This window comes from Ailuropoda melanoleuca, chromosome 6, assembly GCF_002007445.2.
Source record: "Ailuropoda melanoleuca isolate Jingjing chromosome 6, ASM200744v2, whole genome shotgun sequence".
Classification (NCBI taxonomy): Eukaryota; Metazoa; Chordata; class Mammalia; order Carnivora; family Ursidae; genus Ailuropoda; species Ailuropoda melanoleuca.
The window spans coordinates 77407286-77551464 of record NC_048223.1 but is presented as its reverse complement, the minus strand read 5'-3'; the positions used below and the strand labels follow the sequence as shown (position 1 = coordinate 77551464).

Here is a 144179-nt window from a genome sequence, read left to right as displayed (position 1 = left end):
ACCAAAAAAATAAGCAAAAGTAGACAAACAAAAACTGACTTAACAGTTCACAAGGGTTTTTGGATAACTGTTTGAGGTTAGTTAAGTATAGCATGGTAATTAAGAGCACAGACCTGGAATCAGACTACCTGGATTAAAATCCCAACCCCACCATTTACTAGATGGGTGACCTCGATCAACTTAACATCTCTATGCCTGTTTCTTCCTTAGTAAAATGAAGATAATTATAGTATCTACTTCTAGGTTGTTGTGGGACTGAATGAGTTAAAATAGGTAAATTGCTGAAGCAGTGCCTGATACATACATACTTAAGTATTAAACATTATTATTTATCATTGTTTTTAAGGATACATAAGCAGAGAGAAGTGTTTCTTGGGTGGTTATAGAAAAGCAGAAACGGTAGAGTCAAACAATTGACTTGCATCCAGACACTCTGGATTCATATTTCCTTAACTGTTTGATTTGGGCTTCACTTTCCTCATCTGTGAAATAGGAAAAGTGCTCTGAAAATGAATTAGCATACGGGAAAATCTAAGGGCCATGTTTAGTGGGTTACTGGGGGAAAAGTTGCATCTGTCTTCCAATTTGGTAGAGGAAACTTTGTGAAGGACGTACCTTTTAAAGAAATAACTCTAATAATGGGCAAAGTAGGGAAAGTACATGCCTTGAACCCAGGTAGGTCTGACTCAAAAGGCCTTTGCTTTATTTACTCTATGGTTTGAAAGCTTAAAGTAAAAATAAAACATCCTGAATTGTTACAAGAAAAAAAAGTTTATTTTTTTAATAAGGTAGGCAAACTAATTGAAAGTAATAGGAATACATTAAAGCACTGGCAGGGATTTGATCACCATCCATTCAAAACAGCATGAAAACACTACCAGGCCCCTAACTGACCTTTTCTTTTCATTTACAAATGCTTCATTCTTTTGGGGGTGAAGAAGGATGATGTTGGAAAAAATGAGACTTATCTTGTATCATCAAGTAATGTCCCAATAGTTTTAAATCAATTTATGTCTATTTTTAGATAGAAAAATCAATGCCTTCCAACAAACATTTCAAAATCATCCAGGGCTGTGCATGTTGTACTTCATACTTAGGAGGGAATATTTTAACAAACAACTTTTGTAAGTTGAGACGTCAATTCCACCCCTGCAAAGCCTCGGAGGCGGGGTATCTGGGTCCCTGCAGAGGGTCTTTAAAGGTGTCAACTTGCAGAGTAGGTACAAAAACGAAGGTCAAGGCGCCCTTCCGCGACACTTGACGAAAAATCCCCAAGAATTTTGTCTTTGCCCCTGGGTAGAGCAGTCGCTGGGCCTCCTCCTCGTTACCCCACCCCTCCACCCCCACCCAAGGAAAAGGAGGTGCCTGCATTAAACTGCTCTGGTCGGGTCTGGTCCTCCAGGGTCACACCAGCCCAGCCAGGGGAAGGCTCCCACGTGCCGCCCTCAGCCTGTCCACAACCAGCTAGGTTCTCCCCAAGCCGGGTTCTGATTGGCCAAGAGCAGCCGGAACCGCTGCGGAGCAGGCAGCTACTCCGCCAAACTGGGCTGGCGCCGGGCGAAAGGTCACAGCCTTGCGGGCAGCTCCCCGAGCAGCCGGTCCTCGAACGTTGGCCTCAAGCCGGCAGCGAGAACACCATTCGCTGCCGGAGCAGCGCGACCCCACGTGGGCCCTGGTTAGCGACAGGCGCCGTCACCCTCCACCCTACGTCGAGTAGCGCTCACCTCAGCGCTCGGGGCGCCTCCACCTTCAGCTTTTTGGGCTTCGGCTCCTCCTCCGCCGCAGCCATCTTCCTGCTCCCACCCCACTTAGGCTCCGGCGTGCGCCCCACCCCTTCTGGTCCTTGACCCTACCTCCTTCCCTCATCACCGCCTCCTTCTCCCCGAACCCCGCCTCTCCTGATTCTTTCCACTCGCAGTCTCTTCCTTCCCCAGCCATTGGCCCAGCCCCTTTCTGGCCCCGCCCACCCGACTGTAGGGGGACCCCAGACTGAGTTAGGCTGCGTACGAGCGCCTGAGTCCACATAGTGTGAAACCCCCCTTTCTTCTAGGTTCTGGGTGATCTAGAAGATTTAGATCCTAAACCTCAAGAGACATCTTTCTTCTCATTCAATGTCTTTCCGCTTACTTAGCTTTCCAATACGGTAGCCGCAGTTGGTTTCTTTGAAGCTGCTAGTCAGGCAATCTATCGGGCAACCCAACTGCGGGGTCCTCGCGGCCTTCTCAGCTGCCTCACCCTGGGTCCGGAGTGGACCTGGCGCCGAATCACTGACTGGCCCAGGTGTCGGGGTGAGTGTGGGGGGCGGGGAGTCTGCGGACAGGGAACAGCTCGAAAACTGGGGAGCAGGCTGAATAGCTGGGACTCCGGACTCCAGCCTGGGCTGCGGGAGAGCCTCTGATGTTGACCGCGCCTCTCTCTCGGCCTTCCGGGTTTTCTTGCCGGCGGGGCCGGAAGGGAGAGGTGCACCTGCAGCCCGGCCTTCTCGGGTCCCAGGCCCAAGAGGTTCAGACTCATTGGGGTCCCTTTCTGTGCTTCGGCGCGGGAAAAAGATCTTGTCACCCACGGTGAGCTGGAGTACCCACAACTTGGACCTCAGTCCCAGGCTTCTGCTTTGGAAGACAAAACCCCTGACTAACCTGAACAGACATCCTGTTAGAGGGTGGCGCCTGGATGAGCTTGGGGTAGGGAATACTGTGAGGAGAGTGTTCCAGTTTTTCAGGAGAGGTGACAGGAATCTAAACTGAGTATGGAAAAGTGATGAGCTCTGTGGCTGGTTGGATTTGGATTGTGCCCGAAGTTGAAGCGTGTAGCCTATGTGATTAAGAAGGTGGTGCCATTAAAATTAGGAGAACTTACATGAGGAGGAAGAATTTTGTAGAACTTGGGATATATCGAGTTTGAAACAGTGGCTTAGGTGTGGATGGTAGAAATTTTAAAAGGGAGGACGGGGACTGGGAAGTAAGCCGAAAAGAAACTTTCAAGGTGAGAACCAAATCAGGTGAAGTTTCACGTAATAAGGTAAGAAGTATTTGTTTTGGTTTGGGGAAAGTTACCAATGACATGAAATGCCCCAAGGGTCAAAGGAGGAAGTTGAAGTCTGAGGCTAGGTGGCTGGATTTGATCATTAGGAAGTCATTATGTCATTTGAGAGAGGTGCTTTAATACAGCCAGTAACTGGTAGGAGAAACTGCAAGTGTAAACTAATCCTCCATCATTTGGAGCAGGAAGCAAAAGATTATTGAGGATGTCAAGTCCCTAAAAGGATCGGGGTTTGTTTTAAAGAATACAAGGCACATTATGTTTTGGGGCAGAAAGCAAGTAACCAATGTGTAAGATTAAAGATTCAAGAAAGAGGAGATAAGACCCAGAAGAGAGAGAAGGGAGTGGGATCAAAATTTCAAATGGAAGGATTAGTTTTGGAGAGAAAGGAGGACACTTTCAATTGAGACTATAGAAAAAGCTGGGGAATGAGGTGAATGAGGAATTACCTGAAATTTGCATGTCTTTGGTAGGAAAGCTCTCTTTGCAGTAAGGTTAGTTTTTCTTACTAGATCTTAGGATTCTTAGAATATTTCTAAATATTCACCATAATATACTATTGGAGTTCCCTGCAAAATAGATATTTTTAAGTAGCCCAATAATATCTCAATGCATGAGTAGCAAATAGCTTTTATAGAGAAGAGGAATTCTCTCTTCCTCTACAAATGATCTCTCCTATTACAGAGAAAAAATAGAAGTGATCATCTTCCTACAACCAGACGTACAAACCTTCTTCCCTTTTGTTTAAAAAAGAAACGTGTTCAGAGGCACCTGGGTGGCTCAGTCAGTTAAGTGGCTGCCTTCAGCTATGGTCATGATTCCAGGGTCCTGGGATAGAGCCCCGAGTCCCTCTCCCTCTCCCCCACTTGTGCTCTCTCGTGCTCTCTCTCTCTCTCTCAAATGAATAAATAAAATCTGAAAAAAAGAGGAAAAGTGTCCCTTATTAAGGAAGGCAGATCCTTTCATCTAGTTTCCCAATACCATCCTCACCTACCCTATCAGGATCCTCTTTTTTTCAATTATTTCCTCTCTCCTACATTATCCGCCTTTCCCCTCCTATTCACACCTTTCCTTCAACAATTAGAAATATTCTTCCTTAACTGTGTGAAATACTCCCATTTATTTTCATGTCTTTTCATCCTCTTCACAGCTAGAGTTCTTGGATGTATCTACTCTCATCTCTAATTTTCCCACTTCTTGTTATTTATTTCTTAGCCCATTTCAGCCTGTCTTGTTTCCTGCATTCCACTGAACTATCACTAAAACTACCTTTACTAAGATCACTAATGTCCTCTATGTGTTAAATCATAAATTCTCAATAGGGACAAAAATTGCTTCTTGTGAGGCAAAAAATAATAATACTCTTTATGTATTAAACAGTATATTTACAGTACATAAGGAGATATACAGATATCTATTATGTAATATTAAAATTTTATGGGGGAGGGTGTGATTAAGGGGAGTCTGAAAAAGCCCCTCAGAAGGTAATTTTTAAAAAAAGATATTTTCAGGTTTGTTTTCTTTTTTTGTTCAGTTCTTATAGCTTGACCTCTTTGTGCCATTTAAAATGTTTAGTATTCCATTCTTCTGGAAACACACTAACATCCTCTAGTTTCTAAAAATCGCCCCCCCCCCCCCTTTTTTACTGCTCTTCAGCCACATCTTCTCAGCCTTTTTTTAGGCCCACTTCCTTGACCTACTTGCTATTCAGATGTTGTTCTTTCCATAGGCTCTCTTCTTACTATGCACATTCCCTCTTTGTAGTTTTTTTTCTCCTTGTAGCTATAATTCCCATTAACAAAAAGGCATGTTTACTCATGAGTGTGTCTCCAACTTGGCTTCTCTCTGAAGCACTAGACCTACATATATAATAGTCTTTCGAATATATCCATTTGGGTCAAATATATCCAGAATTGGGTCAATATATAGGACCAGGGCTAAGCGCCTCATTTTTCCTCTCATCTCCACCCCCCAAATCCACCTAATCTTTGCTCAAGCCTAAACATTTCTTTTACCTTTTTATTTTACCCCATCCCTGCTGTCAGCACTGTAGCCCAGGCCATCACCATAATTCATCTTAGAACTGGTGTCCTATTATTCAATTTCCACAGTGCAATTTCTCTTAAAACTGTAAATTGAATTTCATGAATTCCCTTCTTAAAACCATTAAAAATTGCACTGAGAATTAAGTGAACCAATCTCTGCTTATCTCCTTCCCAGTCTCATCTCGCCACTTCCCTTCACCTCCTAAAATTGCTAAATTTGTACTGGATTTCTTTACTTGTGTTCTCTGTCATCTCGAAGATTTGTGGAATTTTGAAGGACACTGTATTTCCCCTGTCATAATAGGAATTGCATCTTACTGTATTAAGTTGTTTGCCTTCTTTGCCGAACTCTAAATACTCTGAGTTCAGGGACTTTTACTTGGTTCACCTTTCTATCCCATTGCTTACTATATAAAACATATTCGGAACTACTCGTTGAATGAATAAATGATCAAAATACTGTCTGAGAATCAGAGAAGCTAGATTCTTGCCTGGTCTCATTTTCTTACCTTGCATATAGGCCCTTTTATGCCTCTATTCTATGTAGAAGGAATACATTTTCTTTTTTAGACATTATTCCAAGGATATTTTGACTACCGATCTTCCTTGACTTATGTTGAGGTTATGTCCTGAAAATATTGTAAGTCGAAGATGCATTTAATATACCTCTACCTACTGCGCATCATAGCTTAGCCTAACCTACCTTAAATGTGCTCAGAACACTTAACTTTAGCTCACAGTTGGGCAAAATTATCTAACACAAAGTTTATTTTATAGTTAAGTGTTGAATATCTTGTGTAATTTATTGAATAATGAAGTGAAGAACGGAATGGTTGTAAGTGTATTTTTTGTTTACTCTGGTGATCGGGTGGCTGACTGGGAGTTGCGGCTTGCTGCCTCTACCCAGCATCTCAAGAGAGTATTATATCGCTCTCCTGGAAAAAGATCAAAATTCAGTGTATGGATTCTAATGGATGCATATCACTTTTGCACAGTTGTAAAGTAGAAAAATCTTAAGTCAAACCATCGTAAGTTAGGGACCATCTGTATTATAGTTGCATGGTTTGCGAATCATCAGGTTGACTGTCCAACATTGGGTAAAGAGGATTTATGAAGTTAGCAAAGTTCTGACGGAACTTTCTCAAGTGGCTTTAAAATAAGATGGTAGCATTCTGTTTTCTGATTCAAAAGTCACTAAGAACAAAAAGATGGTTGTGGTTGTAATGAGTGTGTAGCTTTCCCAGAAAGTTTATTAGAATGATTAAAGGAGTAACTGCAGCTACTAAAAGGATAAGTAACTAAAGAAACAGGCTAAATTACACTGTCGTGCGTGGCAGTTATTGTTATATCCATTAGGCTCTTGATCCTAAAGGAATAGAAGAAATAAGCTCTCTTTTACATTCTTACAGTAGAAGGGTAAGGTGGGGTTAAAGCTAAGCACTGTTGAGAGCTCCAAGTGTTAGGCTTTCATCTCAGCACTAAGGATAACAGTAAATCCAAATGGCCAGTTTAACTTACTGTATTCTTCTGAGATTAGAACTATTGCCAACAAAAACAACTTTGTGCAAACTTCCTGGAAAGAATTTTTCACCAGTTTAAGAGGATGAGTAGGAATCTGGCCTCTAAAATAAATAAAGGAACTATGAAGTCACTTCAAGAACAAGCAGCTCGTTCAGGGTGTACTGTGGCAACAAAGTACCACAGATCCATATGAACTCTACGTTCTATAAGGAATAGTTAAGAAGATAACTTATGTAAATATAATTTCTACTCTAAATAATTTATTAGAACACATTTTGGCTTCTGACTAAGCAAGAAGCACATCCTTCAGCTCTTCTTAAATTATAACCTCAAAGAGCACATTTGCTGCTCAGTCCAGTATGGTAACCACCAGCTACATGTAGTTATATATATATTTAAATTAGTTAAAATTAAAACTTCAGTACATCCATTGCATTAGCCACGTTTCAAGTGTCCAGTGGCCACACATGATTAGTGGATACTATATTGGACAGCACAGGTGTAAGACATGGCCATCATGGCAGGAAATCCTGTTATACAGTGCGGCATTTGAGTATGTTCCTAATAATTAGTCTCCAGGAGTCAGGTAAGAACAGGAGCCCAAGATTCACCCAGACCTGGGTTTGAACCCTGGCTCTGATATTTATTGTGTGATCTGATTTAACATTTCTAAGACTTTATTGTCTTACCTGTAAAACGGGGGTAAGCGCAATATTTATAACATTGAATTGTGAAGATTCAATGAGATAATGTAGGGAAGGGCCTAGCATAGTGCCTGGCCCACAGTAAGTAGTCAGTACCTTTTAGATATTATTAATGTATTTCTTCTTAATAAAAAGCTTTGAGTAGAGCTGAAAATTTAGTTTTGTGAAGAGTACCATATTCCATAGCTGGCTCACTTGTAGTGCTCAAATCTGAGTCTCTGAGTGGATTACAATGGTCTCCTTTCAGCCACACTGTATTTCAGATGATGATTTTATTCTAAGAAAAGGTGTCATAATACAAATTTAGTTGCAGATCTTATCATTGGATATTCCTGTTTTTTTTTAAGTGTATCAACAGGGTTAGAGTTAAAGTCAGTAGGTTCTATATAACAAGTCTGTATTCTAGTGACACTACTTAACACTCAAATAGAAATATACAGCTGACACAAAGCAAACCTGTTAAAGCATCTGACTATATAATTTCTTTATCTGACTAGATAAAGTAGAAAAATTTAACAGGTTTCAGTATTAATCTAGAAAAATTTAGTAGATCCAAAACCTCAGGGTTTATTGCTGCCAACTCACATTGATTGCTTGGCTAAATAGAGATGGCTTTGAACAAAGAAACATTTTTTGTTTCTAATAATCAGGAACCGTAAAATGGTAACAGTATTCATATTTATTAAAACAGTAATTACTAAAACACATCTTAGTAATTAGTATTTACATTAAAACTTCTGAACATGTGCCAAATGGGAAGGGGAAATCATCACCAGGTAGTCCTTATGTGTCAGCTGCTTTCATAAAATAAATGACTTGCTCTCAAAAGAACTGGTCAGGTTGGTGTCATTGTTTTCTGTCTCAACAGAATTGAATGAATCCATTCTGGAAAATCTTCCTTTCCTCTTTGGAATTTATCTTCATGCAGAGAAACTGAATGTATTCATTTTAAATTTTTTACATTTGGACTACACTTACAGAATACTATAATTTTGAATTAGTGGACCACTAGACTAAACACCTGGTAAGTGATGTTACCTACATAAAAGAAAGGAACACGTTAAGGTAATTAGGTATTTTTCTATTGTCCCCCATTTGCAAGGATAATAAAGTTTTTATCTGAAGTATAGTTAACACTCAGAAAATTATATGTCACAATATAAAACCCAATGCATTATCACAAAATGAATACAACTTGTAACTATCATGTAGATCAAGAAATAAAACATTACAAGCACCTTAGGAAACATCCCCCATGCCCCTCTTAGTCACTACCCCCACTCTCCATAAAAGATAGCACTTGATTTCTCAAACCATAGATTAGTTTTGTCTGTTCTGGAGTGTCATATAAATAGAATCATACTGTATGAATCCTGTTGCACCTGGTTTTGTTTGTTCAATATAGTTTTTGTAAGGTTCATCCATATTTGTTTCATGTAACAATAGTTTTCATTGCTATATAATATTCCATTTTAATAGTACACTATAGTTTATTTTTCCATTGTACTATTAATAAATATTTGAGTTCCAGGTTTTCACTATAACAGTATATTTTTATACATGTTTTTGGTGCACATTTGTATATATTTATGTTTAATCCACCTGGGAGTAGATTTGTGTGTCACAGTTATTAAGAATATTCTTTTAAGTGAAATATAATTCACATACTACAAAACTCATCAGTTTAAAGCATACCATTTAGTAGTTTTTAGTGTATTCACAAGGTTGCACAACCATTATCTCTAATTCCAGATTTTTATCACCTTAAAAAGAAATGGCAAACCCATAACCACTAACTCCCCATTCTTTCCCTTCCACCCAGCCCCTGGCAACCACTAACCTAATTTCTGTCTCTGTAGATTTGCTTATTCTGGACATTTTATGAAATGAAATCATATAATATGTGACCTTTTGTGTCTGGCTTCTTTTACCCAGCATAATATTTTCATCGTTCATTCCTTTTTATAGCTGAATAATATTCCATTGTTGGAAAATTATGTACTGATTCATCAGTTGATAGACATTTGAGTTGTGTCCACTTTTTTGACTATTCTGAATAATGCTGCTAGGAACATTTGTATACAAGTTTTTGTATGGACATCCATTTCCAGTTCTCTTGGTTATATACCTAGGAGTAGAATTGCTGAGTTATTTGGTAACTCTGTCTTTAACTTTTTGAAGAACTCCGTTTTCCACCCTATCTGTACCATTTTACATTTCTGCGAACAATGTATGAGGGTTCCAGTTTCTCCACATTCTTGTGAATACTTGTTATTGTCTGCATCTTAATTATATCTAGCCTAATGGATATGAAGTGTTACCCCATTGTGATTTTGATTTACAGTTGAAAAGGTGTTGAGCACCTTCCCATGTGCTTATTGATCCTTTGTGTGTGCATCTTCTTTGGAGTAATGTCTTCAGATTCTTTGCCCATTTTTTTTTTATTATGTTCTTTTTATTATTCAGTGGTAAGCATTCTTTTTATATTCTGGGTAGTAGTCCCTTGTAAGATATATGGTTTACGATTATTCTTTCATTCTGTGGGTCATCTTTTTATTTTCTTGATAATGTCCTTCAAAATACAAAAGTTTTAAATTCTGATACAAGTCCAGGTTATCTGTTTCTTCTTTTGTTGCTCGTGCTTTTGGTGTCATCTAAAAAAAAGTAATCCAGGGTCATGAGGACTTAATGGATACATTTTTTTCTAAGGGTTTTTAATAGTTTCAGCTCTTATATTTAGGTCTTGATACATTTTGAGTTACTTTTTATACATGGTATGAGGTAGAGGTCTACATTCATTCTTTTGCATGTGGGAATCCAGTTGTCCCAGCACCATTTGTTGAAAAGACTATTCTCTCTTCCACTGAATGGTCTTGGCAATTTTATCAAAAAATCAATTGACCATATATGTAAAGGTGAATTTCAGAATTCTCCATTCTATTCCATGGATCTGTACAACTGTTCTGCCAGTACCACATAGTACATTTGTAGTAGGTTTTGAAATCTAGAAGTATGAGTCCACCAGATTTATTCGTTTTCAAGATTGTTTGGCTATCCTTGGTCTCTTTCATTTCTGTATGAATTTTAGGATCATCCTGTTAGTTTCCACAAAAAAAGGCAGCTGGCGCTATAGTAGGGATTGCATTGAATCTTAAGCCAATTTGGGGGGTATTGCTATCTTAACAATATTACGTTTTCTAATCCATGGATGTGAAATGTCTTCCCATGTTTTAGATATTTTTTAATTTCTAATTTCTTCCAGTGATGTTCTGTACTACTCAATGTATACTAATAATGTTCTGTATTATTCTATATTGATGACGTTCTATACTAATCAGCGTACTTGCGCTTTGTTAAATTTAGTCCTAAATATTTTGATCTCCTTGATGCTCTTGTAAATGGAATTATTTTCTCAATTTCATTTTCAGGTTATTCATTGCTAATGTTTAGAAATACAATTGGTTTTTTAAAAATATTGATCTTGGATCCTGCAACCTTGCTGAACCCGTTTATTAGCTATGATTTTGTGCATGTGAGCGTGTGTGTGTGTGTTTCTTAGGACTTTACATATGCAAGATTGTATCATCTGCAAATTGAGGTAGTTTTTTTCTTCCTTTCCAATTTGGAAGGCTTTTGTTTCATTTTCTTGCCTAAGTGCCCTGGCTAGAATCTCCAGTACCATACTGAATAAAAATGGTGAGAGTGAACATCATTGTTTATTCTTGATATTAAGGGGAAAGCTTTTAATCTGTAGTCATTAAATATGATGTTAGTTATGGGATTTTCACAGATGCTCTGCTCTCTTGGGGTTAGGAAGTTTCTTTTTCTAGTTTAAGTGTTTTTATTGTAAACAGGTGCTAGATTTAATCCAATGATTTTCCTGCATGTTTTAAAATAATTAAATGTTTGTCTTTTATGTATATTGTATGTTACATTGATTGATTTTCATATGCTGAATCCATCTTCCATTCTTAGAATAAATCCCATTGGTCGAGGTATATAATCTTTATGTGTTGCTGGATTCAGTTTGTTAGTATTTTGTCAAGGATTTTTACAGCTATTCTTAAGTGATCTTGGTCTGTGGTTTCTTCTGTTGCCTTGGTCTGGTTTTGGTGTCAGAATAATACAAAGATAATTTTTGATGTACACTAAATTTAAACTTTTTTCCCCCCCAGAAAATGATCCACAGTCTATTTCTCATAAACTGTTCCGGTGACATATTTCTTGAGAAGCACTGGAAGAGCGTTGTGAGCCAGTCTGTCTGTGATTATTTCTTTGAAGCTCAAGAGAAAGCTGCTGATGTTGAAAATGTACCACCTGTCATTTCAACACCTCATCACTACCTCATCAGTATCTACCGGGATAAGCTCTTCTTTGTGTCTGTCATACAGACTGAAGTGCCACCTCTCTTTGTAATTGAGTTCCTACATCGAGTTGCTGACACTTTCCAGGTTGGTTATTCATCAGGTTTTTTGAACTTAAACTACTCAAGTTAACTGGGGATGGGACACATAATTATATTCTTTAATTATCCAGCTTTTGATATGTCTTCTGTTTGTCTGTCTCTCCTTTTCAACTAAGCATAAATTCATAAACCCTTTTTTTGGGGTGCACAGCAGTACACATGGCTGCTCCATTCACTGTTTCAGTAGAACACAGTAATCTCGTGGTCATGGAAGCCATATTTTTTATGTGTATTACAAATTATGTCATCAGGAAGCAGTAATGCCCTCTACATACAGTTCTCTGAATGGTCCCAAGATTTTTATTCGTTATGTAATCTTCTAATATTTACATTTTATTACTTGCTAATTGTACTAAATAATTGAAAACTTATCTGTGTTTTGGGGGTTACCTAATCAAGGCAAATTAAGTTTATAGTACACATCCTAGTTTAATGTTTCAGTGTACTCTCTGGCTTAATATGTAGTAGGAATTCAGTTCAATCTAAAAATATTGAGGAATAGAACTATAGAGGGTTTTTTTCCCTCTTGCATATTTTCAACATCTTAAACAATGAATTATGCTACTGTAAGTTTATCCTTCTGAACAGAGTATTTAGAAAGCCTTTCTTCATGCCTTCCATTGTGCAATATTGTGTACATTTTGTTAAGGACTACTTTGGTGAGTGTTCAGAAGCTGCAATTAAGGATAATGTGGTCATTGTATATGAGCTCTTGGAAGAAATGTTAGACAACGGATTTCCACTGGCTACTGAATCTAATATTTTGAAAGAACTGATTAAACCACCAACAATTCTCCGTTCTGTCGTCAACTCTATTACAGGTAAGGTGAAAACGTGCTGCATTAGGAACTGAACAATTAAAACTTTATAAACAATTCCTTGTGCTTATGATCTGGCAGATTATTAAGGTACTCCAGTTTGGCTAGAGTTAAAGTTAATAGTATTGTTAAAATGAATGTGTATTTCTTTTCATGGGGAAACTAGGTCTTAAATGGAAAGAAAACTTGATTATTACTCTTTTATTATAGGTTTTTCTATAAGACCACAATAACATTATTACTATTACTTAACACTAAATAATAAGACTGAATAAATTTTCCCAGTTAATCCTAAAAAGCCAATATAGTGAGGCTACTTAGAAGAACATTTAATCTATTTATAGACTTGCATTTTAATGTTTAAATTAGCGTTATTTTATGTGATGTGATGAAGATGTCAGCTAACACTATACTGGGTAATCATTGTAGTATATATGTGTATCAAATCAACATGCTGTATACCTTAAACTTAACACAATGTTGTATGTCAATGATGCCTCAATAAAAGCTGGGAGAAAAATAAAAATTAATAAATAGCATTATAAAACTGGCATTATGTTGCTACCCCAAATTAATAGGAAATAGAAAATTAAAGACTCTCTACCACAGAGTACATATTGTCTCCTCCAAGTCTTTGTTTTAAACATGCAAAATTTATTAAAACAAAAAGAGATAGGAAATTAGTCTATTTTTGAGATCTCATACGTTGTGGGCCTTGTACTTGTGTTATTAATTTTTGTTTATTTCTTGAGTATAGCTAGAAATTAGGTACATCCAGATGACAGTATTTTTTGAGAGTATTGAAGTCTTCTAGAGAAAGATTTCCGTGAAATACTACATGCCACACCAGCTATGCTGTCTACCATTTTAAATCCCTCTCCAAGTGTATTGACCTAAAAAATGAGGCAAGAGAAGCCTATGAAAAAGCTATATCCATCTTCTGTATAAGGCTGAGTGTTAGCAGAAATTCAGGAAAAGATAAAATGGAATGTATGTACCTAGAACTTACACTCTGGATGGGAGAGTGGGAAAAAAATTAAAGTGCATAAATAATATAAGATTGTAAAAGGCAATTCCTTACTTTACAAACAATACAATGACACTGGAAAGTACACATGATATAGTATTAAATAGAAAAAAAATCACAAAACTATAAAAATTTCTCTTAATTACACATAACATTCATATAGACAGAAAAATTCTAAAATGTTTCAGTGACCATCTCCAGCTAAGGAGCTGCATACTGTCTTTATTTTCACTTTATACTTTATAATTTTTAAAATAAACATGTATTTTATAGTAACAAAAAGTAGAATGAAAATGTATAGATTATTAAGGTAGTGTATTATGAAATTAAGGAGAATGGTTCAGTAGGTAAACTGTGGTGCTTGGCCCCAGTGTAGGGCCCTAGAGAATCAGCAGAATTTAGGGAGAGAGGGAGGAATAAGAGCATTCTATAGATGGAATTATATAAGAAAACACACATAGTGAAAAACCACGAATTGTATTAATTCATTTATCAGGAACAGAGCTGTTTTTTTAGTTGAGTAATGAGGTATAAAACATAAAAGTTGAGAAAGTTCTTGAATGCTAGGCTAAATATTTAGTTTTTATCATAAAGCCAGTGTGGAAACATTGAAAGTTTGAACAGGAAGGTGAAAGCAATGTTTTTAGAAAATTCTGGAAAGCAAAAGGTTTGGAGACACAAATACCAATCATAATTAGACTGTAAAGTTGTACATACAGTATGATCACAATTGTATTTTAAGGTACAGTCAGAAAAAAAGCAAACCTATCAGAATAGAAAAAAATAAGTATAACCTATTTATGAGGGAAGTGTTTAAAGAAATATACCAAAATGTTAATGGTAGTTGTATTTTGGTACTAGGAAAATGGATTCTTTTTAGCCACTTTTCTGAACTTTCCATGTGTTGTTGTTATTAAGCATGTACTACTTTTGAGTTGGAAATGTAAATTAACCAAAATGTTAAATATGTCACAGCTCAAGGGCATGTTTTGGAAACCAGACTTACTTTCAGACATATGTCAATTTACCAGTAAATTAGCCAGATATTAAACATTAGCCATATTGCAGCCATATGGGTGTGCCGACCTTAAAATGGGAAAAGGCCAAAGTGTATTCTTCATCCAGTTACTCCACTGAGGCCTGCTTGGCAGTGTCTCATGTAGAATTTAAGCTGAATACCAAAGGCCTACTTACCACCCTGTATTCTCAGTGGAGACATTTTATCGGCAGAAGGTTTTGAAACAACTAGCCTCTTTCCTTCATCAGTGGCAGCAGGATGAGATTCTGTTTTTGAGCCACTGGAATTAGGTTAGGTTACTGTTAACACACAGGAAGCAAAAGATAAGTAAATGAATTTAACCTGGTTTGGCACATAGAAGACCACATGGCCTATTTCTGTCTTCTAGAAATTTGATCATGTTGGTATGGGTGTATCTCCAACAATTCTGGAAACTATCCACAACTTCAATGAAGGAAAACCCAAACATTTAAAGAAGCAGCTACAGCATTCTTTTTTTTTGTTTTTCTGTTAATAGTTTTTCCTTCTTTTTTTTTTTTAAAGTAAACTATACACCCAATGTGGGCTCGAACTCACAATCCCAAGGTCAAGAATCACACACTCTACCAACTGAGCCAGCCAGGAACCTCTGTTAATAGCTTTCCTGATCACCATTTTATGCATTACCTTTGATTTCTCCTTTTTCGACTTCTAGGCAGTAGTAATGTTGGGGACACACTCCCCACTGGACAGCTGTCCAACATCCCATGGCGCCGGGCAGGGGTAAAGTACACAAACAATGAAGCCTATTTTGATGTCGTGGAAGAAATAGATGCAATTATAGATAAATCAGGTAATTGTGTGCATGTGGTCTTATTTGGGAAAAACAGTTGAGCTGTCATAAGCTGAATAGAAAATTGAAATCCCTTGGTAGTACGGTTTCAGCAGAAAGGCATTCATTTCCTAATAGCTTAAAAATCTGTTTATTTTGCCCAGAGGTTACATATAATTTTCATAACCACTAGCTGATATCTGCCAAACCTTTGTAAATCAGATCTCATGCTGCCTTACTTTAAACCAGTTATTACCCTGTATGCCTCTCCCTCTTGCCATTTTTTCAACATTTATTGTTTTCTACCATGCACCATACTTTTGCTACCACTGTATATGCACTACTTCTAATAAAGACCCCAGACAAGACAGCGGTACTGTAATTAGAAACATAAAATTTTATTAAAAATATCTAGTCCAACCCTCACATTTTATACATAAGGAAACTGAGGCTCAGAAGGGTTTAGTAATCTGCTTAAGGTCACACAGCTAGTTGGTGTGTGAAAATGAGCTATTGTGAATTAATAGCCAATATCTTTTCTTCATTGAGTGCCCTTTTCATTATAAAATCCCATCATACAGAATAATAGCTATATTATTACAGAATATTGGCTCCTATTTCTTAAAAAGTTGACAGCTTAGTCCATTTCAGTGAGAAATTCACCTCATTTTTAAATTCCATTAAAAATATTTTAACTTCAAACACTTTTTTTTCCTAAGAGGGAAAGAGTTGGGGGAGAGGACAGAGGGAAGGAGAGAATCTTAAGCAGACTCCACACCCAGCATGGAGCCCAAGGCAGGGTTCAGTCACATGACCCTGAGATCGTGACCTGAGGTGAAATGAAGAGTCAGACGCTTAAGCAACTGAACCACCCAGGCACCCCAAAAATACTTTACTTTCATCTCCAGCAGTCTTACGAGGTTGACTCTATCAAGATAGAGGCAGGTTTGATATTCCGTAGGATTTTCACAGTCCTAGCAGAATTAGGTGTGGGCTGTGGCACTTAGCAAAGAAGCTGCTGTAACCAATGTAATGGACCCCCTATCCACTAACTGGTTAGTAGATGTGCAAGTTTCATTATGTCTGACACCCGGGAGGTGTCTCCATTGCTTCAGATACAGTGATCGCTCTAGTAAAGACTCAGATTCCAGTGATGTTATCACTTTCTTTCTTTCTTCAGGATCTACAGTCTTTGCAGAAATTCAGGGGGTCATTGATGCTTGCATTAAGTTATCTGGAATGCCTGACCTTTCTCTTTCTTTCATGGTAAGTTTTGTTCTCCTGTCCTGTAGCTCTTTGCATGCCCAATATATATGAGGTACTAAATGAAATGATAAATACTGAGAGATGTTTATCTCTTAGATTGTAAGGATTATCTCAGAAATATTGTAAAATTTATTTATTTTATTTATTTATTTATTTATTTATAGAACGTGTGTGCACATGAGTGAGCAGGGGGAGGGGCAGAGGGAGAGAAAGAGAGAATCTCAAGCAGACTTCATGCTGAGCCAGGAGCCCAACATGGGGCTCGATCTCACAACCCTGAGATCATGACTTGAGCGGAAATCAAGAGTCAGCCCTTAACTGACTAAGCCACCCAAGCGCCCCCATCTCAGAAATCCTCTTAACCAGCTTCCCAAGACAGTGGTTTATGTGATGAGCATGGCCTTTATGGAAGGTTGAGGAGAGGTCTTCTCCTGAGTGTGTTAGTGGCTTAAATGGCTGGCTGGCTTCTGCAAATCTGTAGTCTCACTTACTAAATTATTATTTGCTTTGCTGGTATGAAAATGCATTGATCTTTTGCATCATTTTAGACTCAGCATGATCTACTAAGAAAAGAGAACGGAGTTCTAATGCTAACTTAACTTGTCCTGCCCCACATATAAAATATTTGTGGGGCTCCTGGGTGGCTCAGTCAGTTAAGTAGCTGGCTCATGATTTTGCCTCAGGTCATGATCTCAGGGTTCTGGGATCGAGCTCCATGTCGGGTTCCATGCTCAGTGGGGAGTGTGCTTGAGGATTCTTTCTCCTTCTCCTTTTGCCCCTTCCCCCACTCACACACATGCACGTACATGCTCTTTCTCTCTGTCTCTCAAATCAATAAATAAATCTTTAAAAATATATTTGAAACCCTTGTGAAACCATTAAGTTTGTGTTATTGTGGTCATAGTAACAAACTCTTAACATGACTGTTTTATCCTTAGGGAGTATATTAATGTCTCATAATATCTGAGTAGAGTTGCCATATTCCATGCACTCTATGAACATTGCTGTCTTGTTTTCCTGGCAGAACCCACGTCTTCTAGATGATGTCAGCTTCCACCCCTGCATCCGGTTCAAGCGCTGGGAATCTGAAAGAGTTTTGTCATTTATTCCTCCAGATGGAAATTTCCGACTCATATCATATCGTGTCAGCTCACAAAAGTATGTTGATGCATCAGCTAGAAATCTGTATCAGTGTGATGGGTATTCATCTTACCTTTTTCATTCTGTCAGTCAGATACTTGAATTCGTCACTGCTCCCTTTAGCCATAGCTCGCCAGGAAACTCAGGAAGAACTGGTGAAAATATTTATCTAAAATAATCAGCATACCTTGAATATGAGAATATAAAGTAGTAGTAAAAGAGACTAGTAAAACATACACCTCAGAACAAGCATTTTGGACTGTGCATAACCCACACAAAACCTTGAACCCATGCCATAATTTTACTGTGGTCTGTGGATTTCAGAGCTGACAGGAGACAAACACATCTCTAGCTCTCTAGGCTATCTCCCAGCTAACTGCCTTCAGGTCACTCTTTTGTGTACTAAGGTTTAAATGAATTGGCATTGTGAATTGTAAATGGTTTGTCTCTTGAAAATATCAGAAGGTATTTTGGTAATATCAGATGGGACTCAAAAGCAGAGGAATTATTTCGTGGCCACATAGGAACTGTTTTATTTAGGATAATTTTAAATTATCTTTTCTGTGGGAATTTCTTCAAACGAGGGCTGTTTGCCCCAGTTGTTTATACTATCTTGATTCCTGTCTTGATTTGTATACTTACTGCTCAGAAATTGTGTAATTCCTCGTGTGGTGGTACTCATACCCTCTGGTGAATACCGCGGAATGCTGAATCGCCAGGTCTGGGGGGTGAATGGCCTCATATTGGAGTCAAAGGTAGGGTAGGATACTCTGGACTGAGGTTTCCAGGCTACCTCAGGAGCTGTCTCACACCATTAATTATGTTTGTGGTTGTGTCTGTCTTTCTCTTTTCAGTCTAGTGGCAATACCGGTGTATGTGAAACATAGCATCAGCTTTAAGGAGAACAGTTCTTGCGGTAGATTTGATATTACAATTGGACCAAAGCAGAATATGGGAAAAACTATTGAAGGAATCACAGTAACAGTTCACATGCCAAAAGTTGTGCTGAATATGAACCTGACACCAACACAAGGCAGCTATACATTTGATCCAGTTACCAAGGTACAGCCACCTCTAATCAAGAGTGAGCAAATGTTTCTGCAATCTTTATTTTATGATGGCAGGGAGGGCAGAAGGAAGGGTTTGATGTCTTGGTTAAAACTAAAGTTCCTAACGAAACCTGGAGAGCGTACTGTGCTGTGCTCTCGCCACTGACTGTGGAGGGAATCCCACATCTGCTGCTGCGGAGATAAACCGAAAAGTGAGACTCATTCTGTTCTCCTTCAGAGTGTGCCTTTCCTCATCCAGCGAGATGCACTCGCTGAGGAAGAAGATGTAAAAAGCTTTTTAAAAAGAGAAAAGCGTCATCTGGATATAAGAAGTTAGTATTGTAGTCTGTTAATTGTTAAATTTTCTGTAGAAATTGATCATTAAGACTTTTTAATTTAAAAGCACTGTTCCATACTCTTCCACAGGGGATGCAGGCTAGGAAAGCAGCGTCCTCACCACACATAAACGTGTCTCTAGCAAACGGTTTTCAGGGAAACTGTAGAAGATGGTTTTCTCTTAGCTTCTTGCTTGGTGAAAAAGTATGATTCAACAGCAGAGTCATTGAGCCCCCTGATACGTGAAAAGGTGTATTTTTAAATAAAATCTTTGAACGTTAAAGATCATCTAATCCACTCCTAAAGATTTGAAGAACTCCCCAGAGACTACCCAGGCCTGAGAAATGGAGGGAGTAGCTCCAGATCCCTGGCCCTTCACCTTGGCTTCAACTGTAATAGCTTCCTTTTCTTGACTGTTACTGAGCTTCCACACTAAAGATTTTACTGGAACAAAGAAAGCTAAAAGTTTAAACAGCATCAATTTAGGTCCATTTTCTCATGTCACAGAAAAGTAAACTGAGGCCCAGAGGCTTACAGTGAAGGTGGTATAGTAGAAGGAACGTGTGAAATCAGATTAGCTTCAAATTCTAGCCGTGCTTTTAAACTAGCTGTGTGACCTTGAGCAAGTCATTTGACCACTGAGCCTCAGTTTCCTTGTTAAAGAAGACAAAATCTGTATCACAGGCCTCTTTGAGATAATGTACGAATAGTGCTAAGCACAGTGCTGTATCCCAAAGTAAGTAGATTCTCTACAAATGTTGGTCCTCTGCCCTCACCATTCAGAGTCACAGAACTGATTCGTGGTAAAATTCCGTGAAGATCCCAGGTCTGTTGTTTCCAAGACACTGTGCTTCGTTCTCTACAGAAGTTGATGGTGTCTTTGAACATTTGTCTTTAGTAAATGGTTCAGATTGTATTTGTTTTCTATGTCTTTTTAAGGTACTAACATGGGATGTGGGAAAAATTACTCCACAAAAGCTCCCAAGTCTTAAAGGACTAGTAAATTTACAGTCTGGAGCACCCAAGCCAGAAGAGAATCCGAGTCTCAACATACAGTTCAAGATCCAGCAGCTTGCTATTTCTGGTAAGAAGTTTTGACTTGTGTTTAAGGGTGAACTGAGTTTTGCTGAGGTCAGCTCTCAGGAGCTCAGAAGGGTATGAGCATACCCTCTTTAGAGAGAACAACAGCTCCAGTTTGCCTGTCACACTGGGCTATGGGGCCATCCTCTCAGGTACGATGATTTTGCAGAGCAAAATAAGCAGAGCTTATTTCACACAGCTTTCTTCCACGGCACCCTCCTCCTCCAAGCACAAAGGAAGGAGTCATTCATACTCAGAAAGAATTATCCTTAAAAGACATTCCTTGCCCACATGGGAATCTAAACTAAAACCATCCCCCCACAGTGCTGTAATTTGTGAATTACAAATTCACAAATTAGGGACACTTGGTTAATGTCACATTTACTGGATAGTGTTCATTGCTAAACAAATACTGGTTGGTGTGGCCAGGAAAATAATTTGTCCTTTCCTTACCTATTCTTTTTGATACAGGCTTAAAAGTAAACCGCTTGGACATGTATGGGGAGAAATATAAGCCATTTAAAGGAGTCAAATATGTCACGAAAGCTGGAAAGTTCCAAGTGAGAACATGAGAAGAGGCCAAAATTCCTCAAGATCTGTTTGTTTTCCTAGTGTCATTATAGTTTATTACTGTTAGGTACCAAGTGGGTGGGAATACATATTCTAGTCCAAGCATTCCTGTTGAGCTACACACAGCTACCGAGGTTGCTTAGTAATCAGCGTAGGATTCTGAAGAGCTTTAAGCTAAGGAAACTTTGAATGACTTAGCTTATTTTGTATCTTTTCAGTTAGGAAGATTCTGGAGGTGATTGCCTCCATAGGGGGGCATCAGCTGGAGGCTGCACATTGTAACAGTAAAAGGCAAAGGCTACAGTGATGACTCTCCCCTAAAACAAGTGACCTGGTCTGAGCAGGAGCTGTCTTCATCTGTAATATGATGTATCAAGTGCAGCCAAATGTCACACCTGTCCCGAATCAGCATCTGTCCCAGCAGAGGAAGTTCCCCCCACCCCAAGAAGTTTACAAAAAACTGCCTCTTCAAGTGTTTGCCTTATTCAGCTTTTCACTTGTGCCATTAAGCAAGCACTGTAGCAAAAGCCACTTCCACTGGCCCTGGCAGGGAGCCCCACTGCTCCAGGCTCCATTCTCAACTGTACTTGGTCTTGTATTTTTTATAAATAAGATTTTTATGTAGAGCTCAGATTTTGATTTATAGGGACCTTGCTGCAGGAAGTACCATCTCAGTTTTGTGCCACTAGTTCAGCTGTTAGATAGCATAGCAAAAATTATTTCTATCAAAGGGGCGAATGCTTTATTAAGGCAATAAAAGGGAACACTACTTCTGCTTTTAGGAAGTTATTGCAAGCACAAGCATTTGAGATTTGAAGCAAATTAAAGCGTAAAGGAGAAACTTAACTTTGCCACCTTCATGTTTTATAAAGCTTATCAACACCCCTTAAACCATTGTTAGCCTAAAGGCCTCAAGCCGTAGTTCAGCAAAAGAAAGAAAATGTGCCTGCTTCACTGTCGTCACTTTTTGTTAATCTTTTATCTTTTTTATTGTTGTTCTTAAGGTCTTGAAATTACCTGCATCCCTTGTCTTCAGGGGGAGCTCCCTCTTCATATAGTGTGTGCTTTCCAAGGCTACAGTGGTTAAGTTCCTTCCTGAAGCTGTTGTCATAATTGTTACTTGAATGTCTCTACTGTACTGACAGAGTACTTGAAGTACACGATATTGAGGCAGTAACAAGATCCTCAGTAACATTGATGAAACCATATTGTCTTGGTTGGCAAGCCAGTCTAGAGTTGTATCATTTCACTCAACTTCACTGGCTTTGAAGTCCTTGCCCAGTCATTTTGCCTTATTAGACCTAAAGAATGGAGAAAGGCTGAGAGATACAAGTACTTGTTCTTGATGGTTCCCACTTGTTCTTGCTTATGCTTTAGTTTTCCTCTCCTTGTTCCTCTATTCTTTTCATTCCTCTCGGCTTATAATTCCCTTTTCCATAACCTGCTAACAATGGCCCTTAAATTCATCCCATTCTGCTGTCAAGGGCTAGTGGTCGATGCTGCTACAGAGACCCCACCAGACAGCAGCCTTCTTACCTTTGCCTGCCTAGGGATTCCAGCCTGCCTTTCATCTAATGGGAAATGGCACTTTTTGCAAATATGAAATTTCTTGGGTAACCAATATCAGCTTGGCAGCTAAAATCAAGATGTTGCCAAATATTTATTCCCTTTGCCTAACATTGATTACCCGGTCCAATTGCTTTTATTTTTAATGTCCTGTCTCAAAAGAACAATCAGTACATTTGTTTTTCTTTCTGCAGAATCCCTAATCTCAACCATGTATATCTGGACTGTCCAGTTTTCTTTCTGTGCTATCTTCTCTTATATATAAATAAGCAGATTATATGCAAAGAGTTCCTTGTCTCTAGCAATTTCTGCTAAAACTCCAAGTAGATTGTTTCCTTTTACAATTAAATTATTGTATTTATTAATTTGAATCCAGTAAATCCTTTCTCCAATCTGGCTATACTGTCAATAAAAAGATGAGAGCAACGAGTTGATTTTTTAGCTTGACTGTTGATTGAGGGTTCTCAGATGGGCACGCCTCAGCATCAGAGCAGGCCAAGCATGACCAGACTTTGTTCTGTATCGTCCCATAAGGTGTCAGGGTTGCTGCAAAGCATTTACAAGTGCTCCTCTCTTAACCTCAGTGTGTTAACAGCCATGGATACTTCTCTGAACATTACCCTCTGGCCAGAGACTAAGCAGTAATGATCAGAGTTACTCTCCCTGTCCCCACCACCACCACCTACTAATAATAAAGATCCATGAATACTTTGTAATAGTAGAATGTTTTTCAAACACAGAATTCCAGCTAATCTCAGAATTGCCCCATTTTATAAATTCTTAAAGGAGATCTCCTAAGAGCAAATGAAGTAGATGCTCATTTTCTGCGTAAGTAAGTTACCATCCATTTATTCAGAGAGAATTCATGAGATGGGTTCATTCCTGAAGTGGTGCCACAGAACCACCCTTGGAAGATGCTGGTCTTAACTGTTCTGAGAGTCCTCTGGTTTGAGAAATCAACTAAAAAATATAATGCAGCAGGAAGGCAGCACCCGTGAACATATGGTGAGTAACAAAAATGAGACCATGAATTCTGTTTTCAGATATTGCCGATCTAATTCCGTAGCCTTGGACGTTTCTCTTTAATTCCGGCAGTCTGGAATCTTGCCTCCCTTGTCAGCAACACTTCTAAATCAGCAATAAATCCATCTTTAATGATCCCCTTTCAGATCCCGAAAATCAGGCAAAAACAGTGATATGTCCATTCTCCCAAGTACCTACTCCTACTTTTAGTCAGTGCTTCCTCCCTCAAGCAAGAGGAACGTGCCCCCCAAAGCTAGCTCTGCCTTTAGCCCTGGTGGATCTCTGACAGCCCTAATGTTCTATAGTGGGCTTTGAAATACAAAAAAATAGACCTGTGGCATTCCTGCACATGTACAGCTTCGGCTTCTTAGGGGTGAAGGTTTCCACAACTAGCAATTTTTGAGATGAAGACAGACTCCTTCAGCCCGAGGATGAGCCACGTCATCTGGCTGTTTTCTTCCTGTTGTTCATCCCGGTCACCACCTTCTAGTGTAAAATCCCCCGAGTTGTGCTTTATTGCACAGATCCTTGTTAAGTCAACACGCTACTGCTATACAGGGGTAGTATACTGTCATCCAGTACCATACTTGGATTAAATAAGTCTTTAGTTTCCAGATCCCGAGGATTAGTTTCATTGGCTATTTTTCAAAACAAAGGAGAAAGCTGATCTAAACGTTTCGCTAAAATAATATACCCATCATTTAAAGCATTATTTATACAAATGCACTTTATTGTTTAAACAGAACAAAAGAAGAGGCAGAAAATATTTGCGTATAACAAATCCTAGCTTATAAATGTAGTTTTTTAGTGGTGATGTCTCTAATCAGTCTTCAGGGATTTTTTTTTTCTCTTTTAATTTGCTTCACTGTGTCTTGAGCACTGATATTAGAGAAAAGCACATCAGCATAAAGTGTAAACCAGTGTCTCAAAACACTGGAAGAACCTGGAGAGCAAACACGATTTTTCTTATTTCCTCTAAGTAATCTTTCATAAAACAAAAGGTGATCTTTGGCATAGATTCATACTTTAAAGGCATTAATATTGCATTTATATCAGGTAAGCAACTATACAAATATGCTGAGGGCCTTGAAAATAATATTCATCGGTTAAAACAGAGGAAGCCTGAGTGTACAGTACCAACTGAAGACAAGTTTCACACATTTGATGTTGGGATTTGATACACACTGGAGGTGAGAAGAAAGGACATTCAGGCAACGGTTCTTACTCCTTTACTCATCCAGTTCTGGCTTTGGGAAGAAGTAGGATTTCGTGTGCTGGCCAATGCTTAGACAGCAGTGATAAGTGCAAAAAAGGAGAAATTCTTCTCACTTTGCTAATAGGAAACTTACGGTGATAATTAAATATTATACCCATTACTCACGAGCATTCGTACTTGGGAGGGAGGAGAGGATACAGGGGCTTGGTTAAGGGAGGTAGGAATATACCGAGGACTATTTCCCATTGATTCATCCCCAACAGCGCCAGAATTCCAGTCTGCAAGTACCAATCTCCCTTAGGTAGGAAGTGCCCTTCAGACAGGATTGCCTTTCTATTAAACATTCCTGGGGGCAAGCACCAGTTCTTAGGACTGAATTTCAAAAGGATAAAAAGGGTCTTTCAAAATTACAATGAACAAACACATATCTTTAAAATCTTGTTGAGGAAGGGTATGAGGGAAGAATACAAAAGCCAGGATTGGAGACATGATTTGGTTAAAAACTAAATGCAGCATTTCAGCTCAGAAAGAACAGTAAGGGCTAAGAATGAATGGTAAGGCCTCAGCACAGACCTCTGCAGGCAGTGAAGACGGGCAGGGCCGCGCCCAGCTACTCTGCCCCTCCCGTGGCAGAGAGCACCAGGACACACAGTGTGTGGGATGGCTACCTTGACAGGCCGAGGCGGGCTATAGGACGGGAAGTTTCCCTAGCACAGACGTTGCTCAGGGGCTAGGTAAAGACAGAATCGCGTGATTCTGTGATTTCCTCCTGAGAGTGAAATTTGGTTTTGCACTGTGGGAAATGAGAAGGGATTAAACTGGGGGAAGGGCAAGAGGTGAATCCAGGCCCCACATGCTGGGGCTCCCCAGAGGCCACCTTCCCTTGTAGCAGCAAAGCTCACTCCTGAAAAGGACCCAGATAGCACAGTCAGGGTTAGGAACAACATGGAAAGCCCAAAACAAATTTTGGAGGCACAGTGATTTCCTTCTTAACTAACTTGCCTGGACCCTGGGTCTTGGGAGCCTGGTGGGGAGAATGGGGGGGGGGGGGGNGAAGGGGGGGGGGGGGGAGCAGTGAAAAGGAAGCAGAAGAGGAACTGTCCCCTAGGGAACAAGGGCAGAGCTGGGTGTCTGGCTAGTGTTCAGTCTTGGATTCTGAGCTTACGTGAAGTCCATGGGCTAGAAACCCAGTCTTCCTATTGGGAAAGAGTGTGCATGAGTATAACTGTGTTTGAGAATACAGGCTTTATACGAAAAAACATTTCAAAGTGTCCATGACGAGTATAAATGGTTTCTAAAGTGAAAAGGCCCCATTCCTTCTGTTATGTCAGGCCGGGATGTGGCTTATAACCCCCTAGCAATTCTCAGCATCTTCTGGGACTCAGATCATTTCATTCTGTTTAGTAGGGGTTTCTGTGCCAGCCAGGTTGGACCAGGTGCCTACTGGTACCAGGGAGTCTTTCTAACCCAGCGCAGTGTAAATCCAGCATCTGTTCGAATTTTGATTGAAGCAGCTTCTGCTTCTCGGACAGTCTCCTTCACAGACTGCATGAGGTTCTGCGCATTGTGAACCAGCATCTCTGTGGCCTGCAAGGAAAGAGAAACGCTCTGTTACCCGTCGTCCCTGATGCGACCCTTCCTCCAAAACCAGCCTAAGCTAGGAGTGGACTGCAGTCACCCTACCTGCAGCTGGCATCCCCGTACTTGTCACATCACTGGTGGGTTGGGGGGAGCACCAAAAAGAACCCAAAAAAGGACATCCATGATTATGACTATACCCACGGCCGGCCTCTAGCACATACTCTTTCCTGGTCTTCAGAAAAGCTCCTGCCTGGGGCTCTTGCTGTTCCCTCTACTTGGAATGCTTTTCCCTCACGGTTCAGCCCTCACCTCCATCAGATCTTTGCTCAGATGTCACTTTGGTGAGGCATTCCCTGCTCACCTTATTTTAAATCACAAACACCTTCCCAAGTGACAGCATTCCTCATCCTCCAATTCTTCATTTTTCTCCATAAAACCCATCAGTACTGATATGCTTTATGTAAATTTTACCTAGTTTGTATATCTTTTACCTCATTTTATTTAAAGTTAAAGTTCCACAAGGGCAGTGATTTTTGTGAGTTTTGCTCACTGCTGTGCCCTGTGTTAGAACAGTGCCTGGCACACAAAAGTATTTCATAAATATTTAATTTTAATAATAAATGAAAAAATAACCAAATGAACAAACCAATTATCTTCTAAATCCATGAAAATCCAAAAAAGTAAATGTCCTAAACACACAAACTTACAGGACTGGGATCACACTGGTACTCCAACATAGAAACTCAAAGAACTTACTGATCCATTGGCTCAGTAATTTTTTTTTTCAATTCTTCACTATTTTTGAGCCACCAAAACACACACACACACACACACACACACACACACACTTTTTGAGCCACAGATCCTTTGAGGATTTCGTGAAGTCTATAGATTCTTCCCTGGAAAATGCTCACTTGTGTCAAATTTGTCAATGCAATTTCTGAGGGTTCATCGGCTCTGAGAGACATAACTATGGGCTTAAATTCCTGGTCAGCTGATCTTTTCACCCAGTCAACAAAGAGGCTGAGGCCCAGATAGGTTCGGAGATTTGCAACAAAACTCACACAATAATCAGGATGAGGCCTCAAAACTTCTGACTTGCAGTCCTGTGTTTTTGCATTCTACCACACTGTCAGTTTCTATCTTTTTTTATTGGAATATGAGGTGGAACATAGTCAATATTCCCAGAATACATTTGTGTTGGTTAATTAAATGATATAGTCTGAAACTATGCATCCTATCCTTCCTTCTTTGTTTCTTCCACTTCCTTTTCTTGGGGCAGATGAGATCACATGACAGGAAAACAGCCCAGTGCCCAAATCCTGCCTAGAATACATGGAAGTTAGGGGTGAAGCTCCAATCCCCACGGTGTACGAGGAGGGTGAGGGTGAGAGCTGTTGGATTAAAACACGGCAGTGAAAGCAGCACCACTGGACCAGATGGTAGCCTCCAAGGTGCTCCTGGCCTGAGATCAGGGATGGTCTCCCAAACTACCTGTGAGTTCCCCGAGGAGAGGAACTGTGTCTGTTTTTTTTTTAACTCCCCTATACAGTAACAGTGCCACACACATCCCCGTGTCTGCTGAGCCTGTCTGGGCAGTTCAAGAAAAGACGCCTACCTACTGTAGGACGACATTGGAAGTATGGCTCACAGCAGGGCCTAGTAGAGAGGAGACAAGGAGAGGAAGAGCTGCTCAAAGGAGGGCTTTCCCAATAGTCCTGGGCCACATTTCCAGGAGGCAGCGAAGGAGGACAGACTCCAAAGAGTGGTTGCCAGCCCTTAAGAGAACCCTCCCGCCATCCTTATTTCAACGTCTGTCAAAGAAACCAAGAGAAGCACGTCCTCTGAGCTGGCATTTCAGCCTCAGCACATGCCCATCTCATGCCCCTGAAAAGCCGACACTCTTCACCATCCCTGAGGTACTTCTCGCCCAGTGAGCTGGGAAACACAAGTGCTCTCCAGCCATGAAGACACAATGGGCAGGAGTGAACAGACACTGGAGGCCTCAAGAGTGAAGTCACCCCTGTTCCACGGAGACAAAGAATGAGCAGAGTCCCAAGTGTTACTGGCACTTCACTCCAGGCCTCAACTTCCAATCTGTGAAGTGACGAAAGTTGCACAAGAGCTTTCCTTCCCCCTTCGAAGTTTCTGATGCATCTGTCCAACACAGATGCCCTTCTGAGAGTTACAGACTCCGTTCCACGTACTGAATACTCAAGACACAGGTAAAATTTCCCCCAAAGCTGAATTAAATTGCTATGAAGTGGCACCAAAGCTGCTGGAAAAAAACCAGAAGCAGCAGACACATACCTGCTCAGACTCCTCGTCACTGATGTTGGTCCGGCCCAGCATGGTGGCCTTCACCGTGGACAGGATCTTGAGCTGGGTGCTTATGGTCGGGATTCGCTCACATACCTAAAAAGCAAACTTAGTTTAGCTTGTTTCTAATGTTTTCCTTGCCCACAAACTCTTTGAGGGCAAGACTTATCCACCTCTGTGTTCCCAGAGGCTGGCATGCAGAAGGCATCCAATAAAACAGCAGCAGGATTCCACTTGCTTTCTCCCTAGGATCAGTATAGTCCCTTTGTTCAGAAAGGAAGCGTTATAATGTTTTCATTTGATTAGGAAAGAAATTTTCCTGATCTGTCTTTCCCAAACATACATATGTATTCCCCCTTTCTGCTATTTCTTCAGAGCTCCTCCACCTCCTCCTTGCTCATCCAGTTTTCTCTCTTCTGCTTTCTCCCTCCCACACCCCCTACACACACACACACACACACACACACACACACGTGCACGCTTCTCTCGAGTACCTGTAAGAGGTTGGTTCTAATCCGCTTATCTGTGCACTGCTTGGCAACCTCCTTGGCCAACCGCGTCACCTCGTCTGAGGCCTTGGCAATGTCCTTGGCACACTGAATCAGTGCCCGCTTGGTACCACTGCCCCCTCTTACCAGCCGAGACATCTCAGCCATCAGCAGAGCCATGCGCTTGGCTGCTGCAATGATGTCATTGCCCTAGAGAGAGAAGTAAAGATATAATGTGAGCTCAGCCCACACTGTGGCCAAGTTAGGGAAGGAAGTGGGAGCACAGAGAAGAGAGGAGGGAGCCTGCTGCTCTAGCAGCCTCTGAAAGGTGAGGAGGGAAGGACTGCTCTTGAGTGATACGGACAGTCCAGGAAGACAGAAGAGTGAGCCAGGGCACTCCTCCCAGCACTCAGTGAGAGAGAGAGAAAGAGACCACCCCACTGAAAAGAGGAAGACCTGTGGATTAGTCTGGAAGGAACATGTGCGCCCCGGCATAGCACTGAACAAGCACTTCATCTCCAAGTTAATCATGTCAACAAAAATGAGAACAGGGCCAAGACGTTGGTTAAACAGGCATTTTCCTTTCTATCGGGGGAAAGCAGGAGAGCTGGCTTGAGGGGAAAAATACAGAGGAGCCTTACCAGACACTGAAATCATCCTTTTCACCCTAACCCTTGTTACAAATAGCAGCCAAGGACTATTGCTGCGGAGCTAGAATTTAAACCAAGTACTATGATCAGCCTCGGTGAGAGATCTATTTTCTCACCTAGACTGCTCCTGCCCTCCCTGCTACTGCCTCTTATTTGTCCTGTCAGCCTCAGGGAACACGTTATTTTAATTTGTCACATTTAGAAAGGCCAAGAATCAATGCTTCAGTCCTCTCAGCTAAGTGGCTTCAATTAAAGAAACCTTCAGCTAAGAGCAGAAAAATAAAAATCACGAGTCGAGCTATACATGGAACCCCCAGCTCATAGCAGTTTACCTTCGATGGGGCATTCGGGTTCATTAAAACCTTCATGGATCAAAATAAAGAAATGTATAAGGAATTAACTTTATGCCCTCAAAAGGTGCATCTCTTGGCTGCTAACAATGAAAAATAACAACGGCAATGTTCAAAACTACCTAAAAGGTCAGGCCCTCCTCATTTTTCCCCTCATGCTTTTCAATTTTCTGTACAAGGCAGTGAGGCACACACAAACCATGACGCTGCGGGGCACTCCGTGAGACACCCCCACAGGCATCACGAGGTGGCGGATCGCTATGCTGGGAGGCGTGTGACATCTCAGGCAGTCATTGAGGCCAGAGAGAATACGGGGATGGGAAGAAGTCACAAGAACAGGGGCAGGTTAGACAAGGCCGTCTGGGCCCATCTCCTCCAGTGCAGACCTGGGATCATTCCAGGATTCATAAACTTGATTAGAAGACAGCGTAGTGCTAGGGTTAGTTATTGCCCATCACTCTGCAAACCCTTTCTTCTTGCAACATGCTACCTTCAAAGGGAAAACAGTGATCACCCTCTTCCTCCACTCCCCACACTAGTGCTGGCGCAGCCCCAAGGCCAACGCTCTGGGCTGCCCATCCTGCAGCCCTGAGTGCTCTCCGTTCCCCACCCTCAGCCCCCTCCCCCGGAACACCTGGACAAGCAGTCAGTGAAGCCCCTTCCCTGTGGGTTCCCACTAAGGCAGCATCTGCCAGGCAGCCAAGTGCAGGGCAGCAAGCGGTCCGCCCCAGAGACCCTGCCGTATAAAGCCGCTTCTCACCCTGGGCCACTCTGCCTGAGCCATCCGTGACGGGTCAGCAGAGGAGGGGGTGGCAGGCAAAGCTCAACGGTCAGGCCAGGTGACCTCTTAATGGTCTACAGTGGTTCCTGACCCACAAGTCATTGAGAGACAGACCCACGGCTTCCCAAGGAGTTTAAGGTTCCAATCGTGGCCCCGAGGTCAGTAAGAAAAGGAATCCTTTCAGAAAGTGACCCCATCTCTCTCCCCCCCAAAACATAAATGCAATCCAATTAATCTGGCATTAGCAGACCTATCAAACTTGTGAAGCCAGTCCTAACAACAAGGTGCAGACAGACAGATGCCCGCCCCGCTCAGACTCACAGGACTCGCACAGATCATGAGTGATGCAATGTGTCAAGGCTGCACATGGCCGGATGCATATGGAGCAGCCCCACCGGGGGTGCTAATCAGTACCTTACTAGACCACTTGGTAGCTTCCCGATGCAAGGACTGAGCCGCGGCCAGAATGGGCTGGTTGACCGGCTGATTGGATGGCATTAACAGCAGCTCAGGTTCGAAATCGTCTTCCATGTCAGGGGGGACAGGGAACCCAACAGCATCGGCCGCATCTGCCTCAGCTACAACACCTATACCCACCTCAGCGGCTCGGTTACCCGGCTTTGTCGATGGCAGGAAGGATGAGAAACAGGGACAGTGTTAGTAAGAGCAGTAGGACGGGGGTGGGAAAGCTGAGATCAGCTGGTTTAGTAACCAAAGCTTGTCTAGGATGGGAAAGACAAATGGCATCTCTCCAGAAGCCAGATGAACCAAACTCCACAAAAGGGGACTTCCCAGCCTCTAGCACCAGCCCAAGCCCCCCACCTGTTGTCATTGAGGGGAAGAAAGAGACTCACTCACTCCAGTGCCAAAAGGTTTCCAGAGAAAAATTTAAACCAAGAAAGCAAGTGGTATTCCTTTTTTATACACTTACCACCAAAGTTAAATTTGCCAAGAATAATTTTCATGTCAGAATATTTTTGAGAAGCCAAACAACCAAACAATGGTAGCTGATTACCTTTAAAAGGGATCCAGAGGGAAAAAAATCAATGCAGCCACACAGCCTGCTCTGAACCAAACAAAGCGATCCCCCCCTGCTGGCTCCTATGGACACTGTTCTAGGTCTTCCAGGACACAGGAAGTGACTTGGGTCAGCTCTGCAGTTGCCAGACACAGATCATTACTTCCAGCAGGAGTTGAAAAGTCCCAGAATTTAAAATGATACAGCAGAGGCCACTGACAGCAAACCAGCAAAGAGGCAAAGAAAACAAACGCACTGGTGAGTGAGGAGGACTTACCAAATAGCCCACAACCAGCCAGCTGAAAGAAGCCTCCAGAATGTGCCTCACCCAGCTTCCCATCTTGGGGAAAAGCCACACTTCAGACCAGCTCTGTCTCTCCCCTCGAGGCCTTCAGAGACAGCACCTCCCAACCTCCCCCTGCATCCACTGCTAGTACTGACTCAGAGGCTGTTCCCTGGGTACAACCTAGCTCTCTCCTGTTGCACACTAGGCTTCTCACCCCTGCCTGAACTCACATACTTCACAGGTAACCCAGGAACATAGCGACTGACCAAGGCTGAGTTGAGAGGAGCCCAAATCAGTGCCCATGAGAGAACAGGACCCATGAGGGGGAGAGAACAGATTTAATACCAGGAATTCCAAAAGCCCAGGGCAAGAGGCAGTGTGATCGGATGCTGAAATAGGCAGAGGGGAAAGAAAATAAGAGGAATTGGCTCAATGAAGCCAAACCATGTATATGAAGAAGGGTGAACACAGGTTCTTCTTTTAAAAAAAAATAATAATAACAATTTTTTTTTTAATCTCTATACCTACTGTGAGGCTCAAACTCTCACGACCCCGAGATCAAGAGTCACATGTTCTCCCTACTGAGCCGGCCAGGCATCCCTAAACACAGGTTCTTTGTATCACACATCTCTAACCAAGAGGAAGTAAGAGTTTACTCTTTATTTGAGGTTGCTATCACTCCTCAAATTCTTATCCTGCACAGGAAACCTGTCTCCAAAAGGTGATGACAAAGTTGGAGAATTCAGGGCAAATGAGGGGTTCAGGTACATTCTAAACCCTTTCCCTAAACTCTGTCTCAACCGGGACTCATCCCCATTCCTTAGAGGAGAGGCCAGCTCACTGCTGCTGGGGTGCAGAGTCTCAAAGTGTACAAAGACAGACCAACAGACACATACCACCCCCACCCCCCAAACACACACGGGTCAAGGAGCTCCTGACTCACAGCTCAAAGTCAGCAAGCCCCTGATGCTCCAAGCCTCCAGAGAGTCAGACCTAAAGACTTCTGGCCACAAACAGCAGAGTGGGATAAATATGAAGGCCGATGCTGTCTGCCCCTTAAGTTTGTTTATAATTCATGTATATTTTGTGTCCTGCTACACGATATATCTGGGTTTACTGTAGTGAAATTTAAATTGCATTTTAAAATCTTTGAGTAGGGGCACCTGGGTGGCACAGCGGTTAAGCGTCTGCCTTCGGCTCAGGGCGTGATCCCGGCGTTATGGGATCGAGCCCCACATCAGGCTCCTCTGCTATGAGCCTGCTTCTTCCTCTCCCACTCCCCCTGCTTGTGTTCCCTCTCTCGCTGGCTGTCTCTATCTCTGTCGAATAAATAAATAAAATCTTTAAAAAATAAATAAATAAATAAATAAAACCCCCCACTGTCACCTCCACCCCACTTTCCACACGCACTGGGACTCTGCGGACGGTCCTGGAGGTGTGTGCGCCCAGGTGGAAAGGTAAGATTATAAATAATTCCACAGTCAGGCCCAACACCAGCAAGGTCACTATTCATTCCTTCTTAGAACCTAGGCTCACAGCTAACGGCACAGAAATATACAGAGTTAAAACCCAAGGTCGATTTCCCAGCCTGGAAAAACCCAAGATCAGCTGCATGCAGAAGGTCCCCAGGGGACTACAGTCAATACAAGAGCTTGAGATGGCCGAGGGCATGAAAAGGCAAATAAATGGTGGGAATAAAGATCTAGAAGAGAAGGTCATATTACAAACAGTTGAAAACTGAGAACTATATTTCACTGCCAAGTTAACAGTAATATTTAGCTCTTATCTAGAAAAGCTGCCACACACTTTTCATCATTTAGGGGGAAATAGGCAAAAGGCATTTCACAGGGCCTGACTTTTGCAACATCCCCAATTTCACCGACCATGTGAATATTTACACTCTCGGATGTGTCCAGCTGGAGTTAGCCTGCAGCGGTCTTGAACTGAGGGGTAAGAAGATCTGAGAAAAGGACAAAGCACATGGCTCCTAAGACATCAATCTACTTGCTTTCAGGAAAAAGAGAAGGAAAATGCAAACACTTCGTCTAACTCTAGCAGAGCCCACAGAAGACTATTTCACCTCTGGAGTGCTGGTAATTAGCAAGAGAGCATCTAAAGACATTCAGCAATCCCGAGAAAGAAAAGCAATTTTTAGAAGACCCCAAATCTCCAGCGTCACAGGAGCTGACACTCGCATGGACAGAGGAAAGGCACCTCCTCTCAAACATCTTACTAAATCACAAGTAAGAAGAGGGTCATGTTATTGGCAACAGCAGGAGCCAAAGCAGAGAGAGGGTAACTTTCCAATCAGACTCTTCTTCCTGGGCTGCGCGCCCTTCTTCATCCTTTTCCAACCAGAAAAGCCTCGTTACTTACCTTGCTGGACCATTTGCGAGCTTCATCATGGAGCTGCCTGGCAGCCATCATCATCGGCTGGTTAATCACCTCCCCGGCTTTCTGCTCGGGGAACTCTTCATCCTTCTCCTCTGGCGGTGGGGGCCTGGGCGGAGGGACCTCACCCTCGGGCAGAGGTGGTTTGGGAGGAGCAAGCTCATCTGCCAGCTAAGAAAGAATCGCTGGGTTGTAAGTAAAACCTAAGAACGACTCCCCTCTAGAATTCTTTCCTTTCCTCTCAAAAGCATCCCCAGAAACGCCACCCACGTTCATTCTATGTAAGACCACCCACACGGAGCACAGGGACCACCTGCTTCATCTCAACAGATGCGTATTTTCTTCCTTGCTTCTGCACAAGAAGCCAGCAGCTACAGCTTGGGATGTATCCCAGGGAGGCACGCACAGCACTACGGGACAGTTCGATCTAATTTGTTGTCCTGACGGTTGAAGGGCAGTTGCATAGGCGACTAACTTCTCCCCTGGGCCTCAGTTTCCTCATCTGTCAATGAGGAGTAGCTAAACCAAATGACCTCTAAGATCTTGATTCTAAGTGTCATGAATCTGTTGATCACATAAGAAGCCAGGCCCCAGAACAGCCCTCCTGCTGGCCCTAACCAGGCACCAAGAGCCCAGCTACAAAGAAGCAAACGAAGCTGGAGCGTTGGAGGCCAGGAAACACTGTGCCTCAGCTTGGGTAAAGGGACTCAATTCTGTCCTCAACCAGCTTAGAAACGTCCACCTTTTACTGACATGAAACATAGGAAAGTAAGTCAAGGAAAGTAAATCACATTTTTAACTTGATAAGCTATTCCCAAAGTCCAGCTATTTCCAATACTGTTAGTTTCAATCATCACTATTTCCTATTCTAGGATTTGTATCTATAAGATATTGCCCAGCTAAGCCTCCTCCGAAACCATTTACCTATGGAAGAATAAATTTATGGTACTTCGGGGTACATAAAAAGAGTTTAAATTATACTTGGAGAAAAATAAATTTAAGAAAAAAACTATTACTTCTGCTACTTAAAAAAAAAGTCAAGTAAAGAAAGAAGAATGTACACAAAAGTCCAGCCACCTCAGTTTTGCTATTGTCAACCAGGAACCTCCAAAAATTTCCTCATCACCAGATCATTTTCCCACTCCTCATTAATTTGTTCAACGACCTCATCACTGGTCACATCCACACTTCCCAAAGCCAGCTCCTCTGCTCCAGTCAGTCCCCGTCACAGCAGGCCAAGCCCACAGCCACCCCCCACCTACCCAGCACACCCCATGCATAAGCACAGGGGTAGGACTCTACTGATTTTGGAATGAAAGTCAACTTGCGTGCCTGACTAAGCTTCAGGTAAGAGCTAAACGAAGACACCTCGCCAACGAGGCTCCAGAGCAGAGCTTACCTCTCTCTTGCTACAGTCCCAGCACCCTCTGCTCAGTTCTCCCCATCACTCTGAATTTACTTACACGGAGCTGTTCAAGATCCGGAGGAGGAGGCGGGAAGTCAGGCTCCTGAGGTTGGAAGGCTTCTCTGACCTTGGCCACAGCTCCCAAGATCCGATATCCTGAGTCCAGGAAGCTCTTTTGCAGGCCTAAACATAAGACGCCCTCACTTTCAGCTGGGCAGGTCAGTGCCCTGGAGCACTGTCTGTCCAGCGCAGAACTGGTTTCTATGAACAAAAGCTGGATGTGAAGCTGCCAGGAAGCATCACAGGCAGTGACTGAAGGGGAAGGGACATTAGGGCACGGCAGGTGCCATAAGGCCTACAGAGTCACGAGTGTCACAAACCAGCTAATCGGCCTTCTTGCCTGTATGATTAGCAAGTACTCAAGACGTTCCTGGGCGTGATCACTCCGGGCTCAGGTGGTGCTCACCACCTCTCTAGTGATGACGCAGTCAAGAGATAAGCCTGCCCAACTCAGAACAGGGGAGATGTCAGTTTCAGGTTGGGCAGACATTCCCCAGAGCACATCTCATCTTTCTGCCGACTCCTTTGCTCAACTCGTCATTAAGTGTGTTAACCCCTAGGTTGAGCTGCCGCTGCTACAATGCCCAGTCACCTGGGATTCAGGAAATCTACTTGAACCACTAGAAAATTAGGAAACAGAGCCTGTCCTTAGTGACAGTGGGTTGAAGATAGGAGAAGGATCCTGCCTGGACTAGGGATGAATAGGGCAGCCCTTCCTTCCCAGGCCCTTACGCTGCCTGGATTCTACTCATAGGCTAGACACACTGGATGCTCAGAACAGGAAGGACTTCAGATGTTTCTAACCAAAGGAGTGGTAACATCTTCAGTAATACTGAAAACGTGCTCACAATTCAGCTACAGAAAATCCAGATTCTTTGGTGTAAGATCAGGATATTCACCGAGGAGATCGACAGGTTAATTTAAGTCCTCCAGATTTGACAGAAACAGAAAACGTCTTACAGAGAAAAAAGCATTTTAAGAAAAGCAGAAGAGAAGTTATGCCCATTACATAAGCTAAATGGTTGATAAAATGTTTTTGTACCTCTTTTGAGCAATTTCCAAAATAATGACTAAACAGAGACAGGAGCCATCTAGTCAAACACCACAAAGAAAGCACAGAAAAGATGGTCCAGAGAAACTAACTTGCAGTGAACCTGGCAATACTGCAGAAAATATTCTGTGACATAATTTTTTGTGGACATAAAAAGATTAATCTAGCATTCTCAAACTAAGGATCTGCACTGTTTGCTCCCAGACGCAGAATGTGGTGATGGCAGGGTGGGGGCACGTTGTCTTGGCACCCTGTCGGCTTCCTGAGGTAACCTCCCAAGTGAGGTGAACCACACCAGGCACTGCTTACCAGGGTCAGAAATGTTTCCAGCCACAGCCTTTGCATCCATCACCATTGGGGAGATGGTTTTGCTCAACTCGTCAGAGGCGGCTTTCACAGCCTCACGGAACTTGGGATCCTCCGAGTTCTCCACCTCCCTCTTGGCCACCAGCAGGATACGGTTGGCCCGACGGGCGATGCTGGTTGCCCCGGCGACCAACATCTGCGGCTGGATGTTGGCCATGGCTACTTTACACTTGTCCAGGTCTTTTTTAATTGCTTCCTCAGAAGCATCCAACAGAGATTTGGTATCAATAGCTTCGTCCACCAGCCCTGTCAGGAGAACAGAGATGGAATTTCATTTCTATCTTAGAAGAACAGCGACTCAAAAACCCTCTTGTCTACTCAAGGTTCTGACGTGAAAGTAAAACACCCAGAATTCTCTCCTTCAGCTCTAAGTCCTTCCTAAACAATCAAAAGCTTCCAGGTGATTACCTGAGTTCAAAAAAAAAAAAGTGAAGATGTCGTCCAGGAGGCCGTAGAGCTTCACAAGATTCATACCAACCGTGGTCACTGGCCCTCTCGTGTCCACCACAGCCCGGCCGGAAGAGCAGCGACAACAGCAGGATGGCGTCTCCGGCCTTTAGCACATCTCCACAGTATGAGAGTAACACTCTCCCCCTTCCCGGCTCACCCCACACCCGTCTGTTGCTTGTTGGCAGCCTGTCGTGCCCAAGATGAGCCACGAGGAGGATTCTAATAACCCTGGCCGCCCGCTTCTTGTCACCTCTCTTCCGACACCGCAGCAGCTCCACTTTCATCTAGGGCTGCTGTGGACCCTGTCACGGCAGGCTCCGCAGGGAGGCCAAAGAGCCCGCGTTCCTCATCGCTTCCCTCCTCTGCTATCCCGCCCTCCACAGAGCGCCAAGAAGATTCGGAGGTGCCACTTCACTAGCACAGACACACATCTGTTGGCGGTTGGTTTCTCCTTTTTTTAAAAAAAAACTACGTAGTTGGTAAGTTGGAGGAAACTCTGAGACAAGTTGTATTAAATGGTAGCTATTGTGGTTCCTTGAAATACGAACCAACTGAAAATGACAGGGACGCTTACTGTATCCACAAACACCGCCTCCCAGCCTCTGAAACCAAACTCTGGCTCAGACTGGGCAAAGGCACTATTCAAATAGAAGATAGGAGCTGTAACAATAAACATCACACAGGGAGGGCAGCATTAAAATAAAAGAAACTCAAAGAGCCTCTCTTCAAACAAAGTGGCAAGGCTTGAATGAGAAGCCGCTGCTGCTCAGAGGCCTTAATCAGGGCCAAGTACACAGTCGGGCACATGACCGCCCCTTCATCCAATTACAGCTGAGTAACATAACTGGGCCTGCTTGAGTTTCTCAGAACTCATTCCTCAAGGACCAGACAGTAAGAACTTTGCACACAACTCTACCTGTCATTTTTTCGACATTATCGATCCACTGGTTCTTCATGGTCTCAAAATGTTCATAAGCAGCTTGATTTCCAGGATTCCTAAGTAAGATGCGAGCAGCTGAAACGACCTGTCAATGAGAAAACAACCTTGAAACCCCAGGGCACCCTTCCACTGGAATACAAACCTTCAGCAAAGCTTTCCCCTCTCCACCTACAGATGGCACTAGAAAGCCAAAAATGGACAAGTCTTTTCAGGCTGAACACAGGAGACTTGGTCTCCTAAATAGTTCACCCAAATGGGCCAGTACCAAAGGTTCTGCAGTCACTGCCTGATTTTGAGAAGGTAACAGAATGACAAAGGAAATGGCATTCACTTGATACTTCAGAACATACACAAAACTGACATGTTTAAACCCTTAACTCTACGTAGACTCTTCTTTTTTTTTTTTTTTTAAGATTTTATTTATTTATGTGACAGAGAGACAGCCAGCGAGAGAGAGAACACAAGCAGGGGGAGTGGGAGAGGAAGAAGCAGGCTCCCAGCGGAGGAGTCCGATGTGGGACTCGATCCCGGAATACCGGGATCACGCCCTGAGCCGAAGGCAGACGTTTAATGACTGCGCTACCCAGGCGCCCCTTAACGTAGACTCTTCATCTTAAAAAGCACCACCAAGAAAAATACTAAAAAAAACCTTTAAAGTGAAATTCATGAATATTTATAAAAAAGTACTGCCTACAGTTAATGAAGTACTTTCACATCCATTATCTACTGAATCCTCACAACAACCCTATGAAATAGGATGGGTAATTTCTCCAACTTTATAGACACAAAAACCAAGACTCAGAAAATGTAAGTGACTTGCTCAAGAGCTCCCAGAGAACCAGTTACAGCAGTTAGGGAAGGAACTGACATTTACTGAGTATTTGGTTAAGTTACAGGCTATACACATACCCCCTTAACCCTCCAAAATATCCATTAGGAAGGAATTTACAGATGAGAAAACTCAAGTTCACAGAGGATTCAAGTCCAGATCTGTCTCCAAAATCCTTACTCTTGCTGTAGTTGGTATCTTTAGTTTTCTGTTTCTCTTTTTTAGAAATCTGTTTTATACAGAAATACCTATGTTCTATGTTGCATGTTTTACGGAAGTTTTTAAAGAAAGTTACACATGTTCATATTTTGTGGAAGCATTTTTTAAAAGTTGGATATGTATGATTTTTCAAGAGGATCTAATTTGTTAACACGCCATGTGGGCAAAAGATAAACAATAAAGAGGTGTGGGGGTTTTTTCCATCCTTTCCTGCAAGTTCCCACCAAAGCCAGTATCACAGATGTGCACAGCCTAGCAGGTTCCTGATGGACCAAAAGTATGTAATACGTATCGGCTGAATCAATTGAAAAAATGAATTTTCTATAATTTGATTAGAAAAAATGTACAAACATGAGACTAAATGATGTTGAACTGGTATTTTTAAGAACACCTATCACATATTAGAACTTTAATTCCTGTCCCATTTGTTTTCTTTTGTTCCCACTCTTCCAGTATACTGTTCACAGCATACCGGCTATAACTTGGTTATAGAATGAAGTAGAAAAAAGAAAACAACCTACGAACACAACCTCAAAGAGACGTGGGGAAATCCATAAGCTGTACAATCAAAACAGACTAACCTCTCAGAATTATCCAAATCTTTCCCTAACTATGGGTTGACCCACTCAAGTCTCTTTCCCCACTAACGTGTGTGCAGGGGTTGCTTTACCAGTTTTTTCTACTCTCAAAAGTAATCTATGATCATTGTAGAAAACCAAAACATTATAAAAGTCATGTTGACACTGTGTGTTTCTTTCATGACAACGTACAGAAAGTGTTCAAAAATGCAGAGAAACTGTTCTGTAATTGACCTTTACTGAACACTATATGGCGAGGACTAAAACAATGAAGAGTGAACAAAATTCAACCTGGGGTGTGAGTTCTCGGGCCGTCTTCACTGAGGCCTGAATGCCTTCCACCGTGGATTTATTAGCAGTTCCAACAGCAGCTGCCTTCTCCGCCGTGGCACCAAGCCTTCCCGAATGGTGCTCAAAGTTAGCTGCCCTCTCGTCAAATACCTTGAGGAAAAAACAAACACATTAGCAAAACTTATTTCAATAAAATGAGTCAGGAAGCCTAAGAAAAACATCTAAGTAGAGGCAGCAACTGCTCAAGCAAAGACTTCAAAGATGACATCAAACCCTAGTTAATACGACAACAATGTGGCGATTGCCAGGTCTTGGCCTTGTTCCATCTCCTCAGAGGTCAGCCATAGCATCACGTGCGTGCACGCGCACACCCACAAACCCTTGAATTTCAGTTCCACGATGCTTACCAAGTGCAGACAGGACACACAGCACTGTGTAGTCTGCAACAAGGAGTTCACAGAATGTGAGGACTTCAAAAATCCCTATTCCCCAAAGTCTCATCCTGTGGTTTGAAGAAGACAGACAAACCCACTCCGGGCTCCAGTGTAGGTGGCTGGATGCATGAAAATCTCAAGAATATCGACAGTCCTAAGCTGAACTCCAGCCTCCTCAAGCAGCATCCCTCACATATCCATTACCATTAATGTTGTAAAAACTCTCCCCTGACCTCCATAGGAAAAACGATAGCTGGTGCTCACACTCAGGCCTGACGCTAGGGCAAGGAAGGCTGATGTTTAATACCCTGAATACAAAAAACCATCTACTGAATTGTTCATTCACCTCTCAAATTTTAAAAAAAAGTTAGCTTTTCCTTTGACGCGGTTATTATGCAAGGTGGAGTCCAATGAAGGGGACTATTTAACTCAGATAAAATGACAAAAGCCCTTCTGTCACTTGTTTGGATAACAATACTTGAAAACGCAAGGCATCCCAAACCACTGGGTCAGGTTTATACTCTACACAGAGCATGTCAGAAAGTACCTGGAGGATCCATCCTCTCTTTGCCGCCTCCTAAGGGTCTGCCTGCCCTACTCGGGGACCAGCTCGAGCTCCTGGCAGACCACCTCTAAAGCTCTAAAGGTCTCCTGGCCCAACAGCAGGCTCCAGTCGCATTGCCAGGGTGCTGTGTTGACCCACTCAAGTCTCTTCCCCACATTGGCCTCCTGTTACAGCTCAGTCACCTGGGTTCTTGCTATTTAATGCTCAGAATCTCCGTCTAAATCTCTGATCGCCGAGTCCCCTTCTCCTAGCCTCAGTCCTTGTTTCTTATCTTGGCTGGCCTCCCACACCCTGGATCTACAGGGCTTTCGCCTACCCTACTTAATCACCCCAATTCCGGCCCTGTCTGCTGCTCCCTCTGATTTAACTGGCTGCTTAGCCTGCTTTTCTCATCACTCAGTCAAAATTTACTGAGCACCTACTATGTGCCAGACCCTGGAGGAGGCGCTGAAGATACAAAAATAAATAAAACACAATTTCTGCATCTCAGGAGTTCACATCCTTGAGATGTAAAAAAGGCCCATAAGCAGATACTTACAATAGAGTGTACTACGTACAATCTAAAGCTAAGCACTGTTATCACGGGAACATAAGGAAAGGCGCTTAAACCTATCCCGGAAGTAAAGGACAAAAGGATAAAGGATAAACAGGAACTAGCCAAAAAAGAAGAAGGGAAAGATGATTACACAGAGACAAAAAGAACAAAGACATGGAAGGGCGAGGACAGAGTCTGCAGGAAACTATACGTAATTAAGTACTGCTGGGCATGAACTGAGAGGCTGGGGTTTGTGGGAAACAGATACAGAGAGAGTATTAGGAGCAGATTCTAGCACTCTGGCTTTATCCTATGAGAAAGGGAAGGCCCACTGAAGGGCTTAGCAGTAAAATAGGGTCAAATCTGTATTCTTATTTTATTGGTGGCCTAGTGACAGATTCAAAGACGACCCATCACAGCTGTGTAGTCATTAGACAGCAGGGGACAAGGATCAGAACTACAGCTGGAGCAACGTGAATGGAAGATGTAAAGGATTCAAGAAATGTTTGTAAGGGCAAATTAGTTTGCCTTAGTTATTTATTGGTGTGGGAAGACTCAATGGCAACTCACAAATTTCCGAGAGAGAGACTAGGAGGACAACATATGCTGACATACCAATGAACCAGCAGAGACCTTGCTCTAATAGTCTCAAACTCAGAGCAGTCTGGAATGAAAAGAATGGCAAATCACCCTAGTCTAAGGGGACCATAAACTGAACTGTGCCGTGACCTAGGCTACAGAAAGAAAATAGGGGTCATCAGCAAATAATTACACAAACCTCCACCCGCCAATTCTACCTGGTCTTAGGTGCCTGACCCAACAACCCCTTCTTCTTTCCTGCCAATACTTGCTTTCCTAGATTCCGCTGCAGCTGGAGCAGCTTATGAAACATAAGCAAAAGTCTCCTGGAGGATTTCTGGGAAAGCCTTCACTTTCATTCATTCAGCACCAACAATGTGTCAGGCATTGTTTTAAGAACTGGGAATATTCTTTCCTGCTTTGTCAAAGATTAGTTGACCACAGAGTTGACGGTCCATTTCTGGGTTCTCTATTCTGTTCCATTGATCTGTGTGTCTGTTTCTGAGCCAAGATGTCCATCGAGAGATGAATGGATAAAGAAGATGTGGTATATATATATATATATCTATAGATAGATAGATAGATAGATAGATAGATAGATAGATACACACACACAATGGAATATTACTCAGCCATCAGAAAGGATGAAATCTTACCATTTACATCGACATGGATGGAACTGGAGGGTATTATGCTGAGCAAAATAAGTCAATCAGAGAAAGACAATTATCATATGGTATCACTCATATGAGGAATATAAGAAATAGCACAGAGGATCATAGGGGAAGGGAGGGAAAATAGGAAGAAATCAGAGAGGGAGACAAACCATGAGAGAGTCTTAACTATGGGAGACAAACTGAGGGTTGCTGGAGGGGAGGTAGGTGGGGGGATGGGGTAACTGGGTGATGAGCATTAAGGAGGGCATGTGATGTGAGGAGCACTGGGTGTTATATGCAACTGTCATGAATTACTTAACTAATCTGAACTAATCATCAGAAACTAATGATGTTCTATATGTTTGGTTAATTGAATTTAAATTAAAAAATAAAAAATTTTTACAAAGAACTAGGAATAAAGGGGCACCTGGGTGGCTTAGTTGGTTAAGCATCTGCTTTCAACTCAGGTCACGATCCCAGGTTCCTGGTAATAAGCCCCAAGCTGGACTCCCTGCTCAGTGAGGGCCCTGCTTCTCCCTTTCCTTCTGCTCTCCGCCTCCCCCGCTCATGCTCACGCTCGTGCTCTCTCTCACTCACTCTCAAATAAATAAAATCTTTAAAAAGAACTGGGAATAAAGTATGACAAAACAAAGTCCTTGCCTGCATGGCCTTTCATGCTAATGTGAGGAAGAGAGACAAACAAGAAGTGAGGTAAACATGTCAAATGTTGAAAAATGCTGAGGAGAAAAGTAGGATATGGAGATTAGGAAATCCCTGGGGCTGGGGGTGGAGTTGTATCTTAGGCAGTGACCCAAAAGTGACATTTCAGTAGGAGCTGAAGAAAGGGAATGAACAATACAAACAATTCTCTATGGGAGGAACAGAGAGAACAAGCACAACGGCTGCAAGGTTAGAACACGGTAAATATACACAGGGCAGACAGGGAATACAACACAAGGCCATCAGTGCAGACCAAGGAGCGTGAGGGGTGAGGATGGCAGGACCTGAAGTCAGAGAAGTAGGAGGGAACTAGATGCAGTGGGGTGCTGAAGCCACGGTCACAACTCCCACCAGCTCCTCAGAGCCAAATGTGCCCATCTCTTCCCAAGTCTGCGTTCAGTGACCCCACATGCAGACAGCCATCATGGGAATATTTACATCATGGAAATAAACAAACATGACAAATTAGGGTTTTTTGGGGTTTTAGCTTTTTTTCCTGGAGTGCTGCCCTAAGCACATCACTGGTCTTATTGTCATTGTAAGGACTGTGGCTTCACTCGGGGACAGGAAGGAGCCATCAGAAGGGGCTAAGTAGAAGAATGACATCAAATCATTTGATGAGAATGACTTCTGTGTTGAGAATAAAATGTCCTAATAAAAGGGACAGTTGGGACTGGAGTGCCCTATCCCTGTTTCTTACTGCCCTGAACGTGATGCGTGGGGTTGTAACAGCTGTCTCACACCATTATGAAAAGACCAAGAAAATCACAGACATGCCAGCTCTCATGTCTCAAGCTGCCGAAACTATCAAGGGCTACCCATCTCCACGTTTCTTGTTACACAATAAAAAGAAAACCCATTTGTCTTCGTCTCTGAGAGGCAGAGCTTCTACAGCTTACGACTAAAGACACGTCCTACAGACGTTCCTGACTGAGTCACTTGGTGACTAAGGAAGAGGGAGCAAGGCCCTCCCTCCTCTACCCTTCATCCACAATTTCCCAACCACTGCCCCCAATGTACACGGAAATCACATTTTACCTTTACAAATACACAAACAGATGTGGGGGGTGCACATGTCTGGCCAACAGACGAAACGAAAGACCTCAGATACTCACTTCCTCCCTACCGGGAGCATCAGGAGGTGCAGTGGCCGCCACTGCCAACAGCTTGATGGGAGTTGTGGTATCGCTGAAAACATCTGACACCTCCTGAGTCATCGCCTCCTGCATCCGGGCTTTCAGATCCTTAAAAACATTGTTTACAAATAAAAATTACCAAAAATGTCCAAAAAGCACATCTGCCAATGTCCTCACTTCCGTGACACATTCATCCATTCATTCAATCTTTCATTCAGTAAGTCTTCACTATCAACTCTGTGCAAAGTACTGAGCCAGCCTGGACCAGGTGTAAGATATGAATCCTGCCCTCTAAGAGATTCACCTCTAGTAGGAAGGTAAGGCAGGACCCACATTTCTCTGGAGATTGCTCCACCCAACAAGAAATCTTACTTCCTTTCTTGGTGGCTTCTAAGAAATGACACTGAGATTCAGGGGTTAGAACCCAAAGACGACACTGAAATGAAACAGAGTTCCTCACCACTCCCAATGCTGGAGGAGCCTGATAATGACCACAGAAATGGTAAGGATTGTTTGGTAGGTGCACTGCCAAATTTCTAAGCATCTTCTCACATTAAAGAAATTAAGGATGGGAATTTTTTTTGATACATGTTTTTTCAGTTAAGTTTCTAGAAAAACTTTGATACTAGTCTATGTATCCATTTCTTAACATGGGTCTAAAGAGGATTCTTAGAAGTCATGAAAAGGCTCCCTTTCATGGTTATCATACTTAGCCCAATCTAAGTTTTCTGGATTTATACAAAGAAGTCTCAGTCACTCCCACTGTTTCTCAAGGTATGTGGCTCATGATACCTGAAATGATTTTAGGTGTTAGGCCAATATTCTTATTTTAATAATTACATGTTTTCTTTTAAAGAATATCAGGAAAAATATAACTAGCTCATCAGGCTCATGATTTCAGGATTATTATAAAGTGTTCTTTTAAATAGATCCACTTAAGTTTAAAAAGGGAGTCCATTTGAAGAAAAATATGGACCAAATAAAGAAGTACAGGTGACACATGGTGGAGCAGATATCACAAAAGAGTTCCCTCTGGACTGAAACTTGAAAAACTTCAGCTGTTGTCAAACACAGGTGAGATTTTTCCTAATAAGCTCTAGACTTCCTTATATTCTCCTTGATCCACTCTTCACTTGCCCTAGACTCAAGAAATTATATATTTTTAAAATCTCTCTCCCTCCCTAGTTTGTCAATAGCAGTTAAGTAGAGAAATGTCATGATACGTGCTCCGAAGTTCTACCTTTAAGGAGTCTTGGAGCTGAGAGGCAAGCGCTCTCGCCTGAGGACTCTCGCCTTCCCCTCTGGCAGCAAGGTCAGCCAGCTGCGCCGTCAGCTGGTCCACGCGGTCACACTTTGCAAGAAGATCTTGGCGATACGGCCCCATCATGACATTGGCCAGACGATGCCCTTCGGCCACAAGCCCCCGGATGGCAGCCTGACCTGGATCCAGAGGAAAACACTGTAACTCCCATAGACCCAGAGAAGGCAACTGCAGTGCCATCGTGCTAAACTACTGCGTTGCTGGGTTTTTTAAAGAATAATAGCATTTAGTGGGGGTGTTGCCCCTAACAATAGAAAAATTTAGGAAACTCAGAGAGGTATAGATAAGAATAGATAATCCACCCATAATCCTCAGAGATTGATACAATTGAACATTTCCTTCCTGTCTTCTGAAAAATTATTCTACTGTAATTATTTACTTAATTTTAATTCCAGTATAGTTCACATACAGTGTTATATCAGTTTTAAGAGTACAATATAGTGACTTGACAATTCTACACGTTACTCAGTGCTCATCTCTGCTAAGTGTACTCTTAATCCCTTTCACCTATTTCACCCATCCCCCCACTCACCTCCCCTCTAATAACCATCAATTTGTTCTCTGTAGTTAAGTCTGGTTTTTTTGGTTTGTCTCAATTTCTTTGTTCGTTTGTTTTGTTTCTTAAATTCTACATATGAGTGAAATCATATGGTATTTGTCTTTATCTGAGTGACATATTTCACTTAGCATTATACCTTCTAAATCTATCCATGTTATTGCAAATCTTCCAGTCTTTTTTAATGCACTGCATATTCCTATACAAATACACTCTTTTACAAAACTGAGATCATACTTTACATTAAATTTTATTCCTCACTTTTTTTATTTAATGGGAGCATTTTTCCACATCACTGAATATTCTTAAAATATCATGATCTAAAAATCTATGTAGTATTTTATCATATTAACTATAATTATTGATCATTTACTTATTATTAAACTTTTATGTTGTTTATATACATTCTTATATGTAACTCCTTAGAAAATGCCTAATTATTTCTTATAATAAACTCCTCGAAGTCAAATTGCTAAGTCAATGAGTATGAACTTTTTTAAAGCTCTTAACATGTAATACTAAATTGCTGTTCAGAACATTTATACCAATTTATTCCTCCCCCAGTAAATTATACATCTGTCTGATTTCCCAACACTGGGAATCACCAATTTAAAAATTTATCTTTTTATCCAACAAATACAGTAAATAGATCTTTCAGCTTCAGCTGGCTTGCTATCATAAAATGACCTAAATTCTTGTAGATTCATCCCTAAAATCTCCCCAAAATCAAAAGCTTAGGTTATCAATTCTACCGGTGACTGTGTGACGCAGGAGCCCTTACAAATGAAAATAACCTTGGCAGCTCAGTGCCTCTTACTTATTTTCAAAACTTACATTTAACTGGGTATTTTCTAAGGACTGTAATCAAAATACAATAGAATGGCAGTATACATAGACTGGAAATAATTAGTTCAAAGTTTCAATTCCAACCTGAGGACCTTTCTATTTGCCAGCAGCAAAATCATTTATTTGCTAATTCTTTTTGATCAAATCATGTTGGCTACATTTGGAAAAGGAGTCCCACTGTAGAATGACTTATTCATCAGTAGATGAAGAACCCCTTCTGTACCTAATTACAGATGAACGAGATCTCTATCAACAACTTGCTTATTTTCACTGAGATCAGTTTAATGAAGATTAAATGCACTTATGGCCTTACCAACACCCCGGTCATCCACTGTGGGATTATCAATCCACCGCTGTGCCTGCTCAATCTTGCCCTCCAGGTGGACAGCTGCCTTGGCGGGCCTGCTGTTGGCCACAGCTCTATTCGTTTTGGTCTGCAAGTTCTGCAGGGCTGTGGCCACCTGTTTGGCCAATGCTCGGGCCTCTGGGGAATCTCCTTTGCCCCTAAAGAAGAAAAAAGAAAAAGCCATCCTGTCACAGACACTATTTACACTGAGATGGTTTTAATTGCTATACAAATGCTAATGAGATGACAAATTGCTAATGATTATTATTAGCTTAGTTTGGAAGGAGATTGGTTTATTTGGCACTAAAATAAGAAATTAATAACTTAAATTCAGATTGTATTATTCCAGTTAAAACATTAAATATGGGGGCGCCTGGGTGGCTCAGTCGTTGGGCGTCTGCCTTTGGCTCAGGGCGTGATCCCAGCGTTCTGGGATGGAGCCCCACATCAGGCTCCTCAGCTGGGAGCCTGCTTCTTCCTCTCCCACTCCCCCTGCTTGTGTTCCCTCTCTCACTGGCTGTCTCTCTCTCTGTCAAATAAATAAATAAAATCTTTAAAAAAAAAAAAAAAGAACATTAAATATGAGTTTGAGTCAGTCTACCTCAATCAAGCTCAACCACTTGGTTAGCTGAGCTCAATCAAACATCACTTAGCCATCGTGGAAAATGCTAGTTCTCTCAAGAATTAGGTGGGCCCAGGTAGCCATGTATGTTGTATAACAGTAGTTGAAGTAGTTATAGAACTAGTTATTGTAGAACTAGTAGTAGTACAATCTTTTTATTTTTTTTGAGAGAGAGAGAGTGCACAAGCGAGGGGTGGGGGTGGGGGGGAGGCTCCCTTCAGCAGGAAGCCTGGCACAGGGCTTGATCCCAGGACCCTGAGATCATGGTCTGAGCCGAAGGCAGACACTTAACCCACTGAGCCACCCAATGCCCAGGAGTACAGTTTTTTGAGTCCCAACTCTGACAGGTACCATTGCAAACACTCTTATATTATTTAATCCTCACAACAACCCTATGAGGTAGGTACGAGTATTATTCCCATTATTCAAAAAGCAAAACTGAGGTTCTAAAAGGTTGGACAACTTACCCAAGGTCCTGTCACTTCCTTTGGTGGACTCAGGATCCAAACCCAGGCACTCTGTCTGACCTCCGAGTCCTCACTCTTAGATACTTACATTGCTATCAAGTAATTCCCAGTCCTTGCCATAACGGATTGAACTGGTTATCTAACTCAAAGACAACATGGCCACAGTCAAGCAAGGCACCTACTTCCAGTGTGTATAAAAGTCAGCTGGGATCTTAGTTTTATTTTTATTTTTTTTTTAAAGATTTTTTTAATTTATTTATTCGACAGAGATAGAGACAGCCAGCGAGAGAGGGAACACAAGCACGGGGAGTGGGAGAGGAAGAAGCAGGCTTCCAGCAGAGGAGCCTGATGTGGGGCTCGATCCCATAACGCCGGGATCACGCCCTGAGCCGAAGGCAGACGCTCAACCGCTGTGCCACCCAGGCGCCCCGGGATCTTAGTTTTAAATGCAGATTGTTAAATGCAGATTGTTAAGTGCTGGTGTGGGGTTCAGGGTACACATTTTTTTACTACCTTCCCAGGTGATTCTGGGGTAAGCTGTCCTTGGTTCATACTTCAAAAACACTGCATAGTCAACTAGTGGTGGATGTGGAACTAAAAGTCCTACTAAGCCTGGGACATGGTAGGTCAAAGCTAGATGAAGAACCCAAATAAACAAAGTCAATACACAGAGTGAAGCAGACGGCGTACCATACAGCTACTAAGAGATGGCGGTAGGAACTTGCAGCTGCCACCAGCCCTGGCCATATTTCAAATGATTCAGTTCCATTAGATGCCTCTACTTATTTCTAATAAACTTCCACTTTTTACTTGAGTTAGTTCCTTGCAACCAAAGAACTTCAACAAGAACATCAACACAGAAATAAAAAGAAAACCATACTATATATCACAAAGGGAGATTACTGCCCACAAAATCCTACTCCAAAGACTTCAGATTCTAACCATTATGAACATATAGAGTCTGACACATTTTATATCTCATGTCCACTTAGAAAGAACTTCGGGCTAATCTTATCTGTCTCACCAATAAAAATGAAAATACTAGTCTACCCACCAGAATGACTAATTTAGATACTCTCTAAAGAACTCCTTTGTGACTTTAAATTTCTATACCTTCTCCATTATAAAGCTGGACAAAGAAGGTATTTACCGTGGTTCTGATCATGGCCGCTCCTACTGCCAGGAAGCTATGTATATGTCTATTACTATGTTATAGTAATAAGTAATGATGGCATGTGACCACACAGGGAGGCTTGCCGTTAACACCACTACCATCAATTCTCTCTTCATCACTAAGAAACATTAATGAGTACCTGGTACATACATGGAATTGTGTTAGGGTCTTTAAAACAGTTTTCTCCTTTGAGTATTTTTAAACTAATAAGAATGTAAACAGATTATATACATGGGTTAATAGTAATGAACACAGACCTAACTGTATAGACAATAGTAATGAACACAGACCTAACTGTATAGACATTATATTTTACAATTGTCAAATTATTTATTTTCTCCACCTAAAAAATTCAAGATTTGGGGTATAAAACAGTGATCTCTAAATGATTAAGCTCAGTATATAATCAAACTTGAGCTGTTAAATATTTAAGTTGGTCTCCATCACAACCTCCTGCCTAAAGCGTATCTACTCTGTTCCCACCCATCTCCTATTTCATGGTCCTAGGTAGGCAGGAATGTGCCTTCTTAACCAATATTGTCCTCTTGGTCAATACAAGACTTGAAAGAACTCCAAGGTACCAGTCACTGAAAAAAGGCTGGTACTCCCCCATGAAAGAACAGGAAATGAAATGTGCAAGTTACATGAAAAGCCAAATCTCACAAAACACTTGACTATGGTTATCCCTGGAGAAGCGGCTGGAGAATCGAGGTGGGGAAGAAGCAAGTTTTACTTCTGATGTTGTACTCTTTTTTTAATGTTCTTTTAGCATGTACTGCAGTTTGTTTGTTTAAGAGAGAAAAATATCGATCAAAAGAGCAAAGCAACACCACTTTTCTATATAATCAAAGTGGATGCCACGAAAGTCTTTAAAAGCAGCAGCTGTGGTGAGGACATTGTATTTAAGGATCTTTTATAATTGTTACATAAGAAATCATTGCTAGGGAAAGAAGAAAGCGTCTTCTTATGCCTACCCCCTACCCCCTCCACAGAATCTTTTCTTAGATAGCCACAAAAATTATTTTCCTCATATGTCTGGGAAACGGTTATGCCGCAAACATGAGATAGCAGGAAAAGTCCCAGCTTAGAATGTAAAAAGTTCTCAAGAGCTCAAAAAAGGAGTTCTTAGCATCCTAAATTTATTCATTTAAAACCATGTAATCAGCAATGAGTCATTAAACCTCAGTTATGTCAGTAATAAAATAGAAGTAGTAACTGACCTAGCCATGTCACACAGAATCAACGAGAATACAGGGGCAGAGCATCTTACAGGCATTTAACCTACAGCATTCAACTATTTATGTGCCTGAGGAAGAAAAGAGAGATTAAAGGGCGATATCAGAAATTATACATACTGTCTCCGTAGATCTGCTAATTTAGAAGTCAGAGCAGATATTTCCCCAAGAGAGCGTAGAATGTCATCTCTCTCTTTAGGATCATCACATAATTCTGCTATTTTCCGAGCTTCAGCCAAAGCCCCTCGAATCTGTTCTTCTCCTTCTGGTCCACCATTTGGATCTGCAAGCCAATTCTACACACACAGGTACAGAAAAGAAGCACACTGAGATCTCCTCATAGACCACATTTCTTTAAACTTAACAAGGCCATCAGAAAGATTTCAAAAGTAATCACAAGAAACACCAGTGATTTTTTATAATGCTGATTCTTATTGTTTTTTTTAAACAATTTGCTTATCTTTTTTTTTTTCAAGATTTTATTTATTTATTTGACAGAGACAGAGAGAGAGACAGCCAGCGAGAAAGGGGACACACGCAGGGGGAGTGGGAGAGGAAGAAGCAGGCTCCCAATGGAGGAGCCTGATGTGGGGCTCGATCCCAGAACGCCGGGATCACGCCCTGAGCCGAAGGCAGACGCTCACCGACTGAGCCACCCAGGCGCCCCTGATTCTTATTGTTTTATACAGGTTCTTATCTCAGGTAAAGTCAAATCCATCCTTCATCTTCTCTTAAGTGATTTTTTTTCATCCCCATTAGAACATATATTTTCACAAGCTTTATCTTATCTTTGACTTAATCACACCTTATTAATTCAACCTCTCAAATATTTGTGTTTATCTGTGACATGCTTGAAAATCATTTTACAGGAGAGTAGCATCAAAAAACTCTAACCCTTTAACATCGCTATGACCAAACACAGTGGGGAATTCCAAGATGAAGAACAGTTTTTATATACTGTGATCTATACCAGGAACTAATAGTACTCTCTTGGTACTCAGAGTACTTCCTTTTAACTTGATTCAAAATAAAGATCCCTATTTCAAAATATAGATAAACATGAGTCTAAACCTGTGGTGGGAGGAGAGGTGTTAACACGGGTAACTGCTGGGAATCAGTCATCACTTAGAAACACCCGTTATCCACCCACAGTCAAAGAGAGAGACAGACAGAGATGCGGGATAGTTATGGAACACTTGTCTTTTACTTCCCACCCCTCCCGAAAATCATCATTACTACCTGAGCAGCATCAATCTTCTTGGCAATGCTCTGCTTGGAGTTGGTCATAGCTTCCAGCTTGCGGGCTGCATTTTCCACTTTTGCTGTGAGTACATCCAGACCCTGTGACACCTGCTGGGCTTTCTGCATGGCCACCGGTGAGGCCCCTTGTCCTCTGCTCAAAACAGATGTTGTCACTGTACTCTCTCAGATACTTACTGACAAGATTATCATGAGATGCACAAATATGACATTTTTGTTAACCTGCTTGTCTTTTTCCTTTCCTCCAGTAAATCTGGGATAGCATGAGAAAACACAGAAATAAAGCAAAACACCTAAACCATCTACTTTCCCTCTTTGCTTTTAAAAATATGCATTAGCTTCCCGGAACGGCATAACCACTTTAAAGACCAGCCTGCAAATTTTGATAATAACGATTCTCCTCTTGATGGTGATTACATAATCAAGTGTGAACTTCAGGGGGAAAATGTGCTTGTGATCTTCTTGCTGTGGAGGGTTTGTTACCATAGTAATGTGTGCTTTAGAAAAAAAAATCCCATTAGACTGTCTTATTTATGGGCAACTATACACTGAAAACGTTTCAGGAGGTAGCATGCACAGTGTTAGTGAAAGAACACCACACTGGGACCAAGCAGATCTGTGTTCAAATCCTCACTCTTGGGGCCTGTGAACCTTGTTTATGATGGACTTCAGCTTTCTAACTTATAAAATGAGAGGGGGGTAGGAAACAGTACTTCGCTTGCTTACCCAACAGAGTGGCTTCAAGCAAAAGGATAAACCTGAAAACACTATGGCAATAAAGCAATACAAATATATAACTACTACTGTTATTGAATTGTCATTATTATTATAATAAACCTAATAATCTTAAATGTCTACCTTCCACTCCTGTGCAATCTATAAATATCAAAACCAGTTGGTATGGAGGGGAAAAAAGCACTGTTGATAAGGAACTGTTTGTTTTTTCCCCATCAAATTCCTGAAGACCTAATTTTACTGTTTGCCTCTCTCAGAAGTGGTAGGCTCCTAAAAATGATATACATTATTAGATACTCATTTTCGCTTTGGAAGAGACTTTCCAAGTCATAACAAAGTAAGATTTGTCGCCTTTTCACAAGATCAGATTTTTCTTAAATCACTCAGCCTGGTAAACTCTCCATGATGGGGTGGTAACTTTATCAGTTCGTAGAATGACAGGGCTTATCTTCCTAACCTGAGCTTCTGACTGTAGGAAGAACTCCAAACCATCATTGCTTCTCTTAATAGTAGCATGGATCTGTTATTCATTTATCTCTCCTCTTAAAATTCATCTTTTTTTTTTTTTTAAGATTTTATTTATTTATTCGACAGAGATAGAGACAGCCAGCGAGAGAGGGAACACAAGCAGGGGGAGTGGGAGAGGAAGAGGCAGGCTCATAGCAGAGGAGCCTGACGTGGGGCTCGATCCCATAACGCCGGGATCACGCCCTGAGCCGAAGGCAGACGCTTAACCGCTGTGCCACCCAGGCGCCCCAAAATTCATCTTTATTTTTCATCTATACCAATATCTGAAATAATGAACTCAATAATATTTATTGCCAGGTATATAAAAGGTATAGATACCTTTCATTTGTACTTGAGGCTTCCCTTTTATGTGCAGAGGAGCGGAAGACTTTTGGGACCTTTTACGATTTAATATGCTTTTTCCTTCAACGCTAGTAACTCATGATAAGACACCTTTTTAGTAAAAAAGTCCAACTGTGAAAACGTAAAAATATTTATGGGCCACATAATTTTTCACTCAAAATAAACGTTTACTGAGTCCCATGGGAGGAAAAATCGATCCTTACAACCTAGAAACCGTAGATGACTGATAAGAAGCTTATCAATGAGGAAACTGTTGCTGAGTCTCAGCCACGGAAATGTTAAATAGCTAGGCATATTTAAGAAAGGCTAACAGGGAGATAGCTTTCCAATCTTTCATCAGGAAAGGAAACTGCAGGCTGCAGTGTGAAGCAGGCCCACAGCTCCTCATCACTGTTCCAGCCTTTTCTCTTTACAGACTTACGGTCGATCCCATACAGCAACCACCTTGTTCTCTTGCTCAAATTCATCTTTCTCTAAACACATACAACTGTGTATTCGAGAATTCCAAGTGAGAACTGTCTACCACACTGTGAAAAGGCTGCAGACAAAAGAGCCAGCAGTGAGAAATTAGAAGAGCCAAGAGTCTTGTCAAGCTGCATTGGCATTTCTCCGAATGGGAACAGAACTTCTTTTTGTCCTTTCTGTAAAGTTCTTGTCATGCTCATGACAGGGGAGACTGTTTCACAGCAGGAGAAAAAGGCTCACTGAGCTCAATGCGATCACATTTATTTATGCAATTCCTTCTCCCTACAAGGTAGAGACTCTTGACCCGAAACCCCTGGAGCTTCCAGGGCCACAGTGAATCCACAAACCTCTGGAAATTATACATAATATTATACGGGCACGTTTATGTGCATCTTTTTACATACAGATTCATGGTTTTCATCAGATTATAAAAATTATCTTGACCCAAAAAAGGCTGAGAACCACTCCTTTAAGAACTATTTTCTTGCGGCACCTGCCTGGTTCAGTCAGTGAGGTGTGCGACTCTTGATTTTGGGGTCGTGGGTTCGAGCCCCACGCTGGGTGTAGCGATCACTAAAAAATAAATAAACTTTAAAAAAAAAGAACCACATATATATTTTTTAAGTAACCTCTACATCCAACGTGAAGCTCAAACTCACAACCCCAAGATCAAGAGTAGCACACTCCACCAACTGAGTCAACCAGGTGCCCCAAGAACTGTATTCTTAAGTCTACTCTGTTAATACATTTGAAACCAGGTCTAACAGTGTACAACATGTCAAGGGGTGTTTCTGAGGCCTGTTTGTATGGAGACCCTGTATATTCCAATTATCTCAAGATGTTTCATGACATTCTTGAAGCCAAATTAAACTTCATCTACACCAGTATGTCAGCACATTTCAATTCTTCCCTAATGCCCATATTATAAAATTGCATAAAAATAAGGATCTTTTAGAACTTCCTCAACTCTATGGATGAGTTCCAAAGAAGCCTATATTATACTGAGTTTTCCTAATAGCAGACTATATATATTTAGTTTACAGGGGGGATAGTTTTAAAAGTCAAGTCCTGAAGTAGGTAAAAGAATTATGAAACCAAATGAATAATGATGAAATAGAAACTCAAAAAAGCCTAGAAATAACCAACTTACATGATAACCTACTTAACCAGTTTTTTAAACAATGTGAAATAATTCCAGTGTTTTCACTCTTTATGTTTCTTTTTACCCATTCTTCATAAAAGATATGCCTACCCATGCCAGACTTTACCACCACCCCTTACTCATCATAAGCCTATGGCTAGAAACTAAGATACCAGATTTCTATTTCAATTTCAACTTTACTATAAAGCATCTGCCTATTTTAAGAGTGTATCAAAGGAAAAGTTCACTTCAATCTCAAAAGAATAGAATACAATAATCTGTGTTATCCTTTAGTCAAAAAGAACACAGTAAAATTGGCAGAGACTTGCTCTCTTAATCACTCTGTCAGGAGTTCCATCCGATCCGTTACTTAACTTGGGTAAGTGCAGAGGAACTTTACCTGGCTCGGAGTTCAGCCACCTGATCAGTCATCTGCCCCAGCATTTTACAGGTTCCCAGGATCTCCCTGCGTTCTTTGCCTGCACAGAGTTCACCAACTTTTCCAGCTTCATCTAAGATCTGTCTGATGGCCTGCTCACCAGCATCCCCTAAAATAAAGAGATACTCAATATCTACACTGTTGATGCATTAATTATTTAGGAAGGATGCTTTACAAGTCATTTCATTCATGAAGGAATGGATGATTTTAAACGACAAGTGAATAGAAGACAATACATCTGATCACTAACAGCCAAGCAGTGCCCTTAAACCAGACGGTGAGGTTTCAACCACAGATTCTTCTAAAAAAGATCCTTGGAATCATATCCATCTGGAGATGATAAGCAGCTTGTGGTAAGAATATGGATGATGAAAACAGGCTCTACTCACTTAATACTACTTAGCACCTCTAACCTCCATTAGGCTTTTCACATTCATTCAAATATTAATCTAAAACTGAATATTAGATTAGAAAATCCATAAAAACTAGCTCAATAACCCATTTGGGTCTTTACATAAGTCAACTTCGCTTTCCAATTCTTATTGGCATCATCATCATTTAATCTGCTTAATTAAGTACTTTGTTGACATAAATGGAAATCTGCCCAATGGGAACTAGAAGAGTTTTTATTCAAAATAATTACCTTTCTGATTCAGAGAAGTGAACCAATAATCTGGCAAAGAATGCTCGGTTCAGCTTGGCTAATTACTCCATGATAAGAGGTGTTTAGTCTTTGTCCTTCATCCTTTTAAGGACCAGTAATGCTTCAATTAGTCAAAACTATCAGAATATGGAATATGCCCCTAAATGTTGTAGTAGTTACCTCAGAATTATGAGATTATGGGAAGATTTCTTTCTTTATTTCTTTTGTTTGCTTGATTTTTAGCTTTTTATTGTATCCATCAGAAAAGCAGAACCAGAGAATTACCTGGGGAGGCACTGGGATCACGAAGCCAACCTTTGGCCTGGTTCAGTTTGGAGTCTATGGAGGCCAATGCTCTCTTCATGGCTTCAGTGTCCTTTTGAAGAGAAAAACAATTATTTTCTTTGCAAAAATGGAGATACCATGATACAAAGTAAGACAGAGAAAAAGTTACAGCACTTAACATACAGTAGCTAAGGTAGTCCTACAACAGCCTTAAAAATACTCTCATCACACCAGAATGCTTATTTATGTCAAAAATGCAGCATCGTGCATGCAAATCTTCAGTTAATTCTATTTTGTTTTCTGGTCTCTCTATTGCTAAACTGTGCAAACTGGTAAAAATCACTCAAGCCATGAGATGCTTCATGTCTGCAGTAGGAAAAAGCCCTGTTGTCACATGCCTCATTATCAGCCTTCCACTCCACATTCATCTACGGCAGCCCTGGCACAGCCTTCCCTGCATCCGGGAAGCCTCATTAGCACGTGGCACCACAAATCACAGTTCTTTTACATCTTGCTCTGAAATACACAAACACTGGATGATGCTTCGCTATACTTAATTAATCTGAAAAACTTAGAATTACTGGTTGGAAAAAAAGTGAAAATTTTAATGTAGCAATTTAGTTTTAATTCCACAAATAAACTGCTCCATGTAATGCAAGAAAAAAGTGTCATTCTGGCCTTCCCTACCATCCTCCTTATCCTCCTCATTCTGAGTTCCCTTACCATCCTAACCCGGGAGAAGAGGCAGGATAAAGTAAGTGGGTCTCAGTTTCTTGTTTACAATCAGGATTCATAATGGCTAGCATTAAACCCAGGACAGAGCATGAAAAGCTGAAGCAGACTAAAAATACACCAAGTGTTTGATGAAGTTTTTAAAATATAGAAAAATGTAAAGAACGATATAGTAAATACCCATGTGTCCACCCTCACAACTGACAGGCTGGCTATCTCATAAGTCTCTATTTAAACACCTTTAAAGACAAATGAGTGGGTGGCTCAGTCAGTTAAGCGTCTGACTCTTGATTTTAGCTCAGGTCATGATCTCAGGGTCCTGGGGTCAAGCCCTGTGTCAGGCTCCATGCTCAGCACGGAGTCTGCTTGGGATTCTCTCTCCCCCTCTCACTCTGCCCCTCCACCCACTCATACTCTCTTTGTCTCTCTCTAAAATAAAGAAAAGAAAAGAAAAGAAAAGACAAAATAAAAAGACAGCCAAACTCCGTTTTGCTCTAGGGAACTGGCTCTTACAGCGTTCCATGGACCAAAGCACAGAGTTAACCTCTGAAACTCTAGGCAATGCCCTGAATCCCTAACTTTTTTTCACTTTCCAGTCCTGCAAAACCAGGGTTCTCAAAGGTGTTGTATCACTACTCTTCCACACGGGGGCACGAGGAGCAACCCCACTTCTAATCCAAACAAAACCCAGCACTAGGACAAAATAAGGGCAGGCAGCGCTCAGAGGCATAAGGTCAGCAGCCTGACCACAGCTTTTCCAACGTACCTATTGAAACTATAAGGACTCTCAGCTTAAGGATTTCCTCCTTCCCAATCTAAACAGATACAGATTGTGCTACTGTTTTTAACCTCGGCTATCAAAGGCTCTAAATTGCAAATTCTCAGTCACGGCAACTGAAGAGAAATGAATTACTGAAAAAAATGTAAATAAGATTATTCTTTATTATCAAGTTATATGGAATTATGGAGGCTATCTCTCAATAGAAGGCAGGGAGTATCTATTTTGAAATCCATTTGTAGTTAGTCCAAGTAGACAAATGGCATTTTTTAAGTGCTTTCATTCTCAAATGGCTTAAATATCTACTCCTCTTCCATCTTCTCCTACATTAATCTGCACAGCAAACCCTGACTTTAAAAGTCAGCTTTAGCTTGATTCCAGATTAGCAAGGCCCAAATCAATACCTGTTTAAAGAGAGGCTCATGCAACTCCCAACTTCAGAGAATTAGATAGCCTTTAGGGTCTAATACAAGTTACAGGACTTTGTCTAGGTCGAGGAAAAAAAAAATTCACCATCTCTTACTAGGGAAGTATGTGCATACTCTAAAGAGATATTATATCCATGTAAAAATAATTTAAAATCTATTAACATTTCTCTAACACATTTTTTAGAGTAAAAAAAAACTGGAGATTGACTTTATTTCAAAAATCTGAATTCAAGGGGAACAAAGATCAAATATTTTGTGTGTCTACTCTAGCATTAAAGGCTACTGTTTGGGGGAGCCTGGCTGGCTCAGTCAGTAGAGCATGCAACTCTTGATAGCGGGGTCATGAGTTCAAGTCCCACACTGGATGTGGAGCCTACTTAAAAAAAAAAAATCAAAAAGAGACAAGGCTACTAGTTTGGAAACTAACTGAAGATTTCTTGCATATTAGGTTCTGTTTTAGGTATTTTTCCCTCGTTACTTCATTGAACCTCAAATTTAAATATAATTTCATTTTACAAATTAAGAAACAAGGGCCTAGTCCTACAAACCCAGCTGATCTCAGGTTTGCTGACATCAAACCTATTTATTTTATACTAATTGAAACTCATGAATTTTTTCTTTTACCAAAAAGAGTTACTGAAGATTCTTCTAACCTCCTGTAATAGTCAGCAAGACTTTGCCTTGTTGATTTTGGCTTTGGTTAATACTGACCAGAAAATAAGCTCTAGAAATCAAAATCCTAATCCTCACTACCCAAAATGACTCATTTTATTCTTTATTGCCCAAAAATGATTTGAAACATGATGGAAAAAGTAGCTTTGCTCTATTTAGTATCCTCAAAAATCATTACTTTTTTTTCTCCCTAATAAAGCATAAATGGCCACCACCCTTCAAGGAAAGAATCTAATTCTTAGGAAGTGAGTAATTTACTCCTGAGTGGGAGATGATGTGACACCAGTAAGTTAAAATTAAGAGGTGCGCCCTTTCCCCTAAAAATTACCCATGGCAAATTTGAAATGAAGCTGCGTTTTTTAAACTGGGAATTTCAGTTAGTTACCAAAGTTTTTAATAGCATGAATTTTAGACAATTTTGATAATTTAAAACAGTAGTTGAAAGGACCACCTTCGATTTTTTCCTGAAACAGAGCAAGTTTTTAATAATCATTTAACCATATTACGCTTTAATGTCATATCTATGAAAATAAAAATGTCCATGGCAACAAATATTTTGGTCTTCTAAGAATCTTGTATATACTTCTTTAGAAGGGCTGTTTTTATTATGGAATTGACAGAATTGTCATAAGCAGCGTAAGAAGTATATTAATACTGGATATGCTACAAACCAATTCATTGAACAACTAGGACTAGAAGTCAATTTTGAGGTACACTTATAGAAAGTAAAAATAACCATAACCCTGTGGTCAACCATACAATGTACCACAAAGCTTTCAGTTAAACCATGTCACACCTAAGTACCCACAGTACAATCTGGGTATGAAACACAAGAGAAATAAATCTTCATTTGAGTATTTTCTCTGTAAAATCTCAAATTTGGGAAAGAGAAAAGTCTCCACCAATCTCTATTCTAGGTTTTTGTTATTGTTCTTTTTTTTTTTTTTTTTAATTTTAAAAAAGACCATATCTAGGCATGCAGCTTTGGGGACACCTGGCAGGGACCTGGGCATTTCCCCCAAGGTCCCTAAGAGTAAAACTCTTAGGAGTTCAGGTTTTAAATAAAAAAAACACACTGGCTTGGCACTGTCCCACACACACACCAAAAGGTGGAAGGACAACCTTAAAAGAACTCCTTTTTACATGCTCTCCCAGGAACCGAAACACTTCTAAAATGCAATATAGTTAGATCTAAAGAACACTGAATCGTACTGAGAACCACGGAGTTCCTCCTAGAGATAATCAAAAGGAACTTCGGTAGAAAAAGTGAGGTCCTACAATGCCAGGCTCTAGAAAATTTTCAGTATGGGACTAAGGACTCCCTTTGTTCGCTGCCCAACGTACCCTCCCTTTTCCCACTGACACCTCCCCTCCCAGACTTCAGTTGCTCATCTCTAAGAATACCTTCCCAGTTCTAAAATTCAATGCCACCTATGTGCATACAATCAGATGTACCAACTAAAAGATCACTTGGATCAGAAGAGAAATGTCAATTGTTTTAACATTATGGGCCGTTCTCCAATTTGAGGGGAGGGGCTAAAATATCATAAACTCCTGAATAAACTATTTATTTGAAACTCCAAGAGATAAGTCCTTTATTGCATTAGCTGCTAAAATAAAATAAGACTCATTAAGAAGATCACATATTGTCAAATCACTGTGTACCCCTGAAACTAATAGAACATGGTATGTCAACTATATTTCAGTAATAACAATAAAACACCTAAAGTAGAATCAGTGTAATTAATTGATTCAATCTTAAATCGTGTTTCATTTTCATTCTAAGAATAAAAAAAATTCACATACAACCTTATTTTTTCAAAAATGAAATAAGAATCAACCCTTAAACCTCAGTTGTCTGTAGTTAAGAGCAAGCATTATAGGCTCACACGTTCTAACCAATATTTCCTTCTTTGGTAGAGTACAGAAATCTTCTGCGCAAGACATCTGAGTCAGTCACTACACATACCCCACCACCAGCCTAGGCCCACAGTGGCAGGAATCCACCACAAGAACTAATTCTGAATAACAGCAGTAATGACTCAAGGTGAGGTTTGCAGAAGCGCCTACATAGGGTTCAAAAAATTCTTAGCTTAAAATTTTTCCCACTTGCTCTTAATTCTCAGCATGCATCAAGAAACAAGTAATAAAATACCAAAAAAATAAGAGAGAGATTAAGTATAGATTGCTAAATTTACAAAGGGCAGAATTAGAATTGTGTTTAATTCACAAATTCATTTGTTTCATAATGTACACTAAATTAATTTTTAATGATCACTATCTGATGACTGATTTCAGGAGGGGAAAATTGTTATTTTCAAAACAAAACGAGGTGTTTAAGTACTTTTAAATGTGCAAATCTGCAATCTGAATGTAGGTATGAAAGGTAAAATAATCAGCTACTGCATTGCCTCTTTTAAAACTTAACTTATTTGGCAAGACGCACTTTTACCAAAAATTTTTTCCACTTACTTTCTTCCCCCACTTTTCTAGAGGAACCATCACTTTCCAGGAGAAAACTGCACCAGTGGGGAAGCATGAAACAAGTATGGTAAGACAAAGTTAATTCTTAATTGGTAGGGTCGAGAGGAGGTAAAAGATACCACGTATTAAAACAGAATGGGGACCCAGTGGCCACAGACAGACACGAGGTCTGATTAATTCACCGCTTATGGTCGAGCAGTGAAAGATGCACAATGCTACTAACCTGAAAAATAACCAAAATTCTAGCTACCAGTTTCCATGGTCAAGGTAGAAATTTTTTTTCTAATTATTCTTGCAACTAATGAACACAATCACTCTTAAGGGGTAGGGGGAAGTAGAGTGGATGGGGATGGGGTCGGAAGTAAGCTTTGTCATGTATATCTTTTTATAGCATTTTGATTTTTGAACCAGGTAAATGTACAACAAAAGCAAAATGAGATTTAAAAATAAACATTTCTTGTTCATTCTGATGTCATTATGTACTTAGCTTCTTTTGGCTGAACTAATTTTGTTTACTTTCTTTCATTCTGAGAGTTACGTTTTGCAGCACCCGTTACAGTCTGGTTCCTTCCAGATCAGCATAAAACTGAGACAGCTACAAGAATGTACACAGTGGGGACCAGGTCCATTTCCCTTGTATTATCTCCCCCAGTGCCTCGTCCTAGTTCTGAAAAACTCAACTGACCACATTTTTTTTGTTGTTTTTAAAAGGAAGCATCTCCCAATGGCACTGGCACAAAATAAAGCTCAGCAACCCCTATTTACTAAATGATGGATAACTTTCCCCTCCAAACACAGAAAAACACTGAGGTTGTAAGGCCTGCTCCTCTTTTTTGCTATTTCTCATCTGCTAGAAGCAAAGGAGAGAGAATAAGGAAAGAGATTAGGTTAGAGGAAGGTGAGGTCATGGAGAACTATGGCTGATTCACAGCTGAGCAGAACATGCAGTGAACCACGGACTGAAGTTAGGAAAAACTTGAGATACACTTAACTTTTTCCCTTTTGAGTGTGAAAGCTAGGATCATTGTGAAAGACAGGTGCCCCATCTAAACTCCTGAGCCTACTCTTTCACAATGGGTTGAAAACCTCAATGACACATCTCCAAAAGCAAAATTCCAGAGCCTGCAAAGGAGACTGGGAGGAAATGCAAATAGAGAGATGACAGAGAGTTTCATTTCCCAAGAGCAGGGTCCACACAGGTCACCTGGAGGTCACCCAGCTACTGAGAGAAACTTGCCCCTCAAATGAAGTCAGTGGGAATGACCAGGCCAAAACGGTTCTCAGGAGCCTGTTCAAAAAGATGAAAGCACCCACCAAACATAGAAAGCCTGATATCCCATAGTAATGTCTTTTCTTCTGCTTTCCCCAAAGAAATCGCTCAGTATGAGCCAGAGTCAGTCCGCCTAGCACAGCCCCAAGTCCCGTATGAAATGACATTCTGACGAATATTCGAGCACAGTGTTACACACCGGCACACAGAAAAAGGCACAGCACACAGCACAAGAAAACCTCACAGACATGCTTTTTTCTCTTTTGAAGCGAAAAAGAGACTAGAGGGCAAGAGAAAGCTTACCTTCTAAATGTGAGAAAAAGAATATAACAAACAAGAGAACAAAAAAAAGATGCATAAAGAAGTCATAACAGGGAAGTGAAAGTTGTCAAATATGCAAAAGCAAAATTAAGTAAAATACCAAAGACTTAAAATGATTTCACCGTCTAGACTTAAAACACAGTCTTAAAACTCGTTAGAGAATTTTGTGCCTCTGTGAACAAATCCAGAGTTAAGAGAAGCTAATTTCCTTCTGCATATTTAGATTCACTTTCTGGGCAATGTGATTTTCAGACCCCAGCTTTGACCTTACCTTATTGGTGTCCTGGAGAACAAACAAGCCCTACTGGATACCCAATGGAAGGCATACTACGAATCCCCTCTTTGCTACCAGCCTGCTGGGGGGCCCTGGAAATACCACTTGGGTCACATGTGGGGAAGCTGGATCCTGGAGACAGTGTGTTTTCCCCACTGCTCGAATCTTGGGAAGGTGTAAACCCAAGTGCTTCTGTTCTCCCAGGCAGTCACTAGACAGGGAGAAGGAGACCAAAGCAGCAGCAACATAAGACCACTGCTACGAGGCTCTAGAAGGAATCCACCAACCCTTTTGGAGGCCAGGAGGAAATTCTAGATAAAGGGTGAGAGGACCCCTCAAACTCACTGACGAATGTGAAAACTAATATTTTAATTAACCTTCCTTAAGGAAAATGGTATGACAAATGGACAAACCTAGAAATCCCAAGAGCTTCCTCTGTAGACTTCTTAGGTCAAAGGTTGGTTAAGGAAAAGTTTCCACAAAATTCAGTCACAGTTATATTCTGTATCTTACTTAGTCACCTAGCAACAACCACCCACATAAAAAGGCAGGGTTCCCACCCAGGGGAGTATACACCATACAAGAATTCCTCCACCAGCCCAGTGAGTGTCCAGCTTGAAGAAAAAGCTACACATCTTAGCCTTCAACCCCACATACCTATTTATTTGTTCTAGTTTGGGGCAAAGGAAGTTTGCAAAAGCAGCAAGTAACCCATGAAACCCATGAAAAGTGAAGTAGAAATTATTTCATAATATCTGAGGGGTCTTATGCTACCCACAATAAGTAGCAAGTAACCCATGAAACCCATGAAAAGTGAAGTAGAAATTATTTCATAATATCTGAGGGGTCTTATGCTACCCACAATTTCAAGATAAAGTGTGAGGGGAGAATTCAGGACTTTGCTTATTTCTCCTCCAGTAACACTTACCTTGCTGGCCCAGGCATCTTCATCCCAAGAAGTGAGTTGTAATACACGAATGATCTCATTAATTTCAGCACTCATCTTCTCTACAGTAAAGTTGCGGTTTTTCAAAGCTTCTTCTATGCCTTGGTTTTTTGAATTTTTAGTTGTTACAAAAATCTTCATAGCTGTAAAAATAAACAAATGATCAGAAACTAAGCCTGGAATTTAATCTTGCTGTATAACAACATTCACACAAAATGTTCCTCACTTGGAGTACATGTTTTGGGTTCTTAAGGTCTTAAAAAGAATATATTAGCCTGGCTCAGTCAGTAGAGCATGTGACTCTGGATCTCCAGGTTGTAGGTTCAAGCTCCACACTGGGTATAGAAATTACTTAAAAAAATAGAATCTTAACAACAACAAAACAAACATATTAAAAACAAAACAAACACTGCAAGTCTGCCAATGAAGTTCCAATAACAGCAAACGTAAAGTACAAAACATCATTAAAACAGGATCAGGGAGCTAATTTAACATGCTTATACTGATGACCTACAATCACAAAATACCCAATACCTTTCTAAATCAGTTATCATCCCAGCCCTGACAATGGCCCCATCTGACACACACCTATCAGGACAAGATGAAAACAGTCAGTAAGACTGTAACTGGCACATCCTGCTGCCCCCAATCCTAATGGAAGACGCCAAAGTGCTGAGTTTCTCTTCTAGAATTTCTCTCAACATGTAGCAGGAACTTTCTAACCCCCAAGAGTAAAGAAGAAAATAATAATAATTTGAAGCATGGGAGAAAGAGAATATCTTCTCATAAAATAACTGAAATTGTTAAAACAAAGATTAATCAACATTTTATTGAGTTACCCAGATTAGAAAGAAATCTTACTCCCAAAACCTTTCCACCACATGGAAGAGCTGGCCTCAAAAACATATTTCCCATGGAGATTTTAAGACTCTTCTTACACATTTTTTTGTTTTCTAGTTCAAATAAGGGCTTTCTGAGCTTTTACCCTCACCTCTCCTTTTCTAGCTACTACCTGAAATGCCCAAGCAGGAAGATAGGAGCTGGGGGTGAGAGTGACATGCCTCATTAAGATTTTGAAAATAGAGCTGCCCTCTGCTAGTTAAACTAATTAACCCATAACTTGATTAAGATAACTTATGTAAACCATGAGGTGTCTGGTACATACTAGACACCCAATGAGTACAGCTCCCTTTTGCTAGCTGAAAGAGCAGCCACCAGGCTCTACCCAGTGGGGAAGTGGTCCCATGTGGTCAGACCACCAGCTCTGTAATGTAGAGAACAGTTAAATTTCTTTTAGGAAAAACAGTGTTAGCGTAACACTGAAAAGGGCTTTTGGTTCACTTCTTTATCCTACAGTGCTCTATAATATCCATTTCAGCTCCTAATTTTTTTTCATAACATAAATAAAAGTGTAAAAAATCCTATGTCCAAGGGGCATCTGGGTGGCTCAGTCAGGCGAGTGTCTGCCTTTGGCTTGGGTCATGACCCCAGGGTCCTGGGATTGAGCCACATCGGGCTCCCTGCATAGTGAGGGGCCTGCTTCTCCCTCTCCTGCTCCCCCTGCTTGCTCTCTCTCTCGCTTTCATTCTCTGTCAAATAAATAAATCAAATCTTAAAAAAAAAAAAAATTCATGTCCAAGACTAAAGTTTCTAGATATTTCACCTCCCTGCAAAGGGGCCAGTTAGAGCTTCAGAACAGAGCAAGGCAAAAGGAAAGGCAAGCTTCAAACAATGAACAGGAGAAGGAGAGCATTCCGGAAGATGAATACTGGTTCTTAGCCAATCAGCTGCAGCCATCAGGTAACAACCCGATCTATCAGGCCTCATTTTTGCCCAGCCTGAAGGACATGCAACTAAGCAGTAAAAGAAAATTAACATCAGAGTTTAGAATACATTGACTTTTTTTTTTTTCCCTGTAAGATCACGTACAGGCAGAAAATACCTGAAATGAGAACTGGCAGCAACTCTTTCACGGTGTTCATGGAGTTCACCAACATCACTCGGTGCTCCTGGTGAGTCAGTTCCTGCTGCCTCTCATCAATCATCTTGGCCATCTTTGTCATTCCTGGGGCACAAAGAATAAATTGTGCAGGGTGAATAGTGAAACGCTCCAGACTCTGGCGTTCTGAGGCTAAATCCGTTATGAAGGACTATGAAAATCCAAGCTGACTGCCCAGATAACTATCACTGAACTGTAGCATTTATGATATAGAATTTTCTAGACAGGTCTAACTTAATGCAACTTCATTCATTTCAATTGAAAGTAATTTATTAAATGTGAATCCTAAATATGACATCATTTTCACACGTTTGACATAAATACATTCACAAATACAAAAACATGCTGAAAAAATAAATATATATTTGTAAAAAATAAATAAAAATATTTTTCCTGGTTACCACGCATACCGAGTTCACATCACGTATCTGGCCACTGCGCCTGTGTAAGCATCTCATGCAAGCCTAGTACTGAGAAGCCAGTAGCTGAAAAAAATCTTAAGAATTACAATAATGTGTTTTGTTTTCATCTTTATATTTTTCTGTTCTTTCCAATTTGTCCAAAATAAGCATGTACTATCTTTATAATTAGAAACAAACAAAAATATTATAAAAAAAATTATAGTTAGGACAGCAATCAAAAGCATCTGGTGTTTTGGAATCAGCCTGCTAGCTAGCCCTTTTTGTTTACTTTGGTTATTATTCAAAGGTACTATGTGATTCTCTAAAGCTTTGGTTTTCAAACTGCTCGTAAGATTTTAGTAGTTTCACAGATCATCTAGGGGTACCAAAGGGAGCTGGAAAAGGAAGGGTTACCCCTGCTCCATTCAGGGTAGCTCCATTTTTGTCTTTCATATGTTGGGATTCTGCATAAGATTTTATTTGAAGAAATAAACTTTTCTCAATGCTATGGGAAAGCTTAACGCTGCTCTAAAGGCATTTCCTGCTGATCTTCAATGATGGCTCAGAGAAATTCTTAAATGCCATCAGTTTACAGAACAACTGTATGGGAACCTCATGAAAATACTGTTAATTAAGAATCATTTTACCTAAGACAAGACTCTTATGAGGTGGTATGCGATCTTTAATACTGACAAGTTAACCATGTGTCTTGTCGTTGGTCTCAATCATACTTTAAGAACCCTCCAGGTCATGTTACATGCCTCTAACAGAAAAATCTTATCTGTTCAAGTATTTTGAATATTCAATTCTCAGGTGACTAAATCATTTCAAATGAGACTTAGTCACAGTAGCTCCTCTCTCCTTCTAGGTCTGATTGTATTATGCAGCCTCGGGCTGGGGCATGAATCCATAATAGTAGGCGGGCTAATTAACGAGCTAAGAGGTCATAAAGAGCTACAGGCCAGCTGGCAGACAGTGAAGGAATACTGTATAATGTGGAATGCAGAGGTCAGAATTCAGGGTGGCCTTAAGCATTACAGTAATAGAAAAGTATTTCCTACATTCTCCAGCAACATTTACAATGTCTAGTTTAATTCATTAGGCAGGGCCAGGGTTTGTAGAAAGCATATTTAGCTTTCAGAAACAATGATATCTCCTCAGCAGAAACACATTATCAGCTCCATCAACAGAGGAGAGACACCTAGGAGCCCAATGAATGCATCATTACTTATCTTCTGCAAAAAGCAGGAGGGATCAGACATGGACAAACCATAAAAACATTTTATTATAAAAACTGGACATGACTAACCTGGTCCAAGATTCTTTGTGTAGGTGACCAAATCTTCCATAGTTTCCACCACCTCTGCCACTGTAAGATATTCTAAAATTCCTTTGCAAACTCTAATAATTTTACGAACCTGAAAATATATTTCAGTTTTTAGTCAAGTGAGTGAACAAGAAATAGAAAACATGCTAATTGAGCTGTGTAGCTATTCAACATTTTCTCATCCTAAATCATCACCACTTCTCCATTATTACCTTTAAGACTATCTTTAAGACTTTTGTCTGGAAGAGGTCTGCATGGGCCTCAGATTGCCTACCTCAGCCTCATCGAAGGTGAGGAGCAGGTCTGATGTGCCGGAGAGGATGCCCCTTGACCCATCGATTAGATAATCTCGAGCAGGCACTGAGTAAGGATCCGACTGAAGCATCTGGGCTGCCTGGACAAGCTTGGTGCAAGCATTCTCAACCCTGTGGGGAGGAACATGGACTTAACTCACTGGCAGAACCAAGCAGAAGACTACGACATGCAAATACAAAGAACGTAAATGGACATATTCACATTTTTTTCTGACTCAGAAAACAGCCAAGACCAATTTACAACAGGACTCAAGTTTTTAGCTTTTAAAATCTACAGTTAAGGGCTACCTATCCATTCATCCATTCATTCATTCATTCACCTCATTCACTGCACTAAGCCCTTGTTCTTTGTTATTTCCTGGCAAAAAATAAATGATGACAAAATGTTTTAGACCTTTCACTTTAGGTTGCTATACATCTCTACAACTCCTTTGTTTTCTTCTTCCTCACCCTATACACACTGCCATTAAAAGACACTACACAAAGAACGGAAATCCTTGACAACAGTTTCAGATTTAATATCTGGAACTAAAATGCCAAAGCATTGTGTGAAGTGAAACTTAATAATCAGATAACACAAAGGATTAGGAGGAAACAAAAAGTATGAAGTAATGCATAAATTTCCCATTCATCTAGCTAAGTGGATTTGACAAATCCACTGGACTGTTTGAAAACAACCCTATAAAACTGTATTGTTAATTAACATGTCACTAGCATTAATAACTGAACCAGTTATTAATAGTTTAATGTTAATACAGTTTAATAATATAGATAACCTGATCATATGTAACAATGAATGAACGAATGAATGAATGAATGAATCCGTGAAGAGCAAGACCTCATGGCTGTGGCTTTGGATCACTCTTAAAGGACTGGTTGTTTATTGTCCCTTTTTGATTTTTAAATTACATTTTTAATTTAATTTTAACTTACAGAATATGTATATTCATATTTATGACACAGTGAAAAATCACCTTCTTTCCACTATGTCCTAAGCATTCAAATTCCATCTACTTGCAACCAATGTTATGAGTCTCCTCTGTATTCTTCAAAATAAGACACTTTATGCATACAGAAACAAAAACAGGCTTCCACCTTTTTTATACAAATAGGATCATACCAGGCATACTTCCTGCATTCTGCTTTTTCCACTTATTTTAACTTAGAGATGTTCTAATAAAAGTACATAGACAGCCTCCTCATTCTTTAATATAGCTACACAGTCCACAATTTATTAGCCTGCTACAATAAATCACCTTGAATAATATCACTGTAAAATGTATATATCTGTAGGATACAGGCCAGAAATGGAATTGCTGAATCAAAGGTGTAGACACTTACAGTTTTGACAAATGTTGCCATATTGCCATCCACAGAGGTTACTTACATTCCCACAGTGGATGACAGCAGTACCTGCTTCCTCAGTCTTAACAACTCGGTATATAATCAAACTTAAGTTTCTCTTCACCAATATGATAGACCAAAATTGAATCTCAATATAGTTTTTTAATTAAGGTGAAATTCACATAACACACAATTAGTTGTTCTAAAGGGTACATACAATTCAATGGTATTTAGTGTATTCACCGCCTCTCTCTTGGGTCAAAATTTTATCACCTCAGAAATGCACCCTGAACCCATTATGTAATCACTCCCCATTTCCCCTTTTCCCCCATCCCCTGGTAACCACTAATCTGCTATCTGTCTCTATGAATTTGCCAATTATGGATATATCATATAAAAAGAATCATGTGACTATGTGACTTGTGTCTGGCTTCTTTCACTCAGCACAAGTGTTTTCAAGGTTCGTCCAGGTTACAGCATGTGTCAGGAATTTGTTCTTTTTCATACCTGAAAAATCTTTTATTGTATGTGTATATGCAAAAATTTGGAAATTTGCTTATCCATCCAGGTACTGATGGACATCTGCGCTGTTTCCACCTTTTGGCAATTACGAATAATGCTACTACTCACATTCAGACACAACCTCCATGTGGATTTAGGTTTTCATTTCTCTTGGATATATACCTACAAGTGGAAGTCTATGTTAATTTTTTGAGGAAATGTCAAACTGTTTTCCACAGCAATTGCACCACTTTACACTCCTACCAGCTTTGTAGAGCGTTCCTATTTCTTCACATCTTTGCCAACACTTGTTATTTTTCAGTTTTTACGGTTTTGGGAGGTTAAAGCCATACTATCGGGTGTGAAGTGGTATCTCATTGTGGTTCTTTACTCACCACAGATGTTGAACATCTTTTCATGTGCCTGTGGGCTACTTGTATATCTTCTTTGGAGAAATGTTTATTGAAGTCCTTTGTTCATTTTTTAATTGGGATGACTGTCTTGTTGTTGAGTTGTTAGAATTATTTATCTACTCTGGGTATTAAATCTTTATTAGATATAAAATTTGCAAACATTTTTTTCCCTATTCTGCAGGTGCTTTTTACTCAACAGTTTTAATTTTCATTTCTTTTATTATTGATGAAATTAAGAATATTTTTATATTTTTTAAATTGCAAAAACAAATTACACAAAGACTGTATGACCACTATGCTCAAATACCATATATACAACAATCATACTTCAGAAATGAAATATTACCAAGCACTTTAGAAGACCCACCCTAACCAAATGTTCTTTATTTCCCAGAACTCATCATTATCCTGAATTTTGTTAGTCTCTTCTCTCGATTTTTTGTATACTTTCAGCACCTATGTGTCTATACACACCTAAACAACATATCATTTCGTTTTGTCTATATTAAAATCTTAAATAAGTGTAATTATACGGTTACATATACTTCTGTGACTGTTCTTTTGTTCAATATTATGATTTTGAGATCCATCATGTTGAGGACAATAGCTAATGTGTCATATTCCACTGTATGGATATATCGTGATTTGTTTACCCATTTGACTTCTGATTGGACATTAGAGGTATTGTAGGTTAGGGCTTCTGGTTCACACGAACAGTATATCTAGTAGTGGAAAAACTGGGTTGCAGAAAATGCATATATTGAGGAAAGCCAGACAGTTTTCCAAAGTGATAACACCAGTTTCATATGTTGACCAGTAGTATCCACAATTGCTCCACAACCTTACCAACAGTTGGCATTGTGAATTTTTAAATTTGCCAAAGTGGTCATTGTGAAATGCTAAATTATTGTGAATTGAATTTGCATGTCCCTGTTACTAATGAAACTGTTGTGGGTGGGGTGGGGTGGTTTTGTTAGGGTTTTTTTTTTTATGTTTATGGGCCCCAAGAGTTTTGATAGGTAGCATTTTTGTTGTCATCCAGCTCTAAATAATTCTCATTATGACATCTTTCACAATGCATTGTTTGGATATTTTAAAATATGCTTCAAAACATAAGGGGCTTTTCTAGTTATCTTTTTGCTATTGATTTATCATTCACATGCATCGTGCCAGAGAAAGTGGCCTGTAATATAACAAGGCTTTAAAATGTGTTGAGGCTAACTTGATGGTTTAACACATGATCAATTTTTATAAATTTTCTAAGTGTACCTGAAAAGAATGAGTATGCTCCAATTTTTACGTGAAATATTTTACATATTCCATTAGCTCAAGCTTGTTAATTAAAACCGTTCAAATTTTCTATACCCTTGATGATATTTATTGTGTTTTATCTATCAACTACTGAGCGATGGAATCTCCTACCATAATAACAGATTAGTCTACATCTCCTTGTAGTTCTATTTTGTGTTTTATATATACTGAAGCTAATTTTTTAGGTACATATAAGTTTACAATTATTATAACGTGAACCTACTTATCATTATGTAACACCTCTCTATATCTCCAATGTTTGTTGCCTTAATGCCTATTTTGTTTGACATTAATACTGCAAATCAGTTTCTTTGACTATTTTCAATCTCTCTGTCACTATGTTTAAAATGTATCTTTTTAGGGGCGCCTGGGTGGCACAGCGGTTAAGCGTCTGCCTTCGGCTCAGGGCGTGATCCTGGCGTTGTGGGATCAAGCCCCACATCAGGCTCTTCCACGATGAGCCTGCTTCTTTCTCTCCCACTCCCCCTGCTTGTGTTCCCTCTCTCGCTGGCTGTCTCTCTGTCGAATAAATAAATAAAAAATCTTTAAAAAAAATAAAATAAGGGGCGCCTGGGTGGCACAGCGGTTAAGCGTCTGCCTTTGGCTCAGGGCGTGATCACGGCGTTCTGGGATCGAGCCCCACATCAGGCTCCTCTGCTATGAGCCTGCTTCTTCCTCTCCCACTCCCCCTGCTTGTGCTCCCTCTCTCACTGGCTGTCTCTATCTCTGTCGAATAAATAAATAAAATCTTTAAAAAATAAAATAAAATAAAATGTATCTTTTTAAATAACATACAGCTACATATTTTTAATCCAGTTTAGGAAATTTTAACTTAATGATTGAGCTCATTTAAATTTATTAATATTACTGGTACATTTAGAATCATTTTCTTTTTTTTCAAGATTTTATTTATTTATTTGAGAGAGAGAGCAAGACCAGGGAGAGAGGCAGATGGAGAGGGAGAAGCAGACTCCCTGCTGAGCAGGGAGCAAGACACTGGGCTCAATCCCAGCACCCTGGGATCATGACCTGAGCAGAAAGCAGACACACCCAACTGATTGAGACACCCAGGCACCCCATCCTTTTTTTTTTTTTTAAGAATTTTTTTTTCTTTTTTATTAGAGAGAGGGAGAGGGAAGAGCAGAGGGACAGGGAAAGAGAGAATCCTAAGCAGTCTCCACACCCAGCACAGAGCCCGACTCAGGGCTCAATCCCACAACCCTGAGATCATGATCTGAGCGGAAATCAAGAGTCCGACATTTAGCCAACTGAGCCACGCAGGCGCCCTTAGAATTACTTTCATATCTTATTATTTATTTTCCACATGGCTTGTAGTTTTAACTTATTTTTTCCCTTTTCTTTATCTTTTTTGGGGGGATGGCGAGAAGATTGCTAGTTTTTCTACCTTTGTCTTGTTCCCTTTACTAATTTTAAAGGTTATAACACTCCGTTCTTTTTGTGATTACCTTAAATATTTTAGCATGCACACTTGGCATGTTAAAAATCTAAAATAAAAGCTGACCTCTTAACACAGTTGGCAGTTCATCAGTCTCATAAAAATCTAAAATGAGTCAATATTTTTACCTCCTTCCCAAACAAAGAATGATCTTAGGATAGTTAATTCCCAATCATCACTTTCCTGACCTTTATGCTATTATTTTCAAGTTTTGCTTTATGTTTACATTGTTTTCATGTATAAAATGTTACATCTTTCATTTTAAACCTTTAAATCTTTTTAGTTATTACACTGCTATACTATATAAGTCAAAGTTTGTTTATATTTACCAAAAAAGTGTCCCATATTTTGGCTAATCATACCCTCTTATATCTCAGGCCTTACATCTAGAATCATCTGATTCTGTCTGAATTACATTCTTCAGAATCTCCTCTACTAAGAGAATGCTGGTGACAAAATGTAACCATTTTTATTGTTTGAAAATGTCTATTTTGTCCTCTACTTCAAAGACCATCTCAGTAGTACAGATTTCTAGGTTGACAGCTATTTTATTGCACATTGAATGTATTCTTTCCCTATGATGTAACAAAAGAAGCAGAAAAGGATATGATGACAGAAGCAGAGGTAAGAGTAATGCAGGGTTACAAGCCAAGGACTTTGAGCAGCTTCTAGAAGCTGAAAAAAGCAAAGAAACAGATTCTTTAGAATCTCCAGAAGAAACACAACTCTATTAACCCATTTTGAACTTCCGAACTCCAGAATGGGAAGACAAAACATTTGTGTTGTGTTTGTTATAAGAGTAATATGACACTGGCCTCCAAGTGAAATTTGCCAGGCATACAAATACACATGAAAACACCACCCACAATGAAAAGAAAAAACGATAACTCAAAAACAACCCAGAAATGACACAGATGACAGAATTAATAGACAAGAATGCTAAAACCATTATTATAACTATATTCCATATGTTCAAAAAGGAAAGTTTCCATTTATTAGACAAATGAAAGATATAAAAACAAGCCTCAAACAGAACAACTGGAAATGTGTCTCAGATATAAAAATACACTGAATTTTAAATTACTAACAGATAAGATATTGCATGAAAAAAAAAAGATTAGTGAAATTCAAGTCATGGCAATTAAAATTATCCAGAATGAAACGGGGAGAAAAAAAAGACTTAAAAAAAATGAACAGCTCATCATTGAGCCACATGGTACAACTTGAAGCAGCCTGATATATGTGCAATTTGAGTCCCCAAAAGAGAGGAAGGAGGGAGACAGAAAACAATATTTGAAGAATGATGGCCAAAATTTTTCTATATTTAATGAACACTGTAAAGCCCCTGGTCCAAGAAGTTCAACAAACTCCAAGCACAAAAAATATCCAGAGAACTACAAGGCACATCATAAACTGCTTAAAGGCACATAAATAAAATTGCTGAAAACCAAGATTAAAGACAAAATATTAAAGTAGCAGGAGAAAAATGACACTTTATATACAAAGGAACAAAGAATAACAGACTTCTCAGTGGAAACAATGCAAGCCATAAGACAGTGAAGCAAAGTACTGAAAGAAAAAAACAAACCTGTCAACCTCAAAATCTATACCTCAAAAAATATACATTTCAAAAATTAAGGCAAAATAAAGACTTTTTCAGATATGTAAGAGCTGAAAGAATTCATCAGCAGCAAACCTGAACTATACGATAAGTGAAAGGAAATCCCTCAGGAAGAAGGAAAATCATATCAGATGGAAACTTGGATTTACAGGAAAAAAAAAAAAAGACAACTAACAAACAAGAAAATGTTATAAATAACAAAATGTTAACTCAGTGAGTAAATATGAAAAAAATTTCTTATGATTTAAATATGTTTAAAAGACAACTGACTAAAGCAAGAACTTTTTAAAAAATGAAGTTTAAAAAAAGTAAATTTGATTCAGCTGGCTAGATACACAATGAGGACTGGCTTTGCCAATGATTAAAGCAGATGTTTTCCATAAATCAAATGAACCAAAATTACAAGGGAACATATTTAAGACAGGTATATGATACACAATACAGCAGAAAATACATGCTGTGAAACTAGTTAAGCTCACGATTAAAAAATGTTTCTGGAATTTAAGAAACAAAACAAATGAGCAAGGGGGAAAAAAGAGAGAAAAGCCAAGAAACAGACTCTTAACTGTTGAGAACAAACTGATGGTTACCAGAGGGGAGGTGGGGGAGGGGGGTGAAACAGCTGATGGGGATTAAGGTGTGCACTTATGATGAGTACCGGGTGTTGTATGGAAGTGTTGAATTACTGTATTATACACCTGAAACTAATATAACACTGCATTTTTTTAAGATTTTTTTTATTTATTTGAGAGAGAGAGAGAGAGCACGGAAGGAGAGGGAGAGGGAGAAGCCGACTCCCCACTAAGCCAGGAGCCGACGCAGCACTCGATCCCAGGACCCTGAGACCATGACCTGAGCCAAAGGCAGATGCTTAACTGAATGAGACACCCAGGCACCCCATAACACTGTATGTTAACTATACTGGAATTAAAATAAAATAAGATAAATAAAAATGAAACTTTAAATGAAAACTTTAAAATATTCAAAGGTATTTCAAAAGATCTTTAGGGATGGCCAACCACTCATTGAAGACCATTAGTTGAAAGAGCAATGACGTCCTGCTTCAAAATTTTTTATATCCATTCCCGCTAAATCAAACATCTCTTTCCCTTCTTTTGCTTGACTAACCACTACTTATTCTCTTAGACTCTGCCTTTAAATGACTTTCTTCAGGAAACCATCCCAAATCTACAAGTACCTCTCCTACATGCTCCGTGAGACTTATCACCCCCTCTCAGTTTAGTTTTCTCTATTTTCCACAAAACTCTAACTTCAGCAAGGCCCAGAACCTTGTCTATCTTGTTCATTAATGTATTCACAACGCAGAATGCCTGACACATAACAAATGTCCAATAAATATTTGTTGAATGAACGAATATATGAATTTTCACCGAGTACAGGCCCACAGAAATCATTACCTTTAAAAAGTCACAAAACTTGATTTTATTTCCAGGTAACACGAATGCTGATGAAATTAAAGCAAACAAACCTAAGAATCACAGAATGCAATGGTTGTGCTACCCCTACTTGCAAGGATCTAGTTACTGCATAAGTGTTTCAAATGTGGAAAAAAACAAAAAACCATCATGGAGAAAAGAAACAGAAAAAAAAAAAATGATGAAATAGAAAAGCTCTGCGGGAATCAATTTGATTCTCCACTAATGGTTCCCTTGTGTGGTAAAATGATAGGGCTAAAACAGACACTGTACCATTTTTTCTACAATAAGACATCTGATCTGTACATTAAAATTTAATGGCATTCATAAAAGCCAAACAAATCCCACCATGACTAACCAGTGGTTAGAAACAGATAGGAGTCTGTTTTGTCTGCGGAAAATGAGATTTTATTAAAACATTCAAGCTGCCTCACTTCTTAAAGTGATCTTCTACTTTTTAACACAAATCTCAATTTTTTAAAAAGCATTTTAGAGAATGATAGTAGGGAGAGGGTCTGTTTCCTAAATAAATATATATCTTGACTATATCATAATATTGATTTAGACACTTCAATCAACTATCACAAGTTGAAAGCTTCAGTCTGCCTTTTTGAGTCTTTAACTTAAATTAACAGAAAAGTCTTATGCCTTAGATCAGTGGGCCAAAGACAACCTCACAGGACCCAAAATATGTTCACTCATAACCCACGAATCCATTCTTTCCAGGATTACATGTGATATAACTTGATACGATATAAGATATATAAAAATCCCAAACTACGCAGTCCCAAGTGATTTCAATTATCACTAATCAAGAAGCTTAAGCTTATGCTGAATTTTTAATTTAAGAAATACAAGAGAAAAACAGATCCAGAGATTATAAAGACTGATTGCCATAAATTATTTTTAAAGGTTCTACTAGACCGCATCCAATCTTAAATTCCTTTAATTCTTTCATATATTTGTTCATCTAACTATTGAGGACATGCTACATACTGTAAGAATCCTAGGATACAAAGTATTTGTAAGTCTCTACCTTCAGAGGGTTACCACCTGAGTAGGAGAAGGCATACACGTAAACAAATATACATTAGTATTTGGTAGTACACCCAGCACATGCCGAGGGGACATAAGAGTGGGAATAGTCATTTTTACCCGAGAGATTAGGAAAGTGGTGAGAGAAGGTGGAGGCAACATTGCTCCTGCCTCAGAAGCTCAGCACTGCTTATAAAGATGATCCTCTGCATAACATCTCTTTGAGTTGTTTTTATAATGGAATAATATTCTCTCTCAATCACACACACACACACACAGTCCTTTCTGTGAAAAGTAATATGCATTTGCCATAGACCTGGTTTGACTAGAGAGGGCAGTCTACTATCACAAAGTGCAGGAACTCATTCACCGTGAAGCCAAACAATCTCTGAAGGCCCCTGTAAAAATCAACCAGCCAATCCCAGCTCACTGACTTAGCAGAGGGAAGAAGAGAGAGCTCTGGAACAAAATAATGTAAAGGAAACAGTGCACTGGGCCTATTTAGACATATACTGCTCCATAATATAAAACTGAAAAGCTCTCTGAAATATTCACCCCACCACAAAAAAACAAAAAACAACCAAACAAGCAAACAAACAAAACCATGTTGGGAAGTGGGGGAAAGGATCCTATAACAAAATCCCTGTTTTAAAAAAATCTGAAGTTAATCAGTATAGCCATTTAGGCTATACACTCTCTCTCTCTCTCTCTCTCTCTCTCTCTCTCTCTCTCACACACACACACACACACACACACACACACATTCTGTTTGCTAAAGACTGAAGTACTGTGGAGCAGAACACCTGAAAATTTGATTTCATGGAAGTCAGATTACCCTGGAGCACACCCAACGAAGCAGGTGTTTACATTTTGGACCTGTCCTTTCGAGAGAGAGATGGTCAGGCCACAAGCATATCCATCACACAAAACAACACTTGGAAGATAGGAAGGAAACAGGCGAAAGAAGGAGAACATGATCACCTGGCCGGTGAGGCACTCCCCCCTGTGGCCACTGCGCCCAGCACGTCCATCACTGCCACTTCCCACCAGACTGGCCTTGGCATAATTATTTGGCAGGCAAAATGGACTGTCAAGGCTATTCCTGCTCTTATCTTAACCTTTGGTGAGACTTCCTTTCCTTCCCATCTGTGTAGGGTCTCTCAGAGGTCAAGAAAGACCCAGATCACTTCCAAGTTTCAGAAGCTCATCATATTTCAAAATTAAGAAATGCAAAAATGGGGGGCGCTGGGTGGCTCAGTTGTTAAGCGTCTGCCTTTGGCTCAGGGCGTGGTCCTGGAGTCCTGGGATCGAGCCCCACATAGGGCTCCCTGCTCCGCTGGGAGCCTGCTTCTTCCTCTCCCACTCCCCCTGCTTGTGTTCCCTCTCTTGCTGGCTGTCTCTCTCTCTCTGTCAAATAAATAAATAAAATCTTAAAAAAAAAAAAAACTATTATAAAAAAAAGAAATGCGAAAACGGGGTCATAAAAATGGTGATACAGTTAGTGTTTACATTTAATAATTTTAATTGCATGATAAACACCTTTTTAAAAGATTTTATTTATTTGGGGGGGTTAGGAGGAGGGAGAGGAAGAGGGAAAGAATCCCAACCAGGCTCCATGCTGAGCTCAGAACCTGATGCAGGGCTCACTCTCACAACCTTCAGATCATGACCTGAGCTGAGACCAAGTGTCAGATGCTTAACCGACCGAGCCACTCAGGCACCCCAACACCTTCTTTTAAGACCCCCTCTTTTTCTCTGACTACATATATGGTATCATTTGAAAATAATATTAAAGTCCAGGCCTGAGCCTGAGAGAGAGGCCAGGGTGTGGGGTCAGGGTCAGGCCCTCAAACTCTCCCTGCTTTCCCATATTTAGAGCCTAGCCTCAGTCGAATGTATAAGTGAAAATGATTGCTGAGACCTCAAAAATTCTCCCTTCACCAGGCATTTAAGCATTTAAATTGTTAACCTGGGGAATGAGCTCCAGAGAAACTATCAGGCAACAGCAACTGACAGTTCAACCTTTCTAGTGTTCCTCCAATAGGAAGTGCTGCTCTAAGTGATTCATTTCATCCTCAGATCTTCTTGTGTATACACGCAGGATTAAAAGGTAATAATAAAAATAACAGATGTGAATGGAATGCCCAGGTGGCTCAGCTGGTTAAGCATCCGACTCTTGGTTTCAGCTCAGGTCATGATCTCAGGGTCATGGGATAGAGCCCTACATCGGGCTCCACACTCAGCAGGGAGTTGTTTGAGGATTCTCTTTTTCCCTCTCCCCCTACCCCTCTCCCCACCCACACTCTCTCACTCTCTCTAAAATAAATAGATTAATCTTTAAAAAAAATAATAGATGTGAAGATCACAAAAGTCTCAGGGAGATGTGAGAAAATAAACATTTCTTTTATATACTAGCCATCTGGCACAAACTTTTCTTTGAAATAGCAAAAGTAGAATCATTCTGTGGCAACCCCGGACTAGGACTAGCCAATACACTTTGGTCCTAGTGTTGCCATTCTGAGAAAGGTCAAGGATCCTCAGCCATTAGTCATCTAGAAACCTGAGTGAAGGCCACAAGAATAGTTACAGTTTTTAGGAGGGAGCTGGGAACACAGAGTACAATGACAAACTTTAATCTAGTTCAAGTAGAAAGAACACAGTAGCAATTCACCCACATGTACACTGTGATAACACTACAACAGGCTGTTCCAACCCCGTGCTCCCAGATTTAAAGATCCTACAGGCCCCATTCACCAATTATTCTTTTCCCTTTCCTTACTCAGTGATAGTATAGGACACTGCATGTATACACCCAAAACTAAAATTAGAAACCACAATGAGTCATATTTAAAACATTCAAAGCCTTTTAAGGGCCACACCAATCTCTTTCTGCTGAACATGTACACTGAGATACCAAAGCTAAAAGATATACAGAAACACACAGGCTCACTAAATTCTTTTTTTTTCAGATGAGAGTAGGAGAGTATGGGACCAGTTCTAACTTGGTCTTCAGACAAAACAGGATTCTGCCAGAGCCGAGAAATTAACTGAAGAGGAAGCACCATGTTGGGAAGGAAGGTTAGGGGTGTCACTAATGCCCAAACCACACGCTCTTCAAGTCTTGGTAGACTGCTTATTGGAAAGGCAGAGTATGAGTCATACCCTTTGAATCCTTTAAAGCCTGAATGATTAGTCATAGTCTTTCTCCCCACCTCCTTCACCCCTTGTTCAAATCTGGCATCTGTGAAGGGAGAAGAGATTCGAGCCTGCAAGTTTCAGGCAAGAACTCTGCTACCTGTAGGTCCATTGGCTTCTATGGTCCTTCCTCCTTCTCATGGTAAGATTACAGCAGAAACAGAAGAATATAGATGCAAGTGTGTCTTACAGAAACCAGCAGGTTTTTAATGTATCTTAAGGCTGATGTGATGAATAAAACAAAATTTTATTTTGAAACATTATAAAATCACTGTATCTTTCGTTCTTATCCATTCTTAAATAATAATAAAAATCTCACTATCATTATTTGAAGGTCCTTATGCTAAAAAAAAGTTGACAATCACTGTTCTATGGCAGAATGTAATGAATGAGTTAGGGGTATAAATATCTAAACACAAAATGAAATGAAATAGACACAGTAGAAGAATATTTTTACTTATAAAAAAAACTGCCAAAAATGAAGACATGGTTTACAAAAAAAACTGGAGATACAAGTCAACAGTAGACTAACATCAATCAAAGTCATTCTTTTAAAAGGGCAATAAATGGGCACCTGCATGACTCAGCCAGTTGAGTGTCCAACTCTTGATTTCGGCTCAGGTCATGATCTCAGTCAGGGTTGTGGGATCTGGCCACATATGGCTCTGTGCTCAGCCGGGAGTCTGCTAGAGATTCTCTCTCCCCCTCGCCCTTTGCCCCATCCCCTGCTCATGTGCACAAACATGCTCTCGCTCTCTCTAGCTCTCTCTCTCATGAATAAAAAAATCTTTTTTAAAAAGGGGTAATAAATAACAAAACAACTGACAGAATTTAGGATGCAGAAGAATCATAACCTTGCAACCACTTACTACTAATAGTATTGCTTTGAAATACATAAAGCTAAAGCTGACAATTATGAGAAAAACTGACATGCCTACAATTATTATAGGAGATTTCAACGTACTTCATCATAAACTGATAGTTCAAACAGACAAAACAGTAAGGCAATAAAAAGTTTGATCAGTAATATTTAGGGGCTCCTGGGTGACTCAGTCAGTAGAGCGTTCTACTCCTGATGTCACAATTGTGAGCTCAAGTACCACGCTGGGTGTAGAGATTACTTAAAAATAAAATCTTAAAATAATAATAATATTTATATGTTGACCTAATTGATATAAAGAAACCCTAACCCAAGCAAAAGAGAATATACTTTCTTTTCAAGCACACATAGCACACTTAAGAAAACTGACCATATATTATATCACAAAAGAATTTCCAAGAATTGATGTTACATCAATCATGTTTTGGGCACAATGCACTTAAATTAGAACAATAAAAAGATAATAAAAGGAATTGTGAAATTTTTAAAATGGACTCCTCAATAAAGCATATTATTAAAGAGGAATTCACAACCAAAATTACAACTATTAAAGTTTCTATAGCTGGAAAATTCAGTCTCATTTACAACTGCATCAAAAAGAATAACAAACCTAGGAATAAATTTACCCAAGGAGGTGAAAGACCTATATATTGAAAACAACAAAACATTAATGAAATAAATTGATGGGGCGCCTGGGTGGCACAGCGGTTAAGCGTCTGCCTTCGGCTCAGGGCGTGATCCCGGCGTTATGGGATCGAGCCCCCACATCAGGCTACTCTGCTGTGAGCCTGCTTCTTCCTCTCCCACTCCCCCTGCTTGTGTTCCCTCTCTCGCTGGCTGTCTCTATCTCTGTCAAATAAATAAATAAAATCTTTAAAAAAAAAAAAAAGAAAGAAAGAAATTGATGACACAAACAGAAAGGTATTCCATGCTCATGATTTAGAAGAATTAATATCATTAAAATGTCCATCCTACACAAAGCAATATACAGATTCAATGCAATCCCTCTCAGAATTTCAGTGGCATTTTTCACAGAAATAGAACAATCCTAAAATTTGTATGAAACCAAAAAGGTCCCAAATAGACAAAACAATCTTGAGAAAGAACAAAGCTGGAGACATCACACGCCCTGATTTCAAACTATGTTACAAATCTATAATAATTTAAACTGTATGGTATTGGCTTAAAAACAGACACATAAGTCAATGGAACAGAGAGCTCAGAATAAACCCACATATGTATGGTCAACTAATTCATGGCAAAGAAGTGAAGAATATACAATGGTGAAAGGACAGTCTCTTCGATAAATGGTGTTGGTAAAACTGGACAGCCACATGCAAAAGAATAAAACTGGACCTCTATCTTTTTTAAGTAGGCTCCATGCCCAGCGCAGAGCCTGATGCAGGGCTCAAACTCCCAACCTCAAGATCAAGACCTGAGCTGAGATCAAGAATCAGATGCTTAACCAACTGAGCCACCCAGGTGCCCCAAAACTGGACCTCTATCTTCCATCACTAACAAAAATTAACTCAAAATGGATTAAAGAATTGAATATAAAACTTGAAACCATGATACTCCAGAAGACAACATAAATGGTAAGCTCCTTGACACAGGTCTTGACGATGATTTTTCTAACCTAACAACAAAAACCAAAGCAACAAAAGTAAAAATAAGTAGGACTATATCATACTAAAAACCTTCTGCACAGCAAAGGAAGCCATCAACAAAATGAAAAGGCAACCTACTGAACAGGAGAAAATATTTATAAATCATTTATCTGATAAGAGGCTAATATCCAAAATATATAAAGAACTCCTATAACTCAAGAAAAAAAAAAAAAAAAAAAAAAAAAACCAATCAATCCAATTTAAAAATTGGCAGAATATATTAATGGACATTTTCCAAAGAAGACATACAAATGGCCAACAGGTATATGAAAGGATGTGCTATATCACTAATCATCAGGAAAATGCAAATCAAAACCACAATGAGATATCACCTTACGCCAGTCAGAATGGCTATTACCAAAAAGACCAGAAATAACAAGTGTTGCCAAGGATGTGGAGAAAAGGGAACTCTTGCACGCTGTTGGTGGAAATTCAAGCTGGTGCAGCCACTATGGAAAACAGTATAGAGGTTTCTCAAAAAACTAAAAGTAGAACTAGTGTATGATCCAGCAATTCTGCTTCTGGGTTTTTATCCAAAGAAAATGAAAACACTAATTTGAAAAGATATATGCACCCCTATGTTCACTGTAGCATTACTTATTAAAATAACCAAGATATGGAAACACCTTAAGGGTCTACCGATGGATAAATGGATAAAGAAACTGTGGTATATATATAATTAAATATTATTTGGCCATTAAAAAAGAATGAAATCTTGCTATTTGTAACATGGATGGACCTCAAGAGCACTATGGTAAGTGAAATAAGACAGAGAAAGACAAATACCATATCATCTCTCTTATATGTGAAATTAATCAATCAGGGGTGCCTGGGTGGCACAGTGGTTAAGCGCCTGCCTTTGGCTCAGGGCGTGATCCCGGCATTCTGGGATCGAGCCCCACATCAGGCTCCTCCACTATGAGCCTGCTTCTTCCTCTCCCACTCCCCCTGCTTGTGTTCCCTCTCTCACTGGCTGTCTCTATTTCTGTCGAATAAATAAATAAAAATTAAAAATCCAAAAAAAAAAAAGAAATTAATCAATAAAATAAATGGATGGATGGATAGATGAGCAACCAACCTCATAGATACAGAAAAGAGATTGGTGGTTGCCAGAGGCAGGGGTCGGGGGTGAAAGAAATGGGTAAATTGTTTGTGTCCTTTTCTTTAGTTTAAATACATTGAATAATAACAAAACATACCAATAGCTGCTTCCAAACTTGTAGAACTTAGGACAAAATTAAGAGCCTAAAATATATTTATTTAAAAACAAGAAAGCTTGAACATAAAGACTGAAATATTGAAAATAAGGTATTTAAATAATAAACTTAAAATGGAATGAATAAGTATAGCATAGGAATAAAATGTATAGCATAGGAAATATAGTCAATGATGTTGTATGGTGACAGACGGTGCTACACTTCTAAGTCCAGTACAACATATAAACTTGTCAAATCTCCTATGTTTTACACCTGAAACTAATATAACATTGTGTGTCAACTCTACTTCAGTTAAAAAACAAATAATAAACTTTAATAAATATGACAGAAGAATTTAATGAAATAGACCATTGAGGGGAAAATAATAAAACATAAATCTCTAAGATTACTAGTGAAGAAAAAGGCAGAAATAAATAATGCTGAACAAAAAAGTGATATAACTAGAGGTGTTACAGATGAAAAATAACAGGTTACTATGAACTTCATACTAATAAATTTGTGAACTTAGATGAATGGATAACTTCTTAGGAAAGTATCAGATTAGCAAAGTTGACTCAAAATGAATTTAAGACCAGAATTATATTAAAAAAAAAAAAAAAGGACACTGAATGAGTAATCAAGTTTCTTCTTCCAAAAGATACTAGACCCAGAGTTTTATATTCAAGTTTGGCCAAACTTTCAAAAAACAGATAATGTTTATGTAAACTGTTTCAAAAACTAGAAAAAGATCCTATTTTATGAAGCTAAAATAACCTTGACACCACAACTGGATAAGAACAGAACAAGGAAATTATAGATCAAGATACCTCATGAACAAAGAAGCAATATCCTTTTAAAATATTAGCAAATTGTGGGGCACCTCGGTAGCTCACTCAGTTAAGACTCTACCTTCAGCTCAAGTTATGATCCCAGAGTCCTGGGATCAAGCCCCACGTTGGGCTCCCTGCTCGGGGAGGAGCCTGCCTGTCCCTCTCCCTCTGCCCCCCACCCTGCTTGTCCGCTCTCTTATCTCTGTCTCCATCAAATAATCTTTTAAAAAATATATTAGCAAATTGAATTTAACACTGTATTTTCTTTTTTAAAATCACAACCAAGTAGAGTTTATCCTAGAAACGCAAAGATGGTTCACCATCACAAACTCTATATTCATGTAGTAGACCAGTCAATCTCATAAAGGGTAAAAATTCATTACCATCTCAATAGATACAGAAAGAGCTTTAAATAAAAACAAGCAATCATGTTTTGTTTTGTTTTTTTTAAAGACCTTACCAGAGGAGACAATGAAAATGTTCTCTGAGAAAAGCTTAAAAAGCAACTGATTTGATTTGAAGAAAAGGACTGGAAAAAAATGATTGAAAAGCTAAGGACAGAAGCTAATAATCACCAATGTCTTTTTTTTTTTCCAGGTACTTTCACATACATTATCTCACTCATTTAAGCCTCACAAAAACGATTAGGCTATAAGAGGTTCTTTTAATGAAGAGGGAAAGAGTCTTAGCATACTGGAATGAGCACAGCGTGGGAGTCAGTCCAGGGTTTTTTGAATCCTGCCTCTACCACTGATGTAACTGAGAGACTTTACAACAAGTTCCTGAGCTTCTCTGGGTCTTAGCTTCCTCACTGCAAGATGAAGTGAATTAAAGAATACAACTTAAAGTACCCAGTTCATAAAAGGTATTCAAGAAATGGAGCTATTTTTATAAGGTTCTTTTGCTGTACTAAGGTAAGAACAATAAAGATTTTAAACAGGTGAGGGGGAAAACTTTTAATCTTGAGAATTTCCTGATTTGGGGCTTGACCTATATAGGAACAGTCAAGGTAATAATTAAGGGAATACTTGTGTCTAATTATTTATAGTGTTTCGTTTGGTTTGGGGCAATACAGCAGACATAGCCAATGACCTCCATTCATCTATAAAATAAAGCAGTTGGAGTAAATAATCTCTAGGATTCCTTTTAACCTTAAAATGTTATGACTTTAACTTCTTTACAGCTTAAGAGTTGCAAGACACTGCAATATATCACAAACTACATCTCAACATTCCTTCTGCGGAAATGCTTAGGAAAAGTGTAAACTGTTATCCTCTAGGAGTGGTATAAAATTAGCACTGCCTGAGAGAGAAGGATGGACTACATGATTTCGTGGAAGGTCAGACGGTGGAAAGAACATGAACTCGGAAGCCAAGAGCCCACCAACAGGAACCATCTCCTGCCACATAACAAGCTGATCTTTGGTAAGCTAAAGTTTGTCAAACCTCAGTTCTTTACCTGTAAAATGAATTTATCGATATACTGAAGTTGATGTTATCAGTAAATGAAAATATGTAAGTACCTGGCCCAATAATATGTACTTGATAAATGTGAGTTCCCTTGGTCCCTTGATTTCCTTTCAATCATATGATTTTGATTACTCTGTAGAAATAGAAACTAAAGGATTGCACGTTTAAAGTTTTATTTCTTAATCAGAAAGGGTATACAAACTAAACCAAGGATCAAATCCCCACCAAACTGCTTGGAACTCTTCTGCAAACTAATAATACTGACTCACAGTTCATTATTGAGAAGACTTAAAAACAAATCATTTTTGTTTGAGAATGTTTGTGAAAAACAGTAGTACCCAATTATGTTTAATGTAGCAAGTTCAAAGGTGAACTATTTAAAGTCTGAGTGTTTGCTCTAGGTCAAGAATGCAGTAAGTCAGCCAGCAGATGTGAATAACTGTCTCACAGATCATCTATGTTAAGAGACAAAAATCTTCTCTTAAATAGCAATGGAAAGGATCACAAAAAACTCAAATTAAAAAATAGAACATTAGAATCACATATGAGCCCCAGATAAGCAAAGTGCATTGAGTGGTATGATCAAAGAATTAATTCTAAAAAGAGAGATATTCTGGGTGCTTCCACTGAGAAGAGTGTTTAAAAATATAAATTTCAGGGGCGCCTGGGTGGCACAGCGGTTAAGCGTCTGCCTTCAGCTCAGGGCGTGATCCTGGCGTTGTGGGATCGAGCCCCACGTCGGGCTCCTCCGCTATGAGCCTGCTTCTTCCTCTCCCACTCCCCCTGCTTGTGTTCCCTCTCTCTCTGGCTGTCTCTATCTCTGTCAAATAAATAAATAAAATCTTTAAAAAAAATAAATAAATAAATAAATTTCACCACAGATTATTTTGAGGGTTCAAGATCATAAGCAAAGGAAAACCTAAATATAAGGGCTGGTGATCTAAAAATAGGGCACCACTATTTTAGGTCTAAAGAGATCTAAATTAAGTGTAAGCACGTTTCAACCCTTTCCAAATTTCTTCATTGTCATACATGAACATCAATCAAGGTAAAACTGTACAAATATTACTGTAATTGGGCCTGCCTAAGAAAGTTTAAGAGTTAAAACAAGGCAATTTTCTGGAAATATGTTTAATGGTAATCACGCAGATTGTTAATAGTACATAAACCCTTTTGCAGAGTATTTTAGGAACATTCTTTTATTCAATAGGCCTAGACATTACAATATGTTTCAAAAAATATTCCAAGCTGGTCAATCAACCCAAGTTTTGATGATTTCAAGCAGACTGTTCAGAGCAGCACTAAACGGAAAGTGGCAACACTTCGCGGTTCTAAATCAAACTATCATTTGCCTGCCAACAGACAAAGCCACTGATGCCCTTTTTAAGGAGTTCATACCACAGGGCCACCTCGCAAGTGACACATTTTCATACATTCAGATACTGAACACCCTTGCATAAGGTCCAAAAACCGCCTCCCTTTTCATTTCTGCCCCACTGCAGAAATAAGAATGAAATGCCATTGTACACTACACAGCAATTTTTCCAAGGCAAGTAAAACAGTCCGCCATAAACATTTTTTACCTATAAGGAATCCAACTGAAGCAAATGCACACTGGCAGAAAATGAATCTGGTAGGTTCACATGGCTTACCCTCCTTCAGTAGCTTTTATTACTTAGCCAGTATTTGGCTATGAATTGTGAAAAACCACTTTCAGCCTGTCATCTTACTGCTCAAGAACTGCAAGAGTTTGCCCAGTTCCAAATTCCTCTGCCTGGTTTCCAAGGGCCTTTATCACCCAGCAGAACCTACCTCAGCTTACTTCCTACCACTCCCAACATGACTGTCCCTCTCCTCCCAGGCCCCAGGACTTGCTCCTGTAGTTCATTCTAACCGGAGTATTTTCCTTTTCCCCACATCTATCTTTACCAAGTCCCACTTCCTACATGTAGCCTCTTTCTACTATTCCTACCTACAATGATAGCATCTTCTCTGAATTCCTATTATACAGGGAAAGTCAGTCTGCAATACAGCTCTTTTTTTTAATTTATTTGAGAGAGAGAGAGAGCACACAAGTGGGGGAGGGGGGAGCAGAGGGAGAGGGAGAGAGAAACTCAAGTGGACTCCATGCTAAGCGAGAGCCGGACACCAGACTCAATCTCACAACCCTGAGATCAGACCTGAGCCAAAACCAAGAGTCAGACACTTAACCAACTGTGCCACCCAGATGCCCCTCCGTGTTACAGCTCTTCAATTTAAAACTTCTTAAAGCATTTTTTTTACTTTTTTTTTTAAGATTTTTTTTTTTAAGCAATCTCTATACCCAACATGCTGGAACTCACAACCCTGAGATCATGAGTTGCATGCTCCACCAAATGAGCCAGCCAGGCACCCCCTTCTTACAGCATCTTAAAAAAATTTCTCTGCAGTAGAAATTTGTTCCTCCATGATACACAGAAGAATAAAACCCACATAGGGAGCGCCTATGTGGCTCAGTCCGTTAAGTGTCTGCCTTCGGCTCAGGTCATGATCCCCGGGGGCCTGGGATCAAGCCCCCAAATCGGGCTCCCTGCTGGTCTCCCTCTCCCTCTGCCTGCCACTCCCCCTGCTTGTGCTCTCTCTCCCTCCCTCTCTTTCTCCCTCTGTCAAATAAATAAAAATCTTTTAAAAAAGAATAAAACCCATATGTATGACATTCCCCATGGGTATATCTGGGACTATGCACAATTTCCAGCCATAACAGCTATAATTTCATTAATACCTCCCCTACTAAAAAAAAAAGCATAATATAAAGGAAGTGCCTATATTATACTTCAATAAAAATTAAAAGAAAAAAAAACAATTACTTACTAAACAGGAATGAGAGGGATGTTGTTATACACGTGACTTTGAATATGCTCAATTTACTTTAAAAAAATAAAGCATTTGTAGGGGCGCCTGGATGGCACAGCAGTTAAGCGTCTGCCTTCGGCTCAGGGCGTGATCCCGGTGTTATGGGATCGAGCCCCACATCAGGCTCCTCTGATATGAGCCTGCTTCTTCCTCTCCCACTCCCCCTGCTTGTGTTCCCTCTCTCGCTGGCTGTCTCTCTCTCTGTCGAATAAATAAATAAAATCTTTAAAAAAAAAAAATAAAGCATTTGCAATTTTTGGCATTTTATTACTACTAATAAATAACTTACAATACATCTTACAAGTGATCATTCATAATACACTGGTAAGAACTGCCATCCTATGTAGCACGTGGTGTGCTAGACATAATAGAAGGTAATCAATAAATACTTAACTAACCAATTAGTGTATCTAGCTCATTAATCAGTCAATTACACATAAATATTACTGCCGTTGCTGCCTGATGATGATGATTGACAATGATGCAAAATACTCTTCTGCTGACAGTCTCCAAAGGAACAAATGACTTCTTATAGGGAAAATCTAACCAATATTATGCAAATCTAACCAATATTATAACAGTACAGCATGACCGTTACACTCCTGAAGTTTATGAAGATTGAGACCGTTTCTGTAGCAATCATCTTGCAACCTTACACTTCCTGTGCAACAGTGTGGCTATTATTACAATCTTGGGTAAAATTAGTAAATTGTAAACTCTATATGCTAGGGCAGTTAGAGATCAGATAACTTTTGCTCCACCCAAGAAAAAGCATTTCTGTAACAATGCAAATTTTGCTCTACATTAAAATGTTCTCATTTCTACAATAAGGAATTGCCCAAGCATTAGAAGCCCCTTATCAAAGTTTTAACTCAAATATATAATCTTTAACTGATATTAAACCCATTCTCTAACACATCAACATGCCTTTAACTGCCAGTCACTCAAATAGACTATGATTTGATTTTGACAACCCCGAAATGCTAAAAATGTCAAAAATCCTGAAAATACATCTTTCCCTGAAAAATCTCTAAACATATATCAGATTGCTTAGGTATAAATCTATCTAAAGACCAGGATTCTGTTTTCTCTAGTCCTGACATTCTAACATTCTAGGAGCAGAAATTAACCTAAGAATAAAATTTTAAAACATATTTTTTTTCTTTAGTGTGGCCTAAGCAGGCACTATTTAAAAGTCTTTGTAAAAGTGGATGACAGAGGAAACTCTGTCATGCCCTGGAAACCTCCAAACATCAACCAAACAGCCCAAAAGAATGTCCTACTCAACAGTTCCAAGGATGTCATTAATTGCTTCCATCTGTTTCCCTCTCTGTCCCCTCCCCCTTCAAGTCAAGGCATCTACTAAAGTTATTTTCTGCTTCATTGTGCATTCTAAAGAAAAGCATGAAGAACCGTAACGTTTTAAATTGTGGAATGTTTGCCCCCCAAATTTGTTTGACAACCACAGCCATATTGTTTATACTCTATCCTAAGTAACATACTAAGTTATGTACTTTTTAAACATTGCTCAGTAAATTTTTCAGTTGATTGTAACATAGTGTTTTTCCCTGATTCTCCATGGAGGCCAGGATTTTTACCTGTGGTGAAATAAAGATTAAAACCTCCCAATGGTTTCACCTATTGATGATCCTTACCTAAATCAACTGTTTAAAATTGCATAATTTTATTATGCATAATTAAAATGGCATAATTATGACTTTCTAATTCTGTCATTAATTCCACATTTGTTGGAATTTCCCTCATCAACTAGCGCTATTAGGCTACTCTGAGCTAGTCTGTACAGGGAAAGCAAGATAGTTACAGTTTGGGGGGAGGGGGATGACAACTTTAACATCTATTCCCTTAGCAACTTCCAAATATACAATCCAGTATTGTTAACTATAGTTACTATGCTGTACATTACATTCCCAGGACTTATTTATCTTATGAATGAAGTCTGTACTTTTCAACCACCTTCATTCACTTCCCCCATATACACACACAAACATATATTTTCTTGATCCATTCATTCTCTGATGGACACTTAGGTTGTTTCCATGTTTTGGCTATTATAAGTAATGTTACAATGAACATGAGAGTGCAGGTATCTTTTTGAGATCGTGATTTTGTTTCCTTTGGATAAATATACAGAAGTAGAATTGCTGGATCATATGGTAGTTCTGACAGCATAGGACTCCTCTTAATATTACCATGTGGATGAAATGGCACATAAACAAAGTAGGCTCACATTGGTTAGAGCTGGAAGAAACCTTGGAGGTTACCAATTCCAATGAAGGCAAATCAGACAAGATACTCCCACAAAACAGGCTCTACAAAAAAACACAGATGCTTCTGGCCCCTTACTTCCTGACACATGAACATTTTGCAGAATTAACAGAAACACCGTTATGTAGAAGCACCCACACAAGTAAGTTAGAAATAAGAAGACATCAATATGGGTGAAATTTTGCATCTGTTCAATGAAAATAGAACATAAGGAGGATAAAAATAAAGGAATACTTCTCACTTTATTTAAAATTGTGATATGTAACATACATACAGAAAGTTGTATAAAACATATGTATAATATAAAGAATAAAACCACCACCCATATAACTCAACACTTATGTCAAGAAATACATTACCATTTTATTTGTTTGGGGTTTTTTTTACTTACCATTTTGGAAGCCCCCGTGTGCCTCTCCCCAAGTATAACCCTCCTCCTTCCTCTGAGAGGTACTACTACCCTGATTTTTGCAATCATTATTTCCTTACTTATCTTTATCTTTTTACCACATAAATAGGCACCCCTAAACAACACAGTTTATTTCTACATATTTTTGAACTTTAAATAAATGGGACCTGCCTACATATCTATCATTCATTTCTCAATTATTTTTGATATTCATTCATTTTTTAATTAAGGTGAAATTCATGTAACATAAAATTAACCATTTTCTTTTTTTTTTTTTTTTTTTTAAAGATTTTTTATTTATTTATAAGACAGAGATAGAGACAGCCAGCGAGAGAGGGAACACAAGCAGGGGGAGTGGGAGAGGAAGAAGCAGGCTCATAGCAGAGGAGCCTGACGTGGGGCTCGATCCCATAACGCCGGGATCACGCCCTGAGCCGAAGGCAGACGCTTAACCGCTCTGCTACCCAGGCGCCCCAAAATTAACCATTTTCAATCCTTTTCATTACTGATTATTCCAATTTATGACTATACCATAATTGTTTTCATCCATTCTACTATAAATAGATCATGAACAAGGTTGATACCAATATTTTCATATATAGATCCTAGTGTGCATGAGCATAAGTTTCTCTAAGAATTACCTGTCTTCTACTTTACTAACACCAAACGGTTTCCCAAAGTGGCTGCACCAATTTACATTCCCAACAGCAGTGCATGAGAGTTCCAATTGTTCCACATCCTTATCAACAACTGATATTATCAGACTTCTTAATGTAGCGGTTATAATAGAATAATTTGCACTGATGACTAATGAGATAGAGCACCTGTTCATAATTTTTTGGCCATTTGGGTTTCCTCTCTTTGAAGTGCCTATTCAAATCCTTTGCCCTTCTTTTTGTTTTTGTTTTTTAAAAGATTTTTATTTATTTATTTATTTGACAGAGAGAGAGAGACAGCCAGCGAGAGAGGGAACACAAGCAGGGGGAGTGGGAGAGGAAGAAGCAGGCTCACAGCAGAAGAGCCTGATGTGGGGCTCGATCCCATAACGCCGGGATCATGCCCTGAGCTGAAGGCAGACGCTTAACCGCTGTGCCACCCAGGCGCCCCGCCCTTCTTTTTGTAACTGAATAGACTTACCTTACTCTTGACTTGTAGAGGTTCTACATTTTTTTTTTTGTCTTACGCGTCAGCCTTTACTTTTACATGGTACTTGACTGCCATAGAACAAAGCCATTGATCGAAGACAACATAATCAAGAACTTTACAAAGTTTTAACTAATCAAAAGTTAGCATCTCTGCTTTTATTCAGGATAGGCCAAAACACCTGCAAATTATTTGTAGGAGTTTGGGTGATATGTAAATATAACTTAAATTTAAAATGCTACTGAAATACATTGTAATTAATTCTTTAAAGTTTGTATCAATTGTTATTCCCTTATCTCCGAGCAAAGCTGTTCAGCATATTACTCAGATTCATGCCTGCTAAGGTCAGATGTTTCTGAATCCCTTCCATTCCAGACAATGAAACTCAGAAGTCATAGTTTTATTAAAAACTATTATGTCAAAAATGCCTAATAGCAGTGAATACAATCAACAGTAGGAAACCAGAGTGTTAAAAGATCAAAAGTCAAAATTTCAATTGTAAATACTTTAAAAAAAAAAAAAAAGCTGTTCCTGGAATCATTTAATTTTCTTTCCTAACAAGAGGATTATTCTGCTTAGCAAGAGAAGAATGTTTTAATTACTCACTTAATAAATGCTGGTGGCATATCTCTCTTCAAAATCTGATCCTCAGTGGTTTGAACAGTCTCTTTTCCAACCTACAGAAGAAAAAGATTCACAATTCAATAATAAATTCTCAGACTTTTAAAAACTATTACTTCACTATGGACTCTGAGAAACAAACTGAGGGCTTCAGAGGGGAGGAAGGTGGAGGAATGGGATAGGCTGGTGATGGGTAGTAAGGAGGGCATGTATTGCATGGTGCCCTGGGTGTTATACGCAACTAATGAATCATGGAACTTTACATCAAAAACCAGGGACGTACTGTATGGTGACTAACATAATATAATAAAAAAATATTATTATTAAAAAAAACTATTACTTCAACATATTTGAAACATATACTTTACATATAATCTATCATTGAAGTTTCTGGATTCAGAGAAAATTTCTGGATTTATGAAATTATCAAGATTGTTCCCATATAAGCTTCCACAATATACTTGGATAACAATATGGAGTACAAACATAATGTATTGGGGCACCTGGGTGGCTTAGTCGTTAAGCGTCTGCCTTCAGCTCGGGGCATGATCCCAGGGTCCTGGGATAGAGCCCTGCATCGGGCTCCCTGCTCCACTGGGAGCTTGCTTCTTCCTCTCCCACTCCCCCTGCCTGTCTCTCTCTCTGTCAAATAAATAAATAAAATCTTTAAAAAAAAAAAAAAACCATAATGTATGACACCTTCTTCAGAATAATTCATTTGAAGGCACCACTGAGCACAGTAAAAAAAAAAAAAAAAAAGAGAGAGAGAGACAAATTCATCACTGAGATTTAAGTGTATATGTTTAATTGGCAAACTGCTATATCTCTTTTTTTTAAGATTTTATTTTTAAGCAATCTCTACACCCAGTGTGGGGTTCGAATTCACAACCCCAAGATCAAGAGTCGCATGCTCTACCAACTGAGCCAGCCAGGTACCCAATATCTCTAAAACAATTCATGAAGTACATGAATTAAGCAAGGTAAGTAGGCTAAAATGTCTAAACAGAAAAAAACAGATGTTACTGGAACTGAAAAAATATGAAGCAATTACGATGCTGAAACTAGAAACCAAACATAAGAAAATACGCAACTTCACCAGTCATCTAATAAATTCAAACTAAAACAACATGATTTTTCCCCTAATTATAGAGCTACTTTTAAAAAAATAATATAAAATGCTGAATTCTACAATGGTATAGTTTTATATCCTTCTAGTGGCAATGTAAACTGGCATACTCTCTTTAGAAAAGGATTTGCTAATATGAATTAAGAAATATAAAAAACGTCATATATATGAATTCCACTAAAGAGAATATACCCTATAAGCAATAATACTAAATGTAGTAATAACAATATTCACAAAAATATTCACTATCATGTTAGTTATAAAAGCTAAAATATTTTTTAAATAACTTATCCAACAATGAGGAACAGTTAAGTAAATTAAGATATATCTTTAAATAGTGTATTATACGGCCATTAAAACAATCATAAAGACTCAACACTACAGGAAGATGTTTATGTCATTATATTTCATTTAAAAGGAATAAAAATAAATACAGAATGATTACAACAAACCAAAAAAATCCATATGCATGAAGTAAAACACTGAAAGAATACAAAACGAAATGTTAACAGTGGTTATAATGATGCTTAGGAAATTCTGTATCTATATATCCTATATTCTAATTTTCTGAAATGTGAATATACAATTTTTATAATTTGAAAAGTAATATTAAAATGTTATTCTGGGTTATTTAGATGCAACTATTTTCTACCTAATAACTGTAGTAATTATGTCATTTCATATAAATCTTCCAAATAGTAATAGCTTTATAAAAATATATCAAAATATTAAGTCACACTAACCAGATTGTGTATATGTGCAGATGTATTTATTATACCACAAATGGCACACAAACTCACTTTCTTCAAGATTACTCCAATGTAGGGCTTAGATGTCAATTTTTCTTTCACTACATTTATATTCCATATTCTAAAGTACTTTAAAAGAGGTTAAATTTGAATATAGTGAATGGGGAAATTCACTCATTTTATCAACATAAAGCTAAATAAAAGTGCTAAATCACAAATATAAACCACAGCTTGATACAGAAATCGTGAAAAATTTTAAAAACCAGAAATGGAAAGTATCTCAATCCTACTATTTAACCATTTAACTTTCGATTGAGTTTAAAGAAGAAAAATGAGTAAGAGAAATCCCTAAGTGCACAGTAAATCATCTGAAGAAAAATAATACAATAAACTATTCTCAGGGAATACAAGTCAGGCATAAGTTAATGAATACAAGTTTTTTCTCTCAAGTTAATAGCTCAGAAAAAAGCAAAACACATGTAACACTGTGTAATACCCAGGGCTCTTGTAGACAATAGACTGTCTGTATCATAATAAAAGCCTTTCAAATCAGCAGCTGATTCTCTAGAAGTTTCTCAGATCAAAACATGACAGAATATTTCCAGATGTATTGTTCACTATATTTTCCAACTAAAATCAACCATTCAAAAAGCTGTGGGCCATGATTTCATGAAGTAAAAAATGAAGTCCAGCAACAAAGTCACTAGTTCATACTAAGTATAAAGGGCCTAGAAGGATATTCACATTTAGACACATGGAGATTTATTTTACACAAACAGAGACAGAGCAAGGGAAGAAGAGGAGTGAGTTCCTCTTATAACTCCTTTAGGAAACATTCAGTTATTCAGCATTATTAAACATTTACTGATCACAACTATATAAGCCAGGCACTGTTCTAGGTACTGGGGGGTAGAACAGGGAGTAAAAATAAGTGTCCTGCCCTCATGGAACTTATATTCCAGTAGTAGACAGAGAGTATACAAGTAAATAAATAAACCAACAAAATTCATCCCAGATAAGGGTGATGCCATAAAGAGTATGGGGCAGGAGTAGAGGGAGCCTACTTCAAGAAGAGTGGATAAAGAAGGCTTCTCTGAGGAAGTAACACTGGAGTTGAGGTTCTGAAGCTGAGAAGAAATCATTCATGCAGGAGCTGGGAAAGAACACTCCAGAGGGAGAAACAAGAAAAAAGACCCTATGGCAGGCAAGTTTGAGTATATTTAAGGAAGTGGAAGGAGGCAAGAGTGGCTAAAGTTCGGTGAGGGGAGAAGATGTGGTGACAGGATTGGATAAGACGGCAAGGGCCAATCACAAAGAGCCTTTTAGGCCAGGTTAAGATGTGTGGAATCCTTTCTAAATACAGTAAGAAGCAGGAGTGTTAAACAGGAGACTGACATGATCTGATTTTCTTTTTAAAAAGTCATTTTGCCTGTTATGTGGCAAAGTGATCTTAGCGGGCAAAGGGAAGCAGGGTGACCAGTTAGGGGCTATTGTGGTCGTGCAGGAGAGAGAGGACAGTGCCTTAAAACAAGACATGAAAGAGGAAATGTAGGGGCGCCTGGGTGGCACAGCGGTTAAAGCGTCTGCCTTCGGCTCAGGGCGTGATCCCAGCGTTGTGGGATCGAGCCCCACATCAGGCTCCTCCACTATGAGCCTGCTTCTTCCTCTCCCACTCCCCCTGCCTGTGTTCCCTCTCTCGCTGGCTGTCTCTATCTCTGTCGAATAAAGAAATAAAATCTAAAAAAAAAAAAAAAAAAGAGGAAATGCAGAATTAGTTCTTTTGGAGGAAGAAATAGTAGGACCTACTCTCAAACTGGGAGGTGCAGGGGGGTGAGGAGTAGACTGAGGGGTAAAAAAATCGGGAATGACTTCTAGATCAATTAAGTGAAAGGTCTTTGAAGGCAACAATGCCAGAAGGCTGATATATGGCAACGATTTTTCATCAAAAAATAAAACAATCACAAGTACACCTAACAAAACCATTAAAACATTTTTGCAAATAGCCAATATTCTTGCCCTGGTGGAGGTAATTACTAAAGAATGAATTTTATTTAATTATTTTATGTCTCTATTTTAAGGGTAGGGGTAGGTGGGGAAAGAAAAATATATAATAAAAATATACTCAAAGGCGGGCACCTGGATGGATCAGTCAGTTAAGCATCTGCTTAACTATTTGACAAATCCATAAGGACATGTATCCATCATTATAGTATCATATAGAGAACTGCACTAAAAATCCTTGGGCTCTGGCTATTCATCCCTCCCAGGCCCCAAATCCCTGGCAACCACTGATCTTTTTCACTGTCTCCACAGTTTCACCTTTTCTGGAACATCATACAGTCAGAATCATCCAGTATGTAGACTTTACAGATTGGCTTCTTTCAATTAATTTTAATTTAAATTGCCACATGTGGCTAGGGGCTACTATATTGCATAGCTCAGGTCTGTGAGACTTTCACTGTCTTCTAAAACTGGCCTTCCTGCCTCCAGACTTCCTTCTAATTTACTCTTCACACAGCTGCTAGACTAACTTTCATTTTTGCCTTTGCTACGTGGTCTCTTCACAGAAGAAAGGAACTAGGCCTGGAAAGGCAGAGGTTGCCAGATGGAGAACAGAGGGATCAGACAGCCCAAACGGAAAGGAGAAAACAGGCAAAGGTTCGGATGTGTTTGAGTGCATGGTTGACTAGACAAGAAAAACAGGCTGGTTGCGCCTCAGCAAAAGAAATGAGGCTAGAAAGGAAAGCTCCAGTCACCCTGCGAAGGGCTTTGTATGTCAAGCAAAGGCAGAGAGGATTATGCAACTTAACCTGCCTATATATTCAAAGGTTGTCATCCTCTGTTCTAGATCTTTCCAAGTCAGTGTTCTATCACTGAAGGATCAACTCAAGAAGTTCCAAAGAAGCCAGCATCTAAAGGTACGCAGGACCAGAAAGGCATCTTCTATTTGTGATCAACTGGCAGAGTCTATCTAGGAAAGCCAAAACAGAGCTTGACATTTTTAAGCCATCAACCAGGAAATGACAGGAAATGCACTTTCCTCCTCTTTCTTCGCACTGTCTAAGCAGAAACAGCTTTTTTAGTACCCATCTCTTCCAAATTAAAAAAGTAGAACAATTAAGGGGATTAATTCACAAAAAGCTCTTTGTTAACTAGCAAGAATCTTCTGTGCTGAGCACAGAGCCCAACCCAGGGCACAATCCCACGGCCCCGGTATCATGATCCGGAGATCATGACCCTGAGAACTCAACCAGAGCTGAAATCAAGAGTCCGGATGCCTAACCGACTGAGCCATCCAGGCTGCCCTGGTCAGTAATAATCTTAACAAATGCTTCTCAAACCCGTGCGGCACCAGTCACCAAAACACTTGACTAGTTAAGACATACATGTTAAGAACACATGCATAGGAATTTGGTGATTTGGTTTCTAGTTCCAGCTTAGCTAATAATGGTCATGTGACCTCAAATAAATCATATAATTACTCAATATTTCTTCTAAGTTATGTGATCCCTTTAGGTATCTCCTTAGTTGTCTACTGTAGGTTGGCCAAACTTCCTTTTAACTCTCTGATAAAAGGAAATTTACCTTTATCTTTTCTACCTTAAGCCCTCATTTATCACCTCAAATTCTTTTTAGGAACAAGGCAAGGTATGAAACGATTAACAAATGCAAAATTTAAAAGCTCTCACTTCCTGTATATTTTACCTATACATTTTATGATTGTGAGATTAAAGTAGATGCCTGATTTTTTAACCTTAAATCTTATTCCCTTTGAAAAAAAGACCCACAGTTAAAGGGTTAGAAAAGGCGGGGGGCAGGGAAAAGAATGACAAATAGTCTTAGTTTAAGTTCTGAGCAGTTTTTCCAGATCAGCATTTAAAAACAACACTTTCAAAGTAATCTAACTTTATAGTAAATACATTTTATTACTTCCAAGCTTTATTCCATTGCTGAAATTCAGATTTGTTGATTCTATTCACTGCTAAAACTATTTCTCTTTTATTTTTTTCTTCAGAGAATTGCCTTTAACTCTTGAGACCCAATTCCGCTCAATTCAATAAACAGGCAGTTAAGTGCCAACTATGTGTCCGCTAGGTGGTGGGAAGAGAATGAGATAAGAAATAAAGCATCCTTAGACAGATAAACTGAAATAATGGTAGTGAATGAGTAAGAGGCCTGCGGGCATTTTTAGGGGGCTTGGCAGGAAGCCCTGTTTCTTTTGAAGAGCTCTTACTTTGTTCAGTAGTTAATTTAAATATCTTTTGTTCAATATGTGACTTTAGTTCAAAATTCCATGTGAGAGGCCTTCTGTCTTCTGCTGTTGTTATTATTACTCCTTTTATCACAATCTACTCAATTTGGTTCAGTAATGTAGAAAGATTTGGTTTCTTTACAGAAAAGGAAAAAAAAATCTTGGCTGGTTCAAGTCATTACCCAGACTAAAAAATATGTTAATGTAGATGTCTCCCTTAGCTAAACTAAGAAAACAGGAAGACAAAAAACATCAGGGAGGACTTGGGATACAGATTTGTACAGTATAAGTGTATAGAACATAGAAAATCTATAGAACATCACATTTAAGGGCGCCTGGGTGGCTCAGTCGTTAAGCGTCTGCCTTTGGCTCAGGGCGTGATCCCAGAGTCCTGGGATGGAGCCTGCTTCTTCCTCTCCCACTCTCCCTGCTTGTGTTCCCTCTCTTGTTGGCTGTTTCTCTGTCAAATAAATAAATAAAATCTTAAAAAAAAAAAAAAAGAACATCACATTTAAAGGATGCAGGAGATGGTAATCAACACAAGTTCCTAATATATTTGGACAAGAAGATGCAAATGATGAAAATGTGAGCCTAATGAACAGTTAAAGTTACAGTAGGCCAGCTATGGAGCCAACTGATGGAAACCAACTGATTGTGACCTGACGAGGGAATATGCACCCATCTGCCTGTAGGTTTGGCTCAAATCACTGTTTCTACAGTGTAAGTATTAGGCTGATCAATCCATTATACTGAATAGCCATTATGATACACAGCTGTATCTAGTACCACATCTGGATCATACAAGGATGGTAACAACATACGTGCCCACCATCAGCAACATCTTTGGTTGTTTTCCTGCAGTGGTAATGGACTTGTGATCCATCCACCCCTGTGGTACCTTTTGCATCATTCACAGATGAAATACTAGAGTCAGGTATTTAAAAAGCCATATACCCAGAAAAACTAGGACTCTCTAACCTTCTCTGATTTCCAACTCACTCATTTAATCAAGAACTTATTGAGTACTTCCTATGTGGGAGGCACTGTGTACAACACTGTGTGTGATGGCAATACAAAAATAAATGAGACTCTGGGGCGCCTGGGTGGCACAGCGGTTAAGCGTCTGCCTTCGGCTCAGGGCGTGATCCCAGCGTTATGGGATCGAGCCCCACATCAGGCTCCTCTACTATGAGCCTGCTTCTTCCTCTCCCACTCCCCCTGCTTGTGTTCCCTCTCTCGCTGGCTATCTCTATCTCTGTCAAATAAATAAATAAAATCTTAAAAAAAAAAAATAAATAAATNTGATGGCAATACAAAAATAAATGAGACTCAGTCTTTGTCCTTCGCAGAAAGACAAGACAAATGCTTAAACAAATCACTGTAACACAGTGTAATGCATGGTCTAATAGAGTTACATCCAAGCTTCAGCTCTGCATCAATGAGGTAGGAAAGGTTTCACAGAGGAAAAAAGACTCTAGAAAGGCTGAAAAGAGCTCTCCAAAAGTAACGGGAAGTGGGGCAGCATGTGTGAAGGTATGGCCAGTTCAGGGAACACAGATCCATAGGGAGGAAGTATAGAGAGGACAGGAGGTTGGAGAAGCAGAAAGGGACATTAGGGAGGGCCTTGTATGCAGTGGACTTAGACTTTATTCTCTAAGCAATGGGAAATAATTTAATGGCGCTAACCAAAAGACATTATTAGGTTTGCATTTCAATACGAAAAATTCAGCAGCAAAAATGGACCAAAGATTTAAAAAGATTACAATGACAAGTTCATGTGTTAGTTCATTTATTTAATCAAATATTTATATAACATACGATGTGCCAGTTATTATAGACAGTTATGAAGAAAATACATATGGCCCCTGACCTCACAGAGCTTAGTCTTCCTGAAAGATAACTACAGATGAGCTAAAGCACCAGCAGTTTGGATGGATAGGAGGGCAGACTTAAGAGCTACATCTACATGACACTCCTGTGTGAAGGGTAAGGGAGAAATCTAGAATAACTCCCAGCCTCCTGACTCAAATGGACTTGGGAGTAGAGGTAATATAGGAAGAGCAAACCAGATCTGAGAGGGAAACTCATTACTACCCATGGGATTTTTAGATGGAGATAAGCAAATGTTCCATAAGCAACTGAAGAGATGGTTCCTTGGTTTACACGCCTGGGCTGAAGAAACAGATTGCAGCTGGTAGAAGAGCAAGCTGGTGAAAAGAGCTGAGAAGGAAATGTCTGAGAGCAGTGTGTGGGGATGGCTGAACAATGCCATAAAAGCCAAAGGAATCGAGTTTCAAGATGTGAGAGAAGAGTCATTAGTGTCAACTGCCAGAGTTAGTGGTTTCTAGAATAAACAGAGTTGTGCAACCATCACCATAATCAATTTTTTAACATTTTCATCATCCCATAGAGAAACCCATTAGCAGTCACTCCTTTCATTTACCCCTAACTCTTCTCCAACCCCATCTAGCCGTAGGCAATCAGTAATTTATCTTCGGTCTCTACAGATTTGCCTATATTTGATACAAATGGGATCACACAATATATGACCTTTAGTGACTGGCTTCTTTCGTGTTGGAGTATATATCAATACTTCATTGCTTTTTATTGACAAATGTGGCTATACCACATTTTGTTTATCACTCATCGATTGCTGGACATTTGGATCATTTCCACTTTTTGGCTCTTACGAATAAGGCTGCTATGAACATTAGTATACATGTTTTTATGTGGATGTTTGTTTTCATTTCTCTTGGGTATATATATCTAAGGATAGAATTGTTCGATCACATGGTAACTCTATGTTTAAACTCTTGAGAAACTATCAGAATGTCTTCCAAAGAGGCAGTACCATTGAACATTCCCACGAGCAACAGCAAGGTATGAGGGTTCCAATTTCTCCACATCCTCAGTAACATAATTATCTGTCCTTTTTATCATAGCCATCCTAGTGCAATGGTGTCTCACTGTGGTTTTGATTTGAATATCCCTAATGGCTAATGTTGAACATCTTTCTATGTGCCTATTAACCATTTGTATCCCTTCTTCAGAGAAATGTCTATTCAGATCCTTTACCTATACTTTAATTATAATTTTAGTTCTGTGTCTTCTGCAAATACTTTCTCCCAGTCTGTGAGTTGTCTTCGCTTTCTTGATGGTGTCCTTTGTAGGACAAAGATTTTTAATTTTGATGAAATTCAATTTACCTACTTTTTTCTTTTATGGCTTGTGCTTTTAGTATAGTATCTAAGAAGGCTTTGCATAACCAAGGTCATGAAGATCTACTCCTATATTTTATTCTAAGAATTTTATAATTTTAGCTCTTACATTTTAGGTCCACAATCCACTTGAAGTTTATTTTTGTGTATGCTGTAAGGAAAGGGTTACTACTTTGTTTAAATAGGAAAAAAACAAGCATGTTGATAGGCTGAAGGAAAGGAAGCAGGAAACAAGACACTGGTTATGAAGCAAGGTCTCTGAAGAGGCAGGGAAAGAACCCAGAGAACAAGTAGAGAGACTAACATTTACCAGGAGGAAATCACCTCTTCCTCAGAGAAACAGGGATGGTGAGGTAAATGAGTAGAACAGAGATATTAACTGTACTGTGAAGTCTATGAGCTATATCTTCTTAGGAATTTACAAAACATCAGTTTAAGGATCTAAGATAAACTTCAGTCAGGAAATGTTTAATTTTATTTAATCCACCACTTTACAAATTCTTTATTTCTTGATACCTACTAACCTATGATGGAATTAGGATTTGTAGAATACACTTGGGAAAACAGTGATCTAGGCCACGAGTTACAAACTAGTGGAATTTGGACCAAGGGTAATTTTACTTTCAGCCACATTCTTTTTGAAATCAAGAAATTTCATAAAGATACAAATTTCTGACATTTCTTGAAATATCAAAAGATGTGGCCACATCAGATCTGCATTTCAGCAAAGAAACAATTTATTAGGACCCAAATGTCTCATATAGGAAATATACTCTGCACCACTCTCTATAGTCTTAACATCCAGACCATTTCTCTCATTTATGTCACTTCCTGGTCCCTGTGGGTACCTGGCTTTATCATTTCTACAGTAAGCAACCCTTTCAGTATCTACACAGAGCGAAAATTCCTGAAGCCACTCTTAGACATTCCTTATCCAAGTCCTCTAAATATTTTCTATTAAAAAATGCTCTTCTTGTGAGAGCTATGAGAAAGACCAGGAGAAGTATTTATGTCAGGAATGACAAAATGTCGGTGTATGGGCCAGGTGCAATCTACAGACCTATTTTGTTTGATCTGCACAGTATTTTTTTGAATGGAAAACTTCACATTAAAAAGAAATATAGGGGCACCTGGGTGGCTCAGTCAGTTAAGCATCTGCCTACAGCTCAGGTCATGATCCCAGTGTCCTGGAATGGAGCTCCATGTTGCTGAGCAGGGAGCCTGCTTGTCCCTCTCCTCCCTGTTTGTGCTCTCTCTCACTATCTCTAACATTATCTCTTTCTCTCTCAAATAAATAAATAAAATCTTTTAAAAATAAAAAAAATAAAAAGAAATACAGATTTCTAGATTTTATTGGATATCAGGAAGATCTGGTAACACCAGGCTCTGTTTCCATATGCAACAATAACCTAGAGATAGTAGCAGTTTTCTTCAATCAGGTCCTGCATTTTTCAATTTACCACAGTCTCTACCACTCCCCATTGTCCTCTAACTGGTCTGATTCACAATTTACCCATTTGGCCATGCAGGCATTCTGAGTTTGTGCCACCCGATTTAACAAAAAGATTCAGTGCATGAGGCAAGATTCCCAGCATCATAAGTGTCATGGGAAATTCTACTTATGCCTCCACTATCTCACTAATGAAATATCCCACTCTCCCTCAAATACATATCCACATTAAAAAAAAAAAAAAAAAAGACTGGAAGGAAACACAACACAGAAAGTAGAATTTCACATGATCTCTATTTTCTTCTTAATCTTTTTCAGTACTTTCTAGATTTTTAAAAATAGACTATGGGGGTACCTGGGTGACACACTCAGTTGAGCAGCTGACTCTTGGTTTCGGATCGGGTCGTGATCTTGAGGTTGTGAGATCAAGACCTGCACTGGGCACATTTGGCCCAGAGTCTTCTCTCTCCTTCTCCCTCTACCCCTCCCACTCATGCTTGCTTTCTCTCTCCCCCTCTCTAAAATAAATAAATAAGTCTTTTTTAAAAATGACTACATGTTGCCTTCATAATCACAAAAATATAAACTAAATTTCTAAAATGGGTCAACAATATTCTTGGTAAGTAATAATCTATAAAGTAATGAGAAATCACCAGTGCCTAAAAGGCTCAAATTTTGACCAACTGCCAAAAACTGAATTTAAATGTGCATAGATGATAACACAATCATATGAGATAAACAGTAGATGAACCATGTCAGTGGCAAGTTCTAGTGTCAAGCAAGCTTATTTGCTGCAACATACTTTCCTTAGAACTAGTGTTAAGTTGCCTTGGCAGCAGCTGTTTACTGTAACCCAACATAAGACTGGCTGTATCAATTAAGGCTAGATCCATGTTAGCAGAGCAGCCTGCTCACCAGATTCCTATTTATGAAGATACTCTGCCTTCAGCCCAGGTCATGATCCCAGAGGTACACCCCCCCACCCCCCACCCCCGCCCCAGCTCTGCTCAGCAGGGAGTCTGCTTCTCCCTCTCACTCTCCCTCTGGGCTCTCTCTCTCAAATAAATAAAAATCTTTAAAAAAAAAAAAAGAATCTGGCAGTCTAATCCAAATGCATCACATCAGAAAGCTCAGAAAGGTAATTCTTCTAAGAAAGTTGCAGGACTTGAAGGTGAATCCAAACCTCATGGCTCCATTTCCCATGTTTTTAGGTACACTTTCTAACTTGCGAGCAAGACGTTAAATGACAAATATTCCTACACACATTTACAGCATGCCAAATCCTACTTAAAATGATTTAATTTTGTTTTGAAACATACAGAAGCAAATACTACATCACATAAAGGTTCGCCAATTCTCACCCTTTCGTCCTACATTTAGTAACAGGAAAGCAAGCAAATATTACAGGAAAATAAAAGGATTGTTTTTCATTCAAATTGCTTTAGTTTTTCTAACTTTTTTAGTTATTAAAAAGATGACTTAAACCGGAACTCAGTAGTAGTCACACTAGTCTTATAATTAAATAACTATCACGTATTCATGAATACTGGTGGGTAGGAAAAGATCATCACATGATCTGAATATAATCTTCAACAGATGCTTCATGTAAAGAACAAATTCCACTGGGGTCAGGTCTGGATTGTTCTTCCTCATGGCCATGATACACAGCAACTGACAAAGTGCTCAAAATATAGGGATGCCTGGGTAGCTCAGTCGGTTAAGTGACCAGCTCTTGATTTCGGCTCAGGCCACAATCTCAGGGTCCTGGAATCCAGCCCTGCGTCTGGCTCCATGCTCAGCGGGGAGTCTGCTTGTCCCTTTCCTTCTCCCACTCCCCTCCCCAACCAGGTGTGGCCATGCACGGTCTCTCTCTCTCTCTCTCTCTCTCTCTCTCTGTTCTCTCTCAAATACATAAAATCTTTAAAAAAAAAATAAATAAAAAAGTGCCAACAAAAACAAAATAAACATTTAATTCTACCATTTTCATATTTGCCCACATATACTCTTTACTCCCTTCTAATTACTTCTATTTCTGCACAATTAACTAAGGAAGACCTTCATTCTTTTATTTTCACTCGTTCTTCAATACACTTACAAACTAATCTTCTATTAAAGTGACTAGCTAGGCTCCTTTAAAAAAAAAATCATGGATGAAAGCACAAAAAAAGAAAGCTAACTATTGCCAAGGAAAATTAGGTCGACTCTACCACCTATCCTATATGCCTCATACATGATTATAAGGAAATAATGCATAAGAATATGCTTTGTACATCATCAAAGTGTTATCAAATATAGGCTGTCTCTGTGCTATAAATATTTAGTCCTTCAAAGTATCACACAGGCCCCACCAGCATTAAAAGTCTCCATCTTCTTACTGCTCTCTAACCAAATCTGCTTTTCGCAAAGAACTATTATTCCACAGAATTTAAAACATACTTTTTTGTTTTTCTGCTTTAATAGCCAGAATTGCAAATGCATTTCTTCTTAACAGTTTTAGTTCACAAATATGCATAATTTCAATAACAATGTAGCTTTTGCAGATAAGTCTGGGTATGAAACCACCATTTGTAACGTCCCTATGGAAAAATAACTCCAATTTGTAGATGAATTTTCAAAATGCAACCCATTTCTAGTTAGGGAAAACTGGGGGCCTCATGGAAGGTAAAATGGAGCAGTGGGAAAAGTACTGGGGCTTTCGAATGAATCTCTCCTCCTGCTCTGCAATTATTAATACTTTGTCTGTCCTTGGGCAAGTAACTTAATCTCTTTGAGTCTCCTAACCCGGGAAGAGCAAAATCTCTCTCCAGGCTAAAGAATGTAATACATTTGTAAATTAACTAATACATATGTATTTTCCAAGGCCTGGAAGATAATAGGTACTAAATAAATATTAGTCCCTTTTCCCTCTGCCATTATGGTATTCATTTGTGACTTCTGTTTTCTCTTTTTTAAAAAGTTTTTTTTATAATTGAGCATATCCTGTAAGTTAGGAACTCTTTATTACCTCACTAAATCTTTACAACAACAACCCTATGAGGTAGGTACCATCACAATCTCATTTTACAGATGACGAACAGAGGCACAGAGAGGTTCCTTGATTTGCCTAAAATTACTCAGATAATGGTGTTGACTTCAGCATACGCATGCTCTAATTCTAACCCACTCTACTGTGTATGTGTGTGTTTTTTTAATGAGGGTGGGGGATCCAATGATGTGTAATGTTTCCTATTGTTATACTGCATGATTCTGTAACTCTATGGAGCTATCAGATGGCAAGGACAAGAAAAACTTCAGGCTCACAACGGGCAAACATAAACTATCAGGCTGCAGTCTAATCAACTCATACCCAATTGTTCCCATTTCCCTTCCCCGAAGCTGGAAGGTTTCCACAGACAGGATGGGTTAGGCTCGCTAGGGCTGCAGCTGCTTCAGCTCCATAACTGTTATTTGGTTAGGATTAGTTTTTAAAATTGAACCAGGACTGACAAATAATGTAGACTTTTCCTTTTTTTTTTTCCAGACTTGTTTATTTAGAGAGTGCACATGAGCGAGGAGAAGGGGGGAGGGGCAGAGGAGTAGGGGCATAAATGAGCAGAGGGACAGGGAGAAAATCTCAGGCGGACTCTGCACTGAGCACAGAGCCCGATAAGGGGCTCAATCTCACAACCCTGAGATCACGCGACCTGAGCCAAAATCAAGAGTCAGATACCCAACCACCTGAGCCAACCAGGTGCCCGGACATTCACTTTTTTTTTTTTTTTTTTTAATTACAGGTGTGGTCAAAATTTGAAATAGTAACCTAATGGCAAAAGTTGTTAAGTGTCTTTACTAACGGGAGCCATCCTGCTTGCTAACTGGAGATCATTCAGAGTCACTTTTACAATTTAAGTAATTAAATTTGGCCCCAGGCTGTAATAGACACTCTGACCCATTAAATTAGGGCCAGAAGCAAAATTACTGTTTCTCCGTTCAAGCTACAAACACATTTCTTAAACAGCCAGAACTGGAAATCCAATGTTCCAGAGCATTCATGTGGCAAGTGGTTAAGCCTGACGATTTAAAATGCCCATAGAAAAAACTTGTTTCATGGTACCTATACTAAATAAACCCCCACTGTTTTACCTGTAGGCTTTTGTTTTTCATGTTTTTACCTCTTCTTCTCAATGACTACAAACATATTCAGTGCGACTACATATGGGCTGAGCAAGACAACTCTAAACTTGCTGAAAAGTGAAATAAGAGCACAGACCAACTGGCCAAGATGTACAGACAGAAAAGAAGCTGTCAACCATCCCCAGCAACAGTGTCTGTGATTGTGCCTTTGGCAGATTGTATTTCATCACTGCTCCTCATACAACATGAATAGAGTAGACACAGCCTTGGTTTAATCAGAAGACTTTTACAGGAATATTAAGTTTATTCCCTTTCATTTCATTTGCTTACTAATACAAAAGATCAGTACTACAAGCCTACCTGTTGAATAGTTGCCACAGACAACTAAATCCTTTAGTAAGTTCTGGCTCTACCACCTTAGATAACTTATTCCCAGTTGGGCAAAAGGAAGAAACAGAATTGGTCAGAACTGAGAGAATTACACTATCATGGGAGTCCATTCACATCTATCTTTTTTTATTGTTAATGTTGTTTTAAGCAAAGTAATAAAAGTCAATGCTGGCAAAGCACCTATATACTAAACTACAATCCTTTTATCTTCAGTCACCACTAAATACTAAGTTCACTCCTAATGGTTCATTACAGAACAACACAAGGCTATATTGGTTCATAATTGGAAAACTTCCCAAATTGAATTTACATGGAAGATGTAACAGCAGAGAATCCCTGGAGATCAACAATGCATAAGGTTATCACTGTTGAATTTGAAGTTAAAGTGTGAATTCCTACGTTAGCAGGCAAGTTTCTATAAGCCTGGTGATCAATAAATATATTCGTGTTGGGGCACCTGGGTGGCTCAGTTGGTTAAGTGTCTGCCTTCAGCTCAGGTCATAATCCTGGGGTCCTGGGATCAGGGTCCTGGGATAGAGCCCCAGATCGGGCTCCCTGCTCACTGGGGAGTCTGCTTCTCCATCTGCCCGTCCCCCTCTGCTGGTGTTCTCCCTCTCTCAAATAAATAAATAAAATCTTTTTTAAAAAAATTATATTTCTCCCTCTCCCCCTCTCCACTTCTCTCTCTCAAAAAAAAAAAAGTATGTATATACACATACATACTTATCTTAAATAATAATCACATAATTAGGTGACCTTCCTTAGGACAAATCCCAGTTCTCCCTAGGGTATACATCATCAATTGCTAGGTAGATATTGTGTAGGTAAACTCACCATGAATTCTTCTATACAGCTGATCCCATCAAAAATATTAGTGGTGCTGTATTTTCTTCTTTTTTTTCCCCATAATAGACATAAACTAGAGATGTTGAAGGCATCTCCTGTATCTTGACATTTTTTAGATTAATTTATTCTTTAAATAATGTCCTGAGAATTCCATGTGTAAGGCAATATGCAGGTGACACAAAGATGCAGTTAGGGAGTTTATGGCCTGGAACAGCATCATGACTACATGAATGCCAACAGGGAGCAGAACTTGGCACTACTGGGGATAAATGGACAGACAGTATAACCAGTTGATGAGATTAGTCTTCAGTATTTGAGCTGAGCCTTAAAATATAGATATGATTTCTGGAGGGAAGAGGTATCTTAGACAGAAGGAAATGCAGTACATGCAAAGAAACAGAACTGAGAAGGACCTGAATTTGCTTGTGAAATGCCAAGCAGTCTCATGGGGCTAGTACAGCCTTTGAGGGAAGGGCACTACGGTGGGGTAGGATCAACAGTGGATTCTGATTTTGGCGTTTCTACTGTTAAATGTACCTACTTCAGACACCCTGTTGATCATGCCTCAGAATACATTTTCTCATTTTTAAAATGAGAGAGCTGAGGGCATCTGGCCAACTCAGTCAGTAAAAGCATGAAACTCTTGATCTTGGGGCCAGGAGTTCGAGCCCTATGTTGGGCACAGAGCTTACTTAAAAAAAAAAAAAAAAAAAAAAAAAAAATGAGAGAGTTGGATTAGAACATCTCTGAGGTCTATTTCCAACTTTACAAATCTAAGGCTCTGGGTGGGGGCTGGCAAACTTTTTCTGTAAAGGGTCAGATAGTAAGTATTTTAGACTTTGTGGACCATATGGCCTCTTTCTCTGTCACAACTTCTCAACACTGTTGTAGGGTGAAAACAGTCATAGAAAACATGAAAATGAGTGGGTAGGGCTGTTCCAATAAAGTTGAATTTATGGATATTGAAATTTTAATTTTATATAACTTCATGTAACAGGAAATATTTTTTTGATTTTTTTTCGAACATTTAAAAATATAAACACTATTTTAGCTCCTGGGTAGTCCACACTTTGGCCCATAGGCTGTAGTTTGCTGATTTCTCCACTCCAAAGAGAAATAAGAACAGAAAGGGGTTGGGGGCTGATAGCCCTCAAGAATGGGGAAGATGGGGATTTTGCATTCCCATTCCTCAGTGCCATCAATACATGACTGCAGTAGACTAACTGAGGAATTTGCTTGTGTATGGAAACTTTAGAACAAATAGCCCAAGTTGGAGCTACCAGTTCAAAGATGAAAGTTTTCTGGTCTATTTCAGGTAAAATGTAACATTCATGTTTCCGTGTTAGCGATGCGATATGGCAGTTTTAGAGATGATGTTTGTTTATTTATGGCTCCTTGTTCTCCAGGGACTTTTCAGCAGCCTTCTCAAATTAGGAAACAGTATTCATCTGGTGTATATAGATATATCATTGCGCTCAGAATTTTAAAATCACTCTGCTGACTGTGACTTGGAATTTGTATCTATTTCTTCTCCCTCTGATGGACATAAAACTGCAGTGCTGCAAACACAACAGATTTAGCATTACACTATCTACCAAGTGCAAGTAATCCCACTGTATGAGTGAGAGTCCTGCATGCCTTCCAGAACTCAAATTTGTAAGGTGGGTGAGGATGGAGGGAAGAGGAGGACAAACACACATGCACATAAGTAGCTCCAATTCATCAAAGTATCTGATAAGAAAAATAGGAAGCCTTATGGAAAGATTAATTTCAACTGAGCAGCCTGGAAAGGACTTCATGGAGAAAGTGACATCAACAGTGGGCCCATTTCCACAAGAGAAAGGGTGATTCCCAGCATTGAGAACAGTGCAAACAGTAAAGAGAAAAAGATATGGGAAAATACTGGATTTATCTTTTTTACTTCAAAAGTGATACGTGTTCACTGTTAAGGGAAAAACATGAATTTTAAGAAAAAAAGTGTGTAACCTGAAATCCCACCACTCAATCCCACCACATTTTAGTGTATGCTCTTCCACATATAGGATAATATGAAATGGGATCATTCTAAATATACCCCCCTACTGTTTTTTGCCTAACATCTTAGCACAGATATCTGTCCATGCCAGGCTGGAATACATATTGGAGTGATTAAAAATCACTGGCATACCTGAGCTCAAGGCCACATATAGCCCTCTCCTTAGAGCTCCAACTTCAACCTGATCTTTTTCTGTTTTCTTCCAAGATCTCTACAGGTGGATCCATGCTATTAGCCACTGTACTTAACTTTTCTTTCTTCCGTATGAAATCAAAAAGGTATGGGTATGACTTACTTAATAAAATAATTCGTAATTTTTGGGGCGCCTGGGTGGCACAGCGGTTAAGCGTCTGCCTTCGGCTCAGGGCGTGATCCCGGCGTTATGGGATCGAGCCCCACATCAGGCTCTTCCGCTATGAGCCTGCTTCTTCCTCTTCCACTCCCCCTGCTTGTGTTCCCTCTCTCCCTGGCTGTCTATATCTCTGTTGAATAAAAAAAATAATAATAATAATAATTCGTAATTTTTAAAACCGTTTTTGGGGGCGCCTAGGTGGCTCAGCCATTAAGCGTCTGCCTTTGGCTCAGGTCCTAATTCCAGGATCCTGGGATTGAGCCCCGCATCAGGCTCCCTGCTAGGCGGGAGGCCTGCTTCTCCCTCTCACACTCCCCTTGCTCGTGTTCCCTCTCTCGTTGTCTTTCTCTGTCAAATAAATAAATAAAATCTTTAAAAAAATAAAAAAATAAAAAAATAAACGTTTTTGTTTCACCGATGCATTTCTGAAATTGAGAATACTATGAATCCAAGTGTAAATTATATAATAAAGAGGTTCTCTAGAATTTACCCCCTCTTTCTCTATTTGCACTCCCCCAATGCTTGAAGGCAGCCTTCACTATCTCTTGGATGGAGGCTCTCCAACAATGTGGGTCTCACTCTCCAATCTATTTTCCTCATCACTACCAGGGTTATCTTTCCCAAACCCAAAACTGTCCATGTTACACCTCAATTTAAAATCCTTCCATTGCTGGGACCTGGGTGGCTCCGTTGGTTTAGTGCCCGGCTCTTGATTTTGGCTCAAGTCATGATCTCAGGGTCATGGGATTGGGCCCCATGTCGGCTCCACACTGGCTATGGAGCCTGCTTAAGATTCTCTCTCTCCCTCTCCCTCTGTCCCTCCTCCCCTTCCCTCTTAAATAAATAAACAAATATTGTTCCATTAACATCCACTGCTTAGAATGGTCCCCTTCTAGAAATTTTCCTATAAATATATTTGCACAAGCATAAAATGACCTAAGTGTGTCATTCATTGCCACAGTCAGAAATAGCAAAAGATCACAAATAACCTAAGGTCCTTCCATAAGGACCTAATTGCATAAATTATGTTACAATCATCAATAGATTATTACGGAACTGTCGAAAGACTCAATATAAATTGATCAAAAATGTTCTCCAAAGTATGTTAACGGAAAAAAGAAAATCAAGGAACAGGTACGATAGGTCACCATTCATATAAAAGGGGAAAACATATTGCCTGAATACGCATAAGCTATCTCTAGAAGCATACCCAAGACATTGGGTTTCCTATGTTCATTGGTTTCCTACTGAAACCATAGCTGGAGTTCAAGGAGAGAGACTACTTACTAAATCCCTTGCCAAAACTTTTAAATTTGGAACCAGGTTGGGGTACCTGGGTGGTTCCGTCAATTTAGCATTCAGTTCAGGTCATGATCCCAGGGTCCTGGGATGGAGCCCCGAAACAGGCTCCCTGCTCCTCCCTCTCCCTCTACCTCTCCCCTCCTGCTCCCCCACTTGTTCTCTCTCTCTCTCTCTCTCACACAAATAAATAAATATAAAATTTGTTTTAAAAATTTTTTGAACCAGGTGAGTTTTTTACTTATTCAAAAATTAAAGTTGGGTTTTTTTCTGATTGGTTAATATGGCACATAAGTCCCTTCCCAAACTAGCACAATCTACCTCAGTAGTCTCTTTACTAAAGCCGCCCCACTCCCTCATTGCTCATTCACACTCCTGCCCTGCACAGAAGGCTTTCCCATTTTTCTCTGGCTGGCAAACTTCTTCGTGCTTCAAATACTGCCTCTCTAAGACAGAATGAACTTCCCCTCCTGTCTTCCTGCCATACTGTGCAAAAGGGCCTTTGGCCTGATTTGATTACGTGTTTGCTCCCTGGCATCAGTAGCTGGGTTCACAGTCTTACCTGACTCCATGAAGGGGTTCTACCACTCAGAGACAAAGTCCAGACTTCAGAAGGCAATAAAAGAGTGATGAAATAGCAGCATTATTCACAGTAGCCAAAAAAAAAAAAAAAAAAAAGGAACCCAAGTGTCCATCAATGGATGAATGGATAAGCAAAATGCAGTATATACATACAATGGAGTATCATTTAGCCTTAAAAAGGAAGGAAATTCTGACAAAAGCTATAACAGGGATGAACCTTGAAGACATTATGCTAAGTAAAATAAGCCAGTCACAAAAGGACAAATACTGTATGATTCTACTAATGTGAGTTACCTAGAGAAGTCAAACTCAAAGCAATAGAAAGTAGAATTGCAGTTGTCAGAGACTCAGGGGAGTGAGAAATGAGAAGTTAGGGTTTCATGAGTACAGAATTTCATTCGGGGGCAATGAAAAGGTTCTAGAGGTAGACGGTGGTAATGGTGACACAACAATGTGAATGTCCTTAACGTCACAGAACTGCACACTTAATAGTTAAAATGGTAACTTTTATGTTATGTATAATTTTACTGCAATAAAAAAATGAAAGAAGGGGCCCCTGGGTGGCGCAGTCAGTTAAGCATCTGACTTTGGCTCAGGTAGTGATCTCAGGGTCCTGGGATTGAGCCCTGTGTCCAGCTACATGCTCAGTGGGTGTGTCCTTGTCCTTCTGCCCCTCCCCCTGCTGGTGCACTCTCTCTCTCTCTCTCTCTCTCAAATAAATAAATAAAACCTCTTTAAAAAATTAAAGAAAAAAGAAAAGAATGAGAGACTTCTACAGTCTCAAGACAGTCATATTACCCTGGCATTTCTTCATATTTCAAAAGTACCTTTCTATTCTCATCCTGATATTTAGCTCTTATAGGTTTTACACTCCAACATATTTCTTGTTAAACCAAAAAAAAAAAAAAGAGGGAGAATATAAAATATTAGAAAGGTCTGATGAAAGAACAAGAGACTATCAAAACTGCAAGCAGATTTTGAGAAAGATACAAACAATTCTATAAGTAAAAAATATTTAAATTAAAAATGAAGGAGTTGTATTAAATGACATATTAGACACAGCTGTGTAAGAATTAGCAATCTGGAAGATCTGAAGAAATTACCAAATGGAAAATATAAACTGAGAAAAGATAGGAAGGAGAGTGAGAAAGTACATTTTTCCAACTAGAGTTCCCAAGGGAGAGAATAAAATGAGGGAAGAGGTAAAAATTCAAAGAGATAATGGCTAAGAATTTTCTAGGATTGGTTAAAAGAAATCAAACCTCAAAAATCAGGGAGCCCAAGAAAGATAAATAAGGTGTTAAAACCCCCAGGGACAAAAGTCATAATGTAGAGCAAAACAACAATTAGACCAATGGCTGATTCGAATGCAGAAATACTGGAATAATATTTTCAAAGCACTGTAAAAAAAAAATTACTATCAGCCCTGAATTGTTTATCTAATGAAATTATCTTTCAAATAAGAGATGAAAGATATTTTAGACAAAAACTTAAAGAGTGTGTACTGCCCAAAAGCCCTATTAAAGATACTAGTGTGGGGGGCGCCTGGGTGGCACAGCGGTTAAGCGTCTGCCTGCGGCTCAGGGCGTGATCCCGGTGTTATGGGATCAAGCCCCACATCAGGCTCTTCCACTGTGAGCCTGCTTCTTCCTCTCCCACTCTCTCTGCTTGTGTTCCCTCTCTCGCTGGCTGTTTCTATCTCTCTGTCGAATAAATAAATAAAACCTTTAAAAAAAAAAAAAGATACTAGTGTGGGGTGGACCTCAGGAAGTGGAGATATACCTAGAAAAAAGATCTACTCATTTCTCTTATATAGCTCATAGAAAACGGTAAATGTGGGGGCGCCTGGGTAGCGCATTCGTTAAAGCGACTGCCTTCAGCTCAGGGCGTGATCCCGGGATTCCGGGATCGAGGTCCCACATCGGGCTCCTCGGCTGGGAGCCTGCTTCTTCCTCTCCCTCTCCCCTGCTGTGTTCCCTCTCTCGCTGGCTGTCTCTCTGTCACATAAATGAATAAAATCTTTAAAAAAAAATAAAAAACAGTAAATGTGAGTAAATAGGGGGAAAAGCAACAGTGTAAGACAACAATAGTATCTAATTTATGGGGTGAAAAAAGACAGAAACAAATCTTAGACAACAATATATAAAGGGACAATGGAACTAGAGGTATTTTACAATCTTTACATTACTCAGGAAGACAGTGAAGATGTTAATTAATTTAAGACTTTGAAGTTAAATACACATGTTAAAAATTTTCCTGAAAACCACCACAAGACTAGAAATAATAGGTATACTTTCTAAACTAGCAGTGTGACCATCATGTTCAACTCTTAACTCTCATGCTGATAGGACATCTGAAAGAAATTCTAGCCCCCCTTTCAGACAAGAAATACTAAGCCCATCCAGTATCTACCACAGTATGTAGTCATTACATATTTGTTACATTAATTTGGCTGTTCCAGAATTAAATGAATTCTATTTCACAAACAGATTATACTTCTCAACTCTACCTAGAAGTCTGATTCCATCTTATTATTTTAGTGAGTGGCCTAACTATCCCTTCAATATTTTCTTTTTTAGAAACTAGGACAGTGAATGCTTGGGATAAAATACCAAATCCTAAGCCTCATTTCTTGCTTCTAAGCTGGGAGGAAAAAATATTTATATATATGCTTTTCCCCTTACTATTGCTCCAAAGGAGATATCAATCAAAAATTTAAATATTTGATTTTAATCATGGGAAAATGGCAATCAAAAGCTCAGGCACCTAAACTGTGAGTGGTATTTTCCCCACAGTTGGTAAAACTGTATATTCCACAACATATGGAATTCTACTGAAAGCTTTCACTGGCACTTTGCCTTGTTAAGCAAAAGTTAGAAGTTATGCTAAGATATTTTTTAAAAAAAATGAACACTGCCTTTTCATTAGACTAACATTTGAAATATGACTTAAAAACCATGGAAAATATATTAATATATCTAACACTCACTGAGCTCTTAACTATATGTCAGGCATAGTTCTAAACATTTTTATGAACTCATTAATCCTCACAAAAATACATGATGAGTCAGGTAGTACTGTGAGTAGCTTTGCTTTACAGAGGAGAACCATGAGAAAGAGATTAAATAATTTCCCCAATTTACATACCTCAAAGGTGTCAATCAATACTGGGATACAAACCCAAGGAGTTTAGCTCTGGAGCTTTTACTCTTAACCATTACACTCTACTGCCTCCCAAGATTCTTGTCATGTTTATATGCTTACTTACCTTGTATCTATATCTAAGTCTGACTTTGGTATTTGCTAACTCATACTAGATGCATTTTGCCAAAGTTGTCTATTCTGTTTATTTGCAAAGGATTAAAAGTAATAGAATTCCAAATCCATGTTATATTTTTACTTACACTTACGAATTCTGCATATTCCTGTGTTGGGTGGGATTATTCTCATCTGCACCCCAGGACTTCATGCCTGGAATTTATTCATTCAGGAAACAGGAATTGGATGGTCCTACTGCATGCGATGCCCTGTGCTAAGCAACAATTTACAGCTACTTCCTAAGTGGCAGTTACATTTCACCAAGATTCACCCACAGCATGATATATATTTTTCCAAAGAAGCATAAAACCATTTTTGTAGGGAAGCAGTAAATGGTCTTCCCATTTGTTCACTCAACAAATATTCTTCAAGACTCTACTATGTGCCAAAACACTAAGACGGGTGCTGAAAATTCAAGCGCAAACACAGCAGAACCAATATTTGCCCCTTAGGGCTCCAGTGGGGAGAAAGACGTTTAAATAAGTAATAATCACACAAATAATTACTTATAACTGTGGTAAGCAAAATAAGGAAAAAAACATAGGAATCATATGATAGACAGACCTAACTCAGTTTTAGAGGTAAAGTCAGGGAAGGTGTCCCTAAAACACTGACATTTAATATGGAAGTTGAGGATTCGTAGAAATTACCCAAAGAAGTACTGAAGAGTAGTTCAGGCAGAGGAAGAACACCGTGCTTTGGAAGAACTGACAATCAAGTGTGCCTTGAGTACCGCAAGAAGACAGCAGCTGAGGCCAATGCTCAAAGGTCTTTTCCTCACTATGAGGCCCACCATCTGCTCATTCTGCCGCTGGCCCACTCATATTTTCTCCATGGCTCCAAGGAAGGTCTCTGGGGCCAGAGACCACATCTTATATATCCTACTATCATTCAGAACACCTAGCAATGTGCATAGCAAGGGTCTGATAACTAATTTTGCTATCTGGGGAGAAGAGCTGTAAGATAAAAAATTCAAGTGTTAGTAGTCTCAATTTTTTTCTATGTAAGAATTACTTCCCCATTCATATATCAATGTTTTTCTATGTAAGAATTACTTCCCCATTCATATATCCCTATCTCCTTTAATTGTATGACTAAAAACATGTTGTCTACCTTACAGAAAAAAGATGAGCCAGTTCTTCAGGGATGGGTTGGATAAAGAAAGAAGGCTTAAAATATAGGGAGCTAGATAATAGAGGTCCCTCACCTCCCAACTCTAAGAACAAATGTGCTATTTCTCTTTCTTCCCAGAAAGCTTACTTGTGGGAATAAGTTAAACTTATTTCAAAAGAAGGAATGACTTTTACTTGGATTATGGCCAGCTGCAATGAAATTCAGCCACTTTCCTCTTAAAAGTCATTCAACTGGAAATCTTATCTGTGGGAAATTCTCTAAGGGCCAAAGATTCTATTTTCTGCAACTTAACAATATTTGTAAAACATTTTTAGTTCTAAGATTCACTACCTCTCATCCTCTGTACACACATACATCCCACATTCATACCAATCCAATGAGCTGACTTCTAATAGAAGTGACATAAAATTTTTTGGACTCTAAAAGTCCAAATATGTAACAACACAATATAACATCATTTATGAATCTTTGTTCCTCTCTGTGATTACATTACATTTGTACATAGCAACATCTGAGGGCAGGAAAAGAGAATCACCATGCCTTCCAAAGGAGGCAAGAGATAGTGAGCTATCCTCATCAGAATGACTAGCTGGGATAGCAAGTATCAAAGCACAATACACTTATGGAAGGAATACCATGAGCAAGGGACTGGGATAAGAATAGCACTGGAGGGGGTGCCTGGGTGGCGCAGTCATTAAGCATCTGCCTTCAGCTCAGGGCGTGATTCCAGCATTCTGGGATCGAGCCCCACATCAGGCTTCTCCACTAGGAGCCTGCTTCTTCCTCTCCCACTCCCCCTGCTTGTGTTTCCTCTCTCGCTGGCTATCTCTCTCTGTCAAATAAATAAATAAAATCTTTAAAAAAAAAAAAAAAACAGCACTGGAAATATCAAGAATATAGCCCAGTCCTTCGCCTCCAGAAACCAATAGTCTAAAAGGGAGATACCCCGGGGGGGGGGGGGGGGGGGGGGGGGGGGGAAGGGAGCAGAAAAGCCACAAATCAATCATCAAAGACTAACGATCAGCATATGAGGACACAAAATCTGCTAAGGGACTGGAAAGAAGGCAACAGATCCCCAACTTCTTGTGTCTAATTATCCAAGTCCCCTTTTATCCATTACTCTATCAGATTCTACCTATCTCTCTGTCTGCACAAAATGCACATACCTAAATAGATTTAATCAGACTAAAGCCCCCATATCTTTAACAAGCATGTCCAGATTAGAAGTTCTAACCTAACCTAGATTAGATTAGGACCTAGCCCATTATTCTCATCTCATTTCACACTTACTGAAACAAGCAGTTAGCTAAGTACATCATGACTCCTTAAACTGCACATGACAAAGTCTTGGGATATTGTATCAGACTCAGTCTCCTCACTTTTCTTTGCAAACTTTTAAACAGGAAAAGTGAATTACAGGGTTGGGGGGGGGTTAAATGGTGAAAAAGAATAAGAACTGGTACATATATATATAGTTTAGTTTGCATTTATATCCAGGGAAACACAAATTGGTTTGGAGTAGAGAGAAAAGAAAAAGAGTAAGACAAATCAAATTCAAATAGACTGAAAAGGGCTGAGAAAACAGAGAAGGCTGTGACTAAAGACAGATTTTCTAAATTTCAACAAGGAAAATGTAATACTTTTGTAACAAGAAAAATTTTGTTCTTTTTGAAAGACTATATGAAGGCTCAGCATGATAACAGTATACAGTTCAATATTATTTATATTATTATATGAAGGACAAAATATTTTAATTATGATAAAAATACAAATGAAAAAAAATTCCCTACCTACATATTAATCTCAACCTTGTGCCCTAATAAACCTTTCTACAAATTATTAAGAAAAACCGAGGGGGAGGGGGCTCTGGGTGGCTCAGTGGGTTAAGCGGCCAGCTCTTGATTTTGGCTCAGGTTATGATCTCAGGGTCATGGGATCAAGCCCCACCTGGGGCTCCACACTCAGCAGGGAGTCTGCTTAAGGATTCTCTCTCCCTCTCCCTCTGCCCTTCCCTCCAGTCTCTCTCAAATAAACATATAAATCTTTTTTAATAAAGAAAAAACAAGTAAGACAGTTTTCATTGGGAATGATTATGGAGGGGAAGACTAAGTAAGTACTAAAATGGCTGAAAAAGATAAAGAAGCAGACACCTTGATCATTCAAAACTTACGTTATCTGAACCTAATTCTGTGGCCCAATATCCCAAACACCTATTGCAAGAATTCTACAGTTCCAATGTACAAGAAATAGGAAGACAGATAAAAGCCTCCAATGGGAGACCAACCTCCAATACACCAACTTTCTTCTCTGGGTGTTTCAGAGTCTTATTACATAATCAAACTTTACTCCTTAAACCTCACTTTGACATATTTATACTACATATATAGCACTGAAGGCTGCTGAAGCTTAAAGAAGTCAAGGCTGAAATTTATGTTTTCTCCTTCTAGTCCTATCTATATGGGAAGGTTTAAGGGCAGACCTGCCCAAAAGCAACATGAAGTAATTAAATGACCCTTCCTCAGCAAAAATACTAAGTATATAGCATTATTCTAGAAAGAAATCCTGCTGTGATATCAGCTAATCTCTGACATTTGCTCATTAAGGCCTGCTACTTCTTTTGATGCTGCTCTAATGCTGGCTAATAGGTAAAAAGGTACCCCACTGTCACGACCATGACATAAGGTTCAGTGAAAAGGCTGGGTCAGATCAGTCAAAAAGCAAAAAAGAGGCAGTTCAACTTTATGATAATCGTTGTCTCCTGCCATATGGTTCAAAGAAGCAAGGATCTCTTAAGGAATTCATGACCCATAGTATGTTACTACACTGTAATCAGCAGGACTCCAAATGATGTATGAACACATGGTCTAAATTGTTAAATTTTAAAAAGACACTTCCAATTTTAAAAGAATGCAAGATCCCAATGCCTCTTTCAGATAGGAACATATTCTCACATTAGGAATTTAGTAAGTAGCCTGCATATTTGAAATGACTCTGAAACAGAGAACCACAACCCAAAATAGCCTGAACACTTTTGTTATCTCAACCAACGGGCAGTTAGCCATTCATGCCTTCCTCTTACTATATATTCTACTTGTTTCAGACAAAGCCCACAATAAATCCAATGAGACTGTTAAAATTCAGCTATATCAGATGTTTAAAAGCTGGGGATAAAAAATATTCATTGCACAAAATTTCTATTACAATATTTTGCACGTAAAAANCACGGAAAAAAAAAATACTATGGGTATGTCCATTTAGAAAAAAAAAAAAAAAAAATCCTATTGTACACCTGTGGTCACAGCCTGACACTGGAAATAAAGTAATGAACACAACAGATGTGGTCCCTGCCACTGAAGAACCTACAATCTAGCAGAGAAAACAAACACTGAGCAAGTATGGTGAATGTCACTGGAGCATGCATATACATGCTATGCTGAATTGTAGTAAAAACACCAGGAATAATAAGACCCTCTCAGTCATGATACATATAAAGCATAAGCATTTTATATGTATATAAATGACCAGTAGTTAAATAAGTATATAAAACAACCAAACTCCTTTTTTAACAAATATATAAGAAATATTAAATTCCAAGTAAGTCCCATCCCCATAAAAGTAGTTGCCTTAATGTTGCCCTTACTCCTGGACTGTAGCAGAAGGAGACAACTTAAGAGACTGTGGTTAATACCACAAGACTTTTACTCTAACTTTTATTCTGTCCACTTAAGAGTTATACCAGTGCTATTTATAAAACATCTTCAGAAAAGCCCAACTTTCTACTGTGTAGATATATAAACAAATATTTTTTTAAAGATTTTATTTATTTAAGAGAGAGAGTGCGTGCATAAGCAGGAGGGGCAGAGGGAGAGGGAGAAGCTGACACCCCGCTGAGCAGGGAGCCCAACAAGACTCCCAGGACCCCAGGATCATGATCTGAGCCAAAAGCAGATGCTTAATCAACTGAGCCACCCAGGCGCCCCTCAACAAATATTTAAATTGAGGCTCTACTAAAATAAAAACATAGTTATAGAAACATTATAATCTTCAAAACTCTTCTGTTCTCTCAATCACATGAGTAAATGTTAAGTATTATTGGAACAAAGTTCACAATCTGACCCATTCATTTATCTCTTCTGATCCAAGGTTTTTCATTTCTCAAAGGAAACTTCATGATTGCCGAAAGAATCCACAAACCTACCTTAAATGTTATGTAAATACAGAAATCCCATAAAAATTTAATACTTTAAATACTATTAATTCTAACAGGCTTTCAAGCTGAGCAGCCATATATAGTATAAAAAGCCTTTAACTGTTTTGCAGGCATAAATACTCCTAGGCTGATCTGTAGCTACTCTTTTTTTTTTTTTTCATAAAGAAACGCTGCAAAATGGAATGTTGCTGTGAAACAGAACCCTACCTTCACATCATTCTTTTCATATATAGGCCCTTCATGCAGGCCATGCCAAAGCCAGGCTTTAAACAGATAATCTTGCCAGGCCCAGGACATATGGAAACTCTATGACTAACGGCATTCTTGTTGCTTCAAATTCTAGGTGGAAAACTTCCACTGATACTCAACAACTTTGCTCTAAGTGGACACAGAATAGTGCAGTAGAGAAAGCACAGGATACAGAGTAAGAGAAAGAGTGTTTGGGTTCAAGCTCTACCACTAACTAGCTGCATCATTGTGGGCAGGTTACTTAAATTCTCTGACCTACAGTACCCTAATCTGTAAAACTGGGACCATCGCAATACCTACCTTAAAGGATTACTATGATAGTATATATGAAAGTATTTTATTAACTATAAAGGATTATACAAATGTTCTTTTTATTCATTTTATTTTTTCCTTAATGTACAAATTATATGTTCATTTTAAAAATTGGAAAATACAGAGAAACATTAAAGAGAAAAAAATCACCCACAGTCCTATCACCATTATCGTTATTTATTTATTTATTTCTTAAGATTTTTTTTTTCTGAGTAATCTCTACAGGCAACATGGGGCTCAAACTCTACGACCCTGAGATCAAGAGTCACATGTTCTTCCTAAGCCAGCCAGGTGCCCCTGTTGTTATTTATTTTAACTGAAATAAATCTAACATCAACCAAGAAAAAAAAATTAGAGCAAAAATAATTTCAGATGCTAATATTGATCATTTACAAATGACAAAATTAATTGCCGATCTCTTTTTAAGAGCAGAACAGTCTTTCCCATCTATCAGGTTAAAGTAAAGACAATGCTGCTATTTGTACCAGAGCTGGTCTCAAGAGGGTATGATATATAGGTGAGGCTCATAAAAGTCAAGGCCACAAAAACTCCCAAAATAAATATTTCATGAGCCCAAGGAGTAGTTACAACACATGCCCTCAGATGCAATGGAGAAGGCAACGCGTCTGAAGCCCCATTAATAAAGCTACCACAACTGTAGGGTCACAAAGACTGACAGCCCATGGGTCACTTCAATAGGAAAAAAAAAAAAAAAAAAAATTTATGTACCATTCTACAAGACAGGCAGTCTAAGACTTCTGACTTTTTCACACTGCTCACAGAATCCCACCCTTGGAACTTCTTACCCCTCCTTTGTTTTTCCTTTCCCACCCTTCTTTCTCTTAGAACCCCTTCCTTGTTTTATTATTGTATAGAATCACCCTCTGTGTTTAAAATGGCCTTATTTCATACAGTGGAATATTATTCAGCAACAAAAGGAATGAAGTTCTGATACATACTATACAACACCATGGAAGAACCTTGAAAACATTATGCAAACTGAAAGAAGTCAGACACAAAGACCTTCTATTAACACAAAATGTCCAGAACAGGCAAATCCACAGAGACAGACAGTAGACTGGGAAGGTGGGGGATGGAGCGCATGAGTGACCAGGCGACGAGATTTCTTCTTGAGGGGACACAACCTTCCTAAAATTAGATTGTAGTGATGGTGGCACAACTCTGTCAATGTATTTTTAAAGATACACTTAATTGTATACTTTAAATGGGGGAATTGTATGGTATGTGCATTATATCCCCACAAAACTGTTTTTAAAAAATGGTCTTGTTCAGGATCCTGAGTTGAAAAAAGGACATGTGAATGAATACTCCCATCCTACTCCTCCCTAAGTGCGCAGTAAAAGTGATGACTCAGTTGCGATAAGATACGTATTAAGTGACCGGACTACTTCTGTTTAACAAATATACATGAAATTACAAATCCAAATGAGTCAGCTTAATGATGCCCTAAGTCAAAACCTGGTCCTCAGATTGTATAATTCTATGCCTTTGTTTGGGTAGTTGTTTCCGCTTAAAATGCCTTTCTTACCACGTCTTTAAATCAAATCCCACCTGTGTCAAATGTTACATTTCCCCCATGAAGCCTTCTGGATTCTCCCATCAAAAGTAATCTCCCCTTCCTCTGAACTTCCAGGGTACTTCACCTCCTTAGAGTCACTTAGCACTTTCAACCCAGTATTGTACTTGTTTTGCCCAGAAACATACTTACTGCTTTGACATTAAAAGAGGGGTCTCAGTAAATACCAATCTGGTAAAGGAATGACTATGCTTAACAACTAAGAATTTCATCTTCATCTGGTTAACTTTAATTTTGGAAATATCCAAAGGTCATTTAGACGCAAGAATGGCACATAAAATAGTAGGGCTAAGGAATGCCTACTGCAGATAAAATTTTCTTGACTGATTTGACATATGTATGTAAATAATCTGAGAGAATTCTCAAACAAAAGCACTGGACTAAAAATATAACCTCCCAAGGTAACTGAAAGAAACGGAAAGAAACCTGAATTATAAGTTCCATAATATTTGTTCAAAAATCAGTTTCCTTATTTTAAAATAACACCACGTTTTTTCCTAGCAAAACCGGAGAGTTCTATCATCAAGTTCTATTAACTCTTCTTCTACTATATTTCCAATTAATTCCTTTTCCATTTTCCCTGCCACACACAAAGTCCAGGGCCTCATTATCTTCATGACCAACCAATTTAAAAGGTCTCCTAATTTATGTCCCCTCCCACAGTTCCTTCTTTCCTTCAGGAATACTTATTGGGCCATCCTGTGTGCCAATGCTGAGGGTAGGAACTGGGCAGCACATAAAGAAATATCAAATGAGGCTTGTTCTCCAGACACAACCTATTTGGGAACTTGACACATGTACATAATTCATCACAATACTCAGTAGCATATATAAAAGGGCCACAACTGGCATTGAGAATTTCAAGCAGTGGGCAGGTCCTCTGGCCTCCGGAGAATACAACCTATACAGTCTCCCTCAAACACTATTCTCATCCCCACACCTTCCGCCACTGTCTTTGTTCATCTTATTGGATAAGGTTTTCTGTTAAACTGCCCATACGTCATACACTGACTTCGTCTCTAATTTCTCACCAACTTACTTTCTGAGTTACTCCAGACAATATACTTGTTGTAACCTGGAAATGACCTACCAGTACCTTTGTTCATTATTGACTATCAGAACAATCCTCCCAACTTTCTCTCTGCTAATTCAGATCTACCACCAATCCCAAGTCCCTTTTTTTTGTATGTATTGGGATATAACTATATGTAATTTTTTTTTTCAGCTCCTGCCTGGGCTTATTTCTTTTGTATTTGTCTCACAATGTCTTTGCAGTGTTTCCTAACAAAGCATGTATCACAACCACCTATGGAGCTTCTTAAAAATACAAAAGGCCTTGAGACTACCCCATGAAAAGCTCCTCAGTTAAGTCAGAGATGGGAGTTGGACATCTTTATTACTAAAACGCCCCACCGGTGATTCTGACGCACAGCCCAACCTGAGAACCACTGATTTATTACAATGCTCCCTACACAGCATTCAATTTTTATTAATTCATGCAATGAAGCTCATAAATAACTTTTCTCTAAATAGCCTAACCAGATATCAACCCCTAGACTAAACTAGTTCTGTTCCAAGGGCAACATGTGGTTTTAAGATTTCATTTCCTGAAGTACTCCATGGAGGGACACTATTACCCTGTCTCTTTACATTGTTTCCTATTTGTTGAAAAATGGAGGCCTGGAATGCAGCCATGTTAGACAACACTACATAAGAATGTACTCTGGAGTCTTAGATTAAAATTAGTTATAAAAAGAACAAGAACAATGTAGAACTAGATATTCTGAATGAAGACAGTATTCTTACTGAATAGATTCTAACTAAATTTATACAGAAGGAAGAAGAGGAATTTGGTCAGTAGAGTTCCCCTCATCTTCCTAATTAACAGCCTCCTGAACTGCCTGAGAAGGGCCCCCAAAGACTGAGGAAGACTTTCAGCAGCTACAGTGCCCCTGGTGCGTTCAGGGCTCTAATCAGTAAGTAACCCAAGCCCCACCCAGACCTACAGTTGCCTACCAACCTGCCAACTACCCTGACACAAACTATTTACACAGCTCGGTGGGGGAGCAGTATGAACTTTTTCCAAAGTTGTCCCTCACAGGCAGCAGCGGTCTGAATCACCCACCCAGGGTGGGAAAGAAAGTGTGATATTAGTCAGGGGAGTGTTAGCAGACTGGTCACAGCACCTCTTTTCCCATTTCGGGAGTGAGCTCCGCCTCCCCTAGGAACCACCTAAGTTATTAGTCACAGCTGTGGGCTACAGGGGTCTGCAAGGGCCACTCAGCCACCCACAAAGTTGTGGGTCGGGGAGGAGACGCCCCGTCCTTCTCTCCGGCAGGGGCCGCAGATCCCAGATTCCACAGGCCTCTCCCAGCACTCCATTTTGCTTCCTGCCAGGAGGAGGGGCCGAGGAGGAGGGCCCCCGAGACTGGAAAGGCCCCAGGGGGCGGAAGCCGTTTGACAGCAGGTAAAGCCAGGTGGAAACCTCCACGGGAGGGAATAAAATGAAAGGCGGCAGGGTGAAACGAAAGAGCAAAGACGACTCGTGGTCATAAATTATTGCATAAAGAAATATAAAGAAATTACCCGGTGTTTGAGAGTTCCAGAGGTGTGAGCTGAAGTAGAAATGCCTAGGGAGAAAGGAGGAGACCGGGAGACGAGTGGCCAGGAAGACAAGTGGACAAAAGAGCCAGACTCCGGGAGCGCGGGGGAAGGGTGGTGCGTGAGGCAGGTCTCAGGGTGAGGGGCAGAAGTATTAGAAAGGTGAACAACGCGGCTCAAACAAGAATCCCTGGAAGGAAAGGCGGGGAATCCGTAGGGGAGCGCGCCAGCCCATAGGCCAGACTGGGGAGGCCTAAAAAGGAGCTGAGAGCAAGGCTGTCAACGTGAGGGGCGACAGCCTGCTGAGTGAAAGGGGCCATCAGCCACCCTAACACCTATCATTTACTGAGCGCCTACTATGGGTCATACGCTGCGCTACGCACTTTACGAATACCACCTCGCTGAGTCTTCACAACAAACCCGCAAGGCAGGCAATACTATGACTGCCCCCATTTTATAGATGAAGAAACTGAGGCCCACAGAAGCTGGGGGGCTCGATCAAGGTCACAGAGTGGGGGAATCGGGATTCGAACACATGGCCATCTGGCTCCAGAGCCCACGCGCAGAGCCATAGGCAGCTAGCCGGCGAAGGGGAGCCACTGGGATGTCTCCTGACCCCGCTCCCCATCCCAGGCCCAGCGCGCTCACCCGGACAAGGTTGCTGACGGCCGCCTGCACGGCGGCCACGGGCGCGGTGAGGTCAGGGATGGCTTTGCCGTCCACCTCGCCTTCCTCGTGCATGATCACCAGGTGCGAGATCTGCTGCGCCACCGGCTCCAAGATGCTCTCGATCGTGCGCGTATGAAACACCGGCATCGCGGCGGCTAGCGGGGCGGCGAACCGCGGGCTACAGAGAATTCGGGGCGGCGGGGCCGGGGGACCGCTGAAAGGCTGACTGCGAGCAGCAACTACGGAGTCCGGGCTTCCCTCGGCGTAACCAGCCCCGCGGGCGCCCCGCCCCATCGCGTCGCCGCGCCCAATGGCAGCACCGCTCAGACCGGTGTCGCCACTCCTATTGGTCCCGCCTCGAGATGCTCCGCCCCCGCTACAGCGCCGCCAAGACCCCGCCCCTCCCCCATTCCCAAGGGAGGGGCCTGGGATTGGGGCTGCGCCGCAGGGATTGCAACCGGATTCCCGAGCCCTAACGCGGGGCGCTCCTTATAAGGGCATGGTGGGAGAGGAGCGTGAGGCTGGAATCAGTGGCCCCACCCCCAGGAGCCACCTCCCGCCTGGGCTCTGCAGAGCTCCGCCCCTCTGCAGAATCACCTCAGTGGGGCGGGGTCTCCTCACCTCCGGCGGCGTTGGAGTCTCAAGAGACCAGGGAGCCATAGGTCTCCCCGCCCCCTCCTCAACTTTTTCCCTTTGCGCAATGCCCTCAAAACAGTCTTTCCATTTCTTCTCAGTAATACATGGAAATGTTTTTCGTAAAACATTCGAATAACAAGTGCATAGAGAAACATGAGTGTCCCATTCATTCACACATTCCACCGACTCCCTTCCTCAGAGATACTGTTAACAGTTTAGTGTGTAGTCTTCTAGACTTTTGCCTATTCATTTTCTTGTAGATATATTATTTCTAAGTGGAGTTAAACATTTCCTGGAACTTGATATTTTTCCCCTTAATTAAAATCCCCTGGTTATCTTTCACCATTGATAAATATAGATCCACTTCTTTGTTTTTTAGTGGCTGCTTGGTAGTGCATTGCATGAAATCAAACAATTTATATAACTAATTTCCCAGTAGTGGACATTTAGGTTGAATTCTGCTTTTCAGTATTTAAAAGCAATTTTGCATGAGCATCATTGTACCTGCCTCTGTATTGTGCATGCGTGTAGTTTTCTAGGACAGATACCTAGAAAGGAAGTAAAAATGAAAAAAGTATATACATTTTACATTTTGATACGACCAAATTACTAATCCTCTCACAGTGCACTTTGTGTACATCTTGTGAATGTCTTCCTCATCTCATATTCTCTACTGCCCAAGCTTTCCCGTGCTGAGTAACACTTTCACTAATACGTCCAAGCTGAAGATCCTCAAGTCAAATGAAAATATTTCTCGAGGTGCCTGGGTGGCTTACTTGGTTAAGCGTCTGCCTTCAGCTCAGGTCATGATCTCAGGGTCCTGAGATGGAGTCCCACATCGGGCTACCTGCTGGGGGCGTGGGGGAGTCTGCTTCCCTTCTCCCTCTCCCTCCCCCTCCCCCTACTCATCCTCTGTCTCTCTCAAATGAATAAATTAAATCACTTAAATAAAGGGAAAAAAAGAAAATATTTCTCAAGGTCCCACATTTTGCAAGAGGCTAAACTATGTGTGTGTTGTCCTGTGCAGTGTTTTTTGAAAAGATTTAATTATTTATGAGAGACAGAGCTTGGTGGGGAGGGGCAGAGGGAGAATCTCCAGAAGACTCCCACTGAGTGGGGAGCCCCAGAATCCATCCCACCAGAGATCATGACCTGAGCTGAAATCAAGAGTCCCATGATCAGCTGACTGAGCCACCCAGGAGCCCCTGTCCTGTTCGGTTTTTAAGCTTTTTTTGCCTGGTGATATATATCCCTTGTTTCTGTTGTGCATGTTGCCAAATCCTGCACTTTTCCTTCTCACAATACCTTCACTTTCTTATTACTGCTTCCATATTCTTATAGACAATGGAATTCTCTATCCCTCTATTTTAAGCTAACATTTATTTAGTACTATATAAGTTCTAGGCACTGTATAAGCCCCTATTCAAATTGGGGTACCTGCAGTATATAGTATTTTATTCTCCCCCATTCTACAGATAAGGAAACTAAACTCTGTAGTTTATCCAAAATTTCACAAGGATCAAGCTATCCAATTTGTGGGACCCAGTGCAAAATAAAAATGTAGATTCGCTTGTTCAAAAAGCAGGGAAAACTGCTGTTAGAGGCACTAAAATAGGGGTACATGGGTGGTACAGTTGTTAAGCATCCAACTCTTGGTTTCGGCTCAGGTTGTGATCTCAGCATTGTGAGATGAAGAGTCTGCTGGAGACTCTTTCCCTCTCTCCTTGCCCCTCTCTGCTCTCTAAAATAAATAAATCTTAAAAAAAAAAAAGATTCCAAAATATAAAATTTGTTCCCTTCTTTGGCAACCTCTCTCTCAACCTGTAATGTTATTTTTTATTTACTATTTAATGTCACATTAACCTGATCAGAGAGATACCTTTCAGGTGAATACAGACCCCCCCACAGGAACATGGGGGCCCATGCAAACCACTGGCTGCCTGGTGCCCCCTCCTGCCAGCTACTAGACTGACATACTGTTCCCAGCTAGAGGGAGGAAGCCACGCCAGGTATCCCCGCCTTCCCACAGTCCTTCCTCCACAACCCATAGCAGATGCGTGACCTCAAAAGGCATCTTTCCCTCCGCACAGAGGCTTGCTCAGTAACTGGACCAAGGGAGGGAAAGAGGCCCACTGCCACCTAACAATTGCCAAACATGCTCTGGCACTGATAGCTTGAGTTGAGAATGGCCACCATAATGCCCCACCCCTAGACACTATTGGGAGCACACTTGAAATCCTGCCCAAGAGCAGAAACCAGCTGTGATCACTGGACAGGAGTGGGGAGGGGGAGGTGACGTGGGGTGAGAATAGGGGACCAAGACGTTGGGGGAGCAGACATATTCACAATCTCCAAAAATCACTGGTGGAGTTTCTCTTTTAAGCTTTTGCCTACATTTCTTTCCCAACTAGAAAGCTCTCTCTGCTTGTCTAAGTCGTACCTACTGTGGTAGGTAAAATTCTAAGATGTCTGCCTAGATTTTCTATCCCTGGTATCATCTGCAAGACTTCAAATGTAATGGATTTTACCTCCATGGTGATGTTTGATATAGAACAGTTGACCTTAAAATAGGGAGATTATCCAGGCAAGTCTGACCTAATCACATCAGCCCCTTTAAAGCAGAGAGTTTTCTTCAGCTGGTCACAGAAGAAGTTAAAAATTAGGACCACAAGAAAGATTTAACAAACTGTCCCTAGACTAAAGATGCAGTAGGCCACATGTCAAGGAATGTAGGCAACCTCTAGGAACTGTGAGTGGACACTGGCTGACAGACAGCAGGCAAACATGGACCTCATTCCCACAGCTGCAAAGAACTAAATTCTTCCAACAAGAAGAATGATCCTGAAACAGATTTTCCCCCGGAGTCCCCAGACAAGATCTCAGTCCATTCAACACCTTGATTTCAGACTGTGATACTGAGCATTGAACCCAGCCACACCATGCAGGACGAACATCTGACCTTTACATTTGTGAATACATGAGCGCTGTGAGGCATTTGTTACATTGCAATAGAATACTAATGTACCTACCTTCAAGACCTATTTCTAGTCCTTTCCATATGACTTCCCACCACAAAACCCTGGCATAAACTATTGGTATAAATCCTTTTTCCTTCATAACACTTGTCACAATTGTCCTTTTATCACATGACCATTTTACATTTCTTTCCTGTCTATTACAGAGACTGCTAGATGCCCTCAATATTTGTTCTGTTCTTTCTCCACAGGATCACAACCCCAGATTTATAGCTGAGCATTTAGCCACACCATTCCAATTTGACACATGGCAAGTTACAAAGCTTTGGTTTTTCTCATCTCCAAAACAGGGATAATAATCTTTTCAATCTTTTTTAATACAAAGGGCTTAGCACAAAGTCGGCACAAGAAAGACATTAGCCGAGGTCAATTCACAGCTGGGACTGGACTAAGAACCATGATGAAACTAAGTCACAAATAATGTGGTGAAGACCAGTGGTCATGTACCAGCCAGGAAGAGATCACCATGGCCCTAAGGATAAGAAAGAGTTTATGGGACAGTGGAACTAAATCTGGCCTCAAAGGAAGAATAATATTTGGTTAGGCAGGCAAGAGGCAGATGTTCCAGACTGAGCAAGGCCTGGAGGTGGGAGCACATTCTGGGACAGTGATTACAATACAGTAGTCTACCCTTACTCACGGGGGAATACATTCCAAGACTCCCAGTGAATGCCCAAAACTGCAGATACTATTGAACCCTATATACACTGTTTTTTCCTACAGGTACATACCTATGATAAAGTTTAATTAATAAATTAGGCACAGGAAGAGATTAACAACAATAACTAACAATAAAAAAGAACAATAATGACAACATACTACAATAAAAGTTTGTGAATGTGGTCTTTCAAAATACCTTCCTGTACGATATTCACCCTTCTTCTTGTGATGCAGTGAGGTGATCAAATGCCTACGTGAGGAGACGAAGGAGGGGAATGGCAGGCGTTGTAATGAAACGCAGGTGACTATCCCACCTTCTGCCGTCTGTCAGAAGGAAGATCAGCTGTTTCGGGGCCGCAGTGGACTGTGGATAACTGAAACCCCTGAAAGTGAAACTTTGGATGGTGGGGACTACGGTCGTCTTGCTACAGTGAACGTTCACACAGCTCAAAGATAAGAATGAAAAGGTAAATTTCCACAAGATTATAACCTACCGAAGTTAAGGACTGTGTGACATTTTCTCATGGTCGCAGCCAGCTCAGCATCGCTCTGCCCTATAATTAGTCTGAAGCCCACTAATGATAGAGAATCTTGTAAGAGATGTAAAAATTTAGCATTTCTCAGTTAAAAATAATCGGGGGAGAGTTCTGGATGGTGGCAATTATTTTATACAGTGCCCACTGGTATGAGGAACTTCAGATTCTTCTGAGTCTACAGTGGTTCCCCTGCGACAGGTGGAAAACCAGAAGTACAGCTCTCTTTTATGACACACACTGGGAAATTGAGACATAGTAGCGACTGTCAGTAGGAATACAGTTTGTGGACATTTTAATCAAGGAAAGAGCTGGATTTAAAATCTGAGTCTTCTGTATTTAGTTGTATTTATTTGTTTAGTTTCTGTGCTCTCCTCCTGATCAGCTTTTGGGCTGCTCTACTTCAGTCGTGTGTCTAAGGACTGGCTTACACCTTCTCAGTACTCTCTGGTATACTGCACACCCACATGAGAAAGTCTACAACTCACACACACACACTGCATCCCCCAATTTGCACAGAGGGACCTTCACTATTCGGACCACCTCACCAACCTCTTCCCCACACTGTCCCCACATCAGAACCACACAGTAGCTCAATTAGAACTGCTTCCTTTTCTTCCCTAAATGCTGCATGTACACACCACACCCGCCTCCCACCCCCACCCCAAACCACAACCACTTCCCCCATCTCTTTGAAAACAGCACGGATCTTCTTCTTTTCTTTTTTACCCCATCTTGTATTGCGTTCTTCTTTATTGCATCTTTAACAAAACTTTTTATATACATATATATATACACACATATATAATATACAACATAATGTTTTGATAAAATATACATTGTGAAATGATTACCACAAACAAGCTATTTCACACATTCATAATCTCATACAGTTACCATTCTTTCCTGTGTATGAGAATACTTAAGATCTACTCTCTTAGAAAATGTCAAGTATACAATGCATTATTATTAACTATAGTCACCATGCTGTACATTAGGTCTCTAGAACTTACTCATCTTATAACTGAAAATTTGCACCCTTTGATAAACATCTCCGCATTTCTCCCACTCTGCCCCACACCCCATCCCCTGGTAATCACCCTTATTTGTTTTTTCTTTTCTTTTTTTTTAATTTTTAAAACTTGAGTATAGTTGACACACAATGTTACATTAGTTTCAGGTGTACATCACAGTGACTCCACAAGTTTATACATTATGCTATGCTCACAAGTGTAGCTACTATCTGCCACCATACCACACATTACAATATCATTGACTCTATTCCTTATGTGTAGCTTTTATTCCCACACCCTTTCTACTCTGTTTCTGAGTTCAATTTTTTTTAGATTCCGCATATCGAGTAGTATTTTATCTTTGTGTGCCTGGTTTATTTCACTCAGCATCATGTCCTCCATGTTCATCTGTACTGTCACAAATGAAAGAATTTACTTCTTTGTTAAGGGTGAATAATATTCCTCTCTATACATATACCATATTTTCTTTACTCTTTGACAGGCAGTTCAATTGTTCCATGTCCTAACTATTGTGAATAATGCTGCAATGAACGTGGGAGTACAGACATCTCTTCAAGATCTAGATTTCATTTCTTTTGGATATATACCCAGAAGGGGGATTGCATTTTCCAAAGACATCCAAGCAGACAACAGGTATACGAAAATCATCAAAAAGTCAAAAAATAATAAGTGTTAGCAAGGATGTGGAGAGAAGTGAATCCTTATTCACCGTTGGGAATGTATATTGGTACAGGCATTATGGAAAACAGAAGGGAGTTCCCTCAAAAAATCAAAAATAGAATTACCTTGTGATCCTGCTCTTCTCCTTGTGACCAATTTTTCTTAAAAATTCAATGTGGGGGGCGCCTGGGTGGCACAGCAGTTAAGCGTCTGCCTTCGGCTCAGGGCATGATCCCGGCATTGCGGGATCGAGCCCCACATCAGGCTCCTCCGCTATGAGCCTGCTTCTTCCCTCTCCCACTCCCCCTGCTTGTGTTCCCTCTCTCGCTGACTGTCTCTGTCTCTGTCGAATAAATAAATAAAATCTCTAAAATAAAAAAAAAATTCAATGTGGATTTAAATCGTTTTCAGCTTCACACTTTTTCTAGTGTTCTCACTTTTTTATTGAACTTCGACCTTCTATATTGTGTGAGAAAGCTACAAAGAAGGCTATTAAATACTATGTAAAATTTCAGCTCTCAGAGATAACTACTAATAACATTTTAATATATTCCCTTTCAGCCTTTTTTCTGCTCATATATATTTTTATGTATGTGTTCATTTTTTTCTCATACAAATTTTTTACTGAGATAATTTACACACCATAAAATTCACCGTTTTAAAGTATAGTGTTCAATTTTTATTCCTGCTATTTTCACCTTACCATTATTATATCAAGAACATATGCTCATGACATTGAATATTCTTCAAAATTTGATTTTTATATCGTTTATAGCCATATTACATTTAAAGTATGCAAGAATCATAATTTATTTAAATATCTTCTTATTGGACGTTTAGGTTGCCTCCAACTTTTCATTATTGTAAATATTGCTTTGAAAAATAGCCTTGAGTTTTTATTTTTATAGGCATTGAATTATTGCTTTAACACATTTGTTACTTATGAGATGCGCAAGCACCATTGGTTGCCCACCCAATAAGCATTCTCTCCTTCATCCTTAGCTTATAGAATCTCACAGTTTGGAGAGGTGTATTTGTTATCTATTGTTGTCTATAAATTACTCCAAAACAACAATCCTTTATTCTCTCTCATGTTTTCTGTGCCTTAAGAATTTGGAAGTGGTTTGGCTGGGAGGTTCTAGCTCAGAGTCTCTCATAAGGTTGCAGTCATCTGGAGTCATCTCCAAAGTTCTTTCAGTCACGTGTTTGACACTTGAACTGGAAAGATGAGGAGAGCTGGGAGCTTAAATGGTAGAGCCTTTCGAGAATCTCTTTCTATGTCTACGTTGTCCCCCCNCAGAGTCTCTCATAAGGTTGCAGTCATCTGGAGTCATCTCCAAAGTTCTTTCAGTCACGTGTTTGACACTTGGACTGGAAAGATGAGGAGAGCTGGGAGCTTAAATGGTAGAGCCTTTCGAAAATCTCTTTCTATGTCTACGTTGTCCCTCCACCATTACCTCTCAAGCATGCCAACTGCAGGGTAGCCAGACTTCTTTTTTTTTTTTTTTAAGATTTTATTTATTTATTCGACAGAGATAGAGACAGCCAGCGAGAGAAGGAACACAAGCAGGGGAAGTGGGAGAGGAAGAAGCAGGCTTACAGCGGAGGAGCCTGATGTGGGGCTCGATCCCATAACGCCGGGATCACTCCCTGAGCCGAAGGCAGACGCTTAACCGCTGTGCCACCCAGGCGCCCCTAAAATCTTTAAAAAGAAAGAAAATTGGAAGCATCTGCAATCATTTTGCTTTCATTAGGGGAAGGTTTGGAGCTCTGAGGAACACCGTAGTAGCTTGAATTTGAAGACAACGTCAAGAAGTGGGAGAGAGGCAGAGAGAGAAATATGCCTGCAGTGAAATTTTTATTCTGGACTCAATCCTCACCTAAAGCCAGACTGACCTCAGGATTTTGCAGTTACTGAATGTATTAGTCAGGGCTCTCTTGAGAAACAGAGCCAATAGGAATGAAAGAGATTTATTATAAAGAATTGGCTCATGCCATTGTAGAGGAGGGCAAGTCCCAAGATCTTCAGGATGATTGGCAATCTGGAGACCCAGGAGAGCAATGTTTTAGTTCTAGTCTAAGTGTGAAGGACTAAGAACCAGGAGAGCTGATGGTGTAATTCCTGTCAAAGGCCGACAGGCTCAAGACCCAGGAAAACCCCATATTTCAGTTTTAGTCTGGAGACAGGAAACAAGCTAATGTCCCAGTTGGAAGATGGTCAGGAAAGAAAGAATTCTCTCTTACACCCAAAAACCTCAGCTTTTCCCACCCAACGTGAGGCTCAGACTCACAACCCTGAGTTCAAGAGCTGCATGCTCTACTGACTGAACCAAGCAGGTGCCCCTTTTAGGTTTTTGTTTGTTTTTTAAGTAAGCTTTACACCCAGTGTGGGGCTTGAACTCATGACCCTGCAATCAAGAGTCGCATGCTCTATGGACTGAACCAGCCAGGCATCACCCAGTCTACCAACTTAAATACTAATCTCACCTAAGAACACTCTTCCCAGAAACACCCAGAATAATGTTTGACCAAATATTGGAGCACCCCATGTCCCAGGCTAGCTACACAAAATTAACCAGCACACTGAGCAAATTAATTCCTCTTGTGGTTTGAGCCAGTTTGATTTGGGTTTTCTTTCACTCGCAACCAAACAAGACTAAAATTGATACAGGGAACCTGCTGTGTGCCAGACTGTGTCAGGTGCACCAGAACAGTGACTAAGACAGATCTTCCAGTCTAGCAACATGTGTAGGGAGAGCATTGCTTTTTCTGTTTTTTATTTGTTTGTTTGTTTGTTTATTTTAGTTTCCTTAAGTAATCTCTACGCCGAGGTGGGCTTCAAACTCGCAACCCTGAGATCAAGGGTTGCACCTTCCACTGACTGACCCAGCCAGGGGTCCCAAGACCACTGCTTTTTTTTTCCCCCCCAGAAATGGTATTAAAGCATAACATTCAGATGTTCGCAAGCTGGTTGACATCTTGACTGCAAACATCATGAGAGACCCCAAACCAGAACCACTCTGATAAGCTACTTCTAAGTCCTTGACCCGCAGACATTTGTGTGAGGTAATGATCATTTTTGTTGTTTTGTTGTTGTTGTTGTTGTTTAGAGATTTTACTTATTTATTTGATAGAGCAAGCGACAGAGCATAAACAGGGGGAGCGAAAGTGGGAGAGGGAGAAGCAGGCTCTCGGTGAGCAGGGAGCCTGATGCAGGCTCTATCCCAGGACCCTGGGATCACCACCCAAGCCAAAGGTAGATGCTTAACCGAATGAGCCACCCAGGCACTCCTATTTTTTGCTGTTTGATGCCATTAAGATTACATGTAGTTTTTTACACAGGAATAGGTATGTAATACACCCCTTCCCCAGGCATATGCACTAACCTGACTTCTACCATCATCATAGGTTAGCTTTGCCTCTTCTTGAAATTTGTATAAAGGAATTCATACAGTATGCTCTTTTTTGTTCTTGGCTTCTTTTACTCACCATCATATCTCTGAGGTTCATCACGTGCTTACGTCTAGCAATAATCTGTTCTTTGTTATTGTCCTATAAATACACCAAAATGTATCCTTTCTACTGGTGGTGGACATTTGATTTTTTCCCCATTTTGACTGTATAAAGAAAGCTAATATGAACATTCATATAAGTCCTTTGGTTGGATACATATATTTGTTTTTCTTGGTAGTCATTTTTTAAATGTAATATTTCTTGCTTCTAACATTCCCATACTGCTGCCTACTCTGATATTTTGTTTATTAGCTTGACCCACTGTTCTTTTGAAAATGAAAACTCAATCTCTCTTTTAAACTTCTCCAAACAACCTTTAATTTGTAAATCTTAACTACTTATAATGGCACAGGAATACTCAGAGGACACTGTTTTCTTAGCTGTGTGGAGAATGAGTTCTATCTCCCTCATTCCCATGGGTTTTTGTAATCCATCAAATGGAAATTTCATTCCTGGATTTTTATGTACAGAGAACTACTTTCAGCAATGTTTTTGCAGATCCCAGAATTATGCGAGTGAGTGAAACTAGTACATACCAAAATTGATGAATGGCTCATTTTGCATAGGCCAGCAGTTCTTAAATGTTTTGGTCTCAGAACGTCTATGCACTTCTAGAAATTATTGAGGACCCCAAAGATCTTTTGTTTATGTGATTATATTTATCAATATTTACTGTTTTAAAGTAACTGATAAAACTTTTGCATATTTATTAATTCAATTTTAAAATAATGATAAACCCATCATGTGCTAACATAAATAACCTATTTTTATGAAAAATAATGTGGACCCCCTGTAAGTGTCTCTGAGACTCAAAGCAGTCCCTGGACTGCACTTTGAGAACCACTGGTCTGTGCAATGAGTTCTTTGCCCCTATCATATCATTTTTTTTTAAGATTTTATTTATTTATTCAACAGAGATAGAGACAGCCAGCAAGAGAGGGAACACAAGCAGGGGGAGTAGGAGAGGAAGAAGCAGGCTCCCAGCAGAGGAGCCTGATGTGGGGCTCTATCCCATAACGCTGGGATCACGCCCTGAACCGAAGGCAGACGCCCAACCGCTGTGCCACCCAGGCGCCCCCCTATCATATCATTTTGTAGCAATCATCTTTTATTTTTACTTTCTAGCATCACATCTATCTTTATTTGGTGACAAAACCCTTCTTTCCTTTTTTTTTTTTTTTGAGGTTTTTTTTTTTATTATGTTCAGCTAGCCAGCATATAGTACATCATAAGTTTTTGTTGTAGTGTTCAACGATTCATTAGTTGTGTATAACACCCAGTGCTCATCCCAAAAAGTGCCCTCCTTAATACCCATCACCCGTTTACCCCATCGCCCCAGCCCCTTCCCTTCTGTAACCCTGTTTGTTTCCCAGAGTCCAGAGTCTCTCATGGTTTGTCTCCCTCTCTGATTTCCTGCCATTCAGTTTTCCTTCCCTTCCCCTGTGGTCCTCTGCTCTATTCCTTATGTTCCACATATGAAAACCCTTCTTTCCTAAAGAGAACCTATTCGAGATGGTTCAGATGAAGCTGACCACACCCCTTTACTCACTCAGTGATAAGCATGTGACCTATGATTGGTTAGAGATTCTTGGGAACTCTCATGCTGAGTTATTAGAAAATCATTTCTCTCTCAATCTCTCTCCCTCTCTCTTTCTCTCTCTCTTTCCTTCTCTCTGTCTTCCCTTTCTACCCCCAGGTTGCAAATTATGGCCTAATAACAGCTTTCTTCCCCATTAAGTGGAGAGAGCCTTCTAAGAGATGGACCCAATCCCTGATGACATCATTTGAACTATTGGAGCTAGTCAGGACTGAAAAATCTCTCCTCCCTTTTTCAGTTGTATTAGCCAGTTTGCTTAAGTTAGGTTTTTGTCACTGGCTAGTGAAGAAACACTGGTTAATACACATTGATAACATTTGTACATCAATTATAACCTTCAATATTTAAATGTAACATGAAAATTTCAGGATAGTGGTAGGACAACAGGAAACATTTAGGGGCATGAAGTCTTCCAGTCGTTTAGGTCAGTGGTTCTAAAATTTGGGTGTACCTCAGCAACAACTAGAGGAGCTTTTTCAAAATACAAACTTTTTAAAAAAGATTTTATTTATTTATTTGACATAGAGCAAGAACACAAGCAGGGGGAGGAGCAGGCAGAGGGAGCGGGAGAAGCAGGCTCTCCACCAAGTGGAGAGCCCAACATGGGGCTCAATCCCAGGACCTTAGGATCATATCCTGAGCGAAGGCAGACACTCAACCGACTGAGCCACCCAGGCACCCCAAAAATACAAACTTTTAAAGCCCTCCCAAAATACTCTGACTCAGTTGGTCTGTGGTGCAGCTAAAGAATATGTATTATTAGTAAGGTCCCTTGGTGATTCTGACAAAATCAGTCCAAGATCTAGTATTTGATAAACACTAATCTAGGAAGCTATCCATTCCATCTATAAGAACAATATTTGCTACAGTGTGTATTTCTGTGCTTCTATAAAGAAAACTTCCTTGGCTGGTACAAGAAAACCATGATTTCCAGAAATTCACTTAAGAGAAATCCTGAAATTTATAAATTTAGTAAAATGTTCACACGAGACATAGCACCCATGTACTTCCCATCCCGTTTCAGCCAAGATCATATAGAAGTTCCGTATAGATTTTGTATACTAATCCTTTGTCTGATAAAACATTTGCAAAAATCTCCCATCCGTATGTTGTCTTTTTGTTTTGTCAACTGTTTCCTCTGCTGTGCAAAAGCTTTTTATCTTGATGAAGTCCCAATAGTTCATTTTTGCCTTTGTTTCCCTTGCCTTGGGGATGTGTCTAGCCAGAAGTTGCTGTGGCTGAGATCAAAGAGGTTGCTGCCTGTGTTCTTGTCTAGGATTTTGACAGATTGCTGTCTCACATTTAGGTCTTTCATCCAATTCAAGTTTATTTTTGCGTGTGGTGTAATAAAATGGTCCAGTTTCATTCTTCTGCATTGGCTGTCCAATTTTCCCAACACCATTTGTTGAAGAAACTGTCTCTTTTTCTTTGGATATTCTTTTCTGCTTTGTCGAAGATTAGTTGACCGTAGAGTTGAGGGTCCACTTCTGGTCTCTATTCTGTTCCATTGATTTATGTGTCTGTTTTTGTGCCAGTACCATACTGTCTTGATGATTACAGCTTTGTAATATAGCTATAAAGAACTTATCAAACTCAACACCCAAATAACAAATAATCCAGTCAAGAAGTGGGCAGAAGACATAAACAGACATTTCTCCAAAGAAGACATACAAATGGTCAATAGACACTTGAAAAAAAATGCTCAACATCCCTCAGTATCAGGGAAATACAAATCAAAACAACAATGAGAGATCATCTCATACCAGTCAGAATGGCTAAAATTAACAAGTCAGGAATCAACAAATGTTGGCAAGGATGCAGAGAAAGGGGAACCCTCTTACACTGCTGGTACAGCCACTTTGGAAAATGGTTCCTCAAAAAGTTGAAAATAGAGCTACCCTATGACCCAGCAATTGCACTACTAGGTATATACCCCAAAGATACAAACGTAGTGATCTGAAGGGGCACCTGCACCCCAATATTTATAGCAGCAATGTTCACAATAGCCAAACTATGGAAAGAGTCCAGATGTCCATCGGCAGATGAATGGATAAAGAGGATGTGTTATATATATACAATGGAATACTACTTAGCCATCAAAAATGAAATCTTGCCATTTGCAAAGATGTGGATGGAACTAGAGGGTATTATGCTAAGCGAAATAAGTCAATCAAAGAAAGACAATTATATTATTTCATTAAAAAGTGCAATTTAAGGGGCGCCTGGGTTGCCCAGTCGTTAAGCGTCTGCCTTCGGCTTGGGGCGTGATCCCGGTGCTCTGGGATCGAGCCCCACAGCAGGCTCCTCTGCTGGGAGCCTGCTTCTTCCTCTCCCAACTCCCCCTGCTTGTGTTCCCTCTCTCGCTGGCTGTCTCTCTGTCAAATAAAAAAAAAAAAAAATAAGTGCAATTTAAGAAACAAAACAGAAGAGGATAGAAGAAGGGAAGGAAAAATTTAAAAAGACATAATCAGAGAGAAAGACAAACAATAAGAGACTTTTTAGAAGATTTTATTTATTTATTTGAGAGAGAGCGAGCAGAGAGAGAGAGCACAAGCGGGGGAAGGGGCAGAGGGAGAGGGAG

At 39.8% G+C, this 144179-nt stretch overlaps 3 protein-coding genes across 6 annotated transcripts in view; 1 reads left to right on the top strand and 2 right to left on the bottom strand.

The window, feature by feature from the left end:
• ADK (adenosine kinase) overlaps nucleotides 1-1869 on the bottom strand; it is a 518992-nt gene extending 517123 nt beyond the window's left edge. Inside the window, exon 1 of the mRNA XM_034662708.1 lies at nucleotides 1725-1869. Coding sequence (XP_034518599.1) covers nucleotides 1725-1789 — 65 coding nt within the window. The 5' untranslated portion in view covers nucleotides 1790-1869. The remainder of the gene's footprint in view (nucleotides 1-1724) is intronic.
• A 190-nt stretch (nucleotides 1870-2059) lies between these two features.
• Nucleotides 2060-22884, top strand: AP3M1 (adaptor related protein complex 3 subunit mu 1). Of its 3 annotated transcripts, none has more exons than XM_002920391.4 (9): nucleotides 2060-2288; nucleotides 11485-11760; nucleotides 12424-12595; nucleotides 15332-15469; nucleotides 16629-16714; nucleotides 17739-17872; nucleotides 18709-18916; nucleotides 20179-20323; nucleotides 20791-22884. In XM_002920391.4, the coding sequence occupies exons 2-9, from the start codon at nucleotides 11488-11490 to the stop codon at nucleotides 20889-20891; spliced, it is 1257 nt and encodes a 418-aa protein (XP_002920437.1). In that variant the 5' UTR covers nucleotides 2060-2288; nucleotides 11485-11487; the 3' UTR covers nucleotides 20892-22884. The 3 variants fall into 3 exon arrangements, with proteins under 3 accessions (XP_002920437.1, XP_011224720.1, XP_034518598.1); XM_011226418.3 differs by lacking the exon at nucleotides 2060-2288 and adding an exon at nucleotides 2301-2564; XM_034662707.1 differs by lacking the exon at nucleotides 2060-2288 and adding an exon at nucleotides 8198-8333.
• Nucleotides 22885-24178: 1294 nt separating this feature from the next.
• Nucleotides 24179-130193, bottom strand: VCL (vinculin). 2 transcript variants are annotated; one of them, XM_002920392.4, is made up of 22 exons: nucleotides 129910-130193; nucleotides 95414-95484; nucleotides 69684-69834; nucleotides 69392-69500; nucleotides 67625-67747; nucleotides 65665-65825; nucleotides 57778-57868; nucleotides 56811-56958; nucleotides 53179-53332; nucleotides 52060-52235; nucleotides 48409-48599; nucleotides 46613-46812; nucleotides 45352-45480; nucleotides 40748-40897; nucleotides 38807-38915; nucleotides 37384-37686; nucleotides 36022-36146; nucleotides 34544-34729; nucleotides 31278-31481; nucleotides 29089-29292; nucleotides 28586-28690; nucleotides 24179-26281 (listed from the first exon to the last, which is right to left on the bottom strand). In XM_002920392.4, exons 1-22 carry the CDS (start codon nucleotides 130075-130077, stop codon nucleotides 26135-26137), a joined length of 3405 nt encoding a protein of 1134 aa, XP_002920438.1. In that variant the 5' UTR covers nucleotides 130078-130193; the 3' UTR covers nucleotides 24179-26134. The 2 variants fall into 2 exon arrangements, with proteins under 2 accessions (XP_002920438.1, XP_002920439.1); XM_002920393.4 differs by lacking the exon at nucleotides 31278-31481.
• Between the last annotated feature and the right edge of the window lie 13986 nt (nucleotides 130194-144179).

What these genes read in the sequence shown, in the direction of transcription:
- VCL (XM_002920392.4), bottom strand. Translation starts at nt 130,077, where the DNA reads ATGCCGGTGTTTCATACGCGCACGATCGAGAGCATCTTGGAGCCGGTG. An exon ending in ATGCCACCAGCATTTATTAA is followed by an intron (nt 69,835 to 95,413) that starts GTGAGTAATTAA and finishes TCCTCCCCACAG; the next exon opens with GGTTGAGAATGCTTGCACCA. An exon ending in GTGACGAGGAGTCTGAGCAG is followed by an intron (nt 26,282 to 28,585) that starts GTATGTGTCTGC and finishes CTTTCCTTGCAG; the next exon opens with GCCACAGAGATGCTGGTTCA.
- AP3M1 (XM_002920391.4), top strand. Translation starts at nt 11,488, where the DNA reads ATGATCCACAGTCTATTTCTCATAAACTGTTCCGGTGACATATTTCTT. An exon ending in TGCAATTATAGATAAATCAG is followed by an intron (nt 15,470 to 16,628) that starts GTAATTGTGTGC and finishes TTCTTTCTTCAG; the next exon opens with GATCTACAGTCTTTGCAGAA. An exon ending in ACCTTTCTCTTTCTTTCATG is followed by an intron (nt 16,715 to 17,738) that starts GTAAGTTTTGTT and finishes TTTTCCTGGCAG; the next exon opens with AACCCACGTCTTCTAGATGA.